At 38.9% G+C, this 144,179-nt stretch overlaps 4 protein-coding genes, 2 long non-coding RNA genes and 1 pseudogene across 10 annotated transcripts; 5 read left to right on the top strand and 2 right to left on the bottom strand.

The window, feature by feature from the left end:
• Positions 1-4,867: 4,867 nt before the first annotated feature.
• LOC113309811 lies at positions 4,868-6,005 on the top strand. Its single transcript, XR_003340760.1, has 3 exons — positions 4,868-4,928; positions 5,284-5,328; positions 5,871-6,005. It is a non-coding gene; the product is annotated as an uncharacterized LOC113309811 (long non-coding RNA).
• A 28,553-nt stretch (positions 6,006-34,558) lies between these two features.
• On the top strand, positions 34,559-39,407 carry LOC113313650. Of its 4 annotated transcripts, none has more exons than XR_003341974.1 (7): positions 34,559-34,766; positions 35,423-35,513; positions 35,660-35,779; positions 36,113-36,266; positions 37,641-37,970; positions 38,061-38,121; positions 39,144-39,407. It is a non-coding gene; the product is annotated as an uncharacterized LOC113313650 (long non-coding RNA). The 4 variants fall into 4 exon arrangements; XR_003341973.1 differs by lacking the exon at positions 39,144-39,407 and adding an exon at positions 38,815-39,077; XR_003341971.1 differs by lacking the exon at positions 39,144-39,407 and adding an exon at positions 38,467-39,077.
• A 33,863-nt stretch (positions 39,408-73,270) lies between these two features.
• LOC113313804 (BTB/POZ domain-containing protein At2g24240-like) lies at positions 73,271-75,375 on the top strand. The gene has a single exon (XM_026562589.1). It carries the CDS (start codon positions 73,633-73,635, stop codon positions 74,959-74,961), a length of 1,329 nt encoding a protein of 442 aa, XP_026418374.1. The 5' UTR covers positions 73,271-73,632; the 3' UTR covers positions 74,962-75,375.
• A 294-nt stretch (positions 75,376-75,669) lies between these two features.
• Positions 75,670-80,402, bottom strand: LOC113313245 (omega-6 fatty acid desaturase, chloroplastic-like). Of its 2 annotated transcripts, none has more exons than XM_026561986.1 (9): positions 80,176-80,402; positions 79,650-79,871; positions 78,449-78,592; positions 78,191-78,329; positions 77,005-77,127; positions 76,684-76,861; positions 76,474-76,592; positions 76,149-76,263; positions 75,670-76,041 (listed from the first exon to the last, which is right to left on the bottom strand). In XM_026561986.1, the coding sequence occupies exons 3-9, from the start codon at positions 78,498-78,500 to the stop codon at positions 75,880-75,882; spliced, it is 888 nt and encodes a 295-aa protein (XP_026417771.1). In that variant the 5' UTR covers positions 78,501-78,592; positions 79,650-79,871; positions 80,176-80,402; the 3' UTR covers positions 75,670-75,879. The 2 variants fall into 2 exon arrangements, with proteins under 2 accessions (XP_026417771.1, XP_026417772.1); XM_026561987.1 differs by having other exon boundaries at positions 75,672-76,041; positions 76,684-76,765; positions 78,466-78,592; positions 80,176-80,400.
• Positions 80,403-97,972: 17,570 nt separating this feature from the next.
• On the top strand, positions 97,973-109,009 carry LOC113310200 (annotated as a pseudogene).
• A 627-nt stretch (positions 109,010-109,636) lies between these two features.
• On the bottom strand, positions 109,637-113,580 carry LOC113308038 (peptidyl-prolyl cis-trans isomerase FKBP43-like). The gene is made up of 10 exons (XM_026556508.1): positions 113,398-113,580; positions 113,213-113,286; positions 112,842-113,083; positions 112,583-112,734; positions 111,700-112,027; positions 111,374-111,547; positions 111,114-111,269; positions 110,759-110,887; positions 110,559-110,648; positions 109,637-110,057 (listed from the first exon to the last, which is right to left on the bottom strand). Exons 1-10 carry the CDS (start codon positions 113,408-113,410, stop codon positions 109,940-109,942), a joined length of 1,476 nt encoding a protein of 491 aa, XP_026412293.1. The 5' UTR covers positions 113,411-113,580; the 3' UTR covers positions 109,637-109,939.
• A 499-nt stretch (positions 113,581-114,079) lies between these two features.
• On the top strand, positions 114,080-115,493 carry LOC113313024. The gene is made up of 5 exons (XM_026561750.1): positions 114,080-114,084; positions 114,192-114,501; positions 114,585-115,019; positions 115,110-115,277; positions 115,338-115,493. The coding sequence occupies exons 1-5, from the start codon at positions 114,080-114,082 to the stop codon at positions 115,491-115,493; spliced, it is 1,074 nt and encodes a 357-aa protein (XP_026417535.1).
• Positions 115,494-144,179: the final 28,686 nt, after the last annotated feature.

Here is a 144,179-nt window from a genome sequence, read left to right as displayed (position 1 = left end):
TTCATCTTCAAGAGAATGAAAATACGAAGATAACGCAAAAAGAATGAGGCCATTCCGACATTGGACGAAGAAGTTATGATCAAAATAAGATCGAAAGAATTCAGTCTACAGCGGGAAGTTCGGCTGATAACTCATCAACACGAGTCAGCCGAACCTAAAGCCTATAAATCAATATTTTCGAAGTGTTTAAGGGTATATAGGTCATTCATACCCATTAGACACCCCTTATCAATACACCCTGGTTAGGAAAATGACTTTGTATGCCTATAAAGTTTTTGGTATGCCCAATATTATGGTTCAAACTAGTGCCCATTACTCCTGAAGTCTAGTAAGTTGGACGTACACCAAAATGATAATCCATCAACCATTAATTAAGTCCACCTTAGAGTCCACCAAACTCGTCCACTTTAAGGTGTCCGTGACCAGTACATGTCCAAAGTTGGACGTTTCCTCTGAGAGAAAAATGTCGACACCTTGTTTTATTTTGTTCCCAAGACTTGTCTCCCTAGCTTAGATTTTAGGCTTAAATGAAAATATTTTAATTTAGGAAATGAAATGGAATAATATAAAGAATGTAGGAATATTATTTTTTAAAATGGGAAATGGGAAATGAAATTTAGGTTTTTAGTTAGAGTCGTCGGATTGGATCGTTGAATACTAAGGTCGTAGTTAAGGGAGTAAGACTATAAATAGGGAACCATTTTTTGGTGTCGGGGAGGAAAAATTGGGATTGCACGATATAGAGAGAAAACTAGATAAACTTCTAGGAGATTTTTAGTTGAGAAATAGGAGATATATAGAATTCTTAGGGCATTAGAACGGTTTGGTGTTGGGATTATTCTTCGATAAGATCGTGTTCGCGGAACTACTAGCCCCTGTTGATCTTTCCAGCCTAAGTAACATCATGATCACCTACTTGCGAAACCAGGATTAGGTGCATTGCGATTTAGCTTGATAATTTAATTGGCATTTATAATTATATGATTTAATTTCATCATTTGTTAGTACGAATTAGAACCCTAAAATCCCGATTATAAAGTAGAGGCCAATTTTCGGATTGGACGGGCTAGGTGCCTCACACCTTCCTAGCCAGTATCTTGATTCCGTGACATTTTTTCTGTTTTGGATCAGTGCTTATTTTGGGTCCCAAAAGTACTGGTCAACAACTCAACCACTGAGTTTAGACTAAAGGAATTGAATGAATTCAATAATGAAGAAAAATTGCTTTCGAAGCAAAATTCCTATGGATTGAACGACATTATCCATGTTGTAACTCGAGACCTCCATCATCATGTAACGTAAAACATCAAAGGAGGCCTGGGATATTCTTAATATCGTATTTGAAGGGAATTCCTTTGAAAAAGAAGTTAGGCTTCAAACCCTATCTTCTAAATGGGAAAACCTTCGTATGGATGAAGACAATACCTTTGATGAGTTTGATCAAAAACTTTCTGAAACAGTGAATGCCTTTTACGCTTTAGGAAAAACTATTTAAGATAAAGATATTGTGTGTAAAACTCTAAGGTCTTTACCAACAAGATACGAATCTAAAAAGTATGCCATCATGGAAGCAAATGATCTTTCCACACTATCTAGAAGCGCTCTAGTTGGTAAATTAAAGATCTTTGACCTTGAATACCGATTAAAGAATGAAGAGGGTATTAACCTTAAAGATGTAACTAAGACTTGTTCTTCGGATACAAAAAATGAGAATTGTAGTGTTGATACGACTGCACGACAATTTAGAAAGTTATTAAGACAAAAGAAAAAGAGTTATCCTCCTTCTCAAAAAACACAAAAATGTGTAGAGAATAGAGAACAAAATAATTTTGATAGCTCTAATTGTTCCAAGGATCAAGAGAACAAAGATTTTCATGCAACTGTTGAATGCACACCTGAAAAGGATACTGAAGTAACTTTAGAATCCAAGGCACTTGAATGTGATAAACTTTGCAAAGAGAATGAAAGTCTTAAAAGGGAACTTGATATTCTATATAAGGATATAGAATGTGTAAGAAATGGTCAAACTTATCTTGAAGTCTTGGAAGAATACAGAAAACAAAAAGGTGATGATCGAAAAGCTCCAAAGCCAAAGGAACTCGACTGTGATCTTCGTGAAGAGAATGGAAGATTTGAAATGAAATTTGATGATTTGTATGAGGATATAGAGATTATCAGCAATGAACAAGATTATCTTGGAGCCATGAGAAGTCACAGAGAGCAAATCGAAGAAAGTCATGATCGAGAAAGGAAACTATATACAAAGTTGGAGAACCTAAAGAACATTAAGGTAAGTAATTCTACCGAATCTGATATTTCTTTAGATTATAAAGTTCAAATTGATAAATTTAAGGTTGATCTAGAGAATGCTCTCAGTAAAATAAAAACATTGGAAAAAGAGAATATGGGTCTAAAAGTGGACTTGAAAAAGTTCGATAGTAGCACAAAAAAACTTGACTCAATGTTGAAGTCAACTAGAGTTTCTCATGACACGCGAGGATTGGGCTACAAAGGTAAACAAACTTTGAATACTAAACAGGAAACAAAGTTTGTAAAACCTAAAGACTCTGCTGAAGAAATCGCTTCAAAGGGTGCAACAAAAGATTGCTCTTCCATAAAAAAAAATCTGTAACACCTTCATCTTCAGCAAAAGACGGAAAACGTAAAATCCGTCAAACTCCAATGGAAGATAATCCACAACAAGGTAACACTAAGCCTCATGTTTCGTGTGTTACTAAGCATTGCTCTTATTGTAAAAATAAATGACACTTGGAAAGGGGGTGCATATTCCTTAAATGGAATGAGAAATCCATAGATGCACACGTTTCCGCAAAATTGGCTGAACTCAATAATGCTTCTCGTGCTAAATCAGGTCATCATTGTCCTAAAAATTAGCAAAAAAAATATTGTAATGATAGTTCAAAGTTTGTTGGTCAGGATTCTCCAAAGTTTTCTCATTATCACTCAAACAATAAAAGGAGAGATAACTTTATAAAGACCAGATCTGATGTTCCAAATTGGAGAAAGGCTAACTCTCAGAGTTTTCCACATTTCAGTTACCCTATTGTTTCCTCAAGAGATTCATCTTGGATTTCAGGAGGAAATAATAGGAAGAACAAAGCTGCTCCTGTAAAACCCATTTCTACATGGAGTCCAAAGTCTTCTCTAAAGACAACCAGGAAGGTATCAAAGGATAGTCACAATGATGACACTCGAATGATAAGTTTCAATACTCATTACATTCAGAATATTGTGCTAAACGTTCTTGATCAAATGAATGTATCTCCATGTTGTCATCGTTATAAAGATAATTAGGTCTCATATCGGTTACCTTATTATGATTTTGTGACTTTGGATTTAGCGAGTTTCATATCTAACCTTTTGGGTTGCTTAATCAAATAATCATAAAAGGATGATGACAATTAATCCCATATGTGAGTCACGATTATACTATTATAAATTTATTTTTCATAAGTTGTGTATATAGTATACATATGAGTTTTTGGTATTAGCTTATTACTATTGGCACGTAATAGTTAAAACCACTTCAACCTTTCTCTGGTAAAGGTTGTTTTTGTTGTTCTTATGTCTTTGCGAAAGGATGACAAAACATTGAAGTGAAGAGGATGCGAAAGTTGAGGTAACAATCTTGTTGGTTAATTGTTTTCCTGTTTAAGAAAAGCCTGATTTTTATTTCATATATTTATTGCTTTTGCTTACCAAAATTTTGGTACAATTGATGTTTTATTCCATCATGTGTGTATGGATGTGTGTGTGATTCAATTAGTTCCGATTAAGAAAAACTATTGTTATCTTGTGTGGTATCAATTTTTTAGGCTTACAAAATTTCGGTGTTATAATGTCCATGTTGTTTCAATTGCTTCCGGTTGAGGTGAATAATTATGCAGGTTGATTTATTTGGTTTGTATGAATTATTTATGGCTTAACGAAAGAAAAATTTTACGGGATGGATTGTTTAGTCCATTTCGATTCCGGATAAGAGAAACTAAGTTTATCTTAGTTAGACTTATCAAAGTGGATGTTTCGATTATTCAAGTCTAATCGAATGACTTAACAAGAAATACTAGTTAACTTACCTAGTATTTGTCTTGTTTAAAAGTGAAAGGTCTAAGTTATATGGACAATTATAGCCTGATGAGAAAAATAGAGTTATCTTTATTTTGGTCTTATTGAACGAAGCAGTTGTATTTGTACAATCAGTTTAGCAAAGGAACTAAGGTGCTTAGTTGATTTTTGGTTTGCTAAACTATCAGGGAAAATTGCTTCGGGCAATTGTTTCTAGAGCTGGCAAACCAAGCCAAAACCCGCGGGTTAGCCCGTCCCGTCCCGTGAAAACCCGCACCCGTCCCGGATCGTAACTAAACAAGACGGGCGCGGGTTGTATAATTAGTGGATTGTGAAGAAACGGGTTAACCCGGCCCGTACCGTGAAACCCGCGGGTTAACCCGGCTCATTCCCCACCACTAGGCCGCGTGTCACAGTAATGTAAGCCTGTTACGTACGTGTCACAATATCTTGTTTCCCTCATATAAAAAGTTAAAAATGAAGAAAGAAACCCTAACTCCCTAAGCCTAAGCCGCTGCCGCCTTCATTCTTCCTCTTCTTTTCTTCTTCCCTGCTGAGTCTTCTGAATCTGATGGCAGGTACGAATCACAGTCACAGAACAACAAATTGAAATATAAAGATCAAAGTTTAAAGGCTAGCAGGTAACAACAACATACTTCAAAGTTTTACCCAAGATTTTTCTCTTCACTATTTCCAGATATCATTTTGTCTCTGAAATTTTCGTGTAACAGCAGAAGAAGATCGATCTCATGTATTTAAAGGTTCACTGAATCACTCTAAAGGTTAACTTCAGATCTCGTGTTTGAATTTCGGATTTCATCTTCTTACAGTTACAATCAAAAGTAAGTTTTCTTTTCTTTTCTCGTAAATATCATCAAAATAAAACATGGGTTTTGGTAATCAATTGTTAATTTCTTAAATCTAACCCCTTTACTTTTTTTATTCATCCAGTCTACCGAGAATACTCATACCAGCAGATGAAATACTAGCCTTTTTTCCCCAATTCTAATTTTATTGTTGGTAATCTCTGCTGTAGTTTGCACATAGGATATTTAGATTCTTTAATTGGTAATTTTGGTTGTGTTTATCGATTTTTCCCCCACAATTTATCTGAATACTCTTGTCTCTCTGTCCTGCAACTTAATTACTGTTTAGTGATGAACAAAATCTCATCTGTAACCTTTCCATGGAACTCAGGGGGGACATCAAGCACCATCTTTGATTAAATGTACTGGGGAGAGAGTGAGTCCTTTTGCCTCCATGTGTTGTTATTGCTATCAGTTACTGCATCTTTTTCAGTTCAAGTTATTCTTCAATGTTGTGTTTAGCTGTATGATTTGGTTGGAATATTCGACTATATCAGTAGTGGAATTTGAGGTCTGAATTTCATTGACATTAGGTTTATATATGATGAACTATTAGGTACGAGACTGGTAGGTCAATTTGTTCTGTGATTTTTCTTTCTCTTAGAAATCAATGATACACCTGATGAAGATAGCTTTTACACAAATAACTCATACAAGTGACAAATTCTCAATAGATTGGTAGTATATACTTTTTAGTCACCAACACAGCCAGCAACATAAATAGCACCACCACCATCAGAGCATTATGCTTAGAAGAAGAATTGTATAAATACTTACAACAGATTTAGAATTTCTGAAATATGGTTAGGTTTCAATAGACAGTTGATTTTTTTTTCTTTTCTTTACATTGCCAGTTTTGACGTTTCTGATTCTCTGAATGACTCTTTGACTTGTTCTTTGTGGCTCCATCCATTTCAGGATGTCAAGTGTACAAGAACAAGAGTTACCAGAACCAGACCATTACAACGATGTTATGAGTGGTGACGGTCAAGATGATGATGATGATGTTGAGATGCTAGATTCTGTGAATGAGGATCCAACTGTTGGTTGTGCACCTGCACAAGTACTAAAGTAAACTACTAATGACTAGTAAAGTAAGTCTAGTATGAATGTATGATACTATGATAGTATCTGTGTGACTGTGTCTGTGTTTCTTTAAGAAGACTAATTTGTTTAGTTTTGCAATCTTGAGTTTTTGAATTGATATACCAAATGAATTGGATGAATGTTAGATACTTAGGTTGTAGCTTGTAGGAAAGGAACTTTAGATGCCCTGAATGTGGAAGGAAATAGCCCAAAAATCGATTTCTGGCGATTTGACTCAACAAAAACCAGGTAACCCGTGAGCACCCGTGAACCCGCGAGCTTTACCCGGGACGGGCACGGGTGGGATAAATGACCACCCGTGAAGAATTTCAACCCGCGAGCTCAGGATTGTATTAACCCGTAACCCGCGGGTTGGTCACAAGCCAGACCCGTCCCGCCCGTTTGCCAGCTCTAATTGTTTCCTTGATAACTGTTGACGGTGGATTTTAGTTCAGGGCTAAAATTGTAAAACCAAATTTATGCGCTGACATCCTGCAAAGGATAAAGCCTCTATAAGTGATAAAAAACTTTTTCACTTTACTAATTCACCTAGAATGGAGCATGTGGCAACAATCCCACCATTCTGTGAATTGAATACACAAAATTCATCCAGGTTGGAGCATGTAGCAACAATCCCATATACCCTGTGAATTTATAGCATTATTAATTAATGCACGATTAGCCTTGTATTTCCTGTGTTGTTCCCGCAGAACTCTCTTTATTGGTGCGGCATGACGAATGAGTGTTGCTCTCAGCAAAGTAACACGAATCTCCAAGTGTCAATAATGAGGCATGCACGAAATACCCGTATAGGCCACAACTCTCGGTGTGTTATACTAGCCCGATTGAGCCTACATCTCTCGGTGTGTTATACTATCCCGGTGTGTTATACTAGACCGATTGAGCCTACATCTCTCGGTTTGTTATACTAGCCTGATTGAGCATATTTGGGTCTGGATTGTCCAGATCAGTCTCAGAAACAATCACGACCATGCAAGTTGGATGCATAATTTAACCAGCCTAGATGATCCTCGGCAGGAGCAGGCTACCACCGTAATGACCACCATCGGGCCCGCTTATGCCCTGGTCGGTCGAATACCTACCATGCCTCCCAAACTACCACTGAACACCAGCCTGAAGTTGGATGTCCAGGATGGTATGGAGCGGCTTGGAGGAGCCGTACGAATAAAGGCCGCCTACGGCAGTCTCAAATTCATCACGTCCGTCCAACTTCACCGGAATGGTTGGACGGCGTGGATCGTCCCATGTCCAGTTGGACAAGCGTTGTACTGCACACCGGAGGACCCCCTTCACGCCTTCATAATCGATCCTCCCCTGACCTAGCCACATAATCACGTACGGTTGCCCGAAGTGCGGCCGGCGTGAGGTTTAAAGGGTCGTAGGAAATTCCACTAAAGGTCTCAAATTGATCACGACCATCCAACTTCACCGGCATGATTGGATATCTTAGATCGGACCCATGACCCTCAGGCAGGTATTGGCATGTTCACCACCGGCCCAATATGGTCCCCACATGGTCGGTCTCCTCAAAGAGAAGCGTGGCTTGCCAATTCGTCCAGATAAATTAGCGTGGACATGAAATCCTAATTAGGGTTTACGGCACATCACACGTGTCGCAAATCAGTCAAAACCATCCATCTTCGCAGGCATAGATGGAGGGTCTAGATGTAGATTCAAAGGATCCCAAGCATGTCAATATAATCACCATGGGCCCGTATACATGTGTGACCAATCGGCCAAGACCGACCATGGATAGGCGCCTCGATTCGTGCGCACAAACTAGGCATGGTCGTGCGGTTCCAATTGCAAACTGATCTCGACCACTCAACTTTGCTGGAAAAATTGAGTGGCTTAGATCGCATCTCCATGGGACAGTGAGGTACGGACGTGTACACCGGCATGCCGTCTACACGCATGACCGGTTGGTCTTGCCAAAAACGTGTCCCATGCTTGGATTCGACCAAGCTAAAGGTTGGTGTTTGAGTACCTCCTAAACCCTAATCCGACGGTCGCAGATGTGGGTCGCAAGTCATCTCGTCCGTCCAACTTCTCCAGCTTGGACGGACAACCTAAGACAGGAGTTAGGCGACCAGTGAGGCATCACCACGATCACCGTCCACCACTCTTCCACACGTAATGATCGTCCAAGTCATGGCTTACCTGTACAGCCTCCAAACGATCACTCGAAGATGGTTGGACGTGATGCTATTTTAAGATGCTTAATCCGCGACTTACTCCGTTAAGCCTTAAAACAGCGATGCTTCATACATGCTGAATATATTCGATGCATTACATGCATATAATACACACGATATTTCATAAATATCGACTCCCTAAATAACTTAGTTATTTAATCTAGCATCACATGCTACTTTCTGTGGGTCCCACGATCCACACACTCGAGACATTAATCATGTCACAAACTGGGGGATACTTATTGGGGTATTGGTCTGGTGGTTTACAGCGTGCAGCGCACAACGCGCCATCACAAGAACGTGTCAGGAAGACATGGACGGTTAGTGATGATGGGAGAAGTGGGCAAGACTAGCCGTGTGACACTAACACACACAACTCCACTACTCCATCACTCCACATCCTCCATTTCCCATGAGAGACGTGGGTAAGGCTCAATGACTTGTATAAATAGGTTCTCCTCCCTATTTCCAAAACAGGACAACGAGACAGAATCCAAGTGTTGATACAATCGTATTCCAACACCAGAACTGATAGCTTTCATTATGCAAGCCAGTTCAGCTTTCTGATACAAGTCATACACAACCAACACCTTCACAATCTCAACACCTTCTTCGCTTCCCTCCATAAGATCAACCCCATCTACTTCACTTTGTGACCGGAGCAAGTATAAAATGGCCATTTCTTGGTTTAGGCCAGAGTTGTACAGATTGATTTCTTGAATCACAAGCACTCCCGTGCAGTGCATTTGTTTAGGGTTTAGATTCATTTCTCATCCACACACCCCAGATTACCAAAACCGGCAGAAGTAGTTTTCACCCATAAACAATTGGCGACCACAGTGGGAGATTAATCTCTCGGTTGTGAAGTCAATTTCTTCAATACCAATTCAATTTTACTGATTTCGAAAATGGCGGATCTTAATTAGGTCTGGATCAGCAACCAATCCTGACGGGACTAGCGCTGAAAACACTCTCGATGTTGATATCCCAGGTGTCACCGTGCAGCCAGTCAATACCATCAATGTATCTCATGGAATTACTTCATATAATACCAAGCGGAGCAGGAGGAGATATTACATTGGGCGTGACACCTCCTATCACCAGAGCCAGAGCAGCCGCAAACCCTGGCATCTCTTCAAGTGTAACGCCCTCCAGCCGCCACCAGAGAAACTACCACTCCTCCATCGGGGCGAGGAGCCGGGGGAGCTAGCGGAGGACAACCCCCTATTACCATGGTGGATTTGATGGAGAGACAAGAAGTTCTCACTAGGGCCCAAACGGACATGGCTACAACTCAGAAAGAGGTACTCACATTTCCTAAGACATTAACTGATCGATTTCCACCAGAGCCGCAACAGCTCCTGGAGCCAACAAGGAACACATTCAACGCACCCGGAGAAGGTACTTCAGCGGCGCGGGCCTATATGGACCTGATCAAAGAAGCGACATCAGATATGAGCGGTCTTGTCATGGAGACGCCTACACTGGGGACTGATCCTCACAACGATCCTCCTCAAGTAAATAGTTTCACTATGAACCAGAGGCCGGCGGATCAGGAAGCGGTTTCTCTAGTGGAATGTTTATGCGAACTTTTACACCTCTCAAAGAATCAGCGGGCGGAGACGTTTTGCTGCGATCAACCGGAGGAAGGTCAACCGTGCCCCACATGTCACTGCACGCATCAAGCATTCAGAAATCAAGAGGGCCCTTATCGACACAGGAGCGTCTTCGAGTGTGATTTCTCTCAAGACTCTCAGGACATCCAAGGTTCGCCCAGGCAAGGTCATACTGAAGCCTACTACAATGATGGACTTCGAGGGAAACCAAACCAACACGTACGGAAGCTCCGCATGAAGGATTAGACAAAGTTCATTGCATCCCACTCCCCACGTGGGCTTCAATTCAGGAGGAGGACGACTCGCATCATTGAGGGCTAAGCCCCACGATGCACCTTTGCTGACAAGGCGTTTTTCTTCATCCGGTGAAGCCGCAACCCACGCTCACCGAGGGAACGAACTTTTATGGAAAGCCGTGACCAGAAAAGAAAAACGGACATATCAGGTGCTGCGTGGATTTCAGAGACTTGAACAAATGCTTCCCCAAAGATGATCTTCCTCTACCTAACATTGACATGTTAGTAGACTCCATCAACGAACACGACATGTTCTTCTTCATGGATGGAGATAACGGGTACAATCAGATAAGGATGTACGAGCATGACGCAAGCAAGACAGCTTTTCAAAGTCCTCTCGGAAATTTTTATCATACTGTAATGCCATTTGGTTTAAAGAATGCCGGTGCAACGTATCAACGCTCTATGACGGCAATCTTCCACTTGAGTCGATACCTCAAGGGAAGCAGCCTCAAGAAGATAACGATGTCCACGCGTCATGTCGAGAAAGATCTGGGAGAATCACTCTATCCGACGATGGTTCAAGTCTATCGTGCTATGTTGGAGAATCTGTGCTTTTGGTCATCCTCTAGACTTCGTGAAGTTGTTGAACGCTCATCTATAACAGCATCTGCCCTGCTAGAAAAAACCAGCAAGAGGAAATCCACTGAGATATAACATCTTGCGCGTCCAAAATTGCCAACTTCAACTCTAGTACCACATGCATGACTGCCACAATGATGAAACAACGTCCAAGATATTCCATATCCGGCTCGACAACAACCACATCTATGAGAGACGTGTTCAGAATTTCGTCTCCCAAGGAGTGTGACTGGGGACTGCTTAGCACTACCCATCTCAAAGATGCTGAGAGATGCAAGCACGCTATGTTCCAGGATGTCCAAAGACGAGGATATACTCAAGAGAGCAGACGTATTTTCAAAGACCAGCGATATTCCTGGATGTCTATGAAACGCAACACAGACGAAAAGATGGCCTCATTCACCCAGCGTGACAACGTCTATCAAGTCGAAGGCTCAGTGGATGCTCGTGGGCAGGGGACTGTCTCCCTATTTTTCATTCCGTGAGGCAACATCAAGGAAGCTATCACGCCTCTTCCTGTCAGTCTCCTCTGATCACAACTGCTGCTAAGAACCTGTTGATGGTGGTTTTTAGACAAGGGGTAAAATCGTAAAACCTTACACATAGCATGACGTCACCGGTGACGCTAAACACATTTATTAGAACATTTAATCCGCTTATGTAAAAAATTACCAGGGTATCTTTTTTCAAAATGTTAAACTAGGGTTTCGACACTCAAAACCCTAAGCCGCACAATCGCTGCGCATCATGGCAACTAGGCCAAAACCAAAGCCGCACAATCGCTGCGCATCATGGCAACTATGCCAAAACCAAAGTCGCACAATCGCTGCGCATCATGGCAACTATGCCAAAACCAAAGCCACACAATTGATGCGCATCATGGCAACTATGCCAAAACCAAAGCCGCACAATCGCTGCGCATCATGGCAACCATGCCAAAACCAAGCCGCACAATCGATGCGCATCATGGCAACTATGCCAAAATCAAAGCCGCACAATCGCTCCGCATCATGGAAACCATGCCAAAACCAAGCCGCACGATCGCTGCACATCATGGCAATTATGCCAAAACCAAAGCCGCACAATCATTGCGCTTCATGGCAACCGTGCCAAATTCGAGCTGCACAATCATTGCGCCACACGCGCCGTTGGCACATGCCAAGCGATGCTTGCGACCTAGCATGCCAATCCGTGCAAACCTAGGGTCAAGCCGCCACACGCGCCATTGGCACATGCCAAGCGACGCTTGCGACCTAGCATGCCAAGACGAGCAAACCTAAGGCCAAGCCGCCACACGCGCCATTGGCACATGCCAAGCGACGCTTGCGACCTAGCATGCCAAGCCGTGCAAACCTAGATCCAAGCCGCCACACGCGCCATTGGCACATGCCAAGCGACGCTTGCGACCTAGCATGCCAAGCCGTGCAAACCTAGTGCCAAGCCGCCACACGCGCCATTGGCACATGCAAAGCGACGCTTGCGACCTAGCATGCCAAGTGCAAACCTAGGGCAAGCCGCCACACGCGCCATTGGCACATGCCAAGCGACGCTTGCGACCTAGCATGCCAAGCCGTAACCTAGGGCCAAGCCGCCACTCGCACCATTGGCACATGCCAAACGATGCTTGCGACCTAGCATGCCAAGACGTGCAAACCTACGGCCAAGCCGCCACACGCGTCATTGGCACATGCCAAGCGACGCTTGCGACCTAGCATTCCAAGCCGTGAAAACTAGGGCCAATCCGCCACACGCGCCATTGGCACATGCCAAGCGACGCTTGCGACCTATCATGCCAAGCCGTGCAAGCATAGGGCCAAGCCGCCACACGCGCCATTGGCACATACCAAGCGACGCTTACGACCTAGCATGCCAAGCCGTGCAAACCTAGGGCGAAGCCTCCACACGCGCCATTGGCACATGCCAGCGACGCTTGCGACCTAGCATGCCAAGCCGTGCAAACCTAGGGCCAATCGCCACACGCGCCATTGGCACATGCCAAGCGACGCTTGCAACCTAGCATGCCAAACCGTGCAAACCTAGTGCCAAGCCGCCACACGCGCCATTGGCACATGCCAAGCGACCCTTGCAACCTAGCATGCCAAGCCGTGCAAACCTAGGGCCAAAGCCGCTACGCGCGCCATTGGCACATGCCATTCAACACTTGCATTTTGGCATTACCACTTGCACCCGATGTGCAACCTACAGCCAAGGCATTCCGCACAAGCCATTGGCACATTCCGTGCAACCCTTTCACTTTGGCATGCCGCGCCTACATCAAAGGCCACAATTTCTCTTAAGATGCAAAATCTCGACAGTCGAAGGTCGCTACTGAGCCGACACATCTCTCAAGCTCAACTTATCAAACACACCAGTGACATGCTACACGTTTTCCACGAAAACACTCGAGACATCAATACATGTTACAAACTTGGGGATGCTCTTTAGGGTTTTGGTTTGGCGGTTTACAGCGTGCGGCATACACAAATGCCCGTTTCAAGACAGTGTATTAAGAGTAAAACGGTTAGTAAATGAAGGAAGTAATGGTGAAACGCTCTTTCATTATGGAACATCAATTCCATCAAATTCCAGGCGTTACCACCTCTTCCCATTTAACTCATCCGTTTCTTTTTCTTACGAGGCCAGAGTACGTTTCACTTAGACTTGTATAAATGGGTCTTACCTATTTCCACCAAGACAACAAGTTTTGGTAAGGAGAAATACAATACTCAGAAAGGCAACTTTGCTAGCTTTTCCAAAAGCTTTTACCTTCTGATACAAGTCAAGTACTACTCTTTCAGAACTGTTCTGGTCTCAACATTCTCTTCGCTTCCCTCCCTAAACCAGCCCTTCTCCTCCTCTTTGTGACCGAAGCAAATCTGGAACGACCATTTCTTGGTTTAGGCCGGAGTTGTACAGATTGTTCTCTCGAATCTAAAGGACTCCCGTGCAGTACCTTTGTTTAGGGTTTAGATTTGTTTCTCACTCACCTACTGAAATTACCAAAATCGGCAAAAACGATTTTCTCCCATAAACAATTGGCGACCACAGTGGGAGATTGATCTTTCGGTTACAATGCCAGTTTTCAATCCTCGATCTCATACTTCGATCCAGACCTCAGGACGGCGAAAACAAGCGATTTGTTCTGGGATTTATAACTCGATTACCAGACAACCTGGTTACCAGCCGTGATTCGCAAAGAGATGGATGGGGACTTCACAGGAAGCTCCAAAGCGACTGGGGACTTTCCGCAGTCACGATAATACTACATACAAAGCCGGTTTTACACGGGAATGATCTTGTTTTCATCAGAAGACCCAGAAAACTGAGTAAGTCTAGACTGGACAGAATATACGATTTATTCTTTTAGGTTCTCGATAAAACCATCATCCTATTTCATCTTATGCTAACTAGCGGCACACGCTTTCACGAAATCAATATCCGCAAGATATAATCAGAACAATACTATTAAAACCATTCATTTCAAAAATAATACGGTATTCTCAAAAAATACCAACCGTCTATCAAAAATCATACAAACTTCAAACCAGACACCTGTGTGCCTTTCAAAGAAAAAAAAAACCCCCCTAAGCGAAAGCTTGAAAAAAGACAGAGAAACATTCAGGGAAAGTTTTCCAACAGGGGTCTGCTCTTCTTGGAGAAAGCCACCCTTGCATCTTCAAGAGCCGCTCTTTTCAGAGTCAACGTCTTGGAAAGTTCTTCGATTTCTTCCTCCTGCTGTGCAATTTTATCCGCAGAAAGACTTTCGACTACTGCGGTTTTCAATTTCTGGATCTCAGCAAATCCCTTAACGAACCAGGGAATGTTGAACTCGTTCTCTACACACATATCATGATAATACTTCCAACTGGTGGTGACGTCCTTAGAAACAGTATGGCCAGTTACCTCGCACATGTCCTCGACTGAAGACAGGATTTCTTCCACACGCTTGACCAGTGAGAATCGACTGGTGATCTTCCTGGGCGTGGCAATGTGTCCATGTCTTTCCCAAATCTTGGTATACAACACCTCGTACTTAGCTAGTACACTGAAGCCGCCGACCAGCACATGACCTGGGTAAGGAACCAAGTACGGGGGATCGAAAGGGGCACCTGCAACCAGACCCACGACTGGCGAAGGGTTCTCTCCCACGCTTGCATTAACGGTCATCAGAACATCCTCCGTTGTTCGAGCCGTGTCCATGCTCTTCATTTGATCAACTTCCATCTCCAAGGCGCCAGTAGCAATCACAGTTTGAGGCAACTTTTCACGAACCTCTATCTCAGAATTGTCTCCAGAATCAGACCCTTCCTCAGATCCTTCCTGCAATATTGAGTTAGACGTTTTTCTTCGAAAAAAAGAAGAGAATGAAGAAAACGTGTGCAAGACTTACCAAACCACTTCCCGAAGAAGATCCAGTGCCGCTGTCAGAAGAACTGCCTTCATCTTCTGAACTCTTCTCTTTCTCTGACTCTTAGCTATCACGAGAGGGTTCGACACTTCCGACCTCTTTTGAAAGAGTTGTTGTCTCCTGACAACGAGCAAGTGCAGTAAAGGCATTAACACTACCGAAACCCTGGTGGAAACAAGATACAAATATTCAGGTAAGGAACTCATCTTGCCAGAACTCACTATACTTGAAAGTCGTCGAAGGAACTCTTTCCGAAGGCAAGAAGGGTAGACGCGTACCCTGTTCAAGAACGCTGGCATTAAGAGCAACAAGCAACGAATTCATAGGATAACCGGCTGACGAGAAAGAGGGACCCCTTGGTCGAAACCCATGTGACGAGCAGCACGATCAATATTATAAGAAGCTACTTGGAACGATCCACTAAAGAAAGACGTCATATAACTGGGCATGCAACTCCGCATAAACAAATCTTCACCAGCACTCAGGTTATCTTCGGAAAGCAAATCCATATTCGGAGCGGAAGGAAAGGTGTTAACCTGAACTACGGACGCACCGGGGCCCACGGGCGAAAACCGACTTCATGCAACTTATCAAGGAACTCAACCAAGTTTAATCCAGCTCTTGGGCGCCTGTTCATCCATCAGAGTATTCTGGAGCCACCCCAGCTCGCGGGAATCGAAGGTAACGGTTTCGGAGCATACGTCTCGAAATGCTCCCATAACCACGCTTGAAGGAAAGCAACATGGACATACGAGTCCACTTTCATAAAACCGTTCGAAACACGCATATCCGCAACCAAGTGATCCAAATGCGTATACAGAGAACCAAGGAACAGGCTGCCAATGGGAAGAACTTCACCTATCGCTAACCTTACGGCAATCGCCAGAAGCTCTTGTCTTATCTCTTTCTTGTCGGAACCGTCATCGAAAACGTCCCTAGACAACCAGAGAGCCAAGAATGCCGCAACATAAAGTGTACTAATCTTTTGACTCGGTTCCATCTCATCCGGGAACCATTGGGACACCCACCATCCGTAGAAACACTTTTCGTTCTCTTTCCGAATGAAATCTTTCGACTTCGCAACAAGATCAGCTCGCATCTTTTCTTCATCTTATGAAAATTGGATATTAAGGTTTCCTGTTACGGGAAGATTCAGCAGAAGGGCCACGCTTTCTAGGGAGAAGGTCATTTCACCCCACCTGCATACGACTTTATGAGTATCCGGGCACCATTTGGAGATAAAAGCAACTAAACCAGGAATGTCCTTTCTAATTTGAAGTTTTGCGGAAGACCTAACAGCGTCAATGATCTGTGCTCGAGTCAAATTAGCACTTATATGTTCCTGGCTCACCATAAACTCAATCAATTTATCAAAGGAGCGCAACGGGATTTGACACATTCTGAAATCAATATGGGAAGCAGAGTACACCCCTTTATGAAGACAAAACTGTATTATGCTCTCTGGTAGGACTGAACGGGTCCTCCTTTTATCCTCCGAACCGGTCAAGAAAATTGGCACGAAATTTGGATGATTTTTCCGGGCTGCGGCAAGGGGCTTTGTGAAGAAGTCATCATCCGTGTTTGGTTTGGAGCTACCAACTTTTTTTGGTGAAGCAAGACTTTGTTCAGGTGACATCCTTTTATCCTCCTTGTCACTCTGCCGCTAACACGAAGGTATGGAAGAGCAAAGGTGCAAGATAAAAGGAGAACACCATTTTTATATGTATAGGCGTGATAATTGAGGGGACTTCGAATATGGAAAGGATTCCCTTTTCAAAGCCGTGCGTGGAGAAAGGCAGTCGGGCCCCCAATAACAAGATTGGCCACTTCCAAAAACGCACGCACCCTCCTTACTAGCACCGGTCCCACCAAGCACTCCATCCGCTCGAGCTTCCCAATCCGCTCCAGCTTCCCAATCCGCGCCAGATGCCAATCCGCGCCACACCATGCTTTCCAACACCATGCTTTCCAACGTCATGCTCTGCCAAACGGCCCGCGCCCATTCCAGGCTCATTAATACTGACAAGTCCCTTTCACACCCAATCTATACTAGCAGCTTCGCCTCGCGCTCCAAAGCCTGGCCACAAAGACATATAAACGACTAGGATTTATACAAAGCTACCAGATGCAAGGATTACGAATTCTACTTACATCTCGAAAAAGGTCAGACAAGTCTCCTTAGCCCTTTTTCACGACAACTGTCTCAGTTCTATCCTCGACTGTCACCATCTTATGCTTACCTTGCAACAAGGCCCCTGTTCCAAGCTAAGCAGGGGACTTAATGTTGATGGTGGTTTTTAGACAAGGGGTAAAATCGTAAAACCTTATGCATAGCATGGCGTCACCGGTGACGCTAAACACATTTATTAGAACATTTAATGCACTTATGTAAAAAATTACCAGGGTATCTTTTTCAAAATACTAAACTAGGGTTTCGACACACAAAACCCTAAGCCGCACAATTGTTGCGCATCATGGCAACTATTCCAAAACCAAAGCTGCACAATCGCTGCGCATCATGGCAACTATGCCAAAACCAAAGCCGCACAATCGCTGCACATCATGGCAACTATGCCAAAACCAAAGTCGCAAAATCGCTGCGCATCATGGCAACTATGCCAAAACCAAAGCCGCACAATCGTTGCGCATCATGGAAACCATGCCAAAACCAAGCCGCATGGTCGCTGCGCATCATGACAACTATGCCAAAGCCAAAGACGCACAATCGCTGCGCATCATGGCAACCATGACAAAACCAAGCCACACGATCGTTGCGCATCATGGCAACTATGCCAAAAACCAAAGCCGCACAATCATTGCGCTTCACGGCAACCGTGCCAAATTCGAGCTGCACAATCATTGCGCCACACGCGCCGTTGGCACATTCCAAGCGACGCTTGCGACCTAGCATGCAAAGCCGTGCAAACTAGGGCCAAGCCGCCACACGCGCCATTGGCACATGCCAAGCGACGCTTGCGACTTAGTGCCAAGCCGTGCAAACCTAGGGCAAAGCCGCCACACGATCCATTGGCACATGCCATGCTACGCTTGCGACCTAGCATGCCAAGGCGTGCAAACCTAGGGCCAAGTCACCACACGCACCATTGGCACATACCAAGCGACGCTTGCGACCTAGCATTCCAAGCCGTGCAAACCTACGGCCAAGCCGCCACAGGCGCCATTGGCACATGCCAAGCGACGCTTGCGACTAGCATGCCAAGCCGTGCAAACCTAGGGCCAAACCGCCACACGCGCCATTGGAACATGCCAAGCGACGCGTGCGACCTAGCATGCCAAGCCGTGCAAACTAGGGCCAAGCCGCCACACGCGTCAATGGCACATGCCAAGCGACACTTGCGACCTAGCATGCCAAGTCGTGCAAACCTAGGGCCAAGCCGCCACACGCGTCATTGGCACATGCCAAGCGACGCTTGCGACCTACCATGCCAAGCCGTGCAAACCTAGGGCCAATCCGCCACACGCGCCATTGGCACATGCCAAGCGACGCTTGCAACCTAGCATGCCGAGCCGTGCAAACCTAGTGCCAAGCCGCCACACGCGCCATTGGCACATGCCAAGCGATCCTTGCAACCTAGCATGCCAAGCCGTGCAAACCTAGGGCCAAAGCCGCTACGCGCGCCATTGGCAATGCCATGCAACACTTGCATTTTGGCATTACCACTTGCACCCGATGTGCAACCTACATCCAAGGAATTCCGCACAATCCATTGGCACATGCCGTGCAACCCTTGCACTTTGGCATGCCGCGCCTACATCAAAGGCCACGATTTCTCTTAAGATGCAAAATCTCGACCGTCGAAGGTCGCCACTATCAAACACCAGCGACATGCTACACGTTTTCCATGAAAACACTCGAGACATCAATACATGTCACAAACTGGGGGATGCTCTTTAGGGTTTTGGTTTGGCGGTTTACAGCATGCGGCATACACAAATGCCCATTTCAAGACAGTGTATTAAGAATAAAACATTTAGTAAATGCAGGAAGTAATGGTGAAACGCTCCTTCATTATGGAACATCAATTCCATCAAATTCCATCAATACCAGACATTACCACTTCTTCCCATTTAATTCATCCGTTTCTTTTTGTTACGAGGCCAGAGTACGTTTCACTTAGACTTGTATAAATAGGTCTTACCTATTTCCACCAAGACAACAAGTTTTGGTCAGGATAAATACAATACTCAGAAAGGAAACTTTTCTAGATTTCCCAAAATCTTTCACCTTCTGATACAAGTCAAGTACTACTCTTCCAGAACTATTCTGGTCTCAACACTCTCGTCACTTCCCTCCCCAAAACCAACCCTTCTCCTTCACTTTGTGAACGAAGCAAGTCTGGAACGGCCATTTCTTGGTTTAGGCCGGAGTTGTACATATTGATCTCTCGAATCTAAAGTACTCCCGTGCAGTACATTTGTTTAGGGTTTATATTTGTTTCTCACTCACCTACTGAAATTACCAAAATCGGCAAAAACGATTTTCACCCATAAACAGAACCATTGTTCATTTTTTGATACCAGTGCCTGAGCTTCACCATAGCAACAAACACTACGAACAGAGTAAGGTACTTCTTCAACACAGGAGAGATGGTCAATCAAGAAGCATCCAATTCGCGAGGGAGAATCAAACTAAGGAAGAAGCCTCTTCAATGCTCTCTTCAGAGGAAGACGCTCCAACGCCTGCCCAGGAGAAACCGCTTCAACACTCTCTCCAGGATCCGGTTCGATATTCGCTCCAGAAGAATTCGCTTCAGCGCTCTCAACGCTCTCTCCAGGATCCACCTCAACGTTCGCACCAGAAGCCACTTTAACATCCTCTCGAGCCGTTTCAACACGCAAGCTACATCAATAATTTGCGTTTTGGTCAAGTTATCATTGATGTACTCATTTCTCAACATACGTCTCATCCATCCATCAAAAGGGCCCATCGGAGCATGACAGACCTTGAAGTCGATAGGAGAAGCTGTCAACACCTCCTGACTTGGCATCGACATTATTCTCAGTGAAGCATGCTCCCTTGGCCATAGGATGACATGAACACGGCGGGACCCACACCACGTTCGAACATACAAGGTTGGCAAAGCAAGCACACCTGGGCCCCACGTTCGAGCAAAGGGAAGACCGATGTTGGTTAGTAAGACCGATGTTAGTCAGCAAGACCGGTCTTGGTCACAACAGCAAGGCCGGTGTTGGTAGAAGTAACAAATTTGGTGTACGGGACAAGGCCGGTGTTCGAACGAAACAATACAGCAAGGCCGGTGTCGGTCGAGGCAGCGATGTCCGTCAACAAGGTCGGGGTTCGTCAAATCAGAAAGGCCGGTGTTCGTCAGGGAAACGCCGGTGTTGGTCAAGGGGAAAGTCTGGTGTTGGGTGAGGCAACAGATGTCTGGTCGAAGCAGGCACAACCGGCCCCAAGAAAAGCAGGCATGCGGCGGGTCCCACTTGATCAGGCGCAACCAGCCCCATATTGGTCGAAACAGGCACAACCGTCCCCAAGCAAAGCAGGCACGCGGTGGGTCCCACTTGATCAGGCGCAACCAGCCCCATATTGGTCGAAGCAGGCACAACCGGCCCTAAGCAAAGCAGGCACGCGGCGGGTCCCACTTGATCAGGCACATCAAGACCACGTTCGATCAAGCAGGCGCAGTAGCCCCACGAACGAAGCAGGCGCAGAAGTCCTTCGATTAGGCACAGCCCCACGATCGAGCGAAGCAGGCGTAGTAGCACCTCGACCGAAGCAGGCATAGCAAGGTCGATCGAAGCAGGAAAGACCGACTTCATGCTAGGGGAACACTCGCTTAGACGCCTCTTAAACGTGACACGCTCCAAGGACAAGACGACCCGTCTCTCCTGGTAACATCTAACTTTGTCTCATAAGTTTTATCTTTAACTGTCACCATCTCATGCCTACCCCACGATAATGCAACCATTATGCGCTAGGCAGGGGACTTAATGTTGATGGTGGATTTTAGTTTGGGGCTGAAATTATAAAACCGAATTTATGCTGTGACATCCTGCAAAGGATAAAGCCACTAATAAGTGATGAAAACTTCTTCACTTTACTAATTCACCTAGAATGGAGCATGTGGAAACAATCCCACCATTCTGTGAATTAAATACACAAATTTCATCCAAGTTGGAGCATTTAGCAACAATCCCATATACCCTGTGAATTTATAGCATTATTAATTAATGCGCGATTAGCCTTGTATTTCCTGTATTGTTCCCGCGGAACTCTCATTATAGGTGCGGCATGACGACTGAGTGTTGCTCTCAGCAGAGTAACATGAATCTCCAAGTGTCAATAATGAGGCATGCACGAAATACCCGTATAGTCCACAACTCTCGGTGTGTTATACTATCCCGATTGACCTTACATCTCTCGGTGTGTTATACTAGCCCGATTGATCATACATATATCGGTGTGTTATACTAGCCCGATTGAGCCTACATCTCTCGGTGTGTTATACTAGCCCGATTGAGCATATTTGGATATGGACTGTCCATATCAGTCTCAGAAACAATCACGACCACGCAAGTTGGCCGCATAATTTAACCAGCCTAGACAATTCTCAGCAGGAGCAGGCTACCACCGGAATGACCACCAGCGGGCCCGTTTATGCCCTGGTCGGTCGAATACCTACCATGCCTCACAAACTACCACCGAACACCAGCCTGAAGTTGGATGTCCAAGCTGGTATGGAGCGGCTTGGAGGAGTCGTACGAATAAAGGCCGCCTACGGCAGTCTCAAATTCATCACGTCCGTCCAACTTCACCGGCATGGTTGGACGGCGTGGATCGTCCCATGGCCGGTTGGACAAGCGTTGTCATGCATACCGGCGGACCCCTTTCACGCCTGCATAATCGATCCTCCCCTGACCTAGCCACATAATCACGTACGGTTGCCCGAAGTTCGTCCGGCGTGAGGTTTAAAGGGTCGTAGGAAATTCCACTAAAGGTCTCAAATTGATCACGACCATCCAACTTCACCGGCATGATTGGATGGCTTAGATCGGACCCATAACCCCAGGCAGGTATTGGCATGTTCACCACCGGTCCAATGTGGGCCCCACATGGTCGGCCTCCCCAAAGAGAAGCGTGGCTTGCCAATTCGTCCAGCTAAAGTAACGTGGACATGAAACCCTAATTAGGGTTTACGGCACATCACGTGTCGCAAATTAGTCACAACTATCCATCTTCGCAGGCACAGATGGAGGGTGTAGATGTAGATTCAAAGGGTCCCAAGCATGTCAACATAATTACCGTGGGCCCGTCTACATGTGTGACCAATCGGCCAAGACCGACCATGGCTAGGTGCCTCGATTCGTGCACCCAAACTAGGCATGGTTGTGTGGTTCCAATTGCAAACTGATCTCGACCACTCAACTTTGCTGGACAAATTGAGTGGCTTAGATCGCATCTCCATGGGACATTGAGGTACGGACGTGTACACCGGAATGCCGTCTACACGCATGACCGATCGGTCTTGCCAAAAACGTGTCCCATGCTTGGATTCGGCCAAGCTAAAGGTTGGTGTTTGAGCACCTCCTAAACCCTAATTTGACGGTCGCAGATGTGGGTCGCAAGTCATCTCGTCCGTCCAACTTCGCCAGTTTGGACGGACAACCTAAGACAGGAGTTAGGCGACTAGTGAGGCATCACCACGATCACCGTCCACCACTCTTCCACACGTAGTGATCGGGCAAGTCATGGCTTACCTGTACAGCCTCCAAACGATCACTCGAAGATGGTTGGACGTGATGCTATTTTAAGATGCTTAATCCGCGACTTACTCCGTTAAGCCTTAAAACAGCGATGCTTCATACATGCTGAATATATTCGATGCATTACATGCATAGAATACACACGATATTTCATAAATATCGACTCCCTAAATAACTTAGTTATTTAATCTAGCATCACATGCTACTTTCTGTGGGTCCCACGATCCACACACTCGAGACATTAATCATGTCACAAACTGGGGGATACTTACTGGGGTATTGGTCTGGCGGTTTACAGCGTGCAGCGCATAACGCGCCATCACAAGAACGTGTCAGGAAGACATGGACGGTTACTGATGATGGGAGAAGTGGGCAAGACTAGACGTGTGACACTAACACACACAACTCCCATGAGAGACGTGGGTAAGGCTCAATGACTTGTATAAATAGGTTCTCCTCCCTATTTCCAAAACAGGACAACGAGACAGAAGCCAAGTGTTGATACAATCGTATTCCAACACCAGAACTGATAGCTTTCATTCTGCAAGCCAGTTCAGCTTTCTGATACAAGTCATACACAGCCAACACCTTCACAATCTCAATACCTTCTTCGCTTCCCTCCCTAAGATCAACCCAATATCCTTCACTTTGTGACTGAAGCAAGTCTGGAATGGTCATTTCTTGGTTTAGGCCAGAGTTATACAGATTGATTTCTCGAATCACAAGCACTCCCGTGCAGTGCATTTGTTTAGGGTTTGGATTAATTTCTCATCCACACACCCCAAATTACCAAAACCGGCAGAAATAGTTTTCACCCATAAACAATAACATATCAAAAAAAAATACTTTGTATTTTCGGTTTTGATATTGGTTATCATAAATGGTGTGTGGAACCCTCGTGCTTAACTATATAGGTTTGCAAGTCTATTTTGAGATTTGTAAGATTCTTTTCGGTTTGTCCTTTATTTTTTCGTTTCTTTGTCATTTTGTGACAAAAAGGGGGATAAATATACGGAGTAAACAAGTGATACTGGCATTGATTTTATATTGGTTGCTATCACTAAAGAAAAAGGACATTGGTACTTAAACGTTTATCTAACGATAGAGTGAAAGCATAGACTTCGGGGGATTAACATATCATTACCAAGGGAATAACAAAGACGTGCATATTGATGAAATCTACCTATCTTACCTTTAGGGGGAGTATTAGCTTTGTTATTATAATGTCAGCAGCGGCATTTAAGGATTGAATGTATACAGGTTACTGTTCTGTTGAATTCGGGAATCAAGCGTATGTGTAATGAATTTTTGTAATTTGTTTATCAATATGATTGTAAGAGTTTTTCACTAAAATTGACAAAGGGGGAGATTGTTAGAGCATAGCTCGGTTGAACCCACCAAGCGTTGGTATGTCAAGTTTGGTTGTCATATTTTAGTGAATCAAAAATCATTTTAAGAGTCGCTTAATTATGTACTAGAGTCAACCGAATTTTGGAAAGCTAGTGTGACTATGCACAATATCACATGGAGGTAGAACCGTAACTTGTTTTGGAATAACCGTTAAACCCATGATTTGTGATTTGTGATTGAGTGTTCTTGATCAATCACATAGTTCTTGAAAGTCAGATGAACCAATTCTAAACTTGTTTGGAAGTGTGGCAAATCGGTTTCAAGGTTGTAAGTATGAAAGAGGACTTACAAAGTAAGGATTTCAACATACTTTGAACACGTACAATAATGTTTATCTTTTAATGTTCAAAGTCATTCCATGATAGCTAAAGGAAAAAAATCCCCGATCGAAATATAAATAATTTAAGAATCTTTTATTTAAGGTTTTTAATTTTATTTTAGGAAAGTTAGAATTAGTAATGTGCATTTACTAGTTAAAGATTTTTCCAAAGAGAATTTTTGTCATTATTTTGGACAGAGCATTTTCAGGAATTATGGAAACCAAATTTGGAATATATTGTATATCTTGAGAATATTTTCGGTTTTGGAAATTCCTTGGTGTCCAAACTTCCTTGTCTATAAATACTTGAAGTTTGCACTTCTAGCAAACTAACCCTTCATGACAGCAAACTTCCTCGGTTATGTTGTTACTGGTGTAGCCGCCTATTCGGAGAGGAGAGTAACCTAATTAGGAGAAATCTCTTACGACCGCTCAGTTTAAAGTCTTTGGGATTGAGAAGCTCTATTAGTACCGTTGGTGGGAAACTAGATTATTTCATTGTTATTTCAGTTTTAGATTATTCATTTGATTGACTAATGGTTGTTGAATCTTTGATTGCACCTAGTTTGTTTATTCTTGAGAACCTTCTCTTCTGATATAAGGCTCACTCAAACTAGATCAAGTATTTAACGTTTCTACGGATCTAAGTTTTTCTAGATCCGTAAGATAGATTAATGATATTCCATTGTTAACAGACTCCGTTCTGTGCGACAAATCAATAAGGAATCAAGTCTGTTTTTGCAGGTTGTTACTTTGAAGATTAATTAGAAGATTGAAGACTTTGAAGATTTGAAGAAGAATTTGTTGTGAATTATTGTGAAGATATACTAGATCTAGTCCTAAAGAGAACGTATGTTCTGTTAGGATATTTGGTATCAAATATCTATTGAGAACTTCGGTTCTGCTAGATATTATCAAAATAAGAATACTGCTGAAGCTGAGTAACTGGGATTTAGTTTACATAGTAGTGTCTACACGAAGTTGCAGGTTTACTTTTTGTAGCGTCTTAATTCATTGAGTATTCAAATCTGGACTAGGTCCCGGGGTTTTCTACAAGATTGTAGTTTTCCTCGTTAACAAAATTTTGGTGTGTGCTTTACTTTATTTCCGCATTATAATTATTTTATGTTAAAGTAATTACACTTGTATGTTAACTAGGCACTTGATATTTATCTTATAAGGTTTTACTATTATCAAGTGAACACTCTGTTGTTGTATTGTCTCGATTTCATTTCTATAGACGATCACACAAAGTGTATTGGATTTCTCCACTTGACTTTGGTATTCTCACATTGTTAGGACAGTCCGGACTAACCCTATTTCAAGTGGACACTGTGTTGAAATATTCCTTTAGTGATTGTATCTCCAAGAGGTTTATACACAGTGGGTCTTGTATAGGTTGTGATCAAAATAAAAGATTGCAGTGTATTTGGGTACCTTCGTCTTTTCAAATTTTTTTAAACAACCATAAAAAATAGTGACAATTAGTAAATTTAATATTATATATATTTAGCACTAAAAAATTAATCATTTTTAAACACAATAAAATTGAATAAAACTATTTTCGGAGATATGCCTGCTTTTGTCATTTGCTACAATAATAATGGTTGAATCGTATGTTTTACCAAACACACTTTCATTGTTTTTTTAATCATCTTTAACTTAATTAATATTTTACCAAATGTCTAACTGTTTTTTGCTCACAACACATCACAACAACGCACAACAGAAAAGTGCTTTTACGAAAGCCGCGAAAATATCAAACTAAGCCTAACAGTAGTCTCACTATTTGCAACTGTAACTAGCATTTGACCAGTAGGTGCAATGCGAAATTGTAAGTTGGTAGCTAGTGAAGCATCAATAAATCTATGAATACTATCTGTGTCAATAAGAACCAAAATATCTTTCTTATGGAGTTTACCTGGAACTCTAATAGTATTCTGGGTAACAAGTCCAGTTAAAGCGTGGAGGGAAATTTCCATGGTAGTTTCCATAGAAGTTGTTGGAGAAACTTCTTTTTCTTCTATTTATTCCAAAGGGGTATATGAAGTATCCTCATCAGAGGCCACCAACATGAATAATTGTTGAGATTTGCAACAGTGATCTGGTTTATAAAAGCATCACAGTTGTAACACAATCCTTTGTCACGTTTAGTTTACATTTGAGAAAGAGTAAGTAGTTTGATTGGGGTAAAGGTGGCTCTAGTCTGTTGGGAGTAGTTAAATGTGTGATAATAGGTTTATCAGTGGAGAATGGGGGTTTAGATAAGTTGGTTAGTGGTGTGAGAGAAGGTTTATAACTAGTAAAAGATGAAAATGAACTAGTTGATGGCTCAAATTGTCTATATTTATTTATATTGAGATACACAGAAGTTTGTTGGACTCTAGATATATAGATACTTTAGTATCACTAATTAGTTTAAACATCTGAACCGGATTGCGAATTTCATCCTTCAGTCCACTTATAATACTCATGGTAAAATATTCATCAGAATGGTTCTAATTCTTTGATTTCATCAATGCTTTAAAAGATTCATATCGTTCCTAATGTTCTTCCATTGTAGTGGTCTGAGAGAGTTTATCAAAGATACCAACATAATTATCATATGCAACATCTTCAAAATGACAACAGATATCAGAAGTAAAAGTATCCCACTCAATAAAAGGTTTTCCTTCTTGATAATCAAGAAACCAAGCATCTGCTTTACCATCAAAATGTATAGATGCTAGATCTATTCGTTTCAGCGAATCCATGGAATTAAAATGTAAAAACATTCACACTTTCTAACCCATCCTCTCGGATTGGAACTATCAAACCTAGAAAAATCGATTTTGGGTTGCCGAAGTAAATTACCTGAAGTGAGATGAAAACCAGAATGATAATCAAATTCCTCAAAAGGATTTATCTGATTTGCATCGGAAGAAGCACTTGGATCTGGTGCGAAAGAAGGAGATGAAACAGCCGCAGCCGGTAAAGGAGCCATAATTTGATCTAGAGAAGTTTGCACAAAACTCATTTTTGTGTTAATTAAGCTCTTTAACTTCCTTCTCTAAGAACGATATTCTATCACCATCAAGCTTTTGCTAGATAGCGACATCCTTTATTGTTGGTGCTTCAGGTCATGTCATGATTCAGTTACACAGGATCGTGAAGCTGATACTAAATGTTACGAATCAATAACGATAACTAAAGAATCATTCACAGTAACCTACTCTCCAGAATTGGATGATCCTAATGAATTCTCATTTCATTTTTTACCGCAATTCCTTACAACGATTGATTATTAATAGTTCACTAAACCACCGACTCCCAACAAGTCATATATGAGATGTTGGGTTAGTGTTACCCTAATCTGAAATTTAAGACAAGATTTCCTAATAATCAACGAGTCCTGTTATTAGGAGGAAAAGAATGGATACGAGGAGGGAAATGCATTGTCCAAATTCCAGTCAACATACGGTCAAAGTCTGATACAATTAAGATAAGTAAAAAATTTCAAAATACCCACCGAATCCTAAATAATCTCAAGGGTTCTCAAATCGCAATCCTTGCTTTCTAAAAATCTATCGTGTTACTGCATATTTCTTCGTCCAAAAAAAAACCTAACCTTTTAACAAAACTAGTTAGAACACCATAGTTTGTTGTCTTCACTAATTGCTTCGTATTATTTACTGTATTACCTATATTCCGGATCAATAACAATCAAAATGTTTCGAATCAGTAAGAATATAAAGTTTGTTTTCTTCACTGATCTTGTCGCTGAATGGTTGAGACCTATGATGCGAGAATTAAAAACTATACAAGAACAAGATGTCGTAAAAATAGACATCGATCTATGGACGGAAAGAGAAGAATCGACAATTTTGTCCCTTTTTCTTCTCTTATTATTATTATTATTAAATAGTGCCACCAGGGGGCCTTTTATTGAAAAAAAAAAACAATGAAACAAAGTCTTTTACAAGTTGTTGGTTGGAAGCGACAATCTGGGCTCCAACTCCACGCTGAATAAGAATACCTAGTCTATGGAAGAGTAAACTGCCAACTTTGTAGTTTGCATCGTGACTAGCCAGGCGATTACTCAACCTCTTCAGAAAGGCAATAAAATCACCACTTAACTATCCTAAAGTAGTGAAGGCCAAGACACAGAACCCACAACCATTACTAATGCACTTGTCGATATATTTATTATTATTATTATTATTATAAAAGGGGCCACGAAGGCTTTTATTATGAATCAAAATCAGTATTACAGGGGAAGGCGGGTAACCTAGCAACAAGCTGGGCACCAACACCTTTTTGAATAACTATTCCTAGTCTGTGAAAAATATAATTGCGCATCTTAAAATTAGCATCATGTCTAGCCATACAATTTCTCAATCTCTTTAAAAAGGATGTTAAATCAGGACTAAGCTCCCCGAAAGTGGTAAAGGCTAGAACCCCAAAACCATAGCCGAGTGAAGTGCACTTGTCCAGGTACTTATTGTTCTTGCGAGTGATGGCTGCAGAAATAGCATACCCTGGTATAAAGTTGCGATTCCTAGCACTAGTAAAAGGAGAAACCCCGGTGACATCCATACACACATCTCTGCCGTTTTCCCAGTTATAAACCATGATATCCGCCGGCCGAAGTTCCTTGTTGTCTGCTGAAATAAGCCCTAGAGACACCTCTAGGCCTCCGGCCGAAGTTCCTTGTTATTATTATTATTATTATTATTATTTTTTTATTTTATTTTTTTTATAAAAGGGAGCCACTAAGGCATTTATTAATCAAAATCAATATTACAAGAGATGGTGGGTAGCCTAGCAACAAGTTGGGCACCAACACCTTTCTGAATAACAATTCCTAGCCTATGAAAAAGAGAATTGCCTATCTTAAAGTTGGCATCATGTCCTACCATGCAATTCCTTAATCTCTTCATGAAAGTTAATAAATCTGTACTAAGCTCTAGGCCGCCGGCCGAAGTTCCTTGTTGTTATTATTATTATTATTATTATTATTATTATTATTATTATTATTATTATTATTATTATTATTATTTTTATTTTATTTTTTAAAAAAGGCGCCGCAATGGCTTATATTAACAAAAGAATCAAATACAAGGTACAATGTCGATGGAGGGTAACCTAGCAACAAATTGAGCCCTTACACCTTTTTGAATGGAAATACCTAATCTATAAAAAAGAGAATTGTCTATTTTGTAATTAAGGTCATAGTTCGCTATACAATTACTCAACCTCTTCAAGAGAATCACCATATCTTCACCAAGTTCACCTAAAGTGGAGAAAGCAAGAACGCCAAAACCATATCCATGAGAAGACACCGTATCCAAATATTTTGTCCGTTCACGTGAAATAGCATTAGAAATGGAAACACCCGGAACGAAAGCTCGTTTATTATTATTTTTATTTTATTTTATTTTATAATAAAAAAAATTTATTCATAAGAAAAAGGAATTTACACGAAAATGGTTGGAAGCCGGGCAACAAGTTGCGCCCCGGCGCCTTTCTGGATAGCCAACCCTATCCTTTGAAAAAGAGAACTACCTAATTTACTATTAGCATCATAACTAGCTAAGCGATTTGTCAATATCTTCAAGAAGACAATAAAATCATCACCCAACTCACCCAATATAGTAAAATCCAAAACGCTAAATCCATAACCGTGTGTGGTACATACATCATTAAAAAAAACACCCCAAGGGTTATGGCTGAACATGGTTTCGGTTTTCCGACGGAACCAGACCGAACCAAACCGATCAGGAAGAAACCGAACCAAATCATTTACTAATGGATTGGTTATGGTAAAAAAAATGGAAAACCGACTTTACTGGTTCAGTTTTGGTTTGACCTGAAAACCGAACCAAAAACCAATAGAAAACCGATAAGTATAGGTCATTGATTAAAATCAGATAGATTTAATCTACCCCGTCCATCTCGCTCTTTGTAAACCTAAGTTCTACCTTACTCCAGACGAGTTCATTTTTTCTCTTCATCTTTTCTTTGTCTCCAGTCGGCATTCGCCAGAATCTTCAACTAAGTTATGAATTTGGAGCATGCAGAACTCGGAGTTTATGTATTTTGAATCTTTAATGTTTATGTTTTGAATTATGCTTATAAACTTGAGTTATGAACTACGCTTGTGTGTTAATTATATTCTGCAGGTAGGTTAAAAAAATTCAATTGTTATTTTTTTTTAAAGATTTGAACTATCAGTTTAAGAAAACTGACATACAGTCGGTTTTCCATTAACCCAATGAAACAAACCGAAACCGACTAAAACCATTTAGAAACCGAACCAATGGTTAATGGATTGGTTTGGTTTAGATTTTTAGAAACCAATAGTACTGGTTTCGGTTTTAGTTTGGCTGGAAACCGAAACAAAACCGACCATGAACATCCCTACCAAAGGCATATTATTGAGAATCAAAATCAATATTAAAAGAGATGGTGGGTAACCTAGCAACAAGCTGGGAACCAACACCTTTCTGAATAACGATCCCTAGCCTATGAAAAAGAGAATTGCATATCTTAAAATTGGCATCATGTCTTGTCATGCAATTTCCTAGTCTCTTCAGAAAAATTAGAAAATCCGTACCAAGCTCTCCAAAGGTGGAGAAGGCCAACACACCAAAACCATAACCGCGTGAAGTGCAAACATCTAAGTATTTATTGTTCTTGCGAGTGATTGCTGCAGAAATGACATGACCTGGTATGAAGTTGCGAGTATTAGCACTAGTGAACGGAGAGACCCCGGTGACATCAAGACAAACATCTTTGACATCTTCCCAATTATAAACCATGATGTACGCTGGCCTAAGATCATTGTTATTAATGATTCCCAAAGAAACCTCTTTTCTAGCTACAATACCAGCTCTATGGCACATATCTGCCAAAATATCTTTTACTAAATTATGTCTGATGGGGGAAAAACTAATATAATAATAATAATGATAATAATAATAATAAGGATTTTAGGCCAGCGGATATCATGGTTTATAATTGGGAAGATGGGAAGGATGTTTGCCTTGACGTCACTGGGGTCTCTCCATTCACTAGTGCTAAAACACGCAACTTCATACCAGGTCATGCCATTTCAGCAGCAATTACCCGCAGGAACAATAAATACTTAGATGTTTGCACTTCACTCGGGTATGGTTTTGGTGTTTTGACCTTCTCCACTTTTGGCGAGCTTAGTACGGATTTCCTAATTTTTCTGAAGAGACTAAGAAATTGCATGGCAAGACATGATGCCAATTTCAAGATAGGCAATTCTCTTTTTCATAGGCTAGGGATCGCTATTCAAAAAGGTGTTGGTGCCCAGCTTGTTGCTAGGTTACCCACCATCTCTTGTAATATTGATTTTGATTCTCAATAATATGCCATTGGGGTGCCTTTTTTATAATAATAAAAAATATATTATTATAATGCTAATAAAAAAAAGAATAAATAAATAAAAAATAATAATATTATGATGGGGCTGAGATTGTGTCATGAGGGGGGAAAACTAACTCTACCTTCCATGTTATTATTATTATTATTAGATAAAGAATATTACATTTACTAGTTAGAAGCGTAACATGCTAAGCTCCAACGACATACTACTACATTAATTGAACAGGTTGTCGTGCTAACCTACCAGTGAGTCTCATGGGTTACCTAGTCAAGGGAGCCGAAGACAATGGGGGGCTGAGATTGTGTCATAAGGAGGTAAGCTAACAGTACCTTCCATGTTAATTCCTGCAATATTATGCCATTCGGGACTCGAAACTGGGACCTCCTAAAACCCATAAAACTTTGAAAAACGGGGATGACCAGCTGAGCTAGGTGCCCGTTCAGCTAATATCGACTTACACGGATCATAGTAATGGTAGCAGCACCCATCCCACTTTGTTCGACTGCATTTTTTTTTTTAATCATCATCATCTTAAGCGAGTGGAATGTTACTCATTCTTCTGTTCCAAATAGTAAAAGTTGAATACACCTACCAACTACTATGCCAATTCTTGGATGAGACTTGGTTTGGGAGTTGTTTGGTTAATAATAAACTTAACTATACTCGAGACTAAGGATATCTAGACATTTAGTCATTCTTTAAAGAAGTCAATCCCTCCTTACGGATTTTATGTCCCTCCTCATATCTCCCTCCTCATATCGGTTCTTTCCCTCCTAATAACAGGACTGAAATTAATGTACTTTTAATTAAAGACAATCAAGAATTAACGGGCCAAAACCTATTAACCTTGGCTGAGCCCGAAACTTCGTAACGTAGACCCATAGAACATAACAGCCACGTACAAAGCCTATTAACCTCTCTCGTCTCGACCCAGTTTCTTACATTCAACCCTAAAAAAGAACGATTTTTTGGGGACCATGGTTTTTTTGGGGACCATGGTTTTATTTTGGGTAAAGACATTATAAGTAAATTTAGGTCACCCCTTATCTAGATATTTATATTTATACCTAAATTACCCTCCTGATTAATTTTGGGTGATGATTAGTTAGTGTTAATAATAGTTAATGTAATGATTAGTGAGATGATTAAGTTAAAGATAATTAGTGAGATTAAAAAATCAGATGTTTTTTTTTAAAGAAGTAGAATTATTAAGAGAGTAAAGTTAGAGAAGATGAAGAAGGAAAACATGAAAAACGATGGATTTTACCAACCACAACCGGAGGAAGGGTATTTGGATACCCAGGTATGCTTCAAACTTAGATAATGTTGGTTGAATTGCTCCAAACTTTCAAAAAAAATGATATTTTTTATGTAGATTTGGGCCATTTCGGTTACCATATGTCAAGAACATGTAACCGAACACACCTAAAAGTATAGTTCGGTTACGTTTTCCAAACACGCAGGTTACCGAACTCGCTCGCTAATGGAGGTTTTGGTCGTACAGTGTAATGTTCGGTTACCTAGGATAAAATGGTAGGTAACCGAACTTTGAACTTAACAATTTATTTGGGTACATCTTGTGTGTTCGGTTAGTTCGCAAACTTCAACGCAACCAAGTTCCCAACCGAACTGCAGGTTAAAACTAACCTAGTGTTAGAAGTTCGGTTGGTTCGCAAACTTCAACATATTTTGCGAATCAACCGAACTGGGTTATATATGCATATATGCAATTAGGCAAACGTTCGGTTACTACGAAATTTATTTCTTGGCGAATTAGGTAGAGTTCGGTTATGAATTTTCAAAGGTAGAGTTCGGTTACAAAGAAAACTTAACGTTTTTGCGAACGAACCGAACTTGTGGACTTCTCATTATTTTCGTAAACTAAAGTTCGGTGATATCCTTATTTTGCGAAGGAACCGAACTTATGGACTTGTGTTGTTCTACAAGGAGTTCGGTTAAAAATATTTTTTTTGCGAATCAACTGAACTCTGAGTTCGGTTAAGAAAAAATTAATTCGTGATAACCGAACTTTTCTCTGAAAAACAAAACCCTCCATTAAACCTCTCTGCAACTTCCATTTTCAATTCGTTTTAATGATTACTTCTCATTTATTCAACCAAAAACGAATGACAAGTAATGGGTTTGTGAGAATATCTTTGTTAATGTTTTAAATTAAGCTATATATATATATAGTGGTGGTGGTGGTTGGTGGTGGTGATAATCGGAGGAGGAGGTGGTGGTAATCGGCGGTGGTGGTGGTGGTAATCGGTGGTTGGTGGTGGTGATAATCGGAGGTGGTGGTGGTGGTAATCGGTGATGGTGGGAGGTGGTGGTGGGAGGAGTGGTGGTTATATATATATATAGGTGGTTATTGGGTTGGTTTTAAATTAAATTAGGTTAAGGATAGGTTAGTCATTTCAATGCTTTAGAACACCCCTTATAACTATAGGGAATGTGGCCTAATAAAACTATGTTCCCCTGAAATAAAAACCATCGTTCCTAAGAAAATCGTTCCTAAAAAAGCCGCACAAAGGGTCACAGCTGTTTTCATGCTCTTGCCAATTTAAGCACTCTTTCCAGTGGATTGGAATCTCAACGAATTTCTCTAACAGATCGACCCATTTGGGGCTGGTTCTCAATTCATTGTTGTTATTTTTGATTCTTAAGAATGGAAATTAGGGTTTTCGAATTATTTGGGGGGTTCTGCTTTCGTTATGTTGCGGGCTGCTTCACCGTGCAAGGGTAATTTCTTTCAACCTTTTCCACGTTCATCATTAGAGTTTTCTGCATTGGTATTCCCCTTCTCATTTACATTTCATTTCCTCCGAGTTCTTTTTTTTTGGGTGTTTAAAGTGTTTTTTTGATAGTTTTAATTGTAAACTTATCTGATTGTGTTCCCCATTTAACTAATGTATATGTGCGAAAGATGTATATGTTGTGAATGATTCTGGTGTTTAGGTTGTATTTTCAGACAAAGAAATCAGTGTAAGCAGATAGATGTGTACCTCAGAACGAGGGCGATCCAGATTAAATGCTAGAAAAATGAGAGTGCAAAATAAGACGGCTGCTGCTTTCCAATTTGTGATAGCATGGTTAGATTTAAATCATATATCTTGGGAAATGTTATGAAGGAGTAACTAGATTTTGTTGGCCACAGCATCCATAGCATTATAGCAATATTCATGTTCAACTTTGGGCTCTTGATGCTTAACAATTTTTTAAAGTTTCCTCAAAACCAAGATTTGATCTGCCCACACCATATTTCTTCTGGATTTTAGAATTTGTTACTATAAGAGTGCTAACCTTTCTCTGAATAAATTAGACAACAACTGAATTATATGGATTTGTTACTTTGTCCCTTTGATTTCTGATGGCGGGATTGCTAATTCTCGACACAGGGACAAAGCTTTGACACTTGGTGCATCTACTGTCATGATGGGGAGTTTCTTGGCTGGTAGCACTGAGGCTCTTGGTGCCTACAAAGTTCAGGTATACATGAACCGTTACGAAAATCTGCCCTATATCGATGTCTTGATCGCTGTGAATACAAGACTTTGATGATTTTGTTTATCCTCATCCTGTTTTTACATTTAGAGTTAGACTTTGTGTGCTGATTGCTAATGTTTTTGTTTTAGGATTCTTATGCGGTAATCAGGCCCAGTTCCTGATCATTTAGATAGATATGACAGCAGTACATCAAGGAAAGAAGTTGTGGAGGCCTAAAATCGAGAATATAATTTGATTCAGCATCTCAGGTATGTATCATTGGATTCCAATTGTTTTGAATGTTTTTTTGCTGTACTAGGCAAGGATTTGAGTTATGTATCAATTTTTTGCTGTTTGAATTAAACCATTCATCTGGCAAGTCAAGATCTGCCAAGTGTTTTCACTTCATTTACTGTTATCGAGTGCATTGTGGTAATTGTGTAGCTCAGATTATTTTTAATGACACCTTTTGGTTTTAGTTGTGATTCTTTACCCGTTCGAAGGTTTAATTGTCAATATCAATGTCAAAGTTAAAGTTACTAATAGGAAATGAAGTCTTATTGTTTACTGTTCTAAGGTTTCATATATATTCATGTATGCAGTATTTTGAGTACCCATGAATCCTATTTACCAGCCTCAAGTAGGTGAGTACTAAATCTATGGTTCAGTCAAAGTCCTGGCTCGTTTCCTGTGGTTGGATGTCTAGATATACCATCACAACATGGAGACATGTGTATAAGAAGATGATGCAAAGAGGTATAATTTTGTCTAATTTTTTTTTTTCATGGTGATATAGTCTTGGGTGTAATGATTTAGTAGAAGTTTGACTAGGTATTGTCCTGAAAATGCCAAGTATTAGGATGTGATACAGATTTCCCTTCTAATCTTACTCCCTAGGTTTTCCTTCTCCGGCAAAACTTTGACAATCTTTATGTTTTGATTTTTGGGTTTCCTGTGAAACAGTTAGGGATTTTTATCTTCATTTTTATGTTCTAATTTTAGGGTTGTCCTCTTTTGTAACTGAACTCGGAGTTCGATAACCTCTGACTCATGGTTGTCCTCTTATGGCCGATTTCTTTGAAAAGAAATTAGGGGTTTAATGAATAATTTCAGATATCTACTTGAAACGCTATAATGAACTTATCTTCTTGCTCTATCTCCATATTGCTGGAATTGATAATTTGATATTGTGGTAACTGAAGCTGTTTGGTTTTTGGTGTCTGCAAAATTGGATAGTTTGAGTGAGTGTTAACCGAGAGCTAAATGTTTTTAGCTTAGGGGTCAAACTGACATATTGTATAAACTACAATAAGAAGCATGCAGTTGAAGTTAGTCCTAAATGCTCAAGCAAGCTAGACTTATCTGGTCTTACTTATAAACTATAACCATGTCTGCTATTGATTATTGCCTGTTTTTCTTTCTTTTTTTTAATCGGTAAAGAATACATTTGTGTTTGTGTTTTCAGTCCCATGAGTGGGGCTTCCCCTGCTATTGATGATTTCCTTTTTATTTGATCGGTAAAGAATTTGGTGCTAGCGAGTTTTGAACTCAGGTCACTGGTATCATCTGGTATCATCACCCAATGACGTTACCACTGTGTTAGTGACACCGGCGATTATTGTTTTTCACCTTGTGATTATTTTGAAATAGTTCAGTTAGTAATGATTTTTAATCATCGATTACAAGTTTAAATTCACATATATTTTGTTAATGATTACCAAGCTAAATAAACTTTTCTCTAAGACTAATATTACCATCTCTATACTTTGCGTCCTGGCTACCTCATCTAATTCTGCATTCCCCTTTCAATTAGTCAGCGACAGTAACACTTTTGTTGCTGATATTATTCTCAACAATTGTTTCAAAATATCACTTCGGTGACATGGTGCAACATCTGGCATTTGGGTTATTTTCAAATTAGTTAATATTAAAACCATTTTTTGTGCAGTAATAGTTAGGTGTTCAAAATGAATATGCCAAGAATTTGGTTAAAGAATGCGTAATGAGTTTTCATCTGCCTCTTGCTTTGTTAATAATGTATTTTTCAGTTTGGTGTTTAGTTACGAGTTTGAAATAGTTTATAAAGAATTTTGTTGAAATTATTAAAATCATTTTTTCATTTTGATGCAGATAAAAACGTAGCAAAAGGACTTCTCACTTCCTTCCTGGCCCTCTTGACTATGGAGCTGGACAGTTAGATAAAAGACGGTATGGTGGGCAGCTGACCAGCAAAATACGTAATGAGACTACTAATGCAGGGACGATTTCAAATACGTTGAGATAGGTTTGAGAATCCAGTTGTTGTTCCTCAAAAATGGCAACACCAATGAGACTACTAATGCAGTCTATCCAAAAGTCTTATACGTTATGCCTTTAGAGAATAGCAACACCAAATGAGACTACTAATGCAGTCTATCCAAAAGTCTTATACGTTATTCCTTTAGAGAATAGATTGAGCAGGTGATAAGTTATTATACTGTAACTGACTACATTTTTACTCTTCAAAGTTGTTAAACTTAACAACTGTTACCTTGGATTGCTCTTTTGCAGATACAAACAATGATGCATATGTAGCTATAATGCTAAGTGAGGCGCACGGGATTACTTTCAGGTGAGACATGACCAGAAAATTAAGATTATTAACGCAGTTTACGTGCGACTGCATTTTATTAATCGTTTGGTTTAGGTGATTTAGTCTTTCGGCTATTAGATACTTAGTGCAGTATTCAATTTTAATCATATATATTGTTTTGATATTCACTAACCTGGAACATCGCTCACTGACCTGATAAGTGAATTATGGCCTTATGCATGTTACATTGCTTAAGAAAATAAATGTAGATCGAACCTGATGTGAAAATTCACAAAGATTACATGGTTTTGAACTCAGTGCAGTGGCTTGAGTGGTGGTTTACGAACGTCCACTGACAAAAGTTTGTTGCCTTCTTGGGTTCAGATAATTGCTTGCGCTTCTAAGTTATGACAGATGGGAAACAAATATGGTGTTCCTATTATTGCACATGATGGTATGTGATAGATGGGATGGAACCACCAAAATGGTTAATTAAAAGGGTGGTTCCGAGATACATGAGACGGTTGAAGTTGTGTTGTTTTCTTTGTGTTTTTGTGCCTTACTCTTTTCAGTGTTTAAGTTCTGTGGTTGGGTTACACAGGATATTGTCGTAAGCTAAATTTTGGTTTTTAAAACTTAAACGGTGAAACCTTACACACTATGTTTAGTTTTCTTTACCAGATTGTAGATTGAGAACAATATACATATGTAATTATTATTAAATAATCACAGATAATTTCAATCCTTGGGCGATGCCTCCCAAGGACCGTCGAATTAAGAGTATAATTTCATCCGACGAAGAAGATCAGAGTTTGCTGGCTGCTTGATCAGACGTGATAAGAAGGGTTAGCAGATCTCATGGGAACTAATGAGTTTAATCAATTTATTTAGTTTTTCATGAATAAATTGTTTCTTTACAAAATTTAGTTCATGAGTGAATACTATGGTGCATTTTTTCTAAGCATTTCGTTTCATTGCCTATTGCTTATTCCTTAAACCGAATTTCTGGTAATTGTTAATGCACTGCCTAATTTATTTTTATTTTTTTTGTTGCTCCGTAGAAATACATCATTGAAGGTATGGTTTAGGGATGACTTAGAATTGCACAAGGGTTGACTGACAACCACTTATTCCGGTGCTGCTGCTAGGTTATTCCCATTTGGGATAGCTGGTTAAGGGATATAGTTAAATTATTTTGTCACCCCTACCAGTATATTTTTTTTGTTCTTCCATTTTTTTACACGAGGCTTGTACTTCAAAAAACACACGCATACCTATCATCTAGTCTCAGTGTAGTTTTGTCATTAACATGGATGGTCACTCCTGTTGTGTTGGATGAAAAGGTTTTCTTCTGTTTTTTCCTGGACCGGCACATTCTGTACTTTCTAGTTTTGGGGTACAAAATACACACCTGATGATGGTCTACTTTTTAATTGTTGAATGTCCTCTCACTTGCTCCTAGCACTTTATGGCCATGCAACAACAATTTCTAGATGCATTTTGGCTGCAACAACAATTTCTAGATGCATTTTGGCTAATAGTTTTTATAACAGTACATCATAATAAGACCGTATGGGCGGTCCTCAAATCTTAGGAGTACTAACCGCAAATTCGACTTGGAAAATCGGCCTGCAAAATATCCTAAGCATCAAATCTTAAACTAACCATGTTTTGATCACTATGTTCCTTCCTTTGCCGATCAAAAAAAATATCTTAAACTAATACTATGGCGGGGCATCTAGCATTTTCCAAAGATGATGAAGCAGGCAGAAAAGAAAGATGTCCGAGCTTGAAAAGCCTCAGCTCAATATCAAGTTAACCTACTTATGACATTTGGACCCCGATTGATTTATGGCATAAAGGAAAGAAAGGAAAAGAAAAAGTGGATTTTGCTTAGAAATTCAATTAGGATATGACTGACAATCATTAGTTATGGTGTTTTTGTTTTGCTGTAACATAACACCATCATCTTAATCTTAATTAATACTAAATCATTGCGTGTGATTTAAGCTTCATTTTTCTAGCTATTCTGTCTCTCCTTGCTGTTTTATTTCGTAACTGCTCGCCAAGTACTGTGCATATCACCCCGAGACTATGCTTTATTCACGTGGGATTTAGTGTTGCCTTCTTGAAATAACTAACAGCTAGCACTATGGAGAGGGGTATTCTTTCCCTATCCCTCTACATCCCTCAAAATCCAAAAAAACCATCTAGTATGGTCTCTGAGATTTTATGTAGGGAAGGGATGATTGGTGTATTTCTACAAGGCTGATCAGATCTGATCACCCTTATAGGGAAGGGAAATCGCACGGATACTCAGTACGCGTATTATTTTACGTTTTACGCGTACTGAGTACCCGTAAAGCCGTTGATACGCATAATCAGTACGCGTAGCTTTTTATACGGCTACTGAGTACGCGTTTCGGGAAATATATTTATTTGACTTTTTCTCGTTCACACCTCTCTCACACCCGATCCTAACCATCGTTAATAACGGATTTATTTTCTACACCGTTGAATCCCAACGTGTCATTTTTTCAAAATCCCTATAAATATCACCCTAATTCTCTACTCAAACCACATCAAATCAATTGATTTCTTATTTTCTCCTTCTTATATCAATTGATTTCTTGTTTCTCTTCATCTTACTATACGTATTTGGTATTTAGATTTATAAAACCACCCAAATTTTTATAAATCTTAGTAGCTTTCAAAATGGTACTTAATTTTGTCGCACAAGAAGAGGTTGATTTTACTACTGCTTTATTTATGTGAGTATGGACGAAATTGTTGGTTCGGCGCAAAAAACCGCTCTGTTTTGGAAACGTATTCTTGAAATTATTGAGCAACGCAATGGCAATCCATGAAGAAATTGGAAAGCTTTAAAAACCAAGATGAGAAATATTAAAAAAGATGTCAAAGAATTCGTGTCCATTCTTAACGCTATATATCGGCAAACCAAAAGCGGTGCGAACCACGAAGATTTGGTAAGTTTGAGAGGATGAAAGGAAGAGAAGAAGAAGAAATAGTCGACTGAACCTTGTTTCTGTCTTCTTAAACCTATGAAACGCGTACTGAGTACTCGTTTCCTAGTCAAGTCAACGAGTTGATCTATACGGGTATTCAGTACACGTATGACACTATTCATACGGATACTGAGTATGCGTCTCATGTAGGGAAGGAATGAGAGGGCACCATAACAAGACTGCCTTTCAAATGCCATCCCTTCCTTACATTTGAGGATAGGGAAGGGATAGCTAGCACTATAGTGCTAGCTCTAAGAGGGTGAAGATAGAGTTGTTGCCAGTTTTGCAGAACAAAATCGGTAAAAAGCCTCCTCACAAATATTTTAACAAATTGAATTATTTTCGGTGTCATTGTAATACAGTAATAAATTCATTGGATGATGATATTAATTATCTATTTGCAATGATGGTTCCGTACGTTCAATCCAGGCTTTGCCACTTACTTCAATGGATATTATGACATGTTGACAAGTTTGTAGTCTGTTAACCCTCTTACGTGCCGTGATGAATGTACACAAACCACTCTTACTTAAAAAATCAGAGTAAATGCTTGAATCAATACGTTGTTGTACTTGTAACACAGACGTGGTGGTGGGGAGATGCTCATCGTTGTAATATACTGACAAATTCAATGGAGAACCTAGATATCATCAATCATAAATAACCAAACTTATTAAACAAATATTTGAAATTCTGTATCCTTATTTTATTATTATCATCAAATTAAATTGATTAATACTCCTATATTAGATTAAATTAGATTAGATTAGGTCCTAACGACTACCTAATTAAAAACCCATTTTCTATGATATCTAATGGAAGAACACAACACACTCCCACAAAACACGGCACGCACCTTATGTTGGAGTAAGGTTAGGGACAACCAACCCTTTGTCTTTCTTGTCAAGGATATACATGCATACGACTCATGGGATGATGGTTGAGCTTGAAAATTTGTCCTAGATAATAAATATATCATCATCATAATCATGATTTTACTCCAAAAAAAGACATTCTTTTCATCACCTACCATGTCTTCTTTTCTTTCTCTCTTTCTTTCTTTATCTGTTGCTTGCTTGTGAGCCCCATTACGTTTCCTATCTAAGGCAGGCACCCACACAAAGCATGAACCAGCATGATATATTGATATGTATCTACGCTACTACATTATTCTTTCACATCAAATATTATTGCACGTCGATTGGCATTTTCAGTTTTATTCTAACGCAGTCGGAATTTTATTAAGTGAATTTAGTTCTGGTCCTACCCGTCCTAGCTACACCAAGTGATCTCATTTTTTAGGAATAGTAAAAAGGAGAATTGACTTTCCATTGTACTTTATCCTCCTTTATACAGAGTTTCCCAAAAATCTCTTCTTTTATGACATTATGACACATGTCTTAAACCTTTTTAACTACCTCTAATATCATTCTCTAATATAATCCTTTTAACTACCTCTAATGTCATTTCCTAATATAATCCTTTTAATTCCTCCTCTATCCTTCCAATCTCATGGGTATTTTCTCATTGGACTTGGGCTTAGTCTCCAAGTCCTCATATCTCATACTAAGTTTGTCTATCCTTCTAGGGGGCATCCCGAACCCGTTAAGGGGTATTATTTTTCATGTATCAACATTAGTCCCCTGATTATTGGGTCAATTGTTAGATGACCCAGTAGTCAAATCGCTTCACATTCTCGATCACCACGTGTTACTGGAATTAGGGCGGTTGCTCCATCATTTATGATGGTATTTTCATTATATATAGAGATATTGTTTCCCTAATCTGATCACCAGTCTCAGGCTTCTTATTTCCATTTCTGTCTCTCTTTGTCGAATACCCCGTTTAGATGGCTCATCTCCTCCACGGGTATGTCTTGGCTTTAGCCTCTGTTCCTACGCTGGTTTCGATGTTTAAGGAGCTGGAATTAGCGCGTCTATTGCTGGTGAAAGCTGAGGTGGAAACGCTCCATGAACACAGATTGGTGCATAGGGATTCTAGGCGCGCTCGATTCTCAGAATGTCACGAAGCGCATCAGGGTGCCCGGAAAGCTGAACCCTCTGGGCATGTGACATCCGCGGTTCAGCGTGCTTTGGACGTTTCCGTTAGTGCTAGGTATGCCGCTAATTCACTAGTCATGGACTCTTAGATGATGACGGCGAATATAGAGCGCATTATTGTTGATTGTCATTTTCATACTACCGGACAGGCGACTCCGCGGCTTCCCGGATACACCCTATCCTTAGCGGCCATTTCGGCACTTGTGCGTTCAGCCTATCCCGAGGATGAACTTGCGCGCTTATTGGTGTTACGAGAAGAGGTGGGGATGTTGTGGACTCTTAGGAGGGTCTGTCGAGACAAGGCGCAGAGAGATTTCGATGAACATGAAGGTACTCTTGCGCTTGCTCGTGGTGCTAGAGGAAAGGAAAAAGTTATGCGGGACATCCACAAGCTGATAAGTGAGGCCAACTGGGAGTTGTCTCAAGCTGATATTCAACGCAACGAAGGACGCTTGATGGCGGAAGCCATGGATATCGACATCCCCCGTTGTCGCGCATTGGTAGTTGCCTAGGTTGCGCGTTACTTTCGGGTAGCTTTGTTTATTGCTTGTGTTGTCTTTTATTTTTTGTTTGCGGTTGTTTTTTGTTTTTTGTTTTTTGCATCTATTTTGGGGTTCTCTCCTTCGTATTATCTACTATCTGGTCTTTGAACCTTCCCTTGTCGATTCATTCATTCTTTATCCTTCTCGTCCTTGTGGATGTTACCATGCTGATCTTGGCTTGTAGTTCCTAAGTTCCCATGCTTTTTCCCTTAGGAGATGGCTTAGCCCTATTCGGGGAGTATCATTTTTCACACGTCATCCTTAGTATTGGTTGACGCGTGTCATATCAAGCAAAGAAGAGATGTGAATGGTTGCTGCATCGTAAATTGCGGCTTTCCCCTTTATATACAGTTCTCCTTTCCTATGTTTTGTTACTCGTTTCTTTTCAACTCCTTTTCTCTTCTCTCGGTCAGTATATCGCCTATATGGCTACATCTCTTCACGGGTACGTGTTATCCTTGGCGCTTGTTTCTATGTTGGTCTCGGCGAGGTTTAAACGTGACAAATTGAAGCGGCTTTTGCTCGTGAAGGCTGAAATCGAAGTGCTTCGGGAGCAGAGAAAGGCGAATAGGGATACCCAGCGTGCGCATTTCAGGGAGCGGCATAAGGCGTACCAAACCGCTTAGCAAGATGATTTATCAGGTCGTTTGCCATTGGAAATCCAACGTGCATTGGATGAGGCTGTTACTGCTCGCGATGCGGCTGATCGACTATTCGCGGATTCCTTGATGATGATGGCTACTATGGATCGCGCCATTTCTGATTGCCGTCTCTGGATTTCTGACCAGGCGGCCTCACCACTTCTTGGGCATACACTGACCTTAGCGGGCGCGTCTTTGCCTGTCCCTTATCTCGAAGATGAGCTAGCACGTTTATTGGTTCTAAGAGAAGAAGTAGGTTTGTTATGGACGCTTAGGTTAATTCGTCAGGATAAGGTGCGTATGGAGTACGATGAGCATGAAGATACCCTTTCTTTTTCTCGCGGGGCCGCAGCCGAGGGTAAGATTGTTCATGACATACAAAAGTTGGTGAATGAAGCTGATCAGGACCTTCACTTGGCTACCACGCAATGTGATGACGGGCGTTTGATGGTGGAGGCTTTGGATGTGGATATTGCTCGTTGTCGGGCTTTAATGTCCGATTAGATTATATCTTCTTTTATTTTGGTTCCGCGTTTGTGGCCCTGCTATTGTTCTTATGTTTTTACTTTGCATTGTAAATAAAATATGTCTTTTAGATTGGGATATTGTGTTTCTTTTTAATGGTAGTGTAAGTCTCTCCTCTCCTCTTTTTTTTTTCTCTTTTTTTTAATTTTTTTTGAGGGGTACGATGGGTTGGTTGAGCGTTGGTGAAACGCGCATATTCCCCCTTTTTATCAGAAGAGTGTGGTGAGATGGGTTGGCGTTCGCGAACCGCGCCTACTCCCCCCTTCTTTTTTCTTTCTTTTTATCAGAAGGGTGCGGTGGGATGGGAGGGCATTGGCGGAACACGCTTACTCCCCCCCTCCTTTTCTTTTCAGAAGAGTGTGGTGGGATGGGAAGGCGTTGGAGGATCGCGCCTATTCCCCCTTTCCTTTTATCGGAAGAGTGCGGTGGGGTGGGTGGGCGTTGGCGGGACGCGCCTACTCCCCCGCTTTCTTTTTATCAGAAGGGTGCAGTGGGATGGGAGGGCGTTGGTGGAACGAGCCTACTCCCCCCTTTCTTTTTATCGGAAGATTGCGGTGGGGTGGGTAGTCGTTGGCGGAACGCGCCTACTCCCCCCTTTCTTTTTATCAGAAGGGTGGGGTGGGATGGGAGGGCGTTGGTGGAACGCGCTTTTTTGGCAGCCGGTTGGGCGCCTTTGGCATTCCCATAGACTCGTGAAAATTTTTCGGCTAATTGGGCGCCTTTGGCACTCCCAGGGCCTTCTGTAGGTTTGTTATCCGATTGGGCGCCTTTGGCATTCCCATGGTCGTTTGTAGGTTTGTCAGCCGATGGTCGTTTGTAGGTTTGTCAGCCGATGGGGCGCCTTTGGCATTCCCGTGGTCGTTTGTAGATTTATCAGCCGATTGGGTGCCTTTAGCATTTCCATGGTCGCTTGTAGATTTGTCAGCCGACCGGGCGCTTTTATCGTTCCCGTAACCTTTTGTGAATTTGTCATCCGATTGGGTGTCTTTGGCGTTCCCTAGGCCTTTTGTATATTTTGCAGCCGATCGGGCGCCTTTGACATTCCCGTGGCCTTTTGTAGATTTGTCAGCCGATTAGGCGCCTTTGGCATTCCCATGGTCGTTTGTAGATTTGTCATCCGGTTGGGTGCCTTTGGAATTCCCATGGTCGCTTGTAGATTTGTTAGCCGACCGTGCGCCTTTGACGTTCCCGTAGCCTTTTGTGAATTTGTCAGCCGATTGGGTGCCTTTGGCGTTCCCATGGCCTTTTGTAGATTTTTCAGCCGATCGGGATCCTTTGGCATTCCCATGGCATTTTGTAGATTTGTCAGCCGACCGGGCGCCTTTGGCATTCCCATATCCTTTTGTAAATTTTTCAGCTGATTGGGTGCCTTTGGCGTTCCCATGGCCTTTTGTAGATTTGTCAGCCGATTGGATGCCTTTACCGTTGCCATGGATTTTTGTAAATTTGTCAGCCGACCGGGCGCCTTTGGCGTTCCCAAGGCATTTTTTAGATTTGTCGGCCGATCGGGCGCCTTTGGCATTCCCATGACCTTTTGTATATTTGTCAGCCGATTAGGCGCCTTTGGCATTCCGATGGTCGTTTGTAGATTTGTCAGCCGATTGGGTGCCTTTGGCATTCCCATGGCCGCTCGTAGATTTGTCAGCCGACCTGTCGCCTTTGACGTTCACGTAGCCTTTTGTAAATTTGTCAGTCGATTGGGTGCCTTTGGCGTTCCCAAGCCTTTTGTAGATTTGTCAGCCGACCGGGCGCCTTTGGCATTCCCGTAGCCTTTTGTAAATTTGTCAGTCGATTGGGTGTCTTTGGCGTTCCCATGGCCTTTTGTTGATTTGTCAGCCGATCGGGCGCCTTTGGCGTTCCCGTAGCCTTTGTAAATTTTTCAGCCGGTTGGGTTCCTTTGGCGTTCCCATGGCCTTTTGTAGATTTGTCAGCCGATCGGGCGCCTTTGGCATTCCCATGACCTTTTGTAGGTTTGTCAGCCGACCGGGCGCCTTTGGCATTCCCATAGCCTTTTGTAAATTTGTCAACTGATTGGGTGCCTTTGGCGTTCCCATGATCTTTTGTAGATTTGTCAGCCGATTGGGTGCCTTTGGTGTTCCCATGGCCTTTTGTAAATTTGTCAGCCGACCGACACCTTTGGCATCCACCTAGCTTTTTGTAAATTTGTGCACCGTTGTTGATAACTTAGTCTTTATTATTCAGGGCGATCTCATATACATTGACTAGTTTTATGCATAGAAATTTTTCAACCGTTTGCCATTGATGGGCGTTTTCAATTTTGTTCCATTCATTCGTCCAAGCTTATAGTATCCATTGTCTACCACTTTTCTTATCTTGAACGGGCCTTCCCAGTTTGCAGCGAACTTCCCGGCGGTGGCATTTCTTTGCACATGCGGGGCGATTTTTAAGACCAACTCGTCCACCTTGAAGGTTCTCTCTTTCAGGCTTTGGTTGTAATAGTTAGTCGTGCGCTTCCTATAAGCTTCTGCAAATCGTTCTGCTCGTGCTCTTCTTTCTTCTATCGTATCTAAGTGGGCGAAACGACTTACTTCGTCTGGTGTATTGTGACTATCCATTGCTACTCTTGCTGAATGAATCGCTATTTCCGCTAGCAGTGTCGCATCTTCCCCATAGACTAGTGAATATGGCGATGCTCCTGTAGAGCTACGTTTCGATATCCTATATGCCAGTAATGCGAGTGATAAATGTTCATGCCATTCTCTATGATGATCGTTGATAGACACATTTTTGCGTCTGATTTGTCCTCAATGTCTCTATTTTTAGTGCTTGATTTTGTACTTGTTATGGTGTTTTTATGTTTGTGTAGGTGTTTTTGGAGAAATACACTTGTGTGAAAAAAAGTTGCTCGAAAAGTGCTATTTGGACCCCGGAGAAACTTACTATAGGCACCTTCATTTTGGATAAGGGAACCTCATGCATCCCAGATGTTAAAGGCGCCCATGTTTTGGATCGGGGCACTTCATCCTCTACTTTCCAAATTCGAGTTTTGGCGGGAAAACTTAGTTCTCACCTGCAGAATTTTCGTTCGAGATTTGGGGGCATTTTAGAGAGACTCAATGGCTCAGATTGTTGGGGAAGACTCTATTAAGGTTAACAGGCGTGGCAGGGTTGTTGGAATTGATCGAAATTGGCTGAACATTAGGATTGAAGTAAACAGAGCGACACAGGTTTCTGTTATTCTTCCCGAGTCATTGATGTGTGTAACAGAGGTTTGTGTATGCCTACAACGTGTGTAACCACTTCTTGGATGTTGACTAAGCATGTTTGGAGTGTTTAAACACGATAAAACAGCGTGAGAAGACAAATTTGGAAACAAAATATCTCCAGAATATATTCTTTTACTGCCGAGTATTGGGAGAATTTTGGGGAGTAATGAGGAGCTATTCTTGGTGCTGAGGAGTATAAAAAGGTATTACGGGGTTCATAGAGGGAAGATAGAGAGTTTGGGAGAGAAAGAGAACAACACAGAGCTGAAAAATTAAGTTGCAGAAACCTCCATTGTTGTTGCTGGTGAAGAACATACGAAGAACATAAGACGCACAAGGAACCGTCGTTCATGCTACAGTGATTGCGACACACAGTTGGCAGTCTTAGAGCTACAGTAACAACGACAGTTTGATTTTATCGTTCTCTGTAATTTTAAACATTCTCACTCTTTCATCATTTGTAAGCCATCTTTGAGCATAAATGAAATCAACTTTTGAGCGTGTTTCCATCATGATGAGAGGCTAAGTACCCAGTGATTGAGGCGACGGATGAAACTATTCACTCATGTTTGATTGGTAGTTTCTTTTAAAATTTGTTTAATTATTTATTTTATTTAATTCACTAGGATCAACATAAAGATAAAATTGGTTTTCTTAATTAGTTGTGAATCAATTCGATGTGTTATGCTTAGCATCAATTCTTTGATAATTCATGCTTAGGGATTACAGTTTAATGTTTGGACACCATATAGATTAATGGTGAAATAATGAGAAAAAGATCTCAATAATAATTTTTGAAATATCATTATAAACCAATCAATTAGGAGGAATAGTGGAATCCGAAGCCTTAGTCTATTTTAAAATCTTGATATCACTTTATTTGAGTTTTTCTTTGTTTAGCTTAAAATTTTAATTTAAAAATCGAATCTTCACAAGTCTCAACGAACTTTTTACTACAACAACTTTGAAATCACATCAATTTTTGGCGCCGCCGACGCGGACTTGTCTTTAGGCTAGAGTTTTTAGATTTATTTTTTTAGGTTTTTGTTTTTATTTATTTGTTCTACTTTACGTTTTTGGGTTTTTGTCTTTTTACTACAGATTTTGGAGTTCGGAGCGAAAGAAAAATTTACCAAAGCTTTTGGTGAATACTTAAAGATTTGGAGTTAAAGACAAAGCGAAAAGAGCAAAAGAAAATTTAGAAAAAAAAAAAGAGAGTTTATTTATTTTTTTTAGATTGTATTAGGATATCTTATATTCTTGTAATTTTCTTTTTCTTTTGCACTTTATTTTTTTGGACTTTGGATTTGGACTTTGGACATTCTTTTATTTTTAAACCCTACGGAAGGGTAGTATTAAATATTAAACTGTTTGCAGAGAAGGATGGTGATTACGATATCGCATCGGCCCCTCGGGTTCGTACACTGACATCGGAGTTGGTGGCCCGAGTCGACTACAACGGTTCATATTCTCTTGATCAGATAAATAATCTTACCAATGAAAATACCCAATTAGTTCAAAGACAAGTTCTATTAAGTAATAAAGTATCTCGTCTTTCTTATTCTTAGACTAAAGCTAATTTAGGGATGGAAACTTTATAAGATGAGAATAAAACCTTATCTCAAAAGAAGCGAACTTATTTAAACAAGATGGCGATATATTCGTAACAACTTAGTATTCTCCAAAAAGTATGTGCTGATCAGGAGCAATCTCTTCGCTCTTTGAGAAATGAACTTAAAGAAGTAACATAATCATCTATCGCTGAAAGGGATACACTCATTTAAGGTAGAGTATCTTTAAGTGTAAAGGCGAATCAGCTTAAAGAACAATATTCCAAATTAGAAGAATCTTATTCTTCTCTTGCGAAGAAAAATGTCTTTCTTATTTCTAAAGAGAAAAATCTTCAGTCTCGACTTAAAGGTTTAGTTGGAGATAAATTTGATGACGCAATGGACCATTGGGAGAATAGTTTTCTATCCTTGATTCAACACCTTATTTCGCAAAAGGAAGGTAGTCATAATAGTTTGACTGCCTTAATTATCTTTTCTTTGTCATATCTCTCTGAATTCCTTATCTTAATAAAATTTTGTATTTTATTTTTCGCAAAGTCTGAGAAGAATCTTCATTCTTCTATTTCTGTTTTGGAGGCTAAATATGCTAAAATTCGCAAAGAAAATGCATTGCTCGTCTCTACCCTTACTGGTTCTCGCGACCGAGCAGAAAGAAGACTTGATTATCTTGCTTATTTTAAGGATATTCAAGATAGGAATCATCAAAGAGCACTTCTTCGCCAAGTTCATCTCCGGGATGAAGTCCTTGTAAATGACATTTTATTGTCCAACTCTCTTCCTCCTACATCAATTGATCCTTTAGAAGTAGATGACGATGAATTTCTTCGTCCTGCTGATAGTGATTATGATTACGAAAGCGGCGCAGAGGATAATTTCTTGGAAGATGAAGAAGAGGTTCTTTCTAAAGAAGTATCTGCTGGTGTTAATCAGAATGAGAAAGAAAATTCTCCTGAAGAAGTAATTGTTGGCGATAATCAAGATGCTAGTCATGGCGAAGATCAAAGCCGAAATGAAGGAGAAGCTTGCGAGAATGTTGGCGAAGAATTTTTGTCATCTCATGTTACTGACATTAATATTGAAGTTTGAGCTTCTTATCTAGATTTGTTTTCTTGAACTGTCTTATTTTTATCACTTTTGAGAGTTACATTTTTCAATCGACTTTGGAGTCAACTTTTCCTTTTGACATTTTGTTGATAAGAAAGATAATGTTTCTTGTGTATCGATTCCCATACTTGTCTCTCATTATCTTTCTTGCAAAAAATAATTTGTTATGAATGCTTATAATTAATTTGTTTTATCATATGGTCTTATTTTTCCTTCCTAATTAAAGGTCTTATTATGCAATCTCTTGTCATTGCGACAAAATCGCAGGACGTCCTTGCACTTTCATACAAAAACCCATTGATCTTGTCTTAACTATTTCTTTTGTATTATGGCCTCTTCAGGAATGTTGCGACAATATGACAGGCCTAAATATTCTTGAGAAAATAAAGCCTCATGACATTGTCGTCTTGCGACGAAATCGCAGGACGTCTTCGCACTTTCATGCGAAAACCCATTGATCTCGTCTTATCCTTTTCTTTTATATTATTGCCTCTTCAGGATTGTTGCAAAAATATGACAAGCCTTAATATCCTTGCGAATAAAAAGCCTCATGACATTTGCGTCTTAAGACACTTATCAGCTCCCTAATGGAGGGCGCCGCCCTTATCTCCCCCCTGGTTGCCCCTTCAAGGAGGCGTACTTCTACCATATAAGGTTATCTCCTCCCATTTAGGCTTAACAACAACCAATTGTTTTCGCAGCCTCTTATCCCTTTTGCCTATAGGGCTTATGGTTACGAGACTGCACCCTAAGTGGGGTTTTCTTCAGGCCGAGTGCAGTATGAGCCAAGACTTGTCAAGAATGGAAAGGACGCTTCAAACGCCCCCGGCACTCTTGACTCAACCGTGTACCTCGGCGCCTTGATCAGATTCTGCACTCCTTGGGAGAGTCCTTATTACCTTAGTCGCCCAACCTAAGTCATATGCTTAAGTTGAGAATCCAAGGTGCCTCTCCCGGATGGGCTTTATTGACCCCAAATCCCATGACTCTAGGTTTGTTCCCTTTCCGGTGGCGGTGTAGCCTTTCCCTGAGCCATGTAACAGGTACCCCCTAATATGACGTACTTTAGGTCTTACATTTGCCTCTTGAAATTTTATTCGCGAACTAGGGTGTACGCCATAAAGGTTCGCCCCTTTCTTTTATGTCATTGTTCTGTGATTATCTCTGCGACAATTTCGCACATCATGATCTTCTTTTGATATGAGTAATTCTGCAATTATTCTTTCAGAATTCATAACTTCTCAAAGCTTCTTACTGATAATATCTTTTAAATACAACCTGTTCCATGGTCTGTCTAATCTATGACCAACATCTCTTCCTTCTGGATCCATTAATCTATAAGCCTGTTCCAACTATCTCCTTAATGATGTAAGGTCCATCCCATTTTTTCGCTAATTTTCCACCATTTTCTCGCTGATATTGGTGTTTCTCGCAGAACTAAATCTCCTGGTTGAAATTCGCGTATTTTGACACGTTTATTATATTCTCGAGCTAATCTTCGCTGATAATTCTCCATATGTTGTAAAGCTTTTTCTCTTCTTTCTTCTAATTCATCAAGTTTGTTTAAAATTAAGCCCGCACTAAGATTTTTCTCCCAAGCTTCTCTTTTTGTTGTCGGAATAACAACTTCTGTTGGTAACACCGCTTCAACTCCGTATGTTAAACAAAAAGGTGACATTCCAGTAGCTTCTCTTCTAGTTGTATTATAAGCCCATACTGCATTATGTACTTGTTCGCACCATGATCTGTGATGTCCTTCCAATTTTTCTTTAATATATCTGCAATTGTTTTATTTGTTGCTTCTACTTGCCCATTAGCTTGTGGATACAAAGGAGTGGACTTTCCACATTTTATCTTGAATGCATTAAGTAACATTTCTATATTCTTCCCCTCAAATTGTTTCCCATTATCAGATACCAACTGTGCAGGAATTCCAAATCTGCAAATGATATTTTCGAATATGAATGTAAAGATATCTTTGTCGCGAATATGTTGTACTGCCTTCACTTCTGTCCATTTTGTGAAATAATATGTTGCGACTATTAAGTATCTTCTTTGTCCAGTTCCTGGTAAAAATGGCCCCACAATGTCTAAGCCCCATTTTCCAAAGGGCCACACACTGGTTGAAGATGACAATGGTGCTCCTGGTGCATGTATTTTCTTTCCATGCCGCTGACAATCTTCGCAACGTCTTGATATTTGTTTTGCATCTTCATGCATGTATGGCCAATAATAACCTTGCATTTTTGCTCTATGTGCCAAAGATCTTCCTCCACTATGATTGCCAGCATCTCCACTATGTAACATTTTCAGCACCTTTTCTCCTTCCTCTCGTGTCAAACATCTGAGTGATGGTCCACTAAAGGATTTTCGGTATAGCAACCCATCTCTTAATTCATAATTCGTTGCTCGGCTTTTTAACTTGTGTGTTTCCAATCTATTTCTTGGTGTTTCTCCTTTCGCCATATGCATGAAGTTCCATTCTCCAGTCTGCGACATTGTTTATTTGTTCTTCTTTTTCATTATCTATTATCACATCCACATCTTCCTCTTCTTTATTTATTGATGGTGACAGAAGTGTTTGTATTTTTATGCATCTCGCAGTTGGATTGTCATCATGCTTGAGATGAAAGCAAAAGCGTCTGCGAGTCTATTATCCTTTCTTGAAATGTGCCTCCATTTTATCTTTGGGATTTTCGCTGATAATTCTTCAACCAGCTTCTTGTATTTCTTCAAGGATGGTTCATTTGTAGTATACTCTCCTTTATTTGGCGAATAACTAGCTGCGAATCACTAGTGATCCTGGCATTTTCTAGTTTCATTTCTATTGCGAATTTTAAGGCATGTATCACAACTTCATATTTGTTTCATTATTAGTGGATGCAAATTCCAATCTGAATGAAAAACCATCTTTATTCCTTCTGGCGAAATTAAAACAATTCCAACTCCATTTCCTTCTCCATTTGATGATCCATCTACCAATATTTCCCATCTATTTGGTTCTGTTAATAAATCTTTTGGATCTCCATGTTCTTCTTCTACATCCATCATTTTCTTTACTGCTTCATCTTCTTCTAAAGGAAATTCTGCCAAGAAATCCGCAACAACTTGTGATTTTGGTGAAGACAAAATTTCATATTTAATATCAAAGTGGCCTACTTGTGCATTCCATCTCTCCACCCTTCCTGATCTTTTAGAATTCTTCATCACTGATTCAATTGGTACTTTGTTAATACCTTTATCTTGTGTGCTTGAAAGTATATGCGGAGCTTAAATGATGCATAAACTAATGCTAAGATTAACTTTTCAATCTTTGAGTAATTCTTCTCGGCGGTATTAAAAGTTTTGCTAATGTAATAAATGGGTTTCTCCACTCCTGCTCTACTCGCAATAACACAGCACTTAATGCATGCGACGTTGTCGCAAGGTAAATAATAATTCTTCTCCTGTTCTGCCTTTTGTAAAATAGTTGTATTCATAAGATGTTCTTTGATTCCTTGAAAAGCCTTTTCACATTCATCACTCCATTTAAATTTTGCACCCTTCTTGAGTATATCGAAAAATATTTGCATTTGTCTGATGATCGCGAAATGAATCTCCCCAGCGAAGCTAGAAGCCCATTCAATTTCTGTACATCTTTTATTGTTGCTGGTGTTGGCATGTCACGAACTGCTTGCACTTTTTCTGGATCAACCTGTATTCCTTCCTTTGATACAATGTAGCCTAAAAATTTTCCCGATGCAACTCCAATAGTACACTTCTCAGGATTCAATTTAATGTTATACTGCCGCATTTGGTCAAAAATCTCCCTCAAGTCTTGCACATGGTCTTTAGCTTCTTTACTCTTTACTAACATGTCGTCCACGTACACTTCTAATGTTTTATGTATCCATTTTGCGAACACCTTCTCCACCATTCTTTGATATGTCGCTCCCGCGTTTCGCAAACCAAATGTCATTTTCGTGTAACAATATAAACCTCTAGGGGCAAAGAAAACAGTATGTTCTTGATCTTCTTCAGCGAGAGGGATTTGGTTATACCCTTTGTACCCATCTAAAGATGATACCCTATCATTTCCCGCTGCGGATTCCACCATTTGAGGAATATCTGGTAACGGAAAACTATCTTTGGGGAAAGCTTTGTTTAAATCAGTGAAATCTATGCAAATCCTGATTCCCTTGTTTTTCTTTGGGACAATTACCATATTCGCTATCCATTCTGGGTATTTAGCTTCTCTTATAATTCCTGCCTCAAGCATTTTCTGTAATTCTTCTTCTATTTGGGAATGGTAAGTTGTTGCAATTTTTCTTATTCTCTGTTTAAATGGTCTCACATTTTTTTTAATCTCCAATTTGTGGCATGCAATTGATGGATCTATTCCTGGTATCTCATCCATGTTTCCTGCGAAAATATCTTTATATTCTCACAAAAAGTTAACAGTTCTTTCTTCTTCTTCTATATCCATTTTGGTTCCAATTCTCAACATTAGAGGCTCCTCTACAGTCCCAACATTTACTTATTTTGTTGGTTCTGCGGCAGTGTAACTGGGTTTAGGTTCTCTCATTGGTGTTGGTTCTTTTATTGCTTTTATGGGTCTTTCCCCTTCTTCCGAAATTTCACTGGGTATTCTTTGCCTTCTTTTCCCCTTATCATATATACTCTAAATTCTTCTTCCTTCTGTTGGGATACCGACATCACTATTATTTTTCCTTATTGCTATAGGTTATTACTTTCCTAGTTTAATTATATTCCTTAAAGATTGTTGTTGCTTTTCTTTAGTGTTCTTATTTTTAGAAGTCAGTAACACTATATATACTCATCTCTAGAGTTGTGTAAGACATTCAATCCAGATTAATCAGTTACGTTTCTTTAAAATTGGTGGCTAATCCCCAACTCAAAGGATTTTTATCATTAGGGTTCTATTAATTGGTGTTGAATCCTATCATCTGGTATCAGAGCGAGGTTTGGTTTTCACCTTCAAAAATTTTTTTTTCTTTATTTCCAAACAATGACAGTTCAAGATTTGAGTAACCATGTTATAGGGTTAACTGACAAACTTGAAAAAGTAATTGAAGACATGAAACAAGATCGTATAACCTCAGATACAAAACTAGAAACCCTCTTCACAAAGCTTACAACTAGTATCAATGGTCTTGCAACTATTTTTAGTGAATCAGGAAAATTTTCTGTTAATGGTCACGCACACAGTAAGGGTCCCTTAATTCAAGATGGTTCTTCTGGTTCTGGTTTCACGATTCGTGCAGGCATAATAAATTTGAAGTTTCCTGTGTTTGACGGAGATGATGCTGAAGGATGGATTTTTCAGGCTGAACAATACTACACTCTTCATGATGTACCTGATGCTCAAAGGATACCATTGGCTGCTGTTCACTTCAAAGGAGATGCAAATTCATGGTACCGTTGGATCAAAGACACTCTTGTAGCACCAACATGGGAACAATTCTCTTCTAAACTTCGTTCTAGATTTGGATCTCGAAAGCATATTGATCCCTGCAGCTCTTTATCTAAATTATCACAACAAGGTACCGTCCGTGAACTCATTACTGAATTTGAAAAGCTACTAAATTTTGTGCATGGTATCCCCGAGGAACATTTGGTTAGTATTTTTATCTCTGCACTTCGCCTGATATTGGTACCGGGGGTTCGTTTATTTTTTTACCCAAGACCCTTTCCGAGGCATTCGACATAGCTTTAAGACAAGAGGATGCTATTACTGCTACTAAAGCTTTTTCTGCATCAAAACCTTGGATTCGTTCTGTTCAACCCAAGGCATTAGGAACTATAACTTCTCCAAATTCTCAGAAGAATGGTTTACCTCCAGGAGTTAAACGTTTATCATGGATGGAACAAAAGGAACGACGTGAGAAAGGCCTTTGTTTTAACTGCGATAAACTGTATAAACCTGGACATCTTTGTGAGCAGTCTCGTTTGTTATTTTTGGAAGGTGCAGCTGGCGTTACTATTACTGAGCTTGATTGTATTGGTGGTGATGATAAGGAAATCACAGCTGAACAAGATAAGGAGATTGAAACAACTCCTGGAATTTCACTTCATGCTCTTATGGGCTCTCTGTTTCCAAATACAATGCGTATTACGGGTCATATAAAAGGGAAACCAATCACTGTTTTAATTGACTCAGGTTCCACTCATAATTTTCTGCACCCTACAATCGCCAAGCAATGTGGCTATTCTATTCAATCTAATGATGCAGTTATGCGCGTAATGATAGGGGATGGTGGATTTCTTCAAACTAGTGGGTCATGTGATAATGTGTCAATTAAGCTACAGAACTATAGTTTCTCTACTGAATTTTTTTGTTAGCAATTAGTGGCTGCGACGCCGTCTTAGGTGTTCAGTGGTTACAAACTTTAGGAGCTATAAGTTGGGATTTTAACAAATTACACATGAAATTTTGTGTATCAGGAACTGAATTTATCTTGGTTGGTGACAATTCCCCAACAGTTATGCTTCTAGATCACACTCCTATGCAGCGTCTGATACATCGAGAACAACAAGGCATTTTGTTGCAGCTATCATCTTTACCTCCAGACATGGAATCTTCGACTCTTTCTCAGGTACCTTCTGAAATTACAGAATTAATTTTCCGTTTTTCAGATGTGTTTGGTTCTCCTACATATCTTCCACCTACACGCTCTCATGACCATCGCATTCCCCTAATTCCAAATTCTGCTCCGGTAAATGTCAGACCCTATAGATACCCTCATTTCCAAAAGGAGGAAATTGAAAAGATTGTTTCAGAATTAAAAAATGCAGGCTTCATACGTCCTAGCACCAGCCCTTATTCTTCACCGGTATTACTAGTACGGAAGAAAGACGGCTCGTGGCGTATGTGCGTTGATTACCGAGCACTAAACAAAATCACTGTGAAGGATAGATTTCCCATTCCTATGGTGGACGAATTACTTGATGAGTTGCATGGTAAGCAAGTTTTCTCCAAGGTAGATATGCGTTATGGGTTTCATCAACTTCGTGTCTACGAGCCAGATATTCATAAAACGGCATTTCGCACACATGATGGCCATTACGAATTTTTGGTAATGCCTTTCGGTCTCTCTAATGCTCCAGAAACTTTTCAAAGTTTGATGAATGATATTTTCAGGCCATATCTTCGTAAGTTTGTTCTAGTTTTCTTTGACGATATATTGGTGTACAGTAATTCCATGGCCGAACATATTAAGCATTTGGAACTTGTTTTTGAGACATTACGTTCTAACAAGTTGTTTTTGAAGGAGTCTAAGTGTGATTTTGCTAAATCATCCATAGGCTATCTTGGTCATATGGTATCTGCTGATGGAGTATCTGTTGAGAATGACAAAATTGCTAGCATCGTCAACTGGCCTACTCCGTCCTCTATTAAGGATCTTAGGGGTTTTTTGGGTTTGGCATGTTACTATCGAAAGTTTGTCAAGGATTACGGGAAAATAAGTGCTCCATTAACTCAGTTATCGAAGCGTAATGCTTTTTACTGGTCAGAATTAGCTACAAAAGCATTCAAACAACTACAGTCTTCCTTAACAACTACACCAGTATTGGCACTTCCAGATTTTACAAAAGAATTTACCTTAGAGTGTGATGCTTCTGGTAATAGGTTAGGAGCTATTTTAATGCAATCTGGAAGGCCTATTGCTTTTTACAGCAAGCCGTTATCAGGTAAAAATTTAAATCTTTCGGTTTATGATAAGGAAATGCTTGTTATAGTCTCTGCGGTTCAAAAATGGCGACCTTACTTGCTCGGTCGACATTTCAAAATTTATACAGACCATCGTAGTCTTAAGTACTTCCTAGACCAAAGATTATCTTCAATTGAGCAACAAAAATGGTTGTCCAAACTTTTGGGATACGATTATGAGATTATTTATCGATGTGGTGCTGCAAATAAGGCTGCAGTTGCCTTATCCCGTGTTTCTGATGCTCATCTTCTGGCGATCACTGCCCCTATATTTTCTGGCATAAATGATATTATTCGAGAATGTCATCATGACAATGAATTTAGTTTTCTTATAGAAGAGTTACATCGCAACCCAAATTATAAACCACCGTATTCTTATATTGACGGTATTCTCCGTTATAAGGGACGTGTTGTGGTGGTTTCTACTTCTACATGGTGTACTAAACTTCTTCATGAATTTCATGCAACACCTCTTGGTGGACACTCTGGTTTTCTCCGTACCTACAAGCGCCTTCAAAGAAATTTTTACTGGAAGGGAATGAAACGTTCGATAAAAACTTACATTGCTCAATGCGACATTTGTCAGCGTAATAAATCCGAGGCTATTGCTCCTCCAGGAATTCTTCAGCCTTTACCTATTCCAGAAGATGTATGGATGGATATTTCAATGGATTTTATTGACGGATTGCCAACATCTAATCGTAAAACCTCTATACTTGTCGTAGTGGATCGCTTATCCAAATATGTTCATTTCATTGCGCTGTCTCATCCGTATACCGCTGCTACTATTGCTGATATCTTTATTCGTGATGTTGTACGTCTCCACGGCATGCCACGGACAATAGTGAGTGACCGTGATCCTATATTTTTGAGTAATTTTTGGGATACCTATTTCTCTTTACAAGACACTCAATTGTGTAAAAGTTCTGCGTATCATCCTCAAACGGATGGACAAACAGAGGTTACCAACAGAACTTTAGAGAGCTACCTGCGTTGTTTTGCTGGAACAAAACCTCATGAATGGTCTAAATGGTTGCCATGGGCAGAATGGTGGTATAACACGACTTATCACTCAGCAATAAGAATGAATCCTTTTGAAGCTGTTTACAGTCGTCCTCCTCCTACGATTTCAGCATAACTTTCAGGTTCTACACTGGTTAATGCAGTTGATATTAGCTTAAGATCTAGGGACCGCACTCTACAAATCTTGAAGACCCATTTAAGGGATACACAAGCTAGAATGAAAACTTACGCTGATGCTCATCGTACAGATCGAAGTTTTGCAGTAAATGATTGGGTTTATCTTCGGTTACAACCATATCGTCAGGCCACTGTAGCTTCCCAATTATTTTCAAAGCTTTCGCCACGATTTTATGGTCCTTTTCGCATCCTTGAAAAGATTGGACCGGTTGCTTATAAGATGGAATTGACATCTACTAGCCGTATTCACCCTGTTTTTCATGTTTCTGCCTTGAAATTGAAAATAGGTTCTACTGTTATTGTTGATGCTAGTCTGCCAACTAATGCTGATAATTTCCAATGGGAACCAGAGGCAATTTTAGATCGTAAGATGTTTAAAAAGAACAACCATGCAGGAACTCGTTGGCTTATCAAGTGGAAAGATCATTCAAAGGAAGAAGCTACTTGGGAGGATGCAGATGATCTCCTTATTCGTTTTCCAGAGTTTGCAGCTTGAGGACAAGCCGTGTTTGAAGGGGGATGGGATGTTGGGATACCGACATCACTATTATCTTTCCTTATTGCTATAGGTTATTACTTTCCTAGTTTAATTCTATTCCTTAAAGATTGCTGTTGCTTTTCTTTAGTGTTCTTATTTTTAGAAGTCAGTAACACTATATATACTCATCTCTAGAGTTGTGTAAGACATTCAATCCAGATTAATCAGTTACGTTTCTTTAAAATTGGTGGCTAATCCCCAACTCAAAGGATTTTTATCATTAGGGTTCTATTAATTGGTGCTGAATCCTATCACCTTCTTTGCTTCTTTTGCCAATTTTCTGCGAAATTGTTTCTTTTTTGCTTGTTCTTCATAATGTTTTACTTCAATTTGATGACATAATTTCGCATTGTCAACATCTCCTCTGATTTCACCTATTCCATTTGGAGTGGGGAATTTAATACATTGATGCAACGTTGATACCACAGCTTTTATCGCATGTATCCATGGTCTTCCTAATAACATATTATATGGCGATTCCATATCCACCACGCACAATGTTACATGTGTTTCGATTTCTCCAAGTGGAATTCGTACCACTATTTATCCTTTAGGTTTTGTTGTGGATTTTCCTAATCCGTGAACAAAATATGTTGAACTGGACATTTCTTCGTCTTTAAATCCCATTCCCCGGAATGCATGATAAAATATTATATCAACTGAACTTCCTGTATCGATTAAAGTTTTGTTCAACATCCATTCTCCTGTGGATTTTATTGTTGTCCCTTTCTCTTTTCGTGTAATAGGCACTGTGATGACCAACGGAGATGTATGGTTCAAATTTTCTTTTGGTATTTCTTCCACCACGAATGCAATTTTTTGCTTTTCCCAATCTTTCAAGGGTGATGTTTTTTCTACCGCCATAACTTTCTTTCCTTCAAAATTTCGTTTATGTATTCTTCCTTTGATGTTTTCATGGAATTCATTAATCAAGCTTTTTGTTATCATATTACACTCCAATCTTTTGCCATTTTCATTAATTCTACTCATCTTTCTTCTAACTGATTCACTGATTTATTTAATCACTTTCTTGATTTGAATATTCTCAATCAACAATCTTCAACTTTCGATCTTCTATTTCCCTGTTTCTAGCGCCATTATGTAGTTGCAGGAAATCCTACACTACACCCTTCATATGATTTCATTGTTGATCAGCTCATTTTTAGGTTTACACTCTCAATTTTATTTATTAAATTTTGAATGTTCTTACAAGAAAGATAAAGAAGTCAAGAATGATCTCGGCTATGAACTTTCTCTCTCCTATTTACTTGTTTCTTACTCAAAAAAGATCCCCCTCTCCTTTACAACTCGAATGACTATTTATAAGGAAATACATAGTGGATGACAGCTAATCTGTCCTTTATTTTCGGACATGGTTTGCGACATTCTCGCAACCTTACAAATGTTAATGTCACAATCTCTTTAATTTTCGCAGGACTATCACATCTTTCTCATGATCCTTGCTGACGTCGTTTCTGAAATTGTTCTGCGACGCTATTGTGATGTACCGTTAATAACTTCGCTGAGACATAATTGTTGCGAGATTCTGATCCTACATCAGGTGTTAATATTTCCGTTTTTTTCTATCATTAAAACTGATAAATATGTCTGAATCAATAAGGAATCGATCAGGTGAAACTTCTGGATCTACATCGAATCCAGGTGAGATTGAAAAACCTGATGAAGTTAATAAAAATTCTTCTGCATTTGTTTCTTTCATTCCTGATGAAGATATAGTTGAGAGCTTAGATGAATGGAAATTTAGTTTGATTGGTAGATTAGGTTTAGTTAAGCTAAAATTTGGTATTGCTGAATCATCTTTAAGAAGACAATGGAAAACTTCAGGTCCATTTCAATTAATTCCAATCGACAAAGGGTACTTCATTATTAAATTGGAGAATGAAGCTGATATGAACTTGATATGGAAGGGAGATTGGGAGGTTGAATCACAAGAGGTCAAGTTAAGAAAATGGGAACCCAATTTCAATCCAGAGTCTCAAAAAACATCCATGGCTTATGTTTGGGTACAACTCCCGGGTCTTAGAAGGAGAAGATTCTGATTAACATTTTTAAAGCTTTGGGTAGACCAATTAAAGTTGATAAAGCAACACTTAAGAAGGAAGCTGGATTTTATGCTAATATTCTAGTTGAGATGGATTTGGCCAAGGAAATTCCTAACAAAATCAATGTGGAATCAAAGTATGGAAAATTTGAACAAGTTATTAATATTCCAAATATGCCTAAATTTTGTTATCATTGCAATATAGTAGGACATTAAACTGCTGAATGCAGGAATCAGAGAAGAGAACAAGGAAAGACTAATGATGATGATGATATGCATAGAGTACCAAAAAAAGTGTGGAGAAGAGTAACTAAAGAGAATAATCAACCTCATATTGGGTTTGATATATGTCCACCTGCTGCTCCAGTGGATTTAAATTCTCCAGCTATACAAGTTTTAGAAGTAACTCAAGATACACCTGTTAATTCAGGTAACTTTCAGGTATTACAAGAAGTAACTGAAGAAGTCTTTAACTCAAATATTGAATTTCCTGCCTTATCTGTGGAAAAATTGTTGAAGGTTGCCGCTGGTGCTCTTTGTATAAATAAGGTAAATACAATTATTCCTCCAATTGGTAAGAAAGCCTCAACTGAAAATATAACAAAAGTTAAACAGAAGGTACAATAGGTGAGCACTGTTAATACTAGACAACAAACAACAAATTTAGTTGTAAATGGTGGAAAGAGAGAATTATTGAGAAGAAGCTCTTCTCAATCACAAACCCCTCCATGAAAGTGATATTTTGGAATCTCAGAGGCCTAAGAAGATTGAGGTCCAGAGATAAACTTAGGAATTTAGTTAAATCTTTTAATCCTTCTTTAGTTATAATTGCAGAACCAAAAATTCATTACACAATGGATTTTTTCAAAAAGTTGAAGTTACCAGGAATGCATTATGAAGCAATACATAACTCAAGGAATGATAACAAAGGTAGAAGTTGAATGTTGGAATTTCAGCTCCATTAACCCTACAATTAAGACCTAAACATTGTGGAAAACAACCTTATGCTGAAATCAGACCTTGAACCTAGTATTAGCATACTCAACAACACACAAAACAGTACCATATGCAGCAAGAACACTACATATAGTTCATACTAAAACAGATTATTGTACAAGGAAATAGAACACACAAGACACTTAAACTTTCATGACTTATTATCAACTTCTATTTCCTCACATTACTTAATGATGGATGAAAACATATTTTCCTTTATAAAACTTATGTGGCTAGAAGTGAGTCCTAGTCATACTTGCCACATGTCACTCCAACCTTTAATATTTGGATTATGTGGAGCTCTTCAATTCAAAGACCCAGCATTATATTACTATCTGATCAATCAATAACAATTGAAGTGGGAGATTCTGTAATTACTAGTGTTCATGCAGCTACATTGATAGGAGAAGTTTATGGAATGATTTAGCAACAATTAGTGCCTTAAATAAGCCATGGTTGGTAACGGGAGATTTCAATACTATAATGAGATAAGATGAAAAGAAAGGTGGACTGAAACCTATGTTGATTTCCATGTTAGAATTCAATAAATGCTTACATAATTGTGGTCTGATTCAGGCACCAAAAACTGGTCTTGATTTCTCATGGTGTAACAATAGAGCTGGTAAAAGGAGAATTGTATGAAACCTGGATAGAGATGTTTTTAGTGATAAATAGTTGGAAAAATTCTCAAGTTGGGGGTATAAAGTTGGAAGTAGAGTAATTTAAGATCATAGTATCTTATATGGAGCAATGCAGAAGTACCAAAACCAACAAATACTCCTTTTAGAGCTTTGAAAGTTTGGAAGAATGATCCTGAGTTTTTGAGTTGTATTACAAATTCTTGGAATCAGAGTATGGAAGGTAATCCAATCTTTTTCTACATGAGCAACATGAAAAGGCTGGAAAAAGACCTAAAGGAATGGAACTGGGCAATATTTGGTGATGTTAATAAGAAATTGCAACAAATGGAAGATGAAATTATATCTGATACAACTGCTTCAGACAATAACCCTTCTGACAATAGATTATTAAATGCTCTCATTACTGCAAGGGGGAAACAAGAAATACTTCTACAACAACAAAGAGAGATCATTCAGCAAAAATCAAGAGTACAGTGGTTAAAAGAATGTGCATCCAACTCCAAATACTTCCACATCAAAATGAGGCTAAGACAATCTCAAAATATGATAACTGAACTGGAAAATGATCCTGGAGATATTATATCAGATCATCAAGAAATTGCAAATATTTTGGTCAACCACTTTGAAGACAAGTTCAAATATCAAGAAGTCAACATAGATGAGGGGTTGTTCACAAATATTCCCACAATTATTACCTAAGAAGACAAAATTATGATTAATTCCACTCCTTCAGCTGAAGAAGTTAAAGAAGCAGTTTTCAAATTGAATCCAGAAAGTGCACCTGGCCCAGATGGCTTTGCAAGATGGTTCTATAGATTTTCATGGGAGATAATCGGTGCTGAGCTAATAAAGGCAATTCAGTTCTGCTGGAGCAAGGGTTTCGTTCCCAGAGGATTAAATGCAAACTTCCTGAAGTTGATACCAAAAGTTAATAATGCAAAGAAAGCCAAAAAATTCAGACCAATTGGTCTTATGAACTTTAGTTTCAAAATCTTTACCAAAATATGAGTTACAAGATTGGAGAAGGTGATAAATAAAATGGTATCAAATCAGAAAGGAGCTTTTATAAAAGGTAGAACTATTCAAGAACAGGTTGCTTTAGCTTCTGAAATGATTAATGAGATTGACATAAAGAGGAGAGGAGGTAATTTTGGGTTAAAACTTGATATCACTCAGGCATATGACTCACTCAGTTGGCAGTTCTTATTTTAAGCTTTAAGTAAATTTGGCATATCAGACCAAGGCTTACACTGGCTGCGAGAACTCCTAAAATCAGCTAGTATATCTGTTTTAGTTAATTGAGGACCAGAAGGCTATTTTCAAGTTGGTAGAGGATTAAGACAAGGTGATCCATTATCCCCTTTACTCTTTGTAATAGCAGAAGACATACTGAGCAGAATCATCTCCACAATGATTCAATATGGAAGTCTGAAAACAATGGTTAACAGAGGGAGAACACAACCTTCTCATATTTTCTTTGCTGATGATATTTTTCTGTTTTGTAATGGTGAAAAGATAAATGTTAGAAAATTAATGTGCCTTCTGAACAAATACCAGGCTGCTTCTGGACAATAAATAAATCTGGAAAAGAGTAAGTGTTTCATCGGAGGCACAAGTCAGAGCAGAAGAACTCAACTTTATGAAGATTGTAATGTTTCTTTAGCTGAATTTCCTGACAAGTACTTGGGAGTTATGCTGGTTCAAGGTAATGTGAAAGCTCAACATGTATGGAGTGTGGTGGATATGATGCAGGAGAGATTGGCAGGATGGAATGGTAAGATTCTATCATTCAAGAAAGAGTAATCCTGGTCAAATTTGTGCTAAGTAGTTTACCTATTTATTCAATGTCAGTATACAAATGGCCTAAGAGGGTAATAAGGGAGTGTGAAAGAATAATTAGAAATTTTTTATGGTCAGGGGACCCTGCAACTAGAAAGATGATAACCCTGCAATAGAATAAAACTTGTTCTCCAATAAGTGAAGGTGGTCTGGGACTGAGAAGACTAGAGACCATTAATAAAGTTTTTTTAATGAAGCTACTATGGAGAATTCTAAATGGAAATGATGATTAGTCAAAAAAATTTCAAGCAAAGTATAAGAATAAGAATGTTGAGTGGATTACATACTACAAAAAGTCTTCCATTTGGCCAGGAATTAAATGGGTAATGGGTGAACTAGAGGAAACTACTAGATGGATTGTAGGTGATGGAAGTAGTATTTCAGCTTGGAAGGACAAATGGGTACTGGAGATTCCTCTGCAAGAAGCATATCCTGAAAATGCATACATATTACGGTTCCCTAAGATAAAAGTGTCAGATTTTCTTCTTGATGGTGAATGGGTTATTCCAACAGAGCTCATGGAGATGTTTAGTATAAATGACTTACTTGTTGTTAGTAAAAGCAAAGATAAGAGGGTATGGACTGGTAGCATTACTGGAAGATTCACAGTTGCTTCAGCAGTGGAGATCATGAGACAAAAATTTCCTTCTATAAGTTGGACTAAAAAGGTATTGCACAAATCTGTTCACCCTAGCATCTCTAGTAATATATGGAAACTTGCTAGGAAAATTTGTGCTACTGATGATAATATGAAGAAGAGAAATTTTAAGATGGTATCTAGATGCATACTCTGTAGAAAGGAAGAAGAAACAAGATATCATATACTTTGGTACTGCAATTATGGTGAGATAATCTGGAGCTGGCTTGGTGGTATATTTAATTTTAAAAACCCAAGAACATTTGAAGATGTCTTTCTTTTAGTAAAAGATAAGAGCCCTGCTATAAAGGAAATTTGGCTTTTAAGTGAATTCATAACAATGAAATAGTAATGGTTTCTGAGGAATGAGTGCTTTTTTGGGAATGGTAACTGTGATATAAATACAACCAAGAAGAAAGTCAAACAAGCACTGCTAGAAAATGAGATCATATTGACTGCAAAAATGTGGAATAAACAATATGATCTGCAGGTTCTCAAAAGTCTTCGCCTAAAGACAAGGGGAGTGAAGAGTATGATCATAAAAGAAGTATTTTTTTCAGCTTCCTGAACAGGGGACATTGTTACTCTGTTGTGATGGTGCTTCTAGAGGAAATACAGGCAATGCTGGATATGGAGTAGTGGGCAGACTGAGCTCTGGAGAGTTTGTAGTTGCAATCTCTGGTGGACTAGGTGTCTCTACAAATTATTATGATGAGATTTTTGCAACACTAATAGCAGAGGAATGGGCACTTAATCATGGTTTCACTAAACTTGTATTCAGAACAGATTCCAAAGCTGTCAATAGTGCTTTTCAGAGCGATACAATACCATGGTTTGCTATTACCAGGTGGGAAAATATTTGTGAAGCAGCCACTTCTTGGGAATTCATTCACAGCTACAAAGAAGTCAATTTATATGCAGATACAATGGCAAAGAGGGATTTAGTTCTAATAAGAGGTGAACAAAGTATATATGATCTGAAACCTGTCTTTCTAGGGTGTTTAGAACATCCAAATCAAATGTACTTTAGATTTTGCTAAGACTAGTTGTCAGATGAGGCAGCTTTCTTTTGGAGCATTTTTTTTTTGTAATTTCTTGATATACTTTCTGTAATCCTCTTTTGTTTTCAATAAAATTTTATTATTTAGCAAAAAAAAAAGCCACGTTGGGTACTGGATGGGTCTGATGAACTTGTCCTTAAGCAGCCGTTCCACTTCTTCCTTTATTGCGAGAGTTGTGGCCATAGGGAACTCCCTGCTTCTCTGCTTTACAGAAACTATGGTGACACTCTGAGGTTGTGGACCACAAGATCGTTGTCCAATCCTGGAATTTCGTCGTAGTCAAAGGCGAAGACGTCCTTGTCGTCCCTAAGTAGTGTAATCAATTCTTTTCTCTCTTCCTCATCCAAGTTCTTACTTATCATGATGGGGTGCTTGTCCTCTTCTGTTCCTATGTTGATTTCCTCCATACCATCCATAATGAGATCTCCAGGTGTTCTCTCTTCCAAAACTTTAGGGGTCGCATCTACGAGTTGGTCTCGCATCTCCTCATCACCAATTGTGTTGTAAGGTAGTTCCACCAAGCTTTGTTTTGTATCTTCAGAGGGAGTCTCCGCTTCGTTTGTTATCGTATCAGCGCACTCTTTCAGATTCCTGGGTTCTCCCTCAGCTGATTAGCGGTACACGTGCTCTCAATCTGGCTTAAAGAAGCGCTGGAATCTAGGTTGTTTTTCTTGTTTTCTCTTCTTCTCAGTGGGGAACACCATTCTGGATGGGCTAAACACGAATTTGGTCGGCTCCGGTTTTTCTTCCTCGCTCCACTTAGGGAGTGGAGTAAGTCGTACTTCGGGAACCCCATCCAATTCCTTTGGTTCGTCGTAGAAGACTGCGTCCGACATGTATGCTTTTATGTATCCAATGGGTTTCTCGTGGAAGGAATCCGATACCGCCTACCTCCCATGTTGGTTTTAACACACTGATGATATGTCGACGCCACCACCTTATGGTTAAGTAGCCATCCTCTTACGAGTAGTACGTGGAATGTGGTGTCGTTAACTAATACATAGAATGGTGTGAGCGCTCGGATAGGGCCCACTTTCAAGACCAAGTTGACGATTCCAATGGCCATTTGGGTGTGACCTCCAAACCCCTTCACTATCGTAGTTCGCATCCTGATTGCCGACCGTTGTAATCCCAAGATGTCCAAAGTGTGCATGGAAATTAGGTTCAAAGACGCTCCTCCGTCTACAAAAGCTCTCTTCAGTGGGTGCTTGTTGATGTGCACTGTTAAGTACAAGGGCCTAAGGTGTTCTCCCAGACAACATATATCTTCATCCATAAACACGATTTCCTCCTTGGGGAGAGGGTCGTAGTATTTTCATGTCGCGATGGATGTTATAGCCTTCGATGCTTCTTTGATTTGGTCTTCACTAAAACCAAGAGAATCGAAATATTGTTGGGCTAGCACTGTTTGGGAGAACTTACTGGCCACGCCATCTGTGCTTGTGAATGCAGCGTTTTCCATCTAGGCCTCGCATGCTTCCTTCTTGTCGCCTTTCCAAGGTCTCCAAACATCTCCACTTGGATCGTGGGAGAGCATCATGACTTGGTGTTTAATCGCCTTCCCGCCTTCAGGCTTACTCATCTCGATCTCGCGTATCTCCAACTTTCTCTGGAACATTCTTCGGAGGTTGTAGCAGTCAGTTGTGGGGTGTTGTATCCTGCGATGGAAGTGACAATACCTAGCATCGTCTTTATCTATGGTGTCGGGGTACGTCTTCGTTGCATGCAACTAGGTTTCTTTGTTTGCTATCCATTGCTCTAACAGACCCACGATCTGCTCTTTATTGCAGGGCAGGGGCGGAGGGAGAGGCTGTGTGCTCCATCCTTCTCAGTTATTGTTCGTGTGGGTATTCCTAGGTATGGTTGACACAATATTGACCGTGTTGCGCCAGGCATAGTCCAAGTTGTGTTCCTCAACACAATCGGCGATTCTTGCCGCCGTTCCTTCTAATTCGACGAATGTCGGGAATCAGAAGTTGACCATGCTTTTATTAAAGGGTGGTGTCATTCCGCGTACACAGATTTCCACCAGCGCTTCCTTCTTGACATCCTCATGGCAATCTAAAGTGAGCAGACGGAACATGGCGATGTACTTCCCTATTTCTTTACCTAGGCGCTGGTTGCACTTGCTCAAATCTGTAGTAGTGACTTATCTTTTTGCTGAGTAAAAAATTTCTGAGGAAGAGGGTGGACATGGTTGACCATGAGATAACGCTTCCTGACTTTAGATTTCCATACCAAGTGAACGTCGTGTCGGTTAGCGACTTCGGGAACTCCCTCAAGCACAACTTCCAATTAGTTGCGTGATCGTTCATGGTAGATAGGAATCGTCTGAGGTGTTCCGGCACATTCCCTTGGACGTTGTAAATCTTGAATTTGGGCGAAGTATAATCCTCTGGATAATGATATTATGTGACTTCGGAGGAGTATGGGCTAGCCATGAAATCGTAGTTGTCCCGCTTTACAACTCTGTAGTTTTTTTCTAGGTACTTGGACATCGCCTTTTGTGTCATGGCTATTGGCTCTTCTTCTTTCTCTTCTGAATCTCCCGATGCTCCTTTGGTATTCTGCTCGGCGCTGGCCACCTTCAGAAGTTTCCTCATCTCTTGTTCTCTGCGGACATGTTCCTCCAACTCTTTTTGCATCTCCTTCAGAGAGGGATGTACGGGTGTGCGTTCTTGGCCCCATGTTGTTTATTCTTCTCGTGTGGAGCGTCCGACCTTCTTACATGTGTAATCGGATCTGATACTATCCCTACTCTCTCGCCGTCTAGGTAAAGTGGCAGGTCGTTTGGTTGGTTTCCAATCGCGCCTGAGCTAGCGCCTTCTGGGTGTGTCATGGTGAGCTAGGCACGAGCCTCCGGGTGTGGTCGCCAAATGTTGAGGGGTGAATTTAGTTCTTGTCCTACCCGTCTTAGCTACACCAAGTGACCTCACTTTTCTAGGAATAGTAAGAGAGAGAATTGCCTTTCCATTGTACTTTTTCCTCCTTTATATAGACTTTCCCAAAAGTCTCTCCTTTTATGACATCATGACACATGTATTAAACCTCTTTAATTACCTCTAATGAGATTCCCTAATATAATCCCTTAGTTAATCATTAATTCCTCCTCTATCCTTCCTATCTCATGGATATTTTCTCATTGGACTTGGGCTTAGTCTCCAAGTCCCCATATCTCATACTACGCTTGTCTCCCCTTCTATTGGGCATCCAAAACCCGTTAAGGTTTATTATTTTTCATGTATCAATAAGTCTCATTTCCTTATATCCGTTCACAAAACTATCAGAATGTTACAATATTTTTCAAAATGATCACTAGATCGTTAACTTGGGAGTTATGTCACATGTCAGTGTTAAATCAGGTCATGGAAGTACCTAATTTCCCCTCAACAAAGTGAGATAAAGGGTGTTGGTGGTGGTGACGATGCTTCTGCTGCTGGTGGTGGTGGTGGTGGTGATGTTTTTGGTGTTGTTGTTGTTGTTGTTGTTGGTACTGATAAAACTGAACGCGTTCAGGATCGTTACATGGCAGTAAAATTTCATCCCACATTCAGGATCGTTACATCACGTTCCCTAAAAGGGATGACCGCTTCCTCTTTAGGGTTTAGCCACCGCCGCCACCACCACTTCATCACCCTCAACAATAGAGGAGGGGTATTTAGGACCAAAACATGACTGTTTTTTTCAATACAGTTAACTTGGATGGAAAAAGACTCTTTTGTCAACACTAATTAAAGGTGTGATGATTTTGTGAAACCAATTAGGGGATAGTGACCATTCCGAAAAACACCGTTTTATTCATTATATTTTATTTTATCGGAGAAAGTTGATACAAAAAGCTTTAAAACCCTTAAAAAGTTTGCGAGGAGTTTTTTTGGCACGATAATAAATAAAAGAATAAATTCTTCTCCTTAAATGGGATGCTTGACATAAGAGAAGAAAACTTAGTGGTCTTAGTATCCAAAAATTGTTGAAAATGAATAAGGTTCTCTTAGCCAAATGATAGTCAGATTTGCACCTGAAAAGGGTTTTCTATGAAAAATTATTATTTTTTGATAAAAAATGGAGCTGAACAAAATGGTTGGTTCTCTAAAATTCCAAAAACTTATTGTCACTTCTGTCTGGAAGGGTAAAATGAAATGTGATTTCTGAATTTTTTTAAAGTAAACTCTGGTAGTGGTAACAATTTTTGAATGGATGCATGGTTTTCTGGAGTACCATTATATTTAAGACGCCCAAATCTACACACAGACTCTAAAAGAAAAGGATGCAATAAGACTTGAACTATTTGAACTGCAAAGCAAATTGAATTTGGTTTCTCTTAATAAAAATGTATATGATGAAGCCAAATGGCCTATTGGTGCTAAAGGTCGTTTATCAGTTAAATCAACTTATGATGTGCTTGCAAAAATAACTGATGACCAGAGTCAGAGACATGTTTTCAAGTATATTCGAGCTAAAATTACCATTAAAAACTAGTTTCTTTCTATAGAATTCGGCACATAACAGTTTTCCAGCAAAATATATGCTTGGAGAATGGGTATTAATGTTCCTCAGACATGTCGCTTTTGCTCTCGAAATGTGTTTGTCAATCATCTCTTCTTACATTATGACTTTGTAGGCGAAATTTGGTCTCATTTTGGAAAAAAAATCACAGTCGAAGTTTAAAGAAACATTTGGTGTCTTTTCAATGTGTTATTTTCTTGGAATATGTAGATTCCTTCAAAGAAACAATTCCATATTCAATACATGATATTTGTTGCAATATTATGGAGTATTTGGAAATAAAGAAATATCAGGGTTTTTTAGAGCAAAACTAACACAAAGATTGCATTGCAGCACAAGATAAAGTATCACAGTTTTTCATGGTGTCTGGTTAGTAAGGATTTTGAATCTCCTAGTTTCAAACTTTCAATAATGTTATAAGTAGTTGATGTAATGAGTCTCATGCTTGTTCCAGGGTTTGATTGGAATTTGCTCATGTTATTCATATGGTGATACAGTTTGTTTGAGTGGGCTCTGGCTATCAAAAAATTTGAAAACGTCTCTTTTAATGTTGTGGTTGAAAATTACGTCAATGCATATTTTCCTCCTTAGTTTGTTTCAGGGTTTTTCTAACTTGATTTTGTCAAGTTATTTTTTTTCTTTTTTCTTTCTTTTTCCCCTGGCGGTTCAAGCCTCTTGTACCTCTTATTCTGATCAGTAGTATTCTTTCTTTATCGATAAAATAAAATGTACTTTGACTTTCTTAAACTAAAGACTAGATTGTTACCGCCTCTTTTCCTAAGAAAAATCATCATTTTTTCATTTAAGTCTAAAATTAGGTCAAATCGGAAAATGAATAATATCAATTTTTCAGAAATGGAGGGAGCGATCTTTTAACTCTTCATTTCTTGTATATATGAGGGTGGTCAACAAGTCTTTCTTACCCTATCAAAGAAAAAAAAACTATAATTTCTTTATTATTTATATTCCAAATAAAGGTAGGCCAGTTACTCATTAGTTATTTTTTAATATTTCTTATCTCCAATCCGGGTTTTGCCAGTGCGATAAAATTACATAACTTGTTAGTAAAAAAAATCTGTGCCGTGGTTTTCTAACCATATTGACTGCCAAATTGGGATTTGATCCAAAATGCAAAAAAACACAACAACTAACTACAAATTTGGTGCTCAACAATGACTTTGAAAGAAGGTTGGGAAGTCTTCTTGACAAAGACCAAAAGACATAGCTGGACCCTAAAAACTGAAGGTTCGGAATATAAATTCCCAAAAATTAAAACTTTAAAAAATAGATAAAAACGGAAATGAGAAAAGAAAAAGAGTCAATTTTGAATACAACTCGGCTCCAATTTCTTCTCCAATTCTACAAAACCAAATCCTCCAACCAAAACAAACAATGAAAACCCATCTCTCAAACCTCCCTCTCTTCATCTCTGATTCTTTCATTTCAATCAGATTCAGATTCTTTCATTTCCTTTCCAACTTGCTCTGTTGTTATCATTATTTTTATTCTGTTTTAGATTAATCAATCAGTTTGTTCGTTGGATTTCTAATATCTTCTTGTAAATCATTTTTCTTCTCTATCAATTGATTTCTGATTGATTGATATAACAATCATCAAAATCTTCGGCCCAATTTCCTTGAAACCACCCCCCACCCCCCGGAATATGGGAATCCAAGGTGACAAGGTGAGATTTAATGTCGGAGGCAAAATCTTTGAAACAACAGCAACAACACTTGCAAACGCAGGTAGGAATTCAATGTTTGGAGCTATGTTTGATGATGAATGGAACCTAAGACCAAGAGAAATCAACGAAGAACACTTCATAGATCGAAACTCGGATTGTTTCTCTGTTCTGCTCGATGTTTTAAGAACAGGTGAGCTTTATATCCCACCTAACATACCTGAAAAATTACTCTACAGAGAAGCTCTATTTTACGGTGTCCTTGATCATGTCAGAAGTGCAAAATGGGGACAATTCGATGGTAACAGGTTAAGGCTAACAGGTTCAGTTAGAGGTCGTGCTCCTGGTGATGGTACTGCAATTAGAGCTGGTCCTGATGGTGGTGTTGCTGTTGCACATGGTAGTATGGTCCATGTTTACGATTGGATGCTCGAAGAACATCCGCCGCTAAATCTCGATTATCAAAGAGTGAATGATGTTGGATGGATTGATTCAGAGAGTATTGTGATTAGTGCTTGTGAAAGATTAGGCAGAGAAGATGGTGGTATGGGTCTCTTCAGTTCGTCTTCAGGGGATCTAAGGTATAAGTTTCAGGTGAACCATGAGAATCAGGTGAAAAGCTTTACTGCTGGAGCTCTATGTTTTAATTCTGACAGTAAGATATTTGCAAGTTGTAAAGGGAGAAGTAATGAGTATGGGATTGGTGTCTGGGATCAAGTTACCGGCAAACAGATTGATTTCTTCTATGAATCACTAGGTTGGTCACTTGGGGATGCTGATAAAATTCAATGGTTGAATGGGAGTAATTGTTTGTTGGTTGCCACTTTGTTCCCAAGGAAGGATAACTGTTACATTAGTCTTTTGGATTTCAGAGATAAAACTATGGTATGGTCATGGTCAGATATCGGAGCGCCTATAACGGTAGACGAGAAACGCGTCCGCGATGCAATTGCAATGGAAGAGAGCAATTCGATATGCGTTGTTAATGAGTATGAAGATTTGGGGTTTATGGATTTGAGAAGTGGTGTTGGTAGCATTAGATGGAGTTCTAGAAGTCGTCTGACGAAAGGTAAAATGCATGATGAACCTTGTTATCCTAAGTTAACATTACATCAAGGACAACTCTTTTCTTCAATGAATGATAGTATATCTGTTTTTAGTGGTCCTGATTGGGTGCTGACATCCAGTTTGAGAAGAAGTTATGGTGGTTCAATCTGTGATTTCTCCATTGGTGGTGACCGGCTTTTCGCTCTTCACAGCGAGGAGAATGTTTTCGACGTGTGGGAGACTCCATCTCCCCCAATTATTTGACATTAAACAGTTGGTAGTAGCAGTAGTAGTAGTAACAAGACAACAGTAATGACATAGGTGGATCAAAACATACCTATACACAGTGATTTAGGATGGATTTTTTATATTGATACCCAATAAAATGAATGAAAAAAGAAAACTGATTATTTTTGCTCATATATGGAAGTGGACTTGGTGTTCTTTTTTTGTCAAAGAGTATCTCTTTCTGTTGACATCAGCCAGCAAATAGCGCGTTTTCTATCATTTTTCGGTTTTTGGATTGAACAGAGGAAGAATGTTTCAGATGTTTTTCTTTTTCTTCTTTTTTTGCTCCTTTCTCTTTCACTTATCTGGATAACTACTTGATGCCATTATCCTTACAGCTTTGGTTGCAGAAAGAATTTGTCCATCAAAAATGCTTTTTATTTTTCCATGTGAGCAGTTGCAACTGCCAATAGGGGATTAGAAAGTGTGAGTTCTTGATAAGTTAGATTTTTTGTATCCAACTCTAGCCTTCAGTGTGAACCTCAAGTTATGTGGTTCTCATTGTGGTCCTAGATCTGCTTTTGCCTTTTTTTTAACCAAACCCATATCATCAGACCAACTAAAATGGACCAACTTTTCTTCCCATACTTGTAGTTACTGCTAAACTACATTCAATCCAACAGTGGATGTTTAGATGGCAAAATTGCAGTTAGAGGGAGAAACAAGTACATTAGAATAATTAGGTAAAGAATGTGAAATGCAGATAACTATTTACTACTGATGCCAAGCAATGAATGCAAAGAGCTTCTTATATTCTTCAATTCTCTCCATATATTTGTTTCCATACTAGAGAAACGCAAAAAAATAGATGCCTGCATCCAAAAGTGTGTTCCCGCGACGGATAATTTTAGAACGAATTTAAGAAAGAATTAAAGAAATTCCAGTAAGGTCTAATCAAGCAAAATCTGGCATGACTTTTTTAAGGAACGTAATTGGTTGAGATTCGTCAGGAGCTATTTCATCAAAAGAAACGTAATTTTGCTCCTCACTGTAAACATGGCAGACCGTCATTATAGTCTTCATCAAACGCCAATTCCATGTTGCCTCGTTCAGATGCTGCATTATTGTGCAGACAGGTAGATATGAGAAACAGCAAACCGGATTGTAAACAGGAGGGTTTGGGAGTAAAGAAAAGATGACGAGAGAATAGTACTATATCTAACCTTGCCCCAGTTCTCTTGCAAAGATTTATGAGCTGCTCGTAGGTTGTAGCTAGGTATCCTTGGAGATATATGGTGAGGAATATGCACATTGATATCGTGACAGAGAATCTCTATCCTGCTCAAAATAATGAAAAACATGTTCAAGTCCTCATAAAAATAACAATAAAGACGTAAAACAACTTGTTCCGTGCTCAAACACATTTACAGTGTTAAGCTTTTATGATGAAGTATATGACTACTAGAATATTGCACCGCTAATACAATATAATTAGATGTTGAAGTATGAAGAGAAAAGGAGAAAATGTCAACAGGGGATAAGCATTACCAACGAGGATAGTTGCAATGAACTGTGCCATTTAATTGGGCCTGAGCGGCATCCCACTTATCTGAAGCTTTAAATGGTATGTGAGGAGCTGTGTGATGCACCATTGTGAAAGTACTCATCTACAATTCACAAGATCAGTTAAAATAATTGTCAGAGGAACCCCAAGGTTTTATTCTATGAAACCACAATTAAAACTCAAATTGTGTTTACCCAGAAATGGTAACCTAGCCATGGCATCAACCAGAACTTAATCCATCCAGCGAGTCCTGTTTTCCAGATAATTAATGGCCACCTAATTGCAACAAATGCAAACACACAAGTCAAGCTTATCTGCACCCTTTTAACTTCATTTGGTCTGAACTTCTTCAAATCGAAGTGCCACAACAACCTAGATGGATGATATTATAAGCCATTTTTATCGAATTTTAAAAGGAAATACTCAAACAAAAATCAACAGTAATCAAACACAAAAAAAGAGCCAACGTCACAGTCATAATAAATTAATATTGTAGGCTTCAGGGTGCATCATACCAGTGAGCTATCGACATCCATGTCCGGAAAGGACCATATCCAAATGCAATTGCCTTCCGGAAAGCTGGGGCTGAATCAAACTTTTCTCTACGAATAGGACACCAAGCTGTATCTTCAGACAGCCTGAAATTAGAATGGAAGAGCGAACCATTCCCAACATCACAATGAAATGGGTTAGAATTAAAACATGCTAGTTTAGTACTATATGGAAACTAGAAGTTTCCTCATTTAGACCTGTCCTCTTCCTCTAATACAAATGCATGTGAAGGGAACAAGGGAGATAGAATGAATCATTAATATATGCTGGGATCAATGACGTTATTGACGTCTCTAAATCCAGGAATCCTACTAAAGCATCTATGATTGTTTCCTATCAATTTATGAATCCGCTGTTGACAAAACTAACAACATTGTATCGACACAACGTGCTAAACCCATTTCATTTTGAACTGAAGCTGCTTTAGCTACTGATTTTGAAGTGTCACACTTGCAATCAAAGAGGGACACCACCAAAAAAGTCCATGCTTATCTTCAGTGGATACAGGTCCTCGTGCATCGCCTCCAAGGACGAGTTTCTCTAAAAGGATTTTAAGAGTTGCATTAGTCGATCAAGTTAACATGTTATCATGGTCTAGAGGGTGTGGAGTCGAAGAGACATGAAAACTTGTACTGGGTCTGATAAGGGAGATGCAGATCTGGTTTTGAAGTTCATTGAGAAGGCTCTGGATGCTGGTTTCAGGATTTCAGAAAACCACGATTGGTGGAGAGATAGCAGCAAGTAAAGATAACAGTAGTCCAATATCTGCAGTTCTATCACCGTTGAAGGGAGTGAACGACTAGTTAGATATTGTTGGAGCAAAACGTGAGGAATTGGTTATGGAGAAGAAGAAAGAACTCAACCGGAAAATCTATGGATTTCTCGTTCATCATGTAGGTACGGCCCTTGATAACTCATCAGCTTTATTATCATCAGCGTAACTCTTGCTACATTCTTCTGTTAGACTTCCATGTGTTTGAACCAAGAGTTATTGTTTCGTTTGAATGTGAGTTGTTTGATCATTAATCCCATATTTGGTAACTCAAATAATTGTTTTGAAGAGAACAAATATATATCGAGTATTTGGCAGGAACGCATCAATAATTTACTTGAATAAAAATAAATAAAAGAAGGGATAAGAAAACAGACATGTTTGTTTTCGCGTGATGGCGGTCGTGCTTAAAGCGCCAAGGTTCATATGGGTATATGAGGGGCAAAAATGCAAGTGTTCCAACGATGTCTTCCACCAGTTTGTTCCTTGAAAATGATTTGTGAGCACAATCATGGCCTATAACAAAAAATTCAGGAGGAAAACAGAAGAAGTATTTCAGAAACAAAATCAATCAACTTACACGAGGGGAAGAAAAGGAAGCAGTTTTAAAGAATAGAATAAAACATTGTACTGACCCCAGTTACTGCAGTACCTGTCCATGCCCATGCCAGAGGAAGTAGATACCATGGAGACTTTGCAATCATGAAAATCCCCAGTGTGTAAGAAGTGATGGACACCAGAATCGTTTTCCAAGCTTTTACATCATCAATCTCAAATACCTTACAGCAAGTTTGAAATAGACATTAGGAGACACAATAAATAGGAAAACAATAACTTCCGATAAATGAGTAGCAGTAATTCGACAAGAACAGTGAGACTGACTTCTGAGAGCAGAAAAAACTATAGTTACCCAAAAATTGTTGCAGCACTCGGTTACAAACTAACACAATCCAATGATATGAATTCGATCAGCCAATAATCAGAATAATATGGTGACAGTAAGGTGGATTAAGTTTGCCCTCAGACTTCGAGTTTTTTCTTTTTTTTAAGTGAGCTCAATAGCTCATTGCTTGATTGTATGCTCAGCTAAACATAGTTGAGTCTTGTTTGAGAGTCCGTCTTATGTCTGTGGAGTGTAGAAGGTATTTTAAACATCAATAAGTGTCTTTGATTGCCTGCGGAAAATTTGCAGTCTGGTGATAATTATTTTAGTGGAACTAGGCCATGGGAAACATTGGCATGTCCCATATCATGATTGAAGACTTGCATTTCTACTTTAGGTACATCCTTAAGCTCTATAAAGATAGCTTCTATCGCATCCATCAAGGGTCTCAAAACCTTAACTGCAGACCATGATATCTAAACTTTTGTGTGCAGGATTCTCTTGATGCATGAAAATTCAAAAACAACAACAATCGCTAATATCAATCCATCTACTTGGTTTTGACCTCTATTTTTGGTCGTATTTCATTCCAAAATATCTGCGAGGAGGCACCCAACTGCTAAATATGTTGCAGATCTGTATTTGATCAAAAAGCATCAAGGGATCTATATCCCTCTGCGTGCCAGATTCTGAGCAATCTCAATTAGGTGATTTTCATGAAACAAACTATTCCACTACGGGATTTTTTTTTCCCAATTTGTATAAGCATTACCAAAAAAAAAGGTATCCTTCCCAGTCATAATACCACTTTCTTAATATCTAAATGATATCAAACATGTGACAGAGTGTGATTTCCTGAATTAAATGAAATGCATTGAAACGACTTTAACTGGTGCCCCGAGGAGAGAAAACATGGCTGAAGCTGCAGTCATCAGACCAGGGTAGGAGGATACCTTTTTTTGGAAGAGTTTCAATAATATCCTTCAATGTAATATCATCTGCAAGCGGTTCCCCAATTTGGGTAAATCCATAGCTTCCTCCTATACTCGGCGTTGTTCATTGTAGATGGTGGAACTGGAATGGACACAGCCTGTATGTTTTGTGCCCTCTTCTTGTGAGATGAACATGGATGACCTCTTCTAACCCTTCCACGAAGAAGGTTTCCTAAGATGTACCTGTTTAACAATAACCACATCTATCAGATGTATAATAACAAATCTAGTCAAAAATTACACAAATTTCTTGACACATACACAATGCAGTATTTGTAATGTGAGTTGAATTTGGTTGTGTCAATAAAATTGAAAATTTTCAAATTCCTAATCTCCAATAAGTTTCATCTTGGTTATTGGCCATTCATAACATTTAATGGATATAGACCTTAAACCTCCATGGAATCAACCAAAGAATAAGCTTAATAAAGGTTAACAACCCTAGTAAAATACTGTGAGAATAACCATCAGGAACAGATATACATACCCGGAGAATTTCTGGGACCAAGTTGTACACTACCAGGAGTTCGTCCTTGAAGAGGTCCGTGATGGGTTTTCAAGGAGAAAGAGAAGCTTGAGTCTGTAAGCCTGCAAGAAGACGCCATGGGAAGCAGCAGATAATGCAAGAAATGGGTAAGAGCACAGTAGAGAGGCCTCTCTAGTGTTCTAAGAGGGCCCTACGATCTGTGTGTGGAAGAGTTTTAACGCTGGAAACTACGAAGTTCCCTAGTAAGAGAGAAAAGTAGATAAAAGAGGCTACGAACCGGGGAAATGGAATCTGTATATAGGGACTCACACAGACACAGACCTAAAGCCTGGACCATGGCCAAAAAAAAAAAAGGCATGGCAACCAGCGGCTACTATGGAAAAGTGACAATGGTATTTCCATCGAACGATATTATCATTAGCGCCAGTGGCTAGTTTATTGTGATTCTTAAAATAAAAATTTACATCAAAATTTTTATTTTAAAATTTTATGTGCCTTTCTTTCTTAATCTCTAGAAAATTTTTCAAATGACTGAATTTTAAACCCAGCTTGATTTTCTAGAGTAGTACTTGAAGTTGTTTATATAGTAGTGCAAACATTTCCTCAACACTTTAAAGAAGGACAACAAATTTTCGTGGGCTGGCGAGTGCGAACAAGCCTTGCAGAGCATTAGAGACTATCTAGTCAATCTATCCATCTTTCAGGGACCCGAACCTGGCAAAGTCGTATCTTTATATCTCGCAACAACATCTAATGTTCTTAGTACGGTGTTACTTTGACATGACGAAAGAGTCGAAAGGCCAATTTATTACATCAGCAGGACTCTCAGCTTCGTTAAAAAGATATTACACGAAGATTGAGCAGTTGATATAAGAATTGGCCTATGCAACTCAGAAGTTACGAACATATTTCCAGGTTCACAAAATCAAAGTCATGACTCAAACCCCCATTAAGTTATTACTAAAAAGCACACAACTAGTCGGAGAGTCTCGAAACGAAATGCTCAGATAGAGCAGTTCAAAGTCGATTATGGAATTCTATCTTCGCCAAAATATCAAGTGACTGCTGACTTCTTGGTTGAATTCCCACTAGAAGAAGACAAAGATGTAGAGCAAATGTTGAACATGGAAGAAGAGCATACAGATCCACAAGACTTTTTTAAGAAAAGCAATCCACAAATGTGGGAAATATTCGTCGACGGGTCTGCTAACAGCGAAAGTAGAGGCATATGCATTGTTTTCACTTCGCCAGGAGGAACTAGGGTGTTCCATACATTCATACTAGAGTTTCATTCAACAAATAACGAAACCGAGTATGAAGCAGTGATCCATGCTCCACGATTGGCAATTGAGATGGAACTGGAAGAAATAAGGTTGACAAGCGATTCTTAGCTCGTTGTTCGTCATATATAGGAGTGATACCAAACATACGATCCTTCGTTGCAGAAATATCTCAAGCTCGTCAGACAATATTCGGCGTCGATTCTGAATATCACTTGGCGACACATTTGCATGAAAGATAACAGGTATGATGATGCACGAGCCTTCATCTCATCAATGATGGGGGGATCCAGAAAAAATATTCGTCAAGATAAAATGGTTGCAGAACCATCCATAGATGCAGTAAGCCAGAGTATGGAAGCCATTGCTTTGGAAACCCAAAAAGAAAAAGAGTAATTTGGAGCAGTCGACTGGCGAATCCCTATCTATAAATATTTGATGAAGGAGGAGATGCCCAGAGACAGACTTTTAGCCAACAAGATCAAGAGCATATCTACAAACTATAAGGTGCGTGATGGAGTCTTATACAAATGATCCTTTCTAAAACCTCTGTTATGATGCATATCTCGCAGTCAAGGGATTCAAATTATACATAAACAAAACTAGTCATAAAAACCCAAGATGACCAAACTTGTGGTACAAAAACCCCACTCAAATGTTGGGATCCATTAAAACTCAATTGTAAACAAAAATGATACAAAAACCCCAAATTTTTAAAAATTGATACAAAAACCTCAAATTTAAATATTGGTTTCATCAAATTTTATTTTGGTTTCATCATAAAATTTGATAAAACCAAAATAAAATTTGATGAAACCAACATTTAAATTTGGGGCTTTTGTGTTAATTTTGTTTTGATGGGGTTTTTGTGTTACTTTTGTTTTGATGGGTTTTTTGTGGAAGGATGGTGACACCTCTGGGGTTTTTTATACGCAAAATAAATGCACTATGAGGATGTTGGGAATGACAGCAGATCAAGATCATTAACTCACAATGCTAAAACTCTGGGATATTTTTGGCCTTATATGCACGAGGAGGCGAAGGACATTTTTCAGTGTTGCGAAGAATGTCGGCGATTTGGTAAAAAGATACACACTCTAGCCACAAGTTTGAACTTTGTGTTCAATCCATAAACCTTCGCTAAATGGGAAATAGATACCGTTGGACCATTAGTTCTAGGATCAAAGAAGAAAAAATACTTAATCGTCGCCACGAACTACTTCATCAAATGGGTAGAAGCCAAGGCCCTAAAGCATATCCGCGATAGAGATGTATTTGTTTTTATTTTTGACCACATCATTTGCAGGTTTGGCATCTCGGCGGTAATAGTTTCAGACAATGGAAAACAATTCGAGGGGGGAAATTGATATATATATATATATATATATATATATATGTTCTTCAACGCATTCAAAATCCAGCGAGACAAGTCTACACTAATCTACCCGCAAAGTAATGGACAAGCTGAAGCGACTAATAAAACTATTGCTGAAAATCTAAGAAGAGGCTGGATGGAACTACAAAATTTTGTGCGAGCACCTGCACAACATATTATGAGCTTATCGGATAACTCGGCGAGATGCGACTGGCATGTTTCCGTTCCACTTAACATATGACACCGAGGAAGTTCTTCCAAAGGAGATAATGATACCAACCACGAAGCATGAGAGAAAAAAATAATTTCAGACCTCATTTTGGCTAAATTGGATGACTTGGAAGAAAATCTGTAAACAGCTCCGCAACATATGGAAAATTGTCATAGAAAGTTATCCAAAGAGCAAGCGAGTGAACAACAAGTGTTATATTATTTTTCGTGCGGTAAATAAGAGTTCGTTGCTCGGACTTGTAAAGATTTAAAAATAAAAATATACACAATATTTGTCACGGGATCAAGAGACACTAGGACACAGGATTCCACCATTAATCATTCACACAATGCATATATTTATTCTAAACAATTATAGCTCAAATCATAAGGACTCTCATTCTTGCCAAGGTAGATTTTTAGAATATTTATTGTATATCACTAGCATGACGCATCAAAAGCACTACGACCAAGCATACATCATCATACGATATCACAACCAATTAAGAAAAATCATAAATCGATTAATAAAAAGTGCAAGTAGTCAAAAAAGAATTAATATAATTATCATATGCGTAAAGAACGGCTTCCTCCATCATCCCAGTGTTGGGGTTTAGCTACTCATATTAATCATGTTCTCAAAATACATAATTGATGCTCAAAATTTGATTAAAAGAGTGAAAAAGTATAAACAGTGAATCTACGACCCACAGAAGGCGTCACAAATCAACGATAGAGTTGTACTGCTGTATAACAACGATACTTAGCTGTTGTTGTTGATGCTGCGGAAAATAAGACTGCTCTATGCAGTCTGTTCTTCGTGTTCTTCAAGGTCCTATAATGGCAGCAGCAGCAGCAGGTGGGAATTGCTGTTAATCTTTCTTCTTCGCTCCTCTGCGTCCCAAACCTTCCCCAAACTCTTGATAACCTTTCTCTGGCTCCTAAGGATGTTATTTATACACAGCAGCTCCCAGAAATCTTCACGCAATATCGCATTTAATCTTCACAGCACTTCGTATCTTTTCAAATATTTTTTTTTCTGTTTTATGAAGATCGTGTCCCCCAAATCTTCCCTTTCCTTGTACGCGGCTTATTAATCTCTGTAAAACTTCCCTGACTTGGATATATTCAAATCCTAGGAGAATATATTCTCTAATTGCGCAAATCTTTTCCAACAGAAACGATATTATTCTCTTCTTTGTTTAAACTTTGATCCTCTCTAACCGATTGTTTAGCCCAGGTTTTTCGATTATAACACTTGCATATGGTTTGTTTAGCTTAACCAGGCCTAGCCCAATCAATTTCGGTGATTGAATCTCTTCAGAAGCCCATCAAAAATCGAAATGAAATATTACCAGTTCTTGCATGCATTTTCCCGCCAAAATAGAGTTTGAAAATTTGAATAAGAAAAGGGTGCCTTTATCAATTTTTCTTTGGTGCCTTTAGCGATTTTTCTGGGGCGTTTTCCGCACTTTCTCGGGGTTCCTCCGGGACATTTCCGGGGTACTTCCGGCACACTTCTGGGACGATTCCGATACACCGTCAACGGAGCTCCAAAGGCCGCATTTTTAACCAATTTCGCCGCAAAACCTTATTTTTCCAAAAACACCTATAAATAAATAAAACACCATAATGAGTACAAAAACGGGCACTAACAGTATATACAAATGAGATATATTAGACACATAAATGCGTCTATCAAATACCCCCAAACTTATTATTTGCTAGTCCCGAGTAAATTAAAACTACAAAATAAAATCCTAACTCACTTTCGCAGGCATCGTCGATTGCATTTAGCGTATGCAACAAGCCTTTAAACCCCTAGGTGGCCCTAGTGGCCGAGTTATAGTCTCGGGAGGGATTACAAGAGATATACCCACAAAATCTTAATACTCCAGACCCTAGATATCTACAACGAACCTTGGAAGGCATTAACAAATCTCCTTGGTTGGCATACTTATTGACTACAAGAGGAAGTACCCTGATGCGAAATTCCAATTGATGTACACGAGTTTGCACTCAAGCATACTAAAATTCATATATAAGTGACAGAGCTCTACTCAGATAGTTGCACTATGGACATTATATTCAGAGTCAAACTAATCACATGGAAAGACTAAGAGATGGATATGGAAAAACATAAATGGTTTTGATGTTTACTAAGTGAACGGCGTTTCCCATATCTGTCTGAAGGCCTCCGCCAAAATGAACCTATCCTAATGGATTGAGGTACTAGTCTGACTAATATCAACACACTGGCATATACAAGGGAACCAGTGGTCGATAACCTAACTCTAGGTCAACACAACTGGCATATACAAGGGTACCAGTGGTCGACTTTATTAAATTTACTCCTTTTGGTCAAATGGTCTGGTCTCAATTTTTTTTATTTTTTATTTTTTTTCAACTTTTTTTTATTTTTTTTTTTATTTTTTTTTATTTTTTTCTTTTTACGTAACTCAATCACTCTAATTCATCCTAGCATTAGTAACAACTTGAATCGTGGGCCCCACCTATCACTTAGAGAAACATGGTTTAAAAACAAAATAAAATAAAATAAGAATAGAAGTGAAAAGGACTCAACGAGATATGGTGAAACTATCATGTTATTTCTAACACCTGAGCTCTGTGCTTTTATGAATAGACTCTTTAGATGTTTCCATCTATTCAGATTGGTTCCTCAACTCCTACAACCAAAATGCTTCCATCCACTTAGATTGGTTAGTGTCATCCTAAATACGCATAAATTTCTAGGCTCTGGAGTTTATTTATTCATACTGCAACTAAAAAGTTTCTCCCATACCCCCAAACTTAAATCTAACATTGTCCTCAATGTTCTAAAGATGAAATTAAAATCATGAACAAGGAGAAACTGTTACCATTTGAAGCAAAAGAGATAAGGAAAGATATTACCGTGTTGCATGAGATTGGGTTACCTCCCAAGAAGTTCTAAGTTTAATGTCTTCAGCCAGACTTAGGAAAGATTAGTCACCTCGAATCATATAGTGACAGTCGAAATAACTGTGGGTCTTCAAAACCAAATAGAGATGACCAAAAGAAACTGCAATAAACCAAGAAAATGAACAAGACTAGCAACCCCTTACCTAGTTTCCTGATTAAGAAATTTATATCTAATTGTGGTTCAGGTTCAGGTTCAGGTTCTATGAAAGGGTCTAAATAGAAAATTTTAATTGGCTGCGTTTCTTCATAGGTGGGATCCGAATCATTAGGTCCTAGAGTTTGGAAAAACTCAAATATGATCTTAGAAGCGCACAATAATAACCTAAATAACTGAGGATCCTCTAAGTCAATAAGATTTGACTTACATAATTGACCACAATGAGAGTAGTGGTCTTCCTTAAAAAAAATGTGTCGACCCTAATCTCCTAAAGTAATTAGGTTTAGTCTCAAAACTTAATAATTGACACATCTGAAATTTATATGTTCCCACAATTGGTAGAAAAGTTTTTGGTGGGAAAACAAAGTCAATCTTGGTATTATTGCCTGGGCTAACCTCATCAACCAGAGGATGGGTTTCTAACAGTTGAGACTCGTGTTGAATATTATTAAGTTCGGGAAAACGAGTACGAAGATAGTCTTGTAAGATGGTTGAGGCATTGATGTCAAGTCCCACGTGAGGGATTTTTGTAAGAGTTAAAGAACATGGAGAATGATAATCACCCCCAAACTTAGAGTTTTCGGCGTCTCTAGGTAGACTGGTCATAATCTCCCTAATTTCTAGGTCATCAGATTCCTGAAAGTGGGCGATTGATTTTATTAAGTCAGGTTCATCCCCGCTAATCTCTACGAGTTCATCTAAGACTATTGTTTCTAAATCGTTTGACTCGAAAACAGTACTCTCAAGATAAACTGGTTCCTCTAAACCATCATCGGTTTCGTAATCATCGTCTAAAACGGGGGTATTTCTAGTCAAATCCTCGTCCTTTTGAATAGGTAAATAATTATTAAAATTATTTGGATTTGAACTAGAAATATCATTATAATTATCATCACCATCCTCCTCCTCATCATCATCACAATATAATTTTTGATATTCACGAATTCTCAAGCTTTGTTCCCAACTACATGGTCTATGTTCCCCGGCAGCGGCACCATTTTGTTATATTATTTTTCGTGCGGTAAATAAGAGTTCGTTGCTCGGACTTGTAAAGATTTAAAAATAAAAATATATACACAATATTTGTCACAGGATCAAGAGACACTAGGACACAAGATTCCACCATTAATCATTCACACAATGCATATATTTATTCGAAACAATTATAGATCAAATCATAAGGACTCTCATTCTTGCCAAGGTAGATTTTTAGAATATTTATTGTATATCACTAGCATGACGCATCAAAAGCACTACGACCAAGCATACATCATCATACGATATCACAACCAATTAAGAAAAATCATAAATCGATTAATAAAAAGTGCAAGTAGTCAAAAAAGAATTAATATAATTATCATATGCGTAAAGAACGGCTTCCTCCATCATCCAGTGTTGGGGTTTAGCCACTCATATTAATCATGTTCTCAAAATACATAATTGATGCTCAAAATTTGATTAAAAGAGTGAAAAAGTATAAACAGTGAATCTACGACCCACAAAAGGCATCACAAATCAACGATAGAGTTGTACTGATGTATAACAACGATACTTAGCTGCTGCTATTGATGCTGCGAAAAATAAGACTGCTCTGTGCAGTCTGTTCTTCGTGTTCTTCAAGGTCCTCTAATGGCAGCAGCAGCAACAGGTGGGAATTGCTGTTAATCTTTCTTCTTCGCTCCTCTGCGTCCCAAACCTTCCCCAAACTCTTGATAACCTTTCTCTGACTCCTAAGGATGCTATTTATACACAGCAGCTCCCAGAAATCTTCACGCAATCTCGTATTTAATCTTCACAGCACTTCGTATCTTTTCAAATATTTTTTTCTGTTTTATGAAGATCGTGTCCCCCAAATCTTCCCTTTCCTTGTACGCGGCTTATTAATCTCTGTAAAACTTCCCTGAATTGGATATATTCAAATCCTAGGAGAATATATTCTCTAATTGCGCAAATATTTTCCAACAGAAACGATATTATTCTCTTCTCTGTTTAAACTTTGATCCTCTCTAACGGATTGTTTAGCCCAGGTTTTTCGATTATAACACTTGCATATGGTCTGTTTAGCTTAACCAGGCCTAGCCCAATCAATTTCGGTGATTGAATCTCTTCAGAAGCCCATCAAAAATCGAAATGAAATATTACCAGTTCTTGCATGCATTTTCCCGACAAAATAGAGTTTGAAAATTTGAATAAGAAAAGGGTGCCTTTATCAATTTTTCTTTGGTGCCTTTAGCGATTTTTCTGGGGCGTTTTCCGCACTTTCTCGGGGTTCCTCCGGGACATTTCCGGGGTACTTCCGGCACACTTCTGGGGCACTTCCGATACACCGTCAACGGAGCTCCAAACGCCGCATTTTTAACCAATTTCGCCGCAAAACCTTATTTTCCAAAAACACCTATAAATAAATAAAACACCATAATGAGTACAAAAATGGGCACTAACAGTATATACAAATGAGATATATTAGACACATAAATGCGTCTATCAACAAGCAAGGATGCTCGGGAAAGATATAATAATACACACAAATTATTACATAATATAAAACTTAGATTCCATGTTAGAACCCCATTTTGGCATGCACCTTAGTTAGCCTAAAGGAAAGTGGCAACAAGTAAGACCTATTCGCACGTCATCTTGGATAAGTTCTAGAGATATTCACCACCGATTGTAAGAGGCATATCATATAAGTTCTGGAGATATTCACCATCGCACGTCATCGACTATAACCTGAAGAAGGACATTTGGCAAGGGGTGTAACTACACAAGAGGCACCGAGGTACATATTTGAGTCATGGGTGTATGGGGAGTCTGAAGCGTCTTCGGGAATTTCCATACGGCTAAGCCATTGGTCTCGTACCATGTACCAGTTCGGCGAAGGAATAAGGGGCCACGAAAACAAGTGATTATTGAGTAATGGTATGGGGGGTACTGGACTGCATCAGTCAAAAGAAAGCCCCGATAAACGGGCTTTCACAGAAAACATAACGGGACGTCACTTTGCTTTAGGGAGCTGAGTGGCCAGATAAAGCGAGGTCGAGAGACTTTTGCTCATGAGAGTATTTAGTCTCGGGACTTCGTCGTCGAAAAAAAATGGTGAAAAATGTACCACTTCGGTTATAAATACATAGACATGGGAAATGATATTCATTCGTTGAGAGTATGATACACAAAACTAAGTAATCTCAAGATTTTGAGGGAACGTCAACGTTGAAGTAAAAATCCATCAATAACGACACAAAGGGAAAAGTAACTAACAATGCAAAAAAAACAAACATAATGTGCAGGTAAAGGGAGTTTAACAAAATAAGTGCATGTCAAGCTTGGGAGCGCCCAGATAGTATAACAACATCATCATCCATTCAGAAAATAAAACTCGCAAAACGCAAGGCAAATCACTGAGGAATTTAATACACGAAATAATATATATGTACCGGTTAACTAGTTTATAAATGGGAACTGAAAGACGAGGGTACCCAAGTACACCACAATCTTTTCGTTTCAACCTATAAGTCTGATACCAAGTGTGATCATCTATGGACAAATTTGAGACAATACAAAAATAAGGTATTCACTTGACAATAGTTACGATACAAGACCAATTGACTATAGGATCTATGTCAAGTGATTGGGATTTAACGCACTAGTGTATTTACTTTTAACTATATTAAAACAACTATAATTTCGGAAAGTAAAAGTAGATCACACAACAAGATTTTGTTAACGAGAAAACTTGATGTAGTACATATTTTTACGTATCAACTATGACAGTTGACTCATGAAGCATGTATAAACTGTGATCCCTCGTACTTGTATCAACTATAATAGTTGATCTTATCCGTCTGTTTCAGTTTACTTACTTTACAAGTATTTTTCTTTCCTAGTTTGATTAACTTTCATTTTCTTTTCTGTGTAGTCGGTTCTTCAGAACCTATTTAAAGGATATGCCTTCTTGTTAGAGAACACATCTTATTATCAATATTATTATCAAGATTGATTATCAATCTTTTATCTTAGAATCTAGATCCTAGAATCAGATTTTATCTAAGTTCCTGACGGAATTTCATCTATCTTCACAAACCTAGCAACTAGTTTGATTCCATCCCTATCTGTGCTACACTAGTTGGTATCAGATACAACATTTTTAGTTTTTATCTAGAAACAGATCCTTAATATCTTCCGCAACTTCAAAACCCTACTTTTCTTTTCAATGGAAAAAGCTGAGATTGACGCTCTTATGAAAGAATTCTCGAAGACTATCATTACTGAAATCACAACTTCCATTAATTCTCTAGAAACTAAGCTTGAAACCAAGATTGATACAACTAAACGTGATCTTGAGACAAAGCTTAAAGTTCAAGAAGATTGCATACTCAAAATATGGAAACGTGTAGGTTTAGAGGATGAAACCATGCCTAGTTTAACTAATGATAATGAAGAAGGAGAAAAGAAGACAGGAGAAAAGTAAGATGATGAAACAAAAACTAGTTCTTTTGTTCAAAATACTTCTATTCCTGACGATGTTTCTCATATCCTTCAACACAAAGAGCTGGTAGAGGGTTTTCTTAACACTCCAAAAAAACAAGTTAATGTGACTATCAACCTTGATGAAGATGACAAAGTCGAGGACAAAGAATAACAAAAGTGGATGGATGAAAAGAGATTAAACTCTACTATGAATTCTTATGGAAATCTACAAGAATACAAATTAAAGGCTGATATACCTAGTTTTCATGGTGGTTTACAAATTGAAGGATTATTGGACTGCCTTTATGAAATCGAATCCTTTTTCAAATTCATGGACGTCCCTGAATCTTCTAGAGTAAAACTGGTATCCTATAAAATGAAAGGTGGAGCTGCAGCTTGGTGAGAGACATTATGTGAAGATCGAGATAAGTATTACAAACCCCCTATACGTACTTGGACTTGCATGAGAACTTTAATAAGAGAAAAGTTTTTACCAAAAGATTATAAGCAGCAATTGTTTATCAAGCTTCAAAACTGTCGCCAATGAGCTAAATTGGTTGAAGAATATGTAGCTGAGTTCTACGGTTTGGTTGCTCGTAATGAACTAAAAGAAACTGAAGAACAATTAGTTGCACGTTTTATTGATGGTTTAAACAATTTAATTCAACAAGGGATAGCACAATCAGCGTTCACAATGGTTGAAGCGATACAACAAGCTCTTAAAGTTGAAAGGTAGACATGTGTCGAAGAAGAAGTATTATACGAAGGTGGAACAATAAGTGATCATGGAGACGAAGTAGTTTGATACAAGTTGGTGCAGAAACTTGTATAAATTATATGAAGAAGTTATTTATGGTGATGTTAGAATATCGATGGATAGCGGTTCCGGTGATTCAAGTGCAAGGAAGGAATTTGGCTTAGGCAGTGGTTCAAGCTCAAGGTACAAGACAACTTCGATTCGTGCTTGTGATGAGTCTGTAAGGATGGCCTTACAAAAGGTGGTAAACGTTCATGCTTTGTTGGAGTGAAGATGAAGGTTTTATTCACGCTACAAAAGGTGGTGATTGTTGGGGTTTTGTTCCGTATACAAAACTATATAACTGAAACTGGACTTTAGGTGACAGTTTTTGAAGCTGAAACAGTGATCTAATGCTGTCAAAACCGTGGCTAAAAGGAAGTTTTGGGTTTGGAATGTCTACAAGGTTTACTTGGATTAGGAAACTTGTATGACTGTTTGGTAAAGTGTTTTCCAAGTTTAGAGTTTCTTCAATTAAGGTGGAAGACCATTCTTAGAAGTTCTAGAAGACTTGGGGAGCAAGGATTTGTCTACTATTAAGAGGGATTATATTGTGAGTAGAAATCCATTCTCTTGTAGAATCCTCTCAAGAACGAGAGTGATGGGGGACACAACCGTTATGTCCTACAATGGTTAGTGATGGGGCAAAATATATGTGAGAAGAGAAACTTGTAATGAGAACGGGTATGGGGGAAATCTAGGGTTTCTAGGGTTCATAACGATATGGGAAAAGCTAGAATTCATGACGTTCTTCATGTTCTTTTCTAAAGTTGAAGCAACCATGGTGGTGAAGGTTTATGGAAGAAGAAGAACAAAAGAAGAGGTAAACTCTTCATAATATGTCTTATTGTTTCTAACGTTTAGCGCTAGTGGGTTATATAACTAGTATATTATATGTTATGTCGATGTAATAACTTGTTATGATAATGAAGATTCACGGGGTGGTTTTGGCCGTGGATGTAGCCTACAAAGGTGAACCACGTAATATTTGTGTCGTGTGTGATTCTCTATTATCGTATTGATTATATATACATGCTAGTATTATTAGATCGTGCTAATCTAAAGATTCAAAAGACGGATTCTAGCTAAGTTATCTAAATGAGGATGTTTCATGGAATTGACTTCTATGGAAACATGCCGGTTCGAGATGAACGTAAGTTATCTAAGTGTTGCATGGCATGTGCCAATGGCATGTGTGGTATGCCTTGGCCCTAGGTTGCACGTTGGGTGCAAGTGGAAATGCCAAAGTGCAAGTGTTGCACGGCATGTGCCAATGGCATGTGTGGTATGCCTTGGCCCTAGGTTGCACGGATTGGCATGCCAGGTTGCAAGGGTTGCACGATATGTGCCAATGGCGCGTGTGGTGGCTTTGGTCCTAGGTTGCAGGGCTTGGCATGCCAGGTTGCAAGGGTTGCACGGCATGTGCCAATGACGCGTGTGGCGGCTTTGGCCCTAGGTTGCACGGCTTGGCATGCCAGGTTGCAAGGGTTACACGGCATGTGCCAATGGCGTGTGTGGCGGCTTTGGCCATAGGTTGCACGGCTTGGCATGCCAGGTTGCAAGGGTTGCACGGCATGTGCCAATGGCGCGTGTGGCGGCTTTGGCCCTAGGTTGCACGGCTTGGCATGCCAGGTTACAAGGGTTGCACGACATGTGCCAATGGCGCGTGTGGCAGCTTTGTCCCTAGGTTGCACTGCTTGGCATGCCAGGTTGCATGGGTTGCACGGCATGTGCCAATGGCGCGTGTGGCGGCTTTGGCCCTATGTTGCACGGCTTGGCATGCCAAGTTGCAAGGGTTGCACGACATGTGCTAATGGCGCGTGTGGCGGCTTTGGCCCTAGGTTGCACGGCTTGGCATGCCAGGTTGCAAGGGTTGCACGGCATGTGCCAATGGCGCCCGTTTTTGGCATGGTTTCCATTTTGTGCAATGGTGGTGCGTTTTGGATTTTTGGCATGGTTAGCATGATGATTGCGCGTTGCTTTGCGGTTTGGCACGGTTGCCATATCCTGCGTGTTTATTTGTGGTTTGGCATGGTTACCATATTTTGCATAATGATTGCATGGTACATGCAATTGCTATGTTTTGTGTAATGAGTGCACGGTGCGTGTATTTTGGCATGTTTGCCATGCTTTTGCGCAATGATCGCACGGTACGTGCAATTGCTAGGTTCGGCGCGATGTTTGCACGGTACGTGCATTTGGCATATTGCGTGACATGTGTGAGTGGCATGATTTCCATGCTTTTGCGCAATGATTGCACGGTGCGTGCAATTGCTATGTTCTGCACAATGATTGCGCGGTGCGTGCATTTGGCATGCTTGCCATGCTTTTTGCGTAATGGTTGTGCGGTATGTGTGAACTTAGAGTTTCGCGCATCAAAACCCTAATTTAGTATTTGAAAAAGGGTACCCTGGTAATTTTGACATAAGCGCGTTAAATGCTCTAATAAATGTGCTAGTGTCACCGGTGACGTCATGCTATACGTGAGGTTTTACGGTTTTACCCCTTGTTCAAAAACCACCATCAACAATAGCTATACTTATATGGACCGATCCGACACGGTTTGTATATGCACTTCTTTCTTGACAAGCATGGGACAAAGCTTCGAGCATCATTTGGATATGCCCCCGATATATAGTTATACATGCATGGACCGATCCGGCACAATTTGTATATGCATTTCTTTTTTGGACAATCCCCCGATGCATATCTAGACATGCCTGGATCGGTTCGCCATGCGTTGTATTAATATATATATAATATTTTCCAACAACGAGTTTCTTTTTTGACTTACTGTTTTGGAAGATGATCAAAAGGAGTTGAGTGCTTAAGACTTTACATCGGTAAAACAACTAAAGATAGTGTTTTCTGTTTTGGGATTCACTGTCCAGACGGTTGTAGGCGCAGGGATACCGAGGGAACTAAGTAACAAGGGTAGATTATTTGGTCTCATATATACGAAGTTGACTTTGTTCTTTGTATAACGACTTAATTCCGAGAATATTCAAAACTGGACTAGGTCCTGGATTTTTCTGCATTTGCGGTTTCCTCGTTAACAAAATCTTGTTGTGTCATTTACTTACTTCCACATTATAATTTTTTTTTATTTTAATAAAGTAAATAACACATGTACGTTAATCCTTATCACTTGATATTGATCCTATAATAAATTGGTTTTGGACCGTAACTATTATCAAGTGAATATCTTGAAGTTGTATTGTCTCGACTTTGTCTATAGACGATCACTCGAGGTATCAAATTTATAGGTTGAAACGAAAATATTATGGTGTACTTGGGTACCCTCGTCATTTCAACTATATTACTTCTGTCGCACACAATCTCAGACAAATTGTTTAATTTTCCTGTGACAGAAGAAGATGAAGTTAAAATGGTTCACCTTACGCTTGGATAACTCTCGTCCCTTTAACGCAAACTCCCTAATAATCTATCTAAATGACAACTAGATTTTGTGCCCGGTGCGTAGCCGTGTTTGATTTGGTATAACTCGGCTTCGCCTTGTCCTGTTTTGATGCATGTTTAGGATTTTGATTTGGTATAGCTCGGCTTCGTCTCGCCCTGTTTTGATGCATGCTTAAGATTTTGATTTGGTATAGCTCGGCTTCGCCTCGTCCTGTTCCGATACATGCTTAGGACTTTTTATTTGGTGCGGCTCAGCTTCGCCTCGCCCGTCGCTTAGGATTGGTTATTATAATTTCCATAATTTTTGGTTTTCGTTCTCAAACACAATCCATTTGCTCACCGCATCAACAACTTAACTTTCTCCACAGACTTTCCCCTTGGAAAACCTTGTCTACAACTATCATATACCGAACATAACTCTGCGTCCTTCTTCACTCTGACCTCTAATTCTTGGCAAACATAACCCCACGGACCCATGGAAATACGCGGCAAATGTGAAGTCATGGAGCACTCATGCAGTTATCTTGAGTGTATAAAACTTCTGCAACAATTCCTTTATTTTCTTACTTTTGTAATTCTGCGATTCTGCAATTTTATGGTGCTCAACTCAATCTCAGTGTATAGAACTTCATATGCAAAGCCCATCTGAAAACAACATTATCCCAGTTTAGTCAAAGGTTTTTTCCATTTCGTATTCATATATACACTATCAAAGATTGAAACTGATATAGCAATATCCTCTCAGACTTATTAAGGGCATATGCTATGATTACCTAAGAATCATGCATATTCCATAATTCAGTTGAAATCATAACATTCTGATTGAAGGTCTAACGAAAGTTGAACACATCGATAAAATAATCCAGAAATAAACTATATGCTACTGCACTAATGCCCTCTCGACTCCCTATTTGCATTTGATTAAAAAATTTGCTTTGAAATTAAATTTTGCCTTATGACCCCAAATTCGTACTGCGACCCGAAATTATCCACTTTAACATTAAAATCTATAGAAAATTTACCAACATCCCCCATTACTCTGTTTGCTTTAACCGGTCTTTCAAGCATTTTCTCGAACACTCTGTACGTGAAACTGGTAACACAGATTTAAGCTTATTGCTGATTACTAAAGCTATCGCATCTCCATCCCTGCAAGACATTCAATTCTAAACAAACCATGTCTACTAAATAAACCATCTCCATCCCTGCATCTCCATCTCCATTCGTCAATTAAAACCAAACGACATAAATCTCACTTGTTGTATATTCTCACGGCAACAACCACCGTCCATAAATAAACCAAATTCGAATTCAAAACCAACCCTTCTCGTTATTCTTGTTAGAACTCCGAATCACCATCAATACCCTCCATTGGTCACTGATTTCAATCAGTAGCATATCCAGCTCTCAAATTCACAAAAAAATATCAATTGTCTACTTCATTTTCTCGGCCTCAAAACCACTACCAAATTCTTTACTAATTCCTTCAACCAACAGATCTGTTTCCTTCCTTTACTAATTCTTTACTAAAATCTCCCCTGAGTACTCATCAATCTCTTCACACCGAATGGAAGGGACAGTTACTTTTTGCTTTAGTTTCTCATGGGAAGAACCATGGTTTGGAAAAGAGGAAAAAGAAAACTTCCGTATCATTTGGTCTTCACTTTAACAGATGTATTGTTTACTTAACGGACGTGAGTAACGTCCAGTTAAGTTTTTTGTGCAAACAAAGTGTAAGTTATTAGTGAGTTGTAAATTCGCACATAGGTGTGTTGTATACCCACGTTTTTGCTAACGGTGTTACAAACGGTCAGTTAAATATAGGGTGTGAACGGAGTGTGATTCACATTTTAATGTTCTGACCAATAGAATCCCGCCACTTGTCCTCTCCAGAATTGTTCTAGTTCAAAGCTTTTAACTAATTTAATTTAAGAGGAGTGTCACACTCACCGTGCGACGTGGGAGCTCATATGACTTAGTGTTTTATAAGAGGGAAGATGTGTCATTTTTCTGATCGACTAATGTTAGAATCTGTAACGGTATGATTATTCTAATCGACTGATGTGAAATTTTCTAACAATTTGGTTACTTGACCTAGTTGACTAACGATCAACATACTAAACTGGATGAACTTACAACCCGAATGCAAAAACATACCAACATTCACAACAACGACAACAACAGAAACTCGTCGGCATTGGATGGCCATCTTAACTCGTCAACACTAGATGGGCACTAGATAAGGAAATGATCGTCATTGAGATAAAAAGACTTCTCTTTCATTGGGGATCTCTTCACTCTCGGTTCAAATTTGTTTTAGAGATTTAACTCTAAATTGGAAGGCAGTTCTCGGTATCGACTAAGATGCCAGTTGAATGGTAAATTTCATATTTTGCTCACTTACGGTAAAGAATGGTAAATTTCATATTTTGCTCTTCGGCCGGCCTCACAACGTGCAAGCATTCCCTCTGATTGATTGGGAACATACTACTAATAAATAAACAAAAATGTTGACCGACTATGAACAGAAAAATGAAAGTTGCTAATTGAACCATTTTCTTACGTCATTTATTATCACAAAATTGATTAAAAAGATCAAAATCAATAATTCCTGGATGAAATGGACAGTTAGATTTTGATACTGTTTAAATGGATAAAAATGTAAAAATAGACAGGGTGTAATCAGTTTCATCGTGCCAATTTTCAAATATTTTTTCTTATTTTTAGTTTACACAGGATGTATCCAATTTCATCCTTACTATTTTTTAAATTTAAGTTAGGATGACTATTTTTTTTCTTTTTTGGCCACTTCACCCAAACTATTTTTTACTCGTCCATTTGAACCGTGATTTAAAAATATTTGAACAAATGACCCATTTTCCCATTTATTATGATCAACTAACTTTAAGCTTAAAAAGACCATCAAACACAAACTCCACTTAAACTCAATCTTTAAAATGACAGAAGTAACCTCCGCAGGTACGTTTTTGTAATCTTTATGTCCTTTTTGTTACTAAAATCGCATCACACGTGCCCAAGCTAAGATCCATTTCTAAGGAAAGAAGTAAAGAAAGAAACATTAAACAAATATATATCAGAAAAAGAAGACATAATCATTTCAAAGAAAACAAAAAAAAAAACTAACGAAATTTGATAGGACAGAAGAGATATAGATAAAAGAGAGTAAAGAGAAAAAGAGAATTTAAGCGAAAGCGATTTTTTTTTTTTTTGTTCCTGAATCTACACTCATTTTATAATCGAGAGAGAGATCTTACAGAAGAAGAATTCAGAGTCAATTGAGTTTAAACCTAAATGTTAGCTGAGCGTCGTTTTTGTTTTAGGGTTTGATATTTTGAGAATCCGTCAAGATTTCGAACATGGCGTTATTTCGGAAGTTTTTCTACCGGAAACCACCAGATGGACTTCTTGAGATCTCTGAGAGAGTTTACGGTATGTTCTCTTTTTTTTTTTCCTTAAAGAATTTAGGAGAATATGATTTAAGATATCTACACGCCAAATTTGACTGGTATTACTCATGTGGTTAATTTGACATTTGATGAAATTTAAACATTTTAGTTAGAAAAATTCCAGAGAATTCGTGTTAATGGAAGCTAAAATTGGCTGCATCATATCTGTTTACACTGATATCAAACTTTTCAAGGTGCAACTGCTCAATACACATATTTTAGATGAATGCATGGGATCAACTTTCTAAACTGAAAATATTATCTGATTAAGCTGATTTTAGGAAACAGGTTTAAGAGACATACCTTACGAATTGAACCTCCTAGGTGTTTGAGCATTTTTATTTGTGTTTCTAAAGCACTAGTAGAGGATTCATCAACACATCAATGCATATACATTTGAATGGATGAATATTTGATTGGACAACACAAGTCTCCCGGATGCATTATATGTTTCGGCATTTTTTTTACATCACTTCTCATTAATGCATTTAACTGGATGGAAATTTGATTGAGCAAGCATGTAGACAAGAGTCTCTTGGCCTTTTAGTCTATTCAACTAGGTATCCTCTCAGTTCCCTTGTTATGCTGATGGTCTTAACTTAATCTACAGTAAGCAACAATCCTAGTAGTGGTGCTGCTACTCAACTGAAAAACCAAACGTTAATCAGTTATTTTTCTAAGCCTATCAAGACTTGCTGAGTTCAAGTAGCACGGGTTAATGATTTCAATATTAGCTTTGGTTCCTTAGTAGGCTTGGTTGAGGTCTTTAATATAAGTAGGGATGAGAGGCGATGTAACTATGAATTGAATTAACATAAACAAACTTGTTGTAATTTGGCTACTGTTTAACAGATTCAACTATTTGATTAAGCGTTTGATTACTTGATATAGTGTTCGATTGCTGCTTTTCCACGGATGTTTTGGAAGAAGAAAACTACAAAGTATACATGGGAGGCATTGTAGGTCAACTCCGTGAACACCTTCCTGAAGCTTCTTTCATGGTCTTCAACTTCCGAGAGGGAGAGAGGCAGAGCCAAGTTGCAGGCATTTTGTCTGATTATGATATGACTGTGATGGACTATCCCCGGCATTATGAAGGATGCCCATTGCTTACTATGGAGGTTATTCATCATTTCCTTAGATCATGTGAAAGCTGGCTCTCGCTTGGTCAGCAGAATGTGCTGTTGATGCATTGTGAACGAGGTGGGTGGCCTGTTTTGGCTTTCATGCTGGCTGCACTCTTGATTTATCGGAAGCAGTACAGTGCTGAGCTGAAAACATTGGAAATGGTCTACAGGCAAGCACCCCGTGAACTTATGCAGTTACTATCACCACTAGATCCATTACCATCACAGGTGCGATACCTTCATTATGTCTCAAGGAGAAATGTGGGCTTGGAGTGGCCTCCCTTAGACAGGGCACTTACTATGGATTGCATTATTCTGAGAACTCTTCCAGACTTGAATGGGGAGGGAGGTTGTCGGCCCATTTTTAGAATATATGGACAAGACCCGTTCATTCCTGCTGACAAGACGCCTAAAGTTCTTTTCTCGACACCAAAGAGAAGCAAAACTGTGCGTCTTTACAAGCAGGTGACACAAGAAACTCATACCTTGAATGATGCAATATTTTTCTGCTTTCCATTCCTTTTAGTTCCTGAAGATCTTGAATGAAATTTGTTGGTCAGAACACTTAGCATCGTTGCTCCCCCGACCTCTCTTAATTTACTTGAATAAAGGGGAGATAGGTTTTTGTGGTTTCTAGTTTCTCATTCTGAATTTTTTTTTTCTTGAGATTCTATTTCAAAGCTGCTTAAAATTTATCACACTTCTCCCAAATGTTGCAGGCAGATTGTGAGCTGGTTAAAATTGATGTGGGTTGTCATATCGAAGGTGATGTTGTGCTTGAGTGTATTAGCTTGGAGGAAGATCTGGTACGCGAAAAGATGATGTTCCGTGTGATGTTTAATACTGCCTTCATTAGATCAAATATTTTGATGCTTAATCGTGATGAGATTGACATCTTGTGGAACACAAAGGATCGCTTTCCCAAGGATTTTAGAGCTGAAGTACGTATTTTTGTCTGTACCTTCCAGTTGATTCTTTATTTATTCCTAACTTTTGTTTTATGGTACTGAGTAGCATTTTTTTTTTGCGCGTGTGTGTGTGAAGATTTTACTTTCCGAAATGGATGCTGTTTCATCTTTAATCACGATGGAGTCACCTTCATACGAGGGGAAGGACGGCCTCCCGATGGAGGCATTTTCCAAAGTTCAGGAGATATTTAATGGTGTTGATTGGCTAGATCCGAAGGTAGATGTTGCGCTAAACGTGCTTGAGAAAATAAAGGCACTAGACAAGCTGGAACCTGTAACTCCTGTTGCTCTCCAAAAGAAATCTACTGATGACCTGCCACCAGACACGACTCCTGATATTCAAGAGAAATTGAAGCCGCAGCTGGAAAGTGTCTCCAAGAGCATTACATCCATGTCTTTAGATAGAAAATTGTCTCTGCCCTCCTTAAAACCTTCTCCAGATTCACAGTTGATGAAAAAGATGGATATGCCCCAAGACTCGCAGATTGGACTTCAGCAGCCCTCTCAAGCTAAGATCATTTCACAAAAAAATTCTCAGTCTTCATTGTCCAGTCCGGTTTCAGATAGTAACAGTTCATCCCAAACTTCACCTATGTCCATGTCAAGGTATAATAGTGCACCCTCAGCTCTTGGCATTACTGCTCTTTTGCATGATCACGATTCATCTTTGAATACTCTGCCCAAGCTCGATGGCAAGGAAAATATCTCAGTTCCACGACCACCAGAGTCTATTTCAACAACACGCGTTTCTTCAGAGACTCCTATGTCAACAGATTCTGGAAGATCAGGTCCTCCTCCTCCACCACCTCCACCACCACTACAACCTCGTCATACTCCAGCTTCAAAAATGGTTGCAGATCAATTAAAACCCTTAGCAGCATCCCTGCCCCCTCCCCCACCTCCTGCACCCCCATCTCCTGGTGTCACTATCAACAAATCACATCCTCCCCCTCCCCCTCCTCCTCCACCTCTGGTACCTGCCACTGCTGCCACATCAATTTTCCCTTCCCCTCCCCCTCCCCCCACCCCCTCCTCTGCCTACAAGGAAGTCCGTTACAGCTAGCCCTCCTCCACCTCCTCCTCCTCCTCCATTACGTTCTGGGCCTTCCCCAAATTCTAGAGTCGCCGCTCCAACCCCACCACCCCCTCCACCAAGCTCTTTGTCAAAGCATCCTGGTGGATCAACATCTCAAAGTTCTCCACTTCCTCCAGTTCCACCACCAGCTCCCTTCGCCAGCGGGGTCTCAAAAGCTGGTGGTGCTTCAGCATCACCATCTGCTGGTGGTGTCGTTCCTCATAGTCCTGCACCTCCTCTTAGTGTTCCATTAAGTGCAAGAAGTCGAGGAGTATGTGCTACAAGTCCAAGGAATCAGCAATCGGGTCAACCGAAGAAGACTACCCTGAAGCCGTTGCACTGGTTAAAGTTAACTAGAGCAATGCATGGAAGCTTGTGGGCAGAGGCACAAAAAGCTGATGAATCTTCCAAGTATTATATTTGCCACCTTTCGTTTCTGTGGTTCTCATTTGTTTAGGCAAGAGTAACAAATTCTTGATCAGCAGTCCCACTGGCTCTTAAATTTTGCTGTCTGTTGATTGATAGGGCTCCAGAGTTTGACATGAAAGAACTCGAAACTCTTTTCTCAGCGGCGGCTCCAGCTTCTGATCGTGGGGGCTCTAGTGATAAATCAAACAGACGTGCGTCACTTGGTGCTAAATCTGATAAGGTCCAACTGGTAAGTTAGTCTCTCCTCAACTTATGCAGCACATATACAGTAGTCTGTGTTCCAGCTACTTGAGATTTTCTGCACAGTGTTCTCATATCTTCCTTGAGTGATTTCTGATGTCGTGGACTTTTACTAATATGAATGAGTAGCAGTCTAGAAGACTACTCTCTCCTACTTAGTATTGACAATACGAAAGAACTAGAAAAAGGACCAATAGTTTCAGTGGAAGTTCAATTCTAAAAGTTGTCTTCAATAGCTAGTGTTAGTTTCCTTTTTTAGCATTGGTTTTGACTTGTGAGATATATTGTTTTGACAAAGGTACAAGCCCTAGAATCATTCATGGATGAATCTAACTCATGTTACAAATTCCACACAGGCTACAAGTTGCCTACATTTTCATCTTTTGATTAATCTCTTTACTCAGATTAGAAATTACGTAATAAGTAAAACTTGCTACCATGACTGAATTTTTTACCTGCTCAGGTTTTTGGTAAGCTAGCTAGTTTAGTCAAATTGTCCATACTAAAATATTGTTTAGAGTTATTTTTCAGCTGATAACTGTCTTTTTGTGGTCGTTATACTGCAGTTATAGTTGCCAATATCATGTGATCTGATTTGCAGAGAATTGTTTAAAAAACAGAGGCATGCCTTTTTGCACCTCAACTTTTTTTTTTTTTTTGTGCCTCACTTGTGCCTTTTGGGCTTGATTTGATACTCACGCCTTTTGAGATTAAAAATTTAGGTATTTTTTTTTTTTATCAGAGGACTCGAGGCATATTTAGGTCTTTTTTTCTTTCTTTCTTTTCTTTCTCTTCTAGGCTTTTAGTATGTTTGTGTTAGCCTAACTGAAAACCTGTTAATTTCATTTTAATGCGTTTTTGTGGTTAATTCAAAGGTTATATTAAAAGAAAACGAATGATAGAGACTATCTACAAAGGGGTAGAGCATAAGAAAAGAAGCTACAAGTCCAGAACAACCCTTAAAACTTATACACTACTTAACCCTTAGCATTACATTCTCCCTCATGGATACTGGACCACTGTCTTCTTTTTAGCGACACATACATGTCAGTAACAGCTTCTGCTGTTTTTTTCATGATGATTTGCTATGGGTGGGTATCAATTCGTTTATATGTTTGTCTTGCAGATTGATTTAAGACGAGCCTATAATTGCGAAATAATGCTTACAAAAGTCAAAATTCCTTTGCCTGATGTGATGGTAAGTTAAATGATGCTTGTCTGTGTTTCCTAGTGAATTCTGTATCAATTAATCCTTAAACTCAGAAATGCGAGGTCTCTTAAGAGTTATGACAGATAACGTGATATTCATTTAACGTGGATTTGTTCGTCACAATTCAAGATTATTGTGATTCCCCTTTTGACTTCCATTATTCTAGCATGTTCCTTCAGTTCTTCGGATCTATGCTTTATGCTCTAGCAGATTTTTAGGGCTATCAGATAACTCAAAAACACATTGTTTTTTTGGTTTCCTTCTATCTTTTTGTCCTTACAAGAACCTTTGACAGGGTTCTGTGCTTGCCTTGGATGATTCTGCGTTAGATGTCGATCAGGTGGATAATCTTATCAAGTTTTGCCCAACAAAAGAAGAAATGGAGTTGCTAAAGGTATGAGATATGCTATTTCTGACAGTGTACAGTAAATTTCATAAAGCTTCAATTCAAGTGTCTGTTGGTTAAAGCTGGTAAACCAGTCAATGTGTATGCGTATTCAGTTTGTCGTTCCTTTTATCTTACATGTTTGCTTGAATGTACATGGTTAGGGATACAATGGAGACAAGGAAAACTTGGGAAAATGTGAGCAGGTTAGAGGACATCCTTCTCTCTTCATCATACTTCATAAGGAGCTTACCGTGATATATCTTCGTTGAACTTCATTAAAGATTCAGATAGTCAGAGGGTACCAAGGGTTGTGGCGCTTTCTGATGTCTTTCCTTGTTTATTACATATTTGACAAATGCTTTGCGTGCCTGCGAAGTTACTTAATATGCTATCTTATTGACCCGATGCATTTGGTTAGGTACATAGGTCCGGCTTACCCATTTTTTTCTGTTAGTTTTACCATAACTGAAGTTTTATGGGTTTCCTGACAGTTTTTCTTGGAGTTGATGAAAGTACCAAGGGTGGAATCTAAGCTCAGAGTTTTCTCTTTCAGGATACAGTTTAATACACAGGTGAAAGGATAGTATTTACTAATATTCTTTTTATGTATCTCTGTTCTGCTTATTGATGCGCTAAATCACTTTTTCATTTTCCAGGTCTCTGACCTTAGACGAGATTTGAATATTGTAAATTCTGCTGCAGAAGAGGCAAGTTCCGATCTTTATCTTTTGTCTGTGCACCTCGTACTTTCTCAAATGCCATTTATTTTACTGTCATGGTGCTTAATGTTGGTTTTGGTGAAAATAGAAATAAAAAAAATGATAGAGTGGTCCTCCGTATTCTTCAGCTGCAATGTTGTTAGTACGAATTCAGGTACTTTTATGTAGTTTTGTGTTTGTCTTACAGCATGAGGTATGTATGTGTACACAGACCAGGAATTCTGACAAATTGAAGAGAATCATGCAGACAATTCTTTCTCTTGGAAATGCGTTGAATCAGGGTACTGCAAGGGGTGAGTTAATTTCTATTATTCTATGTGTAAATGATTTCCTTGTTGACTGCCGTTTGGAAATACATGAGTGGACTATCAAAAATAATATTCCTTCCATCACTTAGTAAGCAAAACTGAAAATGGTGATCATCAGCCAAACACAGATTGTCTCATTTCATTCACCAGCCAAACTGGAAAAATTGTAGCACTTGGTAAAATAATGGTGTATTAACTTTCACCTTTCTGATGCCAGAATTTCATATTGAAAACAAGTTTTTTGATGAATCTCAAGCATTGTTTGAAGATCTCTGGTTTTCTATGATAGCTGACCATTTTAAATGTTTGAAGATCTCTGGTTTCTTGTGGTAGCTGACCATTTTAAATTATGTTTCATTCTTCTAGTAATGTGCATCAATATATAAAACTTAGAAAATAGCAGGGATATCTGCATATGGAATTTTTAATTTCTATTACAGCTCTTAGGATTTTATATGTGTGCATGCATAAAAGTTCTTCTAGCCGGAGATGGTATTCACACCGTACCTATTCTCTGAAATCTTTGGGAAATACTCTGCTCAGGCATGCAACCAAAAACTGCTCTGGAATCCCGGTTTTCTTCATACGTGTTGGCTCCTTTACATAGTTTAACTGTAACTGACTGAGCCTTATAACTGGTTGTTTATCCAAAGAATACTGAAGACTATGTTCCTACTGGAAGAAAATGGCCCTTTTTTGTTTGGAGAAATTCATTAATGGAAAGAAAAAAATACAGAATATGGGGCGCTCAGCTGCATAAACACTGAACGCCTAGAAGGAAAGATACCTACACCAATCTAAAATCTTTGGCACCCCAGTCAATTACACTTTGTGAAAAAACTTGGTTTGCCAAGATAAGTTTCACATTCTCCCTTCTTCCTCATTGGAAGTAATTGGGCTTGACATTTATTCTTGTCCATTGGCGCTACATGCCATGTGTGTCATTTAATCCTTGAATTGTCTGGGAACTTTTGAGATTTATAGGTAAAATAAGTCCCAGGCCTTGTACACAGACATCCTCCACGTATTGTACTTTTCTTCATTTGCCAGCATACTTTTGTACTTCACTTATTTTAGAATTTTCCGTGTACATTATTTGCCCGTTGGATAATGTGTATGAATCTATTGATTGGACTACCCACTGTTCCGTTACAATTTTGGTAGCTCCATTTATGTGCCATTATGAATAATTTTTCTAAGGCCATCATTGTAGGTTCTGCTATTGGATTTAGGTTGGATAGTCTCCTTAAACTAATAGATACACGTGCTCGAAACAACAAGATGACTCTCATGCATTATCTTTGCAAGGTAAATCTTTTGTTTCTTTTGTTGGTATTTACAAAATTGTTTTTATGACGTCCCTATATGTTTTCTACGTAAAACAATACACATGGAATGTGCTTATCCATGTACTTGAAGCATATCATATAGTGGCTTTAATGGTTAAGTTGAAACAACTTACTAGTGAACTTCTGTTACCTGTATTGCTTCATATATCATCATATCACATGCACATGTGGTCTGGTATTCTGTTTCAGCTAGTGTCATTCAAACTGGCTGGTTATTTGTTGGTGATTATTCTGTCAGCTAAATTTGCTGGTTAACCTCTGTCCTTCTATATTCTTGAGGTTCTTTCGAAAACCGTAAAATGCTATCTTTGTTAGTGTTTGGTTGTCTTTGTAAGCATATTGTTTAATAGTATCTCTGCCTAAACTGTGACAAGGTCAAACCTTATTTCATTATAAAAGATAAAGAAATCACTCGCACATCGTCTCAATTTCAAAAATAATTGTCGTGGCTGTTGTGGAATTATAGTGTCATTATTTTGTTTTCTGTGGGGAATTTATCTCAAGCACATTTGTTCACCTTTCTTTTTAACAAACTGCAGGTGATAGCTGATAAACTACCCGAACTTCTAGATTTTCAAAAAGATCTTGGGAGCTTGGAGGCTTCATCAAAGGTCCTCTTATTATATTCAAGTTTATGAGTTAATTGTTTTGATCGTGCTTTATGGTTGCAACGTGTTGACTGAAATTATAATTTGTTGCAGATACAATTAAAATATTTAGCAGAAGAGATGCAAGCTATAAGCAAAGGGTTAGAGAAAGTTGAGAAGGAGTTGACTGCCTGTGAAAGTGATGGTCCTGTGTCTCATTCATTTCGCAAGGTACTTAGGTGTTTTTTAATGCTGTTGAGAGTTAAGTTTTACAACTCACTTAGGTCAGATTATTGATTTCATGTGAAAATGATTGTACTGTGTAAAGATTCTATTTTGAGTAGTTGATTACCGGTTGGGAAGAATTCATTCAGACGCGTTTGTTATGAAAGTCGCTGTTTGTTAGCTTTGGTGATTTTCTATTGTAAGCACCATTTTGGTGCTCCGTTCTTTTAGTAATATAGTATATTTATCAGACAAATAAATCGTACTGTCAGTTGCTAGTGTAGGCACTATGTAATTTTCTATCTAATAAGATATAATATGATCTCAATCAGATATTGAAGGACTTTCTTATTGTTGCTGAAGCTGAAGTGAGGTCGTTGGCATCATTATACTCTGGGGTGGTATGTTGTCTCAGCTTTCAAGAGTATATCTAAACTTTTTTCTGTATGTTTATCTATACCAGTCGTCTGACATGTGTCTGTAATCGGACGTCTTACAGGGTAGATCAGCAGATGCATTGGCCCTTTATTTCGGAGAAGATCCTGCACGCTGCCCTTTTGAGCAAGGTATTCCAAGTGCTTGTAGTTTCTGGCGTGTAGTCTTTGTTGTTTTTACCAATAGAAAAGGTAAACCCTTGAATAGCTAGATATCATGCTCCTCGACGTAGTTACTTCTTCGCATATAATTTCCGATTTTGCAAAACTGTGCCTTCTCCATGAACTAGTTATGGTACCTTTGAGCTGGTTTCCTCCATTTAGTTCTATTTGACGGGTGTAATCTCTGCTTGTCAAGACATTCTGAGCAGTATTAACCAGAACACATGAATTGGAATGAATTCAGTTTGGCTACTGGGCAATTGCACTCATGGAAATAGTTGTGTTGTCCTGTATGTGTACCTTGCATCATCGGTGTGTATAAACTGCAAGTTTCTCTCCCTTTTTTTAAACTGCAGTTGTATCTACTCTGCTCAATTTTGTGAGAATGTTTGCTCGTGCTCATGAGGAGAACTGCAAGCAAAATGAGCTTGAAAAGAAGAAAGCGCAGAAGGAAGCGGAAAGTGAAAAAATGAAGGTTAGTACTTCAAAGAAAGATCTGCCAGAACAACAATCTGGACCCGCTTTGGTGAAGAAAACACAAAATGAAGGTGAGACTGAAAAGACGAGGTTCGGTACTCTAAAAAAGGAGTCAGAACCAACTATGACTAAGGAAGGCAAGAATGAAGGGGAGAGTGGGAAAATGAAGTTTGGCAACCCAAAAATGGAATCCGAATCACTTCGACCGACTATGAGTAAGAAAACACATAATGAAGGTGAGACTGAGAAGATGAGGTTTGGTAGAAAGGAATCTGATTCTGTTGGACCGATCATGAAGAAAACACATAAATAGCCAGATACCAGAGAACGAGATTTGGTACTGCAATAAAAAGAAAAAACTTTGGACAGTATAGAGAAGAGTTGGGACGATCTGTAACCGTGCACTATTTCCACTCAGAAGAAATATTGTAATTCCATTGTGCAGAGAGAAAATTCCTGTGATCTGGTAAATTGTTTAAACTGAACTTAAAAAGTGAAATAGTGTAAATGATATATATAAAATGGGTAGCAAAGATAAATATCATAAACTGAAGGGCAACTGAGATCTAGCGGATGAGCTCCAAAATTCTAAGTCGACTGAATCTGCATTTTAGAAGGTACATTTCCTTTTTCCTTCTGTTTATTGTATTTCAGTATCGTGCATTTCATCTCTAAATTTTGTTCATTTTCTCTTACCAGAGATCAGGACATAGCGTACTCCGTTTGGTGGCTAACTTGTAAAGTACTCACTTGCAAGAATTTTTGTTGTAAAAATTCACATAAGTAGGGTTTCTGTTTTTCTTTTTCTTTTTCTTTTTTTTTTTGCTTTCTTTATTTAGCCTCGTCAACAATTTTTCTTTTCCTCAGTGTTTGTTCTGATCAATTTTGTTGTATGTAATATTTTTTTTCTTCTTTCTAACCTCTAGGTATGTAATGAATCTACCTGGTGATGCAAACAGGTAACTGTGAAATACCCCGTGTCAAGTGTGGGTCTTTTTGAGCATTTTTCTCTGGTACTCTCCCTTGAGGCTGCCTAGTTACAGTTCCCCTTTAACAGTCTGTTGGATTCATAGCAGTTTCATGTGTGCGAAAAAGATAGCCCTATCATAATTAGAAATCTTTCCCCAAAGCTCGCACCCTTGCGGTTGAAACTTGAAACTTGGTGCTTTTGTTTTTCTTAATGATTAATCATAATTTGAGGCAGCTTCTTGTTATCTCCAAGAACGCTGCCACACCATAGTTGGTATTTTCTTCGTTTGACGTCTATAGAAACAATATTTGGCTGGTTGGACAAATTAATCATAATTTGAGGCAGACAAATGAAGTTTCCCATGTGATGCCAAGTGCACTGGAAATGTGAAAAAGGAGATTATTTTCTCTCTTTTTGTATAAAGTTTTCTCAAGGGACGACAATGGGTAGTCCGGTTTAAAAAAATATCAAATTGGAAAAGCGAAATCTGCAGTGGATTAAAATATTGATTTTGAGGTATCCATGCTTAAGTTCACCAGTCCTAATAGTATGAAGTGACGATAGAATATATATACAATCAATCACATGGATTGCGGCAGCTTTGTATGTGGAGCAACTTATCACCTGGTCGCCAACAAACGAGAAACAAAAAGAAAAAGAAAAAAAAAATAGAAGAACTTGGGACCAAGATCCTGCCCCAACAGCCAACCAAAGAATCCTTTGATCTTGCTTAAAAAATTTGGACAATGTTTTTGATGTCAATGCAACTGTGAAAGCGAGAACATCTCAGAAGATTGATAGAATGCACCTTTGACATAGCGATAAAATGACTCAATTTTGTAATCTTTCACCAATCTTCGATGGGTATATCTGAAAAACTACTGTAGGAGGACGTTTATAGCAAAAGCACCTACTTAGGTGTACTAATCTGTCAAAATACCATTGTTTGTGTTCTCTTTCTCATCATTTCTTATCTTCTTCATCACATACATTCTCAGCACTCTTTTGGGCTTTCTTCTTCTTCTTTTTCTTCACCTCGCCATTATCTTGATTACTGACATGACCAACCGAATTGATAATCCTGCATAGAAGTACTTCATCAGTCTAGCAAAATGATTGCCATTTCAAATACCATAAAACCAGATTTAATGGCAAACAATAGAAAGAAAACAAATTAAGAGCACTAAGGCGCCCACTTTGTTATTTTTCTTGTTAAGTTTGCTGAAAATTCTGTAAATGAGGTTACTCTTTGAATTTGGGTCAATTAATCCCTTCATGGGTATATTCCTCCATTAATCCCTTGTGTGAATTAGAGATATATAGAATAGGTAGCTTTTGAGAGGTGTTCTGGCTTTCCTATTGAAAACCTTTTTTGTTTCTCTATCTTGCTTGTTTTGTCCTTTACTTGCGACCTCTGCCCTATATTTCAAGGCTCTTTGTTCATAATTTCAAGCAAAACAAAAAAACAACACAATCAAGTGGATGAATGACAAGTTAGGTATGTGCAGTTAAGCAATGGAGCAAAAGGCAAGAAATGATAAAAAGAAGTAAATCCGTGATGACATGAGATATAGGGTCTCACTTGTCGTTTTCCCGATTCTTCCTGGTTTTGATTTCAGCAGGATCCTGGTCCATGTTTTCATTCTTTGCATTAACATCCTCACCACAAACCCTTTATATATATAAATATAAACAAGAGCTACTGTGTTAATAGCTACAAGTGAAAAACATTTTTATCATCAAAACAAGCAAAAAAGTTAATATATAAAGATCAGGTCTCACATGTCAGTAAGTTGCTCCTTTACAGGTTCGACTCCAGCAAGATCCAGATCCATGGTTTTGGTCTTTGCAGCTCCATCTTCGCCATGATTCCTCCTACGTTTTTTCTTAGGTGTAACATCACTCTCTAGCCTGATACCAGCACATGGTACAAATGAATTTTCAGATACTTTAAACAACCTAACCAAATAAATAAGAGTTATAGTGAAAGATAATACATGAAAGGCATTTTGTGACATGCACATGCATAACATACAATGAACAAGAGCTGTCGCTAAAAAGAGTAAAAAAAAAGGCATTTTATTACATGCCCATGCGTACAAACAAAAAAGGTTAACCAGAGCAGATCAGGTCTAACCTATCACTAGGTTGCCCCTCCTCGGGTTTGACTCCTCCACAATCTTGATCCATGTTTTTAGATTTTGCACCATCTTCACCACGATTCCTTCTAGTTTTCTTCTTGGATTTAACATCGCTCTCAAGCACGATGTCAGCCGATGAATCTTTGGGTGGACTGAAATACAAATAAACAAGAGCTACTGTGAAAACAACAAAAAACACATTATTATGACTTGTGAAAAAACCCAAAGAGGTACTGTAGAACAGTTTAGGTCTCACATGGCACTAGGTTGCTCCTCCTTAGGCTTCAGTTCGACACGATCATGATCCTGTTCAGTCTTTGTATCCCCATCTTCACCACGACTTCTTTTCTTTCTCTTCTTTGCCTTTACATTGTTTTCTTGATCAATATCAGCAGATGTCGTAGAGGAATCTTTAGGTAGTTCAGATATCCTGGTTTTAAACAAAAAGGATAAGGGAGAAGGTATATTACACTACTAATACTCGAGAAAACTTATGGAGACCTATCATTTATATTTGGCAGTTTTTGCGGTTTTTGTTTTCCATTAACTAAGAAAAATGAAAATGCATAAGAAGTATCTCACTGTTCTGCTTCGCTGACTTTCAATATATCAAATGTGTCAGGATCACTGCTACCATTCCCCTCCTTGTTTACCTTAGCTAATTGTATCTCAGAATTACTATTAGCTTCTCCTTTGCTCTCAGTGGAGGATTTGTTCTTAATTAAATGAGAAATAGGAACAATGTCTTCATCTTCACTCCCAGAAACCTCACAACGAGCATTATCCTTGACACCAATCTCTACCTCATCGACCTCTGTGTCACTTACTTGATACTTTTTTATAAGATGTCTGCGCTTGCCTTTCTTATTTGAAGGTTTTTCATCATCAACTGTCTCCTCAATTTCCACAACTGTATGAGAGAGCATTGAAAGAAACATAAGTCAAGAAAAATTTGTAACCAGAGATCATAAAACATTAATATTTGGCAAATGAAAATTATTACTCAAAGAGGCACATTCTTATTCAATTTTTGCAAGAGAAAGGTAATCAACATCAGCTGATGAAGGAAGCACCTCAAATAACCTCACTGATGCACGAAAACATATCATTGATATACTACCTGAAAGGCCTACATGAGAAATCATGATTGTTTTTATATGGCTTAGAACCAGACAGAATAAAGAAATCATGATTGAACCAGTGATAACGTAGTCGAATGGCTTTGAATTTTCGATTTGCATAAAAAAATGTAGTGCGTTAGTATTGCTCGTTTTCTTACTGGGTGAGAGGGTAGCACCTGTAAAGGATACCTAAGGATGGACTTGTGGAAAGAACATCATATAGCATTTCAAACACTACGTACAACTCACACACATATTTTTATTCATAATTGTACTACCAAAGAAAGCGAAGAAAGCCCAATCTAAGATATCCACAATCATTTCTGAAATATTTGTAACTGTACCTGCACTCTTACGGCCTTTCGATGGTGGAGACATTTCAATATCATCATCATCATCATCAACAATAAAGCCATCTAAGTCATCTTCCTCTTCACTATCAGCAGACTGATCAGCCTCGTTGTCAGTTTCAACAATATCTACCCCATATGACTCCCTTATAAAGGTTTAAGGGAAACAACAATTGAATCAAATAACAAATAACATGAAACAAAATGTTAATAGAATATATATATAGTGAACTCATGACATAATAATGGATACGAATCAGAATCACCATCGGCGACGCGTCGACCTCTACCACTCTCACAATAGAACCCTGTAAGGTGAACACTTCGGGAGCCAAGAACTGAGAAAGTCACGTCATCTTCCTCGTCAAATTGATGATTCAAAGATAATGATTCAATCTTGTCCGGCAATAGTGCGCATAACAAAACTGGACTTTTGCCAGAAATATTGCATTGAACAACACTTCTCTTTGTTAATATTCCCGTGCCCAAAGTCGCCTGCATAATCAAGTTATCATATGTTAAGCGATGAACCAAATAGACATGTCTGAGAAGAACTTGATAGTAAAATTGAATCGGGTTTAAAAACAAGAAAAATTGTGAGAATAGAAAGAAGGAAAGAGTAACCTGGGTGATTTGAATCTTTCCTGGAGTCTCATGACGATAAAGAACGAAGGGTTTCCCAGGTTTGATTTCAATACCTAAAATAACAATAAGGGTTTTCCCAGGTTTAAAAAAAAAGTAACAAGAGATCAATCAAACATGGGAATACTTATAAATACAGAAATCAGAAAAGTAAAAATGATTTTTACCCCAAAAAGACATTATTATTTGTTGAAGCTGTGTTCAGCAATCGCCTCCTGTGACTTATAATGAAAAGCCCTAACTGTAGAGACCGACTCTTTCTCTCCCTCCCGCTTAAACCCTTATTGTGATTGGAAAGAGCGCCAGAATACGCAAGGGTTTTAAGCAAGCCGTGCTTGGGAACAGCTGTAATTTTTATCCTCCCCAATATTTGCATTTATTACGGGGAATTATGACCAATATCAAGGATAAAGAAAATTAAATAATATAGGAAAAACTCCATATATTAATAGACTTCCCGTCAAAAAACAAAAAACAAAGATTGAGATTTCTCAAAATTATTAATATATGGAGTTTATTAATATAGAGAGGTATATCAAAACGATATTGTTTTTGTCAATTCGAAGTATATAAATGATAATGGACGTGAATGCCTTCCTTAATCATCCAAATGAGAAACAAGTCATTCGAAGTATATAAATGATAATGGACGTGAATGCCTTCCTTAATCATCCAAATGAGAAACAAGTCGTATATGCTTTAATCGAAGAACGGTGGAATTAGACAAGAAAAGAAGGAAGATAATCCAGATGATGATAATACAAAGATACCAAATGTTTCGTGCCAAGAAGCTTTACATGCTCGACAAGTTTTAAACGTTTTGGTTTCAACAAGAAGGTGTTTATAGTAATGAGGTCTTACACATACGTAAATCAAAAGATACTATAAGAATCCAAAATGTTACATCATTTTCTGAAATAACTATAGATAATTATTTTTTTCATCTTAAATTCTGATGTAGCAAGATTTATAAGGGCTATGGAGAAAAATGGGTGCAATGGATAAATTGGTGCGTTACGGGTGCACAATTTTCGATCCTAGTTAATGGCCAAGCAACTAGCTTGATCAAGCCTTCCAAAGGAATACGGCAGGGAGATCCGTTATCTCCGTTCCTTTTTATTCTGGTGGTTGAGGTTTTGTCTCTATTGCTTAATGATGCAGTTACTAATAATAAGATTACTGGATTTCAAGTGGCAGAGGGTGGAACAGTTGTTTCGCATCTTCAGTTCGCTGATGATACAGTTATATTCTTGGATGCTTCAGCGCTTGAGGTAAGGAGACTTCTTATTATTCTTCTCTTGTTTGAAGTTCTAACGGACCTGAAATTAAATCTAGAAAAAAGTTCGATGATCAGCGTGGAGCTGATGACTTGGTGGTGGAGTTGTCTTCAGAATTGGGGTGTAAAGTGGAGTTTCTACCGGTTACTTACCTTGGCATGCCTATTGGAGCTGGCAGAAGGAGCACTTTAATCTGGGAGGTTATAATTCAAAGACTTCAGAAAAAGCCGGCGCCATGGAAACGAAACTTTTGGAATAAGGCTGGCAGGATTGTCTTAATTAAGAGTTCACTGGAAAGTCTAGCAGTTTATTTTACGTCGCTTTTTGTTATGCCGGCATCGATAGAGAAGAGATTGAACACTATTATGCGGAAGTTTTTGTGGGGGGAAGAGGATGGTCAGAGGAGGATGAGCTGGGTATCTTGGAATGGAATTGCTATAACTAAAAAGAAGGGAGGCTTGGGTGTTAGGAGACTAAGGTTTGTAAACAAAGCTTTGCTAGCTAGATGGCATGTAAAGTATTGTAGAGAGAAAACAGCTCTGTGGAGGCGAATCGTCTGTGAAAAAACAAAATATCGGGATTTTTGTATATTTCCTTTACAGGTAAATGAGTATGTTGGCAAGAGTATGAGGTATGATATTTTGAAGATGAAAGATGTTTTCTTTGACTGTGTGACGTTACATATTAAAGGAGGGAGTGCGATACGGTTTTGGCAAGATCGTTGGATTGGTAACAAGTCTTTCAAAGAGAAGTATCCAAGGCTCTTCAGAGTAAGTAAACAAAAGTTTGCTACAGTCGATGTGTTGTTTAATGAATGATGGAGTTTTCAGTTTGCTAGAGACTTGGATCCGACTGAATGGATAGATTTGCTGGAGTTGAAGTATGATATCCGCAATGTAGTTTTATCTCAGGGAGACGATGGATTAGAAGATGATTGCTTAGCTAAGATCATTTATTTTAAGTTGGCGGATGTTGAACCGGACTGAGAGAGTTACAGCATTGTTTCGAGCAAATTTGTACCACCGGAGGTCTTATTCATTTTCTGGGCCTCTCTTCATGAGTCTCTTCCCACAAGAAGTATGTTGCAGCACAGGAGGGTGGTGATACAGTCGAACCTATGTCTTTTTTGCAATGGTGAAGAGGAGACTTTGGAACATTTATTCTTGAACTGTGATTTCGCAAGAACTCTCTGGAATTATTTCATCTCCGCTGTTAAAGTGGTTTGGGTAAATCCAGGTAACTTTACAACTTTTATGCATAGCTGGAGGATCGACAAATGCTCAGAAAGGGTTAAACTGGTATGCCACCTAATGCCTTATGCCATCTGCTGGGAGCTATGGAATGAGTGTAACAGAAGGATCCATGGTGGCAGACAAAGATCAGGGGACGAGCTTGAATATGCGGTTAAACAAGACATCTGTTTATGGAGCTCTTCGGCAGAAATTTTTAAAGACTTTTCTACGAGCCGAATCATTAATCATTGGGAGGATATTCTGTTTATGTAGGCTGTTCTTGAAGGCTTTTCTGGTGATTTGCACTTTGTAAATACTCTGTAAATATCCCTTTTTTCCTTTAATTTATCCTTCCTTTTTCAAAAAAGAAAAAAAAGATCTATAAGTTTCTAACAGTGACGATTATATTAATATATGGAGGTAAATTCCTTATGTCGGGATTAGAAAAAGCTATTAATATTAAAATGTGGAGGTTATTACTAATTATAACTGGCCCAAGTTGGGACTCTGATTTTTTATTAATATATATAGTTTATTAATATATGGAGTATCAATATATGGAGTTTTTACTGTACTATTTTTATATTGGATAATATTTTGGATATATCCCAGTTTTTATGGGAAACTTGAAATATTGAAAATACTGGGAATCAAGTTTTTTTTTTTTATTTAGAAACAATTACTTCCACCAATACCCATTAAGGCCGGTACTTACGGGGGGGGGGGGGGGGGGGGGGGGGAATCCATCCATTTATGATGCCAACTGGCCTGACAAAGAAAAATGATAGACAAAGGAAAATCTGCTGCAAGTAGTGATATTGTATGGGTCTGGGATAAAGAAAAAGAGTTCGCAAATGTTAGGCAACTAGTTGGACCTGGTGTATTACCTACGCATTTATCTAACCATCCCGAGCGAGTTGGTTTACCTAAACTAAGAGGTGGGTGGTCTGAGATAACCTAAGTGTTTGGGTTCCTCCCCGAAGCTGTTCAAGAATCCTTGCGAAGATATTCTTTGCAGCGTTTATATTTCATGAAAGGCAAAAACCACATGACCCAAGTTGTGCGAGTTATAGTAGAACGTTGATGGAACACTCTTTTTCAAGGATTTCGAGTGTGGTAAGTTCTATTTTTCCATTCAATAGTTTAATTTTTAGTTCAGAAACAAATTTTATTTTTTAGACATTCAATTTTTTAGTTTGATTCAAATTTTAGTTCCACATACAAACTTTAATTTTATGTCCATGTTGTTTTTAGGGTTCACACCTTTATATTTGTATATGTTGACGAGAATAAAATGTGAGGGTCAAATAGTACAACTTAACCAATTAAAGTAAAGAAGGAAGATGAAAACAACTACTTCCGTTGTACTCAAATGATACTGAAGGAAAGCAAGAATCCAGACAACTACACTCATATGGATTGAGAGTGTGGGTTGAAGGATTTTTTAAACAGTTATACTACCAAGGGGATAAACAGAATTGAAGATTATCCCGAGCTTGAACGTATTTTTGTGTTATGGATGTTAGGCCAAGTCCCCCCCCCCCCCCAATATTAGCTCAGTGACATTAATTGGTTTTATCGATTCTTTAGAAGATTTAACTAAAGCGCCAAATTCTGATTGTGGGTTCTGCAATTTTAGCTGAGCTATAAATAAGTCTCGGTGAATGCTCGGGTAAGGATAAAGATAGCTCGAATGGATTTTGGGTCGTATTGGAGGTAAGAACCACAATCCCTTTATATTATTTGATTCATTATCGAGTTAATTGTTAAACTGGTGGTGAATGTACTAACACAACAATGATCGTCGATATTATTTTTCAGTATTGGTGGTATACTTACTTTAAGATCTGCGAACCTGATCTTCACGAACCACGATTAATTTTTCCAATCGTGTACAAGTACAAAGCTGATAACTGGATTGGTCAAATTAATGATGGTCAAAATATCGTTGTTGTACAGAGGATGCAACAATTGTCCAAAACTAATATCAACATTAGGTCAATGTTGTATACTTCTATTCACGTACCATGAACCAATAGCACAAGCCATGCTACAGTTAAGTCTTAAGCGGCTTGTGTTTTACGGTCCTATTACGAGTCATGGTATTTGGTACTACGAAGAAAAACATATGTTTTAGCTACAAGGCAGAAAGGTAAGAAGCAATCAACCCATTTCCAACTTCAATAATTTCACAAGATGATTGGTTCACGTTGATAAATAATGGACAACCTTGGGAAGAAGATGGAGATTTGATCCAAATCCCAGATGATGACTTTGATTACTACAATTGGTTTCAAAAGGTATGAAAGCTAAATATTGTTGTTCATCCATAAAACTTAGCGTCTCCAATTGATGTGGTTTCAACCACAAACCGGCAGAATGCCCAATAAGGGATTCTGAATCATCGCGATTATGGCAATCATTCATCATATTATAAAGATTGTATACACCTTTGGGTATATTAACTATAATCTTAAATGGGGTACCATACTTCTTTGATTTAGTCATGTATTACCTAGTCGTCGTCTTCACATACGGTCCGTCCTTTGCCATGTGACTTTCTTTCTTTCCACCTCTCTGACAAACAAGTTCCATACTATCACGTAAATAACCGGATTGTGAACTTTGTGTATTTTTCGAAAATAGCCATGTGAAGGAATCGACATATATACATCACCAACAAAAACTGATTTTTGTCACCTACATATTGCGCCAAAAGTACTACAATCGGTTTTTATGGTGATGAACAAAGACCAATCGATTTGGACGGTGCGACCGATTGTTGTTCCAAATTTTGGGATTTTACCTAGAATCGGTTTATGTGGTGTTATCGAATAAATAGATTATGGGTTAAAATTTTCAATTTTTCCCCTATTTAGGTGATTGTAACATGTAAATACATGTTCGTAGATCGTTACAACGTATACCTGCCCATCAGAAGCATTATCACCTTCTTCTTCCCGGCAATATTGTTTTTGTGCTACAATAATATCCTCAAGCATGCGATGGTTGACATGTTCTTGTTCATTCAACAAATAATAGAAATTGGTAGGATCAAAATCAAGATTATCTGATGCACCGACTTCTTCATCACTACTAGAGTCTTCATCATCGTTATAAAGTTTCATTTTTACTAACAAAATCACCAAACTTAATTTTTCTTTTTTTCCCTCTACTTCTTCCTCTTCTTCTTCACCAAAACTTAGGAGATGAATGAATTTCTGCCTAATTCTAACACTATAATTATTATCGAGCACTAATTAATTTAACTTAATACTAACTTAATTAATCATCACTACTTAAAGAATTCTTAATAAGGGCATATTAACCATCAACATAAATGGATATGAATTCTTAATAAGTAAAGATTACTTCTTAATAATCATATTTATCTTTTACTTAACATGTCTCAAATAAACGCACTAGGCCTCAAACTAGGAAAGATTCAGAGAACAACATTAACACTAGTCCACACTTGCTTTGGTGTGACACAAGAAACGAATGCCTCATTAGATAGGGGGGTGATTATAAATAATGTATACACTCACATGGAATGTGGAAGATTTGTTAGCCGAGCACCATATCACATGCCATAGACGCCTAACAAATGGAGAAAAAAATAGCAACCTGACTTGGGACCTTCACTGAAAAAAAGGTCCTACCCCAACAGCGAATCAGAGAACACTAGGATAATCCTTTGATCTCACCTCTTTTTGATTTAAAGATTTCACTGAAATAGGTTATATTTTCCATTTACCGTGGATTTTCCTAGCAAAAAGATAAGTAGCATACTCAAAATTTTATTTTTATTTATTTTTCGTTTATTTTTGTAAATAAGCATTTTTATTCTTGAGATTTTATTTGTTTGTATATAATTAGTCTCTTAATTGTTTTATTTTATTATTTTATTTTTTTTATAAATTTTATTTTTAAAAGAAAAATACACGTACACAAACCAATTGCATTTTCGTCTGACGCCGATATTAGGAACACACGTGGTTTAGTATGGTGAACCCTATGGGCGTCATCATCCGAAACACCACAAACCTCAACCTTGTACTTGTAGCCAGTATTTGATTGTAGGTATATTTTGTTGTAGGTAATCCAAGCTTACCTAAATTAGTAAACCACAGCATTTGCATGTGCACAAATTTAGTAATTTTACTTGTGCATGCGTCGTTGGATACGTGTGGATATACTTGAAGAAAACGTGATGGACTGTCTTAGGCACAACCAATTAATAAAGATATTTTCCTACTAATTAACTGGTAATATAGCGGTACTAAGAGATCGTTCCCACATAGAGTTGTGTAATTGATAAGTTATTTGATCAGCAAGATAAAGTAAATAACAAAGGGGGATTGGTTGTAAGATGAATATAAAGACAATAATAAAGAAAAGAGATGATCAAGGAATCCTTCACTGTTACCAAGCGTTAACATGATTAGTATACTTATTTATCGTTCGTAAGAATCATTCATCACCAACCGTAGAATAACAGCTAGAGCAGTGTGGTGTGACAGGCAAATACACACAGAAACTTGCAAGTATACAAGGCCAAGTTTATAGAATAGAAGGAAAGCAGGGGAAAGTCCACAGGGAGTGGGAGCACTATAAGAGAAACCTAAGCTAATAATGGAGACAGTGAGCAAGACAAAGCAATATGGCATACAAAGTGGCAGAAGTAAGAACCAAAGCTTGGAAGGAAAACAGGCAAGAACCAAGGCTTGGAAGCCAAGGGCAGAGGGAGATTTTGTGCACTGTTTTCAGTGCACATAGACTACAAATTGCAAGACAATAGATAAGAAATATAAACTGAATTTGAAGCAAAGCAAGACTGAAAATGTAAGTGACTGAGAAGGAAATTGTGGCTAAGCCAAGGCTTAGATTCCACCTGGTGTCCTAATCAAATAACATATTCCTAGGTTGAGTTGAGTCCTATGCATACAATAGAAAGGAAAGAAAAACAGCTTGCTAACAGAAATACCCCTAGTATTGACTGTCTTTTGACAGCACAATCAATCACAAGCAATCATAGCACTGCTTTCTTCCCAATGCACAAGAAAAACAAGCATATGGCATCCTATCCTAGCAATTTACCATTTGACAGTGCACCAAGGCTTCATCAAAGCCTTAGCTTGTTGCTAATTAGCTCATACTACACATGATAACAACAATAACATTCATAATATATGATAAATGAAACACAATAATCAACATTCAAGATAAAAATCAAAACATCACAACTTTCACTGTTAACTGCATAGATGAACTGAAATTTGGAATTGTGACATAAAACAGAACAAAGTGTTTTTCTGGCTAGTCCAGAGATCATCCCCCTCTAATTCACAACCCTTACACCTATTTATACCAATAAACAAAATCCCCAAAAATCAGGACCACATCAGTCCAATTAGGGTTTGGTGAAAATACCAAATAAATCAAAGAAAATCCTACCTAACTATGATAACAACCCTAATAGACTAACCCATGCTTCAATTAGACGTACAATTGATTTCCCCAAAAAGTTCCCAAATCAGAAAAATTAAGGTTCTTATAAAAATTATTAAAATTTACCTAATCACTGATAATTGCTTCTGACTTCGACCCACGCCTCTAATTGTTCTCCTGATGTTATCTCTTGCTTCAATTTCTGCTTTAACATCATTTATATCCCCAATTTCTCACCTAGGGTTTCAGTGAGAAGAAAGATGAGAAATTGGAGAAATTAGTGGTTGATAAAGAGATAGGACGTGATGGTAATGATGGGTTTAGGTTTAGGGTTGGTTTGGTGGTGTAGGGAGTGGTGGTGGCGATGTCAGAGCAGGTGGAGAAGGTGGTGGTGGTTCTGCACAGGGTATGGAGGAGGAGATGTCGATGGAAGAAGGGGAAGGGGATGTTTGGCATGGGTATAGGTATCGGGTGCTCGGGTGTTGGGCGGTTGTAGCAAATTGGATGAACAGCGAGGATGAGCCGTGGGATGTGGAGATGATGGATCAATCTAACGGCTAAAAGTGAAGAGGCTGGCAGAGACCGTTGGATGCAGATATACAACGAAACTAACAGTGCCGGATGGAGTTAGGTGTTGTAGTGTTAAGCGGAAGTATCGAGGTTTGATGCGCAGGCAAAGAAGCGACCGTAGGATCTAAATGTGATCTAATCTGAAGGCTTGGAATTTAGGCACTATGGTGTTTTGCAGGAGCTTCAGATTTTGATGCGCGATGAAGGAGCGACCATCGGATGATGAGATGGATCCAATCCGACGGCTGAAGATGGAGGCGGTTTTGGTTATAGAAAATGGGTTTGGGTAAGGGTTTTGGGCCTTGGGTATGTGATGAGTGCCAAATATTGTATATATTTATCCCTTTTTGTTGGCATTTAACTCATATGTTGTGCATTAATTCTACATTTTATCCCATATTCTGTATTTTCATTGTTTTCAAGAATAAATATTTTTCTTACTTAATTTTATATTTTTAGGTAATAAATAAAGTCTGGATGAATTGCGGAGCGGAATAGAGCAGAAAAGTAGTGAAAAGCCGGGAGGAGTTACGCAAGGAAGCCGCGAAGAACGTTGTGCATAAGACCAAGAGGCTAGGAATGGGCTTGAAGAAGAAGAATTGTCCTTAAAGAAGATATGGGCTTGGCATACCCAAGGCTCAAAGCCCTTTCTCAAACCCATTTCCACTATCCAAGCCCGTATCGGATTTCAGCCGTCAGATCGAAGCATTTCAGCATCCTACGGTCGCTCCATCATCGCACATCAAACTCCGAAGCTCCCGCTTTACATCGCAACGCCCATCTCCATCTTGGGCCGTCCTTTTCGTTGCATTCCTCCATCCGACGGTCGCTACCCACAGCCTCCCATCTCACCGTTAGATCTACCAACCATCTTCACATCCAACGGACCAGATCGCGAAACATCATCCCTCGCTGAAACCGCTCAACACTACAGTACCAACACCCTACACCTCTACCAAACGCCCCCCTCTCCCCAAAAATCAGTCGACCATCTTCTTCTTCCCCAAAAACTCTGCAACCCCCCTGCCATTGTCGCCACCACCAGCTCGACCACACTCTGCCATCCCCACACCTCTGCCACCATCACCATAACCTCCACCATCACCCGACAGAACAAACCCCCAAACAATCCCCCTAAACCTAGCTGTTTTATCCTCTCTCATCAACTGTCCTAGGTGAGGTTGATAAAACATCTCGATTTAGGGAAATTAATGGTAGCAGAAGATTCAGGAGGGAGCATAAGGACAATTCAAAGCATGGGTGCTCGATTTCAAGGCTCAATTTTCAACAAATTAGGTAACCCTAATTTCTGATTTTTGGGAAAAGGGGGAAGAACCCTAATTTTAATCTGTGGGTATAAATATGTACTGTTGGGTTGTGTTATGGAGGATCTCTGGGCTAGCCAGTGAACAATTTATTGAATCAATTTTCCAATTTCTGTTTAGCAACAGTGTGTATGTGTGTATCCTGTTTATCTGTTGCATTTGAATTTAGTTTGTTGTATGAATGCTTTGGTTATACTCATGGCTAACATGAGCTAATTCACTGCAACTAAGGCTCTGATGAAGCCTAGTGCCCTGTTAGATGATGCATGGTTAGGGTAGTCTTCTTAATGCCTTTTTGCTTGAGCAATGAGAAGTACTCAGTGCTCTGGCATGCCTGTGATTGATTGTGCTGTCAAAAGACAATCAATGCTAGGGGCATATCAGTGAGCAAGCTGATTTTCATCTCATTCTAGATGTATGCTTAGGATTTCCAACTCAACCTAGACTGCATTGTTTGATTAAGGCACAAGGTGGATTCAATTGCCTTAGTAACTTCACACAATTCTGCATTTTTCTCTTTGTCAGTAACTATTGCTCAATACCCTTGCCTTAGGCTGCTGCCTTTGTTTCACTTCTACTCTATAAACTTGTCACTGTCACTATAGTCACTGCCATTAGCTCACTACACACTTTAGCTAGGAAGACTTCTTGTATGCTCCTCTCCCTGTGGACAAACCCCCACTCATCACTATATTATAAATCTTGACCTTGTATACTTGCAAGTGATTTGTGTGCTTCCCATTTTCACACCAAGTTTTTGGCGCCGCTGCCGGGGAGCTGGCTGCCATATTTTTGAAGTTTTCATAGCTGTTGTGGCCTGCCTGTGCTTGCATAGTTGTGTGTGCTCATTGCTATTGTGGCCTTGCTGTGCTCATTGTTCACTCACCTGTTGCTGCTGCCAAGCTGCTGCCAAGGCTGCTGCTGCTGTTGCTGCTGTTGCTGTTGCTGCTGGTGCTGGTGCCTTCTCTGCCAAGCTGTGCTGTGCTGTTGCTGCCAAGCCAAAGTCTGCTGCTGCTGTTGCTGTTGCTGGTGCTGGTGAACCAAAGCAACTGCTGCTGCCAAGTGAAGCTGCTGGGCTGCCAACTGAAGTGAAGCTGCTGGGCTCTGCCTTCTTCTGGTGGGCTTGTACTTTTCTGAATTGGGCTTCACCAAGTGCTGCTGGGCTCTGCCTCCTTTTGTTGCCGGGCTCGTGGTCTTCTGTGAGCTGGGCTTCGTTGCTGCTGCTGCTGGGCTCTGCTCCACCTGTTGCCGCTGGGCTTGAGCGAGAGCTGTGTAGGACGATCCTAAAGCCCAACTGGGCTGTGCAACTAAAAGGGAACAAAAGCCTAACTGGGCTTCCCTCCTTAACCAAGTAAGCCTAAAACCATGAGTAACCCACTTGGGCCTCATTAAATATTCAATTTGGGTATGTAATAATTATTTTATTTTTAATTTGGGCTTGTAATAATTATTTTTGTTTTTATTTTTATTTTCTTTTTCTTTTATTTTCTTTTATGGGCTTGTAATTATTATTATTGTTTTTATTTTCTTTTATGGGTTGTGCTAATTTATGCTAGGTTTAGTTCAAAAACTCTTCCAAAGCCCAATTTTAGACCAAAAACAAAATCCCTTATTAAAACCAAAATTCCACTCCTTAAAACCAAATTCCACTTAACCCTTTCAAAACCAAATCCTTATGGGCCCTGTTTTCTTCCTTATCTGTGGGCTTGTTATTTCATGAGTGGGATATGATTGTAACCTTTAGAGACCAATCAAATAGACTAGTTAGAGTAAATCAAATAGACCCAATTGACATACCCACAACTTCTGAGGAAAACACACCGGACCAATCTGAAACAATGGGAGAACCCCGTACCCTCAAGGATTATATGTACCCAACTAGAGCCAGTCAACCTTCTTGTATTGTGCTACCCGAGGCTAATGGCCATTATGAGCTGAAATCAAGCACAATACAGATGCTCCTATTTTTAGAGGTGTTGAGAATGAAAACCCTTACCACCACGTGAGAGAATTCGAGGAAATTTGTGGAACTCTGCGTTTCACTCAAATGTCCGACGAAACCCTAAAGTTAAGGCTTTTCCTTTCTCCCTGAAAGATAAGGCAAAGGCCTGGCTTATGCTTTACAGCCTCAATCCATCATGACATGGGATGACCTCATAAAGGAGTTTTTCAAAAAGTTTTTCCCGAACCACAAGACTGCGACAATTCGTCAAAGTCTGAATAGCTTTGTGCAATTAGAGGGTGAGACCTTAGCTAGATACCTGGAGAGATTCAATGAATTATTGCTCCAATGTCCCCATCATGGTTTTGAAAAATGGAGACTTGTGCAAATTTTGTATGAAGGTCTAGATGTGTCCACCCGAACAACGGTTGAGTCGATGTGTAATGGTCTATTCGTAGATAAAACTGCTGGCGTCTTGGGACTTCTTGATTGAAGTAGCTGAAAAGACGCAACAGTGGGAATCCATCCGTGAAACCAGAAAGACTACATCCGAAGCAAAGGCTTTTAGGATTGAAGCGGATTTGAGGGAAGAGCAAACATGGCATCAATAGTTAGGAGATTAGAAGAGTTAGAACTACATAAAAATTCAAAACCTTCCACCACTACTCTCCGAGAACATGTCGCTTCGTCTGTTGTGCCGCTTGTAACGATCCCAACCATCAATTCCAAAATTGTCCCGATTTGCTTGCAGTCCAGGAATCTAGGCTTGAACAGGCACATGCCATGTTTCAAAAACAAGAGCATAACCCCTATTCACAGACCTACAATCCAGGATGGAGAAACCACCCTAACTTTTCATGGTCCAAAGGACCCACTCAGGGAGGACCATCTCAACCCAATCAGAGCTATCAAAACAATCAGGGATATCAGAACAATCAAGGTTATCAACACCTAGAACCCTCAACAACAATCAAACTCTCAACAATCATATCCTCAACACAATACCGACAAGAGATTATCCACCCTAGAGGAATGTTCCAGAGTTATGCAAAGTCAGAAAAATCTAGATCAAAAGATGGATCAAATGTGATGAGAGAGAAAAGGGTAAACTTCCTAGCCAACCCCAACAAAATCCAAAGAGGATATTTCAAACAGGCACAACATCCTGCACTGAAACCTCACCCGATCAAGTCCATGCCATTACCACCCTCCGAAGTGGTAAAGTCATCGAGAACAACGTGGGCGAACCTAATGAATCTGATACAAATTCCACGCTGTCTCCACAACCCCAGAAAACCAAAGAATCTGAGCAAGTTGGAAAGCCTGACAATTCTACTGCTGTGAATGTCCCTTTGCCAACTCATTCTCCTTGTTGCCCCATTTCCTCAAAGATTGATCTATCAACAGAAAAGTACCCATTATAATGAGATGTTAGATCTGTTCAAGAGAGTCAACATCAACATTCCTTTTCTTGAAGCAATCAGCAAATCCCTGCTTATGCCAAATTCCTCAAAGACTTGTGTACTCAAAAGCGCAAGCTCAATGTGCAAAAACGTGCTTTCTTAGCTGAGCAGGTGAGTTCCATCATTCTGAACAAAACTCCACCCAAGTTTAGGGATCCAGGATGTCCAACAATTTCTTGCACTATAGGAGAACACACGGTCAATAAAGCGTTATTAGACCTAGGTGCAAGTGTTAACCTACTGCCATATTCTGTTTATGAGCAGTTAGGTCTTGGGGAGTTGAAACCAACATCTATCACTCTACAACTGGCAGACCGATCTGTCAAGATTCCTCGTGGAGTGGTCGAAGACGTTTTGATCAAGGTTGACAAATTCTATTTTCCCGTAGACTTCATTGTCTTAGACACTCAACCTGTACAAAACCCAGACTGTCACATTCCTGTCATCTTAGGACGTCCTTTCTTGGCTACGTCCAACGCGATCATTAATTGTCGTAATGGAGTGTTGAAACTGTCTTTTGGTAACATGACGGTAGAATTGAATGTGTTCGATATTAGTCAACAACCTGTGAATCTTGATGATGATGATGTGCATGAAGTTAATATGATTGAAGGATTAATGCAAGATTCGTTGACTAACATTCTATCCGTCGACCCCTTTCAAGCATGTATGGAGAACTTTAACTCAGATTCCTATGATGATACTGTAGTGACGTCCTATCTCTGCTCGAATCTGTACCTCAAATGGACGTCACTGAAAGGAAATATGAAGTGGAACCACCCTTACTCTCTGATTCCAAGCTCATTCCATCCATTGTTGAGCCACCCAAGCTTGAATTGAAAACATTGCCTAGTACGTTGAAGTACGCATTCCTAGGTTCTTCTGATACTTTACCTGTCATTATTTCATCATGTTTAGACACGGAACAGGAAAGTAAGCTTTTAGAGTACTTAAGGAACACAAAGAGGCCTTAGGATGGACCATCTCAGATCTCAAAGGAATTAGTCCCACCATTTGCATGCACCACATTAACCTTGAAGAGAATGCCAAACCATCTAGGGAAATGCAAAGGAGACTTAATCCTAACATGAGAGATGTAGTCAAAGGAGAGATCCTGAAACTACTTGATGCGGGTATCATATACCCAATTCCCGATAGCAAATGGGTTAGTCCCATTCAAGTTGTGCCTAAGAAGTCAGGCATTACTGTAGTTCAGAACGACAAGAATGAATTAGTCCCCTCACGTACAACCACAGGATGGCGAGTATGCATCGACTACAGGAAGTTGAACACAGTAACAAGGAAGGATCACTTCCCGCTCCCTTTCATTGACCAAATGCTAGAACGTGTGTCTGGACACAGTCACTACTGTTTTCTAGATGGCTTTTCCGGTTATAACCAAATTCACATTGCTCCAGAAGATCAGGAAAAAACTACATTCACGTGTCCATTTGGGACGTTTGCTTATAGACGTATGCCCTTCGGGTTGTGTAATGCACCTGCTACTTTTCAGCGTTGCATGATGAGCATTTTTTCTGACATGATAGATAGTTTTCTCGAGATCTTTATGGATGATTTCTCTGTTTTGGTTCTCGTTTGACGAATGTTTAAGCATCTTGCCCTTGTGATGTCCAGATGTAAGAAAAGAACCTTGTTCTAAATTGGGAAAAATGCCATTTTATGGTGAATTCAGGAATAGTTCTAGGACACATCATCTCGAAAAAGGAATTGAAGTGGATAAAGCTAAAGTTGACCTCATTCACATTACCAAACCCGCTCTGTGAGGGATCGATCATTTTAGGTCATGCTGGTTTTTACCGGCGATTCATCAAAGATTTAGCAAAATCTCAGACCTCTGTGCAGTCTTCTCGCCAAAGATGTTGCCTTCAATTTCGATGCTGCTTGTGTGAAGGCATGGGAGGAATTAAAAACCTTCTCACCCCGCTCTATAGTCCGACCACCCATTGGAACTACCGTTCGAACTCATGTGTGATGCCTCTGATTATGCTGTTGGTGCTGTTTTAGGACAGCGAGTTGATAGACTACCATATGTGATATACTATGCTAGCAAAACCCTTAATGATGCCCAACTCAATTATTCAACTACCGAGAAGGAATTGCTTGCCGTCGTTTTCGCATTAGACAAGTTTAGATCTTATCTGATAGGGTCTAAGATCATCATATACACAGACCATGCGGCTTTGAAGTATCTTCTTTCCAAGAAGGATGCTAAAGCTCGCCTTATTCGATGGATACTCTTATTACAGGAATTCGATCTCGAAATCCGTGATAAGAAAGGTTGTGAGAATGTGGTTGCTGATCATTTGTCTAGATTAACTTTAGAGTCTATTGATGAATGTGAGCTGATTAGAGAATCATTCCCAGATGAACAGCTGATGTCTATCTCAGACCTTCCTTGGTTTGCTGATATTAACTACCTCGCTGCAGGTAGGATGCCCTCACGTTGGTCGAGACAAGACCGCTATAAGTTTTGGCTGAAGTTAAACATTTCCTTTGGGATGACCCATATTTGTTTAAGTACTGCCGACCAAATCATTAGGAGATGTGTCCCCAACACTGAACAGAAAGATGTGATATCTTTCTGTCATGACCAAGCATGTGGAGGCCATTTCAGTGCCAAGAAAACCGCTGCAAAGATCTTGCAGTGTGGATTCTATTGGCCATCATTGTTCAAGGATTGCCATGATTATTGTGTTGCTTGTGAACGCTGTCAAAAGCTAGGAAGCATTTCGAGGAGAAACATGATGCCATTGAACCCCATTTTGATTGTGGAGATTTTTGATGTTTGGGGGATCGACTTCATGGGTCCATTCCCTATTTGACGGTAGTTGTACATCCTAGTCGCAGTTGATTACGTTTCTAAGTGGGTAGAAGCCATAGCAACCAGAACAAATGACCACAAGGTGGTACTTTCATTTCTAAAGGAAAACATATTTGCACGTTTTGGTACCCCTAGAGCTATCATCAGTGACGGCGGTTCACATTTTCGTAACAAGTACTTTGAGTCTTTAGTACGCAAGTATGGCATAACTCACAAGGTTGCTACTCCGTACCACCCTCAGACTAGTGGACAAGTAGAAGTTTCTAATAGGGAAATTAAGCACATTCTGGAGAAGACGGTCAACCCGTCTAGGAAAGATTGGTCATTGAGATTGAATGATGCTTTGTGGGCCTATAGAACAGCTTATAAGACACCAATTGGCATGTCCCCCTATCGTCTAGTGTATGGAAAGCCGTGCCATCTACCTGTGGAATTAGAACATCGTGCCTACTGGGCAATCAAAGAGCTGAACTTCTCTTGGACGAAGCTGGAATTCAAAGGAAACTCCAATCAACGAGTTGGAAATTGAGAAATGAGGCTTATGATAGTGCCAAGTTATATAAGCAGAAGATGAAGATGTTTCATGATAAGCGTATTCTGCGCAAATCCTTCACTCCTGGTCAGAAAGTTTTGCTGTATGACTCCCGATTACATCTTTTCCGGGAAAACTGCGTTCCAGATGGAAGGGTCCGTACCTAATACGCACAGTTTTTCCTCATGGAGCTGTAGAGCTGGAGGATGTTTCCAACAAGAACGTTTTCAAAGTCAACGGTCAGAGATTAAAACCATTCCTTGAACCATTCCCACCCGACATTGAAACAACCAACCTGGAGGACCCGGTCTATGTGGACTAAACTGGTCCACTCTTTCCCTAAATAACCAAAAAGTTTTCCAAATGTTTCCCTAAAAACCAAAATTTTTCTTTTTCCCATCAAAACCAAATGTCTCCCGGCAAAACCAAATTTTTCCAAAAAGTCCAATCCCATTAAAAACCAAATTTTCTTGTAGATAATGTGTTAGTTAAATTTCCTTTTGTATATATTTTGTGCTCATCCATTGTGACTCCTAATATGATGGATTTTTGCCTTGAATAACGGAGTTTTAATCGAGCTTTCGCCGTACAATCGGGTATTCTCTCTCCTTTTACTCTACTCAGCATGTTTCTCTTCATATATTGTTTTATAATTCTTTCCATACTTTGAAACATTGAGGACAATGTTTAGTTTAGGTTTGGGGGTATAAAGTAGATACCATGATAATTTGCCATAATTGAAAACGAACTCCTTCTTCTTTTTGAAAAAATTGAAAAATTCCAAAAAAATTAAAAAAATCAAAATTCAAAAAAAATTAAAAAAATGAAAAATCATAAAAATGGAGCTCATTTACCTTGAAATGTTGACTCTTGTGCAAATATGTATTTTTATTAGGAGTCTTAGTCTAGATATTTAGGCACCCTGATTCTAGCACAATTCACATTGTGATAAGAAATTTGCACGCGCACGATCTACCAATACATGTATGGCCTCGATCTTCAAGGTGTTTGATAGGAAGTTACGATTGCCAATCACTTTAGAATACTGAACGAAACTTGACTAGCTTGTTCTTTGGTTGGTTGGGATAGAAGGTGGAGGTTACATTAAGAAAGACAACCATCGAATTTAACTGGGTGCATCAAAAAGGGCTACCTCTTGCAAAGTGTCATGTAATTTTTGTTTCCTTTTGTATATGTATCAAAAGTGTTTCCTTGTTCTCCAAAAAAAAATAAAAAAATAAAAAAAATCAAGTACTTATCAATTCCATCATCTCTTGTTCCAAAAATAAAAGAGAGTAGTCAATGTAAATAAGAGTCATGTAAATAGTCATTTTGTTGTTTCATTGTAATAAGCAAGGAAGGGTGTATGCCATTGATGTACAACGCGAGTAAGTGTGAAATACCTCCAACTCATTCACAATTCTCGTAAAGTCCGGACAGCTAGCTAGATTTCGACCTCAGTTCTTAGCCTGAGAAACTATCTCTTGGTGATTAGTAGTCATAACTTCAGATCTTTCTTTACACATGTGTAGATACACTTTACACTCTTATCACATGTCTTTTTTTGTTATCAGTGCTAGGATTGTGCCTTCGATAGCTAGATTGACATCTCCATTTTGCTGTGAGCTTAACTGTTTTGCACATGTCACATTTGATGGAATCTGAGCTTATATTTTGACCTAGAACTTTGTAGGTACGTTCTAAGCAAACCTTCACGAGACTTCAACTCGTCCACTAGGGACACTTGGTGGTTTAAAAGGCTTAGTGCATACGCTAAATGCATTCGAGAGACCAGCGACAGTGGTATAGGTAGGATTTCCTTAGTTTGTTTTTACTTGAGGACAAGTAAAATTCAGGTTTGGGGGTATTTGATGAGTGCCAAATATTGTATATATTTATCCCTTTTTGTTGGCATTTAACTCATATGTTGTGCATTAATTCTACATTTTATCCCATATTCTGTATTTTCATTGTTTTCAAGAATAAATATTTTTCTTACTTAATTTTATATTTTTAGGTAATAAATAAAGTCTGGATGAATTGCGGAGCGGAATAGAGCAGAAAAGTAGTGAAAAGCCGGGAGGAGTTACGCAAGGAAGCCGCGAAGAACGTTGTGCATAAGACCAAGAGGCTAGGAATGGGCTTGAAGAAGAAGAATTGTCCTTAAAGAAGATATGGGCTTGGCATACCCAAGGCTCAAAGCCCTTTCTCAAACCCATTTCCACTATCCAAGCCCGTATCGGATTTCAGCCGTCAGATCGAAGCATTTCAGCATCCTACGGTCGCTCCATCATCGCACATCAAACTCCGAAGCTCCCGCTTTACATCGCAACGCCCATCTCCATCTTGGGCCGTCCTTTTCGTTGCATTCCTCCATCCGACGGTCGCTACCCACAGCCTCCCATCTCATCGTTGGATCCACCTACCATCGTCACATCCCACGGACCAGATCGTGAAACATCATCCCTCGCTGAAACCGCTCAACACTACAGTACCAAACACCCTACACCTCTACCAAACGCCCCCCTCTCCCCAAAAATCAGTCGACCATCTTCTTCTTCCCCAAAAACTCTGCAACCCCCTGCCATTGTCGCCACCACCAGCTCGACCACACTCTGCCATCCCCACACCTCTGCCACCATCACCATAACCTCCACCATCACCCGACAGAACAAACCCCCAAACAATCCCCCTAAACCTAGCTGTTTTATCCTCTCTCATCAACTGTCCTAGGTGAGGTTGATAAAACATCTCGATTTAGGGAAATTAATGGTAGCAGAAGATTCAGGAGGGAGCATAAGGACAATTCAAAGCATGGGTGCTCGATTTCAAGGCTCAATTTTCAACAAATTAGGTAACCCTAATTTCTGATTTTTGGGAAAAGGGGGAAGAACCCTAATTTTAATCTGTGGGTATAAATATGTACTGTTGGGTTGTGTTATGGAGGATATCTGGGCTAGCCAGTGAACAATTTATTGAATCAATTTTCCAATTTCTGTTTAACAACAGTGTGTATGTGTGTATCCTGTTTATCTGTTGCATTTGAATTTAGTTTGTTGTATGAATGCTTTGGTTATACTCATGGCTAGCATGAGCTAATTCACTGCAACTAAGGCTCTGATGAAGCCTAGTGCCCTGTTAGATGATGCATGGTTAGGGTAGTCTTCTTAATGCCTTTTTGCTTGAGCAATGAGAAGTACTCAGTGCTCTGGCATGCCTGTGATTGATTGTGCTGTCAAAAGACAATCAATGCTAGGGGCATATCAGTGAGCAAGCTGATTTTCATCTCATTCTAGATGTATGCTTAGGATTTCCAACTCAACCTAGACTGCATTGTTTGATTAAGGCACAAGGTGGATTCAATTGCCTTAGTAACTTCACACAATTCTGCATTTTTCTCTTTGTCAGTAACTATTGCTCAATACCCTTGCCTTAGGCTGCTGCCTTTGTTTCACTTCTACTCTATAAACTTGTCACTGTCACTATAGTCACTGCCATTAGCTCACTACACACTTTAGCTAGGAAGACTTCTTGTATGCTCCTCTCCCTGTGGACAAACCCCCACTCATCACTATATTATAAATCTTGACCTTGTATACTTGCAAGTGATTTGTGTGCTTCCCATTTTCACACCAGTATGCCAAGCCCATATCTTCTTTAAGAACAATTTTTCCTTCTTGAGCCCATTCCTAGCTTTTTGGACGTGCGCTCCATTCTTTGCGGCTTTCTTGCGTAATTTCTTCCGGCTTTTCACTACTCTTCAGCTCTTTTCCGCTCCGCAAGTTATCCAGACTTTATTTATTACCTAAAAATGCAAAATTAAGTAAGAAAAATATTTATTCTTGAAAACAATGAAAATACAGAATATGGGATAAAATGTAGAATTAATGCACAAAAGATGAGTTAAAATGCCAACAAAAAGGGATAAATATATACATTATTTGGCACTCATGAAATACCCCCAAACCTGAATTTTACTTGTCCTCAAGTAAAACAAAACTAAGGAAATCCTACCTATACCACTGTCGCTGGTCTCTCGAATGCATTTAGCGTATGCACTAAGCCTTTTAAACCACTAAGTGTCCCTAGTGGACGAGTTAAAGTCTCGTGAAGGTTTGCTTAGAACGTACCTACAAAGTTCTAGGTCAAAATATAAGCTCAGATTCCATCAAATGTGACATGTGCAAAACAGTTTAAGCTCACAACAAAATGGAGATGTCAATCTAGCTATCAAAGGCACAATCCTAGCACTGATAACAAAAAAAAGACATGTGATAAGAGTGTAAAGTGTATCTACACATGTGTAAAGAAAGATCTGAAGTTATGACTACTAATCACCAAGAGATAGTTTCTCAGGCTAAGAACCGAGGTCGAAATCTAGCTAGCTGTCCGGACTTTACGAGAATTGTGAATGAGTTGGAGGTATTTCACAATTACTCGCGTTGTACATCAATGGCATACACCCTCCTTGCTTATTACAATGAAACAACAAAATGACTCTTTACATGACTCTTATTTACATTGACTATTCTCTTTTTATTTTTGGAACAAGAGATGATGGAATTGATAAATACTTGATTTTTTGTTTTTTTGATTTTTTTTCTCTTTTTTTTTTTCTGAATATTACATTTTTTTTTTTTTTTTTTTTTTTTTTTTTTTTTGAAAAGGAAACACTTTTGATAAATACAAAAGGAAACAAAAATTACATGACACTTTGCAAGAGGTAGCCCTTTTTGATGCACCCAGTTAAATTCGATGGTTGTCTTTCTTAATGTAACCTCCACCTTCTATCCCAACCAACCAAAGAACAAGCTAGTCAAGTTTCGTTCAGTATTCTAAAGTGATTGGCAATCGTAACTTCCTATCAAACACCTTGAAGATCGAGGCCATACATGTATTGGTATCGTGCGCGTGTGCATAATTTCTTATCAATGTGAATTGTGCTAGAATCAGGGTGCCTAAATATCTAGACTAAGACTCCTAATAAAAATACATATTTGCACAAGAGTCAACATTTCAAGGTAAATGAGCTCCATTTTTATGATTTTTCTTTTTAATTTTTTTTGAATTTTTCAATTTTTTTCAAAAGAAGAAGGAGTTCGTTTTCAATTATGGCAAATTATCATGGTATCTACTCTATACCCCCAAACCTAAACTAAACATTGTCCTCAATGTTTCAAAATATGGAAAGAATTAAAATGCAACATATGGAAAGGGACATGCTGAGTAGAGTAAAAGGAGAGAGAATACCCGATTTCGGCGAAAGCAGAATTAAAACTCCGTTATTCAAGGCAAAAATCCAACATATTTCAGCCGAGATCATATTGGATTAGCAAAATATATACAAAAGGAAAAAAGGGTTTTTAAGAAATTTTATCTACTGGATTATATACAAAAAATTCACCATACACCAAAAGTCTAAAGAGTTGAGGATCAACCCAAAAGAAAAAGTGTAGAGACATACAAAGTTTCAAAACACTAAAATTGGACTTAAATGGGAGTGAGAGTGAAAAACCGAATGAATCACCCCTAAACCTAAATTGTTCAACAGGTTTACTTTTAAGCACAAAATCTTTTAATTTTAGGGGTTCAGGATTCAAAAGGTCTAACTCATAATGGACTGTTTTCGGGATGGGCAAAATGCATTCCAACTGTGGCTCAAAGATATTTTGAAGCAAAATAGTCCAAGAGGACTTGGGAGCACACAGTTCCAATCCTAGATTAGGAATTTTCAGAAAAATGGTTTGACAATATGGGTACAAACCAAATCTAGGTTGGGTGGAAGGCCATCAGATTGTGACTTAGGTAGAAGAATAGGCATATCATTATCAATCAAATCAAAATCTCCTAACTCATCTACACATGTCACATCATGCTCACAATCATCAATCAAATTGGCAAGATCACAATCAGAATCAACATCATCAACAGATTATTCTCGTGTATCGGCACATCAGGGGAAACATCACATGGAATACTAGAAGAAATATCATGCATTAAGGTCGGGGCAGAGAAGCCTAATGTATTTGAACCCAAAGGTTCCATAACATTTTCAGTATAGACATGTTCTTCTAACATAACATCATCATCATCATCATCATGATAGGGATTTTGCAATCTAGGATAATTTTCAATCCTAAGGTCGGAGCTATTACAAGAATAAAACTCTAATTCATGGGGGTGACTCATATCATGTGGTGTTGTTCCTGTTTCCCTAACGGATTCCCATTGATGGGTTTTCTCTGCAATCTCGGCTAAAAAATTCCATGCATCATCCACAGATTTATCAATAAACTCACCATTACACATAGACTCAACCATGGTTCGAGATTTAAAGTCTAGTCCCTCATAGAGGATGACGACAAGTCTCCACTTCTCAATCCATGGTGCGGACATTCGCTCAACAAATCATTAAAACGTTCAAAATAGTGAAAAACAGTTTCCTCATCCAATTGGACAAAACAATTGATACTTTGACGAATAGCGATGGTCCTATGTGTGGAAAGAATTTTTTGAAAAATAGATCTGTGAGTTGGTCCCAAGTGTTGATTGATTGTGGTCTCAAACCGTAAAACCATGTTTTGGCCCTTTCCTTTAAAGAAAATGTAAACAAACGCAATTTCAGAGAGTCTTCGGACATATGATCAGGTTGCATAGTCCGACAAATTTGTTCAAACTCTCTTACATGAGTATAGGGGTTCTCAGAATCGAACCCTCGAAATATAGGAAGTATTTGTATCATGCTTGCATTTATTTTAAAAGGGTTATTGGTTTGAGGTAATAATACATGATAATGGAATTTTTATTGACGGATACATGTATTCATGGAGAGCACGAGGTTGGCCCATTTGAAAAGACACAAAGCCCACTATTTGGTTTTAATGGGTTTTCAAAAATTTGGTTTTTTTTGGGAAAATTTTGGTTTTGATGGGATATATTTGAAAAAGAAAATTTGGTTTAAAAATGGGAGCAAAGTAGAAATTTGGTTTTAAAATTGGGAGCAAAAGAAATTTTTTGGTTTTTTGGTTTTTTTTTTTTTTGAAAAAGAAAATAAAATTTGGTTTTTGAATGGGAGCAAGCCCACTGTTTGTTTTGTGTCTGCTTTGGCTCCGCTTGGTTGAAAACTTTTGGTGGAACTGAGTCCAAAATCTCGGCCTAGAATTTGGGTACTCGGCCCACTAACGAGTTCAACTAGCGTGATCGGTTACAAGCTCAGCTGGGTTTAAAAACCCAGAATACAAAATACAAGTCCAAATTAAACAAGCTCACAAAAATTATATACAAGCCCACAAATTAAACAAATAAGCCCATAAATAAATTATTACAAACCCAACAGAAAATAAGAGAAGCCCAAAAATTGGCTTTAATATTACAAGCCCACAATTAAAAATTGGAAGCCCACAATTCGGGTTCTCTTAAATGGGTTACCTTTTAAGCACAGCCCAGCTGCTCTGATATTGTTGCAAAAACCCAGTTGGGCTTTGGTTCTTTTCCTTGGTGGCGTCCCAGCAGAGGAAAAACTGGTTCAGAACAGCAGGTCCAACAGCAAATGAAGTGAAGCAGATGCAGATGCAAATGCTATGCAGTGAAATGCAAAAATAGCTAATAAAACTACAAGAAAAACACAGCACCAATCCCCGGCAGCGGCGCCAAAAACTTGGTGTGACAGGCAAAGACACACAGAAACTTGCAAGTATACAAGGCCAAGTTTATAGAATAGAAGGAAAGCAGGGGAAAGTCCACAGGGAGTGGGAGCACTATAAGAGAAACCTAAGCTAACAATGGAGACAGTGAGCAAGACAAAGCATTATGGCATACAAAGTGGCAGAAGTAAGAACCAAAGCTTGGAAGGAAAACAGGAAAGAACCAAGGCTTGGAAGCCAAGGGCAGAGGGAGATTTTGTGCACTGTTTTCAGTGCACAGAGACTACAAATTGCAAGACAATAGCTAAGAAATATAAACTGAATTTGAAGCAAAGCAAGACTGAAAATGTAAGTGACTGAGAAGGAAATTGTGGCTAAGCCAAGGCTTAGATTCCACCTGGTGTCCTAATCAAATAGCATATTCCTAGGTTGAGTTGAGTCCTATGCATACAATAGAAAGGAAATAAAAACAGCTTGCTAACAGAAATACCCCTAGTATTGACTGTCTTTTGACAGCACAATCAATCACAAGCAATCATAGCACTGCTTTCTTCCCAATGCACAAGAAAAACAAGCATATGGCATCCTATCCTAGCAATTTACCATTTGACAGTGCACCAAGGCTTCATCAAAGCCTTAGCTTGTTGCTAATTAGCTCATACTACACATGATAACAATAATAACATTCATAATATATGATAAATGAAACACAATAATCAACATTCAAGATAAAAATCAAAACATCACAACTTTCACTGTTAACTGCATAGATGAACCGAAATTTGGAATTGTGACATAAAACAGAACAAAGTGTTTTTCTGGCTAGTCCAGAGATCATCCCCCTCTAATTCACAACCCTTACACCAATTTATACCAATAAACAAAATCCCCAAAAATCAGGACCACATCAGTCCAATTAGGGTTTGGTGAAAATACCAAATAAATCAAAGAAAATCCTACCTAACTATGATAACGACCCTAATAGACTAACCCATGCTTCAATTAGACGTACAATTGATTTCCCCAAAAAGTTCCCAAATCAGAAAAATTAGGGTTCTTATAAAAATTATTAAAATTTACCTAATCACTGATAATTTCTTCTGACTTCGACACACGCCTCTAATTGTTTTCCTGATGTTATCTCTTGCTTCAATTTCTGCTTTAACATCACTTATATCCCCAATTTCTCACCTAGGGTTTCAGTGAGAAGAAAGATGAGAAATTGGAGAAATTAGTGGTTGATAAAGAGATAGGACGTGATGGTAATGATGGGTTTAGGTTTAGGGTTGGTTTGGTGGTGTAGGGAGTGGTGGTGGCGATGTCAGAGCAGGTGGAGAAGGTGGTGGTGGTTCTGCACAGGGTATGGAGGAGGAGATGTCGATGGAAGAAGGGGAAGGGGATGTTTGGCATGGGTATAGGTATCGGGTGCTCGGGTGTTGGGTGGTTGTAGCAAATTGGATGAACAGCGAGGATGAGCCGTGGGATGTGGAGATGATGGATCAATCTAACGGCTAAAAGTGAAGAGGCTGGCAGAGACCGTTGGATGCAGATATACAACGAAACTAACGGTGCCGGATGGAGTTAGGTGTTGTAGTGTTAAGCGGAAGTATCGAGGTTTGATGCGCAGGCAAAGAAGCGACCGTAGGATCTAAATGTGATCTAATCTGAAGGCTTGGAATTTAGGCACTATGGTGTTTTGCAGGAGCTTCAGATTTTGATGCGCGATGAAGGAGCGACCATCGGATGATGAGATGGATCCAATCCGACGGCTGAAGATGGAGGCGGTTTTGGTTATAGAAAATGGGTTTGGGTAAGGGTTTTGGGCCTTGGGTATGCCAAGCCCATATCTTCTTTAAGAACAATTCTTCCTTCTTGAGCCCATTCCTAGCTTTTTGGACGTGCGCTCCATTCTTTGCGGCTTCCTTGTGTAATTTCTTCCGGCTTTTCACTACTCTTCAGCTCTTTTCCGCTCCGCAAGTTATCCAGACTTTATTTATTACCTAAAAATGCAAAATTAAGTAAGAAAAATATTTATTCTTGAAAACAATGAAAATACAGAATATGGGATAAAATGTAGAATTAATGCACAAAAGATGAGTTAAAATGCCAACAAAAAGGGATAAATATATACATTATTTGGCACTCATCACAGTGTTATCCCCAAAGCTCCTTGTGTAACTTGATACCGAAGCGCTCGCATATCAAGTTCTATCCAACTAAACCACCAAGTAGTAGCCCACTCAAGGTATAACCCAATCGGAAGCCTTAAATTATGTGAACTTAGATTGATCCTAGCAGTTAGACTCTTAGCACAAGGTCCACTTACTAGTGTTGTCTTCACACATGATTTCTCTACAGAATCCCTCCGAGAGGTATCACGTTCTCTACTTGTGTAAGGGTTATTCAACAATTACACGGATATCCAAAAACTTTACTAGCAATATAATGATCAATAGATTAATCAAATTGTACACTTGAACAATCTAGAAATCAATCATAAACCATGGATATAGTGAAAACAAACGATAATGATTAAAACTCTCAATGGATTTGTATTATTAATAAAGCTTCACGCTTAGAACATCGAATTCATCCTTAATCAACAAAGGATTTAGCTACTCATATTACAAAGAAGATGAATAATGGTGGTTTCCCCCTAAATGGGTAAACCCTAGGTTTTGATATAGAACTTGTGATATGAGATGATAATCCCATCATATTTGAAAGGCCTAATACCTATTTTTATAGGTTTACATTGTTTGGCCATCAAGTATCTAGTTCGGTTCAAGAACCCGACCCGAAAATACTAAATAAGGATCCTAACAGTGAGTTTAGGCCTTCAAAGGTATGCATACACGTTTGTATACTTGTTAAGTATGCGTACCGGTATGCATATCTCAAATTCCAGCAGAAATTTTCGGAACTAAGGTATGCGTACCTGTTTGCATACTTTATTGTCTTCGTTATTCGATAAAAACTCATTTTTGCCACAACTTCTTCTTCCGAACTCGGAATGACCTCATTATTTTTTCATTATATTCCTCTTGAAATTATATTCAAGATGGTGATGAGAAATCCTTAATTTGAATGAGTTAATATCAGTCTTTGGCCCGTCTCTTGATTTTGAGCGTTTTCCTCCTTTTCGTCGCACTTCTTCCACTTCTCTTGGACTTGGGCGCTTGGATACTTGGAATACTTCTCTTCTTAGATCTTTTCAGCACTTTGTAGTTCATTTTTGGATGATTCATCTAATATAGGCACATAAGAGAAAACAATAGTAATAATACGGATACATGCAAGAATAATAGCTAAAACAAGTATGGTATGGATACTAAAATTATATAAATTATGCACTTATAAAATTCCCCCACACTTAGATTTTGCTAGTCCTCGAGCAAACTAAATAAAACTAATTTTAAATACAACAACTCCATGTCGTTGAGAAAACGGTTACACTTAGCATGTATAACTGAAAAGGCGAGGGTACCAAAATATACCTCAAGCTAAAACTTTTCATGCCTATAAGTTCTTTCTCCGAAAGTGATTGTCTATGCACTGAGTCGAAACAATACAAATAATCGGTTCACACTTCGTGTGATCGTCTATGGATACGAGATCGAGACAATACAACGAAGTATGTTACTTGATAAAAAGGTTTGAACTTAACCAAACACAATAGGATACACTTATTAAGTAAATAGGAATTAACGTTTGTGTAATTTACTTTAATTATAATAAAACAATTATAATGCGGAAATATAAAGTAAATGACACAGCAAGATTTTGTTAACGAGGAAACCGCTAATGCAGAAAAACCCGGGGACCTTGTCCAGAATTAAATACTATCAGGATTAAGCCGCTACACAAAATTACACATAACTTCGTATAGTTGAGACCAAGCAACTAAACCTATAGTTCACCAAGTTCTGTTTGTATTCCCACGCCTCCGACCTTATTCACGTACTTGTAACAATTCATTTGGTTTGCATTCCAAACAGTAAAGAAACAACAAATCTGTTTGGTATCAACTCTATTCAACCAAGTGATATGAGTCGGACAAAGACTCTTCCGTTTATCTTAACATAAATTCCTTCGTCAGGTTCTTAGATCTATATTATATTCAATTACTGAAGTAATCGTTTAAGATTAAGTCAATAACACTATTAATCCAAAGAATTGTATTGATACCGATCTACTCAATTAATCAATCCAATCTATCAGAAAGATAAATCGATTATTAATTGGATCCTCTTTACCGAAACAAGTATTGTGCACACCAAAGATTATGAACCCACAAATCAGAAATCTTCAATATCTTCTTCGTCTTTAAATCTTCTTATATCTTCAATAAACACCTTCACACAATCACTTGAATCTCTTGTGATCAATCACACACAGAACGGAGTCTGTTAATGATGGATTATCACAAGATCGTCTTTAGAACTAACAACAGTCTAAAGATCCATGTTGAAACTCTGAACTAGTTTGAGTGAATCTTATATCAGAAGAGAAGATTCTCAAGCATAAACAAACTAGGTGCAATCAAAGTTCAACCACCGTTAGTCAATCAAATCAAAGAAAACAAAAGATAAACCGCAATTATCTAGTTTCCCACCAACGGTACACGCTAGAGATTCTCGATCCCAAAGAAGACTTTAAAATGGGCGGTCGTAAGAGATTTCGCCTAATTAGGTTACTCTCCTCTCCGAATAGGCGGCTACACCAGTAACAAAACAACAAAGAGGAAGTCTGTTGTTACGACGGATTAGTTTGCAAGAAAGGCAAACTTCAAGTATTTATATACAAGGAAGTTTGAACACCAAGGAATTTCCAAAACCGAAAATATTCTCAAGATATTCATTAAAACACAAATTCGGTTTCCATAATTACTGGAAATGCTCTGTCCAAAAATAATGATTGAAATCTCTCGGAAAATCTCTAATTAGTAAATGAACATTACTAATTCTTATTTCCCTACAAAATGAAGTTAAATACCTTAATTAAAAGATTCTTAACTTATTTATGTTTCGATCATGGGATTCTCTTCCCTTAGCTATTAAGGAATAACTTTGAACAATTAAAGAAATAAACACTCATAGCACGTGTTCAAAGTATGTCGACATCTTAACTTTGTAAGTTCTCTTTCACACTTACAACCTTGAAACCGATTTGCCACACTTCCAAACAAGTTTAAAATTGGTTCATCTGACTTTCAAGAACTATGCGATTGATCAAATAACATTCAATCACAATCATGGGTTTCATTCTACGGTTCTACCAAAACAAGTTTTTATTCTACCTTCCATGTGAGTACTGTGCGTAGTCACACTATCTTTCCAAAATTCGACTGACTAGATACTAGGATCGGTTCCCCACATATATATGGTATCTAACTTATATGTGTTGCACATGTCCATATGATTGGTTCCCCTTTGTTTAAAAACGTGTTGCACATGTCCATAGGATCGGTTCCCCTTTCTGCTATAAACCTTGATGCACCTCATACAAGGATCGGTTCCCTTTTTGTGATGTACTACACCTCTTACTAGGATCGGTTCCCCTTTCCCATATTTGGTCAGACAAAAAATCACAAACCCGATCATACCATCTCAGGTGATTACCTAAGATCGGTATCACTAATAAAAGTCATACCAATACATAAGTCATGCCTTTGTGAATAGTTCTACCAAGAACACAACAAGTCGTGAACGGTTATACTCAATTACACATATTCATTGTTCATAAGATATGCAATGAATAACAAAACCAATAACGCCTGGAGATTTCCTTTTCGATTCACAAACAAGTTTATGAACTTACTTCCTTAGGACACATGTAAAACATTGTTCCCTAGGATGAAATCCTCACCTCACACCCATACATAATCACAACAACATTCAAATGATTATGGCGATGTCTTATCTACAAAGTTTAATGTTTAAGAAATAAACCTCGTATTGTATTCCTTAATACTATGTCTATCTAGAGTTCAAATATGCTTCGTAGTTTTGTTTTCAATATGCACGACTTGAAAGATACGTTAGGGAATGAAACAGTTCAAGTCAAATATCACTAACCTCAATTGGAAGGATGATTGTTGTCGTTGTAGCTCCTTGCTTCTTCACAGTTTCAAGTCTTCTCAATACTTGTAAAGTCTCAAATCCTAATACTTTCAAGCTAACCTATACGAAGTTGACTCTAGTACATAATCAAGCGACTCTTAACATGAGTTTTGATTCACTAAAATATGACAATCAAACTTGAAATACCAACGCTTGGTGGATTCAACCGAGCTATGCTCTAACAATCCCCCCCCTTTGTCAATTTTAGTGACAAAACTCTTACATCATATGGATAAACAAATTATAATAATTCATTACACATACGCTTGATTCCCGATTTCAACAGCACAGTAAACTGCTTACAATCAATCATTAAAAATGCCGCTGTTGACATTATAATAACAAAATTAATACTCCCCCTAAGGAAGATAGGTAGATATTCAATCCGTACGTCTTTTTTATACCACTTCATATGACATGTTACTCCCCCTTAGTCTGTGCTTTCACTCTTTCGTTTAGATAAAATGTTTAAGCACCAATGTTCTTTTCCTTAGCGATACCAATCAATATAAAATCAATGCCAGTATCACTTTTTTACTCCATATATTTC

This window comes from Papaver somniferum, chromosome 9 (assembly GCF_003573695.1).
Source record: "Papaver somniferum cultivar HN1 chromosome 9, ASM357369v1, whole genome shotgun sequence".
NCBI lineage: Eukaryota > Viridiplantae > Streptophyta > Magnoliopsida > Ranunculales > Papaveraceae > Papaver > Papaver somniferum.
Note: the sequence above shows the minus strand (reverse complement) of the source record. Positions and strands in the feature narration are given on the sequence as shown.

Excerpts from the sequence above, each read along its gene's own strand:
- LOC113313245 (XM_026561986.1), bottom strand. The coding sequence starts at position 78,500 with ATGGTATCTACTTCCTCTGGCATGGGCATGGACAGGTACTGCAGTAAC. Across the intron at positions 77,128-78,190 it reads CATCACGCGAAAACAAACAT|GCTGTCTGAAGATACAGCTT; the intron begins GTCTGTTTTCTT and ends TTCTAATTTCAG. Across the intron at positions 76,862-77,004 it reads TGGATGTCGATAGCTCACTG|GTTGTTGTGGCACTTCGATT; the intron begins GTATGATGCACC and ends TCATCCATCTAG.
- LOC113308038 (XM_026556508.1), bottom strand. Across the intron at positions 111,548-111,699 it reads AAAGTCAGCGAAGCAGAACA|GATATCTGAACTACCTAAAG; the intron begins GTGAGATACTTC and ends GTTTAAAACCAG. Across the intron at positions 110,888-111,113 it reads GAGGGGCAACCTAGTGATAG|GCTAGAGAGTGATGTTACAC; the intron begins GTTAGACCTGAT and ends TGCTGGTATCAG.
- LOC113313024 (XM_026561750.1), top strand. Across the intron at positions 114,502-114,584 it reads TGGATGCTTCAGCGCTTGAG|CGTGGAGCTGATGACTTGGT; the intron begins GTAAGGAGACTT and ends TTCGATGATCAG. Across the intron at positions 115,278-115,337 it reads AGTATCCAAGGCTCTTCAGA|TTTGCTAGAGACTTGGATCC; the intron begins GTAAGTAAACAA and ends TGGAGTTTTCAG.
- LOC113313804 (XM_026562589.1), top strand. The coding sequence starts at position 73,633 with ATGGGAATCCAAGGTGACAAGGTGAGATTTAATGTCGGAGGCAAAATC.